Below are 107,140 nucleotides of genomic sequence, written 5' to 3' on the forward strand. Positions count from 1 at the left end.
AATTAGAAAAGATTGAAAATATAAAAACGAAAACGGAAGTATAGAAGTATGTGAATAGAATTAGAAAACCGAGAGAAAGCCAAGAAAAAGACATAGGAATGGAAAAGTGGAAGGAACACTTCATGGGATTGCTAGAGGGAAAAGAGGAGAGAGGAAGAGAAGAAGAAGAGAGTGAAATAGACAAGACAACCGAACAGATGAGGCAAGGGAGGAAAGAGGAGGAGGAAATCACCAGGAAAAAGATCATCAAGCAGTTAAAGAAACTAAAGAAGGGCAAAGCACCAGGACGAAATTGAAAACGAGGCTTGGAGGCTCATGCCGGTCGAGGTGGCGGTAGAACTTTGGAAACTGCTAGAAAGAGCATGGAATAGAGAAGGCTTTCCAGAGGAATGGAGGATGGGCATAATATACCCGATATTCAAGAAAGGAGGAAAGGGCACACCAAAGAATTACAGAGGCATAATACTCCTAAATACGGCATACAAAATCTACGCAAGCATCATAAATGACAGGCTCAAGAACGAAACAGAAGAGAAATTGCCGGAGAGACAATTTGGATTCAGGAAAGGGAGAGGGACACTGGATGTCATATTTACAATAAATTACATAATAGACAGGGAATTCAGCAAGAAGAGTGGTAGAATATTTGCTTTTTTTGTAGACCTTAAGGCAGCATTCGATAAACTGGATAGACAGGAGCTGGAGGAACTGGGAACAAGCAAAAAACTAAGGGAAGGAATCCGGGAAATCTATAGAGAAAGCAAAAATGTGGTCAAGGTGGGAGAATAGAAATCGGAAGAATTCTGGGCATACAAGAGGGTGATGCAGGGCTACCCATTAAGCCCGACACTATTTAATGTGTACATAGTGGATCTGGAAAGAGAGATGAGAAAGGTAAATGAGGGGGAGGGGAGTAAGAATAAGTAGAGAAAAGGTTTGGACCATTACATACGCGGACGACATAGTACTCGTGGCAACAGGACAAACAGAACTACAAGAAATAATACAGAGATTCAGAAAGTATACAGAAAAGAAAAAGTTGGAGTTTTTTGAACTGAGAAATCGAAGGTTCTAGTCTTCGAGAAAGGCAGGGCGAAGAAAGATCAAAGGAGATGGAACTGGGGAAGCGAAATCATTGAGAAAGTGAAAGAAACGAGATATTTCGGGTACATTCTGCAAACGAATGGAGGGACGGAAAAAATTTGGTAGAAAGACTCAGGAGAGTCACCATCATAATGAAGCACACGTGGAGCATAGGCGAAAGGCTTTTCCCGGATAACTACGAAAGAAGAATAAAGATATTTGAGGCATTGGTGGAAAGCGTAGGTCTTTATGGGGCAGAGGTGTCGGCGTGGAGACGGAAGACTAGACAATACAAAAAGGAAATATATCAAATGGGTTCTAGGGTTAGAAAAATGCACACCGAGCTATATCATAAACGAGGAAACTAAAATCAAGGAAACCAGAGAGAAAGTGATAATAAGGGCGATTAAATATGAAAAAACAGCAAGGAAATCAAATAAAAAACTGGTAGTAGACTGCTTGAGAGAGAATTGGACAAAGGAAGAGGGGGATCAGAGAGTGAAAGATGGGAGAAGAAAAGGAGAAAGATGTTAGAAGAAATCGGAATTACATTACAAGAGTTGAAAGAAAGAAGAGAGAACGAGGGGAGTGGAACGACTGAAGTGAGAGAGTGGAGTATAAGAAAACTTGAGGAAACAGAGAGAGAAAACAGAGAAAAAAGAATAGAGGAATCAAAATCTGAACAACCAAACCTACAAAGACCATAGAACAATAGGATTATCAAAATACTTAATAGGAAAAAGGAAGAAAAGAGATAGACTAAGGATCGTACGGTTTAGGTGCGGGAATGAATGCAAAGGAAAACAGCATTGGAGAGAAATGGAAAACAGGCAGTGTAGAGGCGAAGAAGAAAATATCCACCACATCTTAAAAGAATGCAGAAAGACGAAGGGTGATATAGAGGAGAGGGAGTTCCTGAGAGAGGATGATGAAAACAATGAAAAGAACATTACAAGGAAGGAAAGGACAAGAACGAAGAAGAGGTTTGAAAAGTTTGATTGACATTTGACTGAGCAATGAAACCTAAGACATTACAGTGCAATTAACGTGATAGAGCTAAAAGGAGGCCTAGTTATTTTGTTCATGTACACCAAAGAGTTTTAGAACAGGATACAGCTTAGTTTTAGACAATTCGTTTCTAGTATTAAAGGTTAAATTAACAGACTTTACGTTATCTTGCCTAGTTTGGATTCGTTTGGTTATTCAAGACTCAGACAAGCTAGATTAAGTTAAGCACAGATAAGGCGCTAAGATGTAAGAATATATTAAGATTGTATAGAAAAGAAAATTGTGAGTAAGGAGTTTCCCCCATAAACCGTAAGGAAATGAGGGGTGAAGTAAACTAACTAACTATTACTTGTGCTGACGCATTTTTTGCTTCCTTGTCTGCCAGCTCGTTACCTTCTATTCCAACGTGTGCTGATACCCACTTTATAGTGAGTTTTTTGTTGTGTTTCGTTGTATTTCAACTGAATTGTTGCAGTTCTTTATAATATTTGATACATGTCTGTTTGCTCTGGGATGGAGTGGAGCAAATTTCAAACTTTGTACAAGACTCAGTGAATCTGTACAGATTAAGTAAGATTTTGTTGGATTTTTGTTAGCATAGTCTACTGCTAATTTAATCGCTAAGCATTCTGCCGTGTAGAATGATGCTGATTGAGCCAATGAGGCTAAGTTTATTCTTTGGAATTATGCAAGCTGCTCCGACAAATGATCTGTTTGTAGATTTGGAGCCATCAGTGTATATTAATGTATGTTTCCTGTATTGATTATTTAATATGTCTTGGAGGATGTTTGCTGCAGTGGGTGGGTGCGTAGCTAGATTAAAGTTTTCGATTGCTACTGGTTGTTCGAATTCTGTTATATACTTGTTGAGATTGCACGTAAGGTTTGAAAGTATTTCTATATAGGAGATATATTCTTCGAGTATTTGAAAATAGTTGTAACGTAACTAGAAATCAGTCTTTATCAGTTGTGAATCTATATATGTGGTACTGCGTTTGGTAGGCTTCGCAGAACTCTTCTAGTATTTCGTTCATGGGGTGAGAGCAGTTTGATATGATGCAATGTATCTAAATCCTAGGATTGTATTTCGGTCTATAATATTGAGAATTTTAGATTCTGCTTGTATAACATTGGTTGGTGTAGTCCTCTTATAACCTAGGGCTAGTCTGATTGCTTCGTTTTGTAGTTCTTCTATTTTGCTTCTCTGCGATTTATTTGTTGGATAGTACCATAGACACCAGTCTAGTTTCGCTCAGATAAGGAATTTGTATATTAGTAGAAGAGTTTGCGGGTCGCAGACCCACTAAGTACCTTTTAGAAATCTTATAATTTTGCTGCGCTGTTTTACCAGATTTCCAGTATGTGTTTTGAAGTCCAGGTTGTCTACATGGAACACAAATTTGACTGGTCTGCTGTGGCATTTTCTATTTGAACAGTCGTAATGCACGGTAAGATGAGTTTCCAAACCATTAGTTCAGTCTTTTATGTAGCTAATTCCAAACATTGCCTGCAGATTAGCTTGAATTGTTATAACTGCTCTAGTAAAAAGGATTTTAGGACTCTTTCAGGATCAGTATCTTGGGCTATTAGGGCTATATCATCTACATATTGTGAATGAATCGGTTTTGGTAGTTGTTCTACAGATTGCTGCTACCTATGAAATGAGCTTTTCTTTCATACATCCAAGTGACTGAGGTTGTTTTTTATCCTGAGTTGTTGGAGTTGCAACAAGAGAATTTGCCTTTAAACGCAAAGACGCTGTTAATATCAAGTCATACTGCTGCTGTATGTTTGTTAGTACGGAATCCTATATCTGCAGTGGTAACTAGCATCTCTGTTATCAGAGCACGAACGGCTCTTTCTGAAGCCAGACTGATGATTGGGAAGGATGCCATGGTGTTCAATCCACCAAAGTAATCGGTTGTTCAGAAGCCTTTCCATCAGCTTGCACATATAGGAGGACAGTGATTGGCCGTAGAATATTCCCTTTTTGCTTCGGAATTAAGAAGATATGTACCTGTTTCTATGATTCTGGTACGGCGTGTGATAAGTAGAGTTCATTAAATGTCCAATAGAAGCAGTTTGCACTTGTCTGATAGAGATTGTATCATTTTATAATCTATGCTGTCTAGCCCTGGCGTTGATGATGATTTGCATTTTTCTAGGGCTGCAAGGAATTCTGTATAATTAATAGATTGATCTAAAAATATGTAGGGATTCTGTAGCTGTTGTAGTGTTTGTCAGTGGATCAGGGGGCCACGATAGGCTTTTTGTTCGCTTTTTTTAAGAGAGCACAATTGCCCGCTTCTTTTTTGGCTCTAGCCCATTTTGACTTAAAGTTTTTAATTGTGCTCCAGAAATGACTATTTAGATTGCTTGCTAGCTCTCTAAAAACTAGCTTTTCTCTGTTTTTCAGCAGTTTTCTTGCTGCTGCTGTCTGTCATTTATATTGAATCCAGTCTTCCATATTTAGTATGTGTAGCCATTTTTGGGAAGCTTTCTTACTACTCACTGATGCAATGCTTGCTTCGTTATCCCACCATCGCACTGGATTGCTATGGTGAGTCTTTGTGGTTTGTTAGGGGTATGTGCCATTATACATTCTTTCATTGCTTCCATAAACTAGATGTATTTGCCTTCTGTCAATAGAATCCTGAAGTCGTGACATAAGAAGTATATGTTGTAGAGAAAGTCCATTTCTTCTTTATATACTTTCCATCTTGTTTTGGTGGAAAAGAATTTGTTAGATTTTCTTCTATGGATGTATTTTTCAGTGTCTATGACGCGTTCAATTGAGAAGTGAGCGGAACCATATGTATAATATAACTGTTGCATTGAGATTTTATGGGGAATGTCAGTTTTGGATATAATAAGGTCTAAATTGCTTTTCCTTTGGTGGTAGTTTATACGTGACTGTTGTTGTGTACTGTATCAAATTGTATTTATTAATTAATCTGTATAGATTTTCTACTGCTGGGTTGGTAGTATCACAGTTCCACATGGGATGCAATGCATTAAAGTCTCCTGCTAGTAAGAAATGTCCTCGCGTAGAGATTTCATGAATCTGTCGCATTGGATCAATGTTACGTAATTTATGGCCTGTAGCCCGCTACTATGATTGGTTTAAACTGGTGATTCTGATTGCTATTATTTCCGTTGAGGATTCGTCGGAAATTATGTTGTCCTGTGGTGGAAACCACAGATCTTTTTTAATCAAGATGGCTACACCATCCCATCTTTTGATCTGTCGTTTCTTATTATGTGATAGTTGGGAATGTTGAAGTGACCTCTGGTTCAGCCGCAAGAATTACCAAATAAGTCTAACTTGATTAGTCCTGTGGTTTTATTTACAATACTTCTACAGTTCCAAAGTAATAAATATCTTGAGTTGGCTCATTTTGTTTTCTGCCTTTGTATTGCTTGATACTTTTTAATCCTGCTTTGTTGTCCGAGTTGTTAGAGATTTGTATTTTCTGGTTGAGTGTTTGAGTAATGATTTTATATGTCATGGAGAGTATTATTGAAAATTCATTTTCCTTATTTTCTTCTTTGTTCTGTAGTTTATTGCCTTTAACTGTCGCTGTCTTTAGTTTTATGTAGATTGGTTAATTCAGTAAGGGTTCTTCCTTTTTAGAATTTTTTATGATCCTTGATAGAATTTTTTATGATACTATGATTTTTTTATATTAGTTAGAGCTTTGGGAGTCGGCCATTGTGAATTTGATCAAATCAGTCCTCGTGTGGCTTCCTATGCATTTTAATTTGAATTCCTGATTTAAAAAGAGTTTTTTTAGATACACAAAGTCGCGATTGTTTAATTTTCTGAGTTCTCTTTTGGAAGTGGTCTTTTACCTATTGGTTGCATCTTTTTTAATTTGAAATTTGCCATGATTTCATTAATTTTTTTATTAAATTGATAGTGCTCACATTCTCGGGAGAAAGTGTGATGGTTGTTTTGGCAGTGTAGGCATTTATTGTGCATGCTTCCGTTGCATTTATGGTCTTCTATTAAGGTGTTTGTTCCACAGCCCATAAATACTTTGTTGCTTCTGCAGCGCTTGGTAGTGTGACTGTATTTGTAGCAGTTTCTGCTCATTTTTATTGGGTCAACATAAACGTAGACTTTTACATTATAAAGCCTAAAAACTTTGAAGTATTCTGGTAGGATGCTCTCTTCAAAAGTAACTAGAACGGTCTCGCTAGGGATCCATTCTCTTTCTTCTGCTGTTATAGGTTTTTTGTTCAATCTCATGGCTTTCGTGATTTTACAAGGCGATACAGATTCATTTATTATTTCAGACGGTATATCTACGTCTGTTGGAATGCCTTTGATTAGTGTTTCCAGTTTGTGTCTGGATATATGGGCTTACATATACCCAGACACAGACTCCTCTGAGCTGACAAATGCGTTTGCGTAGTCTCTGTTGGGAAGAGAGATCTCCGCGCAACCGAAGGACCTCGCACTGATGTTTAAAGCTCCGGCTTTTAAGGAGCTTATTATTCTGGCAATAAACATGAAATTTTAGTTTGTTTTTTTTTAGTTCATTTTTAATTCTAACCACTGCGACCGCTATTCCTTCATGAGTGGATTTTTACTGGTGGAACTCGGATCTTCCAGTGCCGTATTTCTGGAATAGCTTGCCGCAGGATGAAGGCTTTTTCCTCTTTAATTTGCTTCTGTCCACGTGGGACATTCTTGAATATATTTCACGTAGCCAGCTCTTCACTTTGTTTCGTTCGTTTTCCGGACAATGTTTTTTTATGGAGTGAGAAAAATCATTTAATGAAATCCCCTTTATTTCAGGAAGAAAACTAGTTTACTCGATGTATCATTTACTGAATTTGCCTGTTTTACAGAGTTACAAACAATCACTTTTCATTCAATTTGCTCTATTCATGGACACTCAATGTGATTGATTCGTCTGCTTTATAGAGTCAGAAACCGCATTATGACGCGAAATCAGGATTATATATGTCGACTAACAGGATAGACCGGGCATCCAATGGGGTTTCGTGTCTCAAGGTCTGAAATACCGACCAAAAAAAAAATCACTGATTTTTTAGCGCATTCTATGCTTAAACAATGGCGAATTGGAGAACTATGTCGAACAAAATGATAGAAGCCGATTAAGTAAAATAATATCCATTACAGTGTTGTCAATTATACATCATTAGTTTCTATCACCAATAGTGCAATACTTGCCTAAGTCGACATGACAAGGTGTGACATGAAAATAGTAAAGGGATCAGGTGATTCCCAAACGTGGGACAAAAAATACCATTGGATGTCCGGTCTATCCTCTTAGTGATATTGGGTACATGGCTGAACTTTAATTTGAACGACAATATAACGATAGTCATACAATTTTTTGTCTTTAATATTATCCGAAATTTCCAATTATATATATATATATAAAACTAGTAATATAGTGTCTCATTAAATTCCATGCAGTTATCTCCAAAAGTATTTGTTATTGTAAAAAAATGGATAAATTTTTAATTTAACGGCTTTTCCCAATTTTAGCTATTTCGCTACCGTTTCTTCAATAAGGAATTCATTTTATCACTAAAACAAAAAATCAATCAGGAAAGAAATTAATCAAAAAAGTTATATAGTTCTTGTTACTTTAAAAAAAAGAATATCATATTAAAAAAATTCTAGGCCAACAATTTAGTCAAAATTGGGAAAATCCGCTAAACTAGAAATTTAATAAAAGATATTTCAAGTAAAACTCTTTGTGTAGATGGAAACGTTTATGAGATCTCAAAGTTCCCACATCTTTATTTTTTTAAATAAAATCATATACATATATTTTTATTCGTTAATCAATAAAGCTCGACATTCTCTGTAAAAAAATTACTGACATATGCATGTCGAGAAATTATGGTTTATGAGATACTTGATGAATTTAGAAGATATTTTATGATTAAATCAGAGATATTTTGTAGAATGTATCGTATGAAACACATGGAAAGATAAGAGCATTATTTTTGAATTTGTACTGTACAATTGTCTTTCATGCATAGATTTTACGAAATTAAAGTTAAAATATCTATCTCCTATACTAATAATTCTTCAATATACATAAGTTAATACTGTTTTATACAGAATATTAAAGTTGCAACGATTGATGCATAAAGAAATATATGTTTCCATTCAAAAAAAAGAGATGAACTTAAAATCTCGGAAACGTCTCCATCTATACAAATCTAGTAGTCATCGAAAGATATCCCTATCAAAGCCAAACAAGTTTTATTTGAAATATTTTTTTGAATAACGAATAGTTGCAGGAATAATTGCGTGGAAAAATTAAAATGATACACGCTATATAATAATTGCACAATAATAATGCAATATAAAATTCTACAAATATTATTATTTTTTTTTTATACATTCTTTAACCCAAATTTAATCTAAACCTAATCTAATCTATATTCAAAATCAAACTAAAAAATATCGTGAATATAGAAATGAAATTACTTGTTGATAAAATCGTTGAGGTGTGTCCTTTTTGATATAATTACCACATTTTCCAGGTATTAGACTTATATATCATTTTCTAGGAAGGGCCATAAACTTCCGAAGCACGCAACAAGCATAAAAATTAATATACTACTACAATACACAGTTTTAACTACTACAACCTAGTTTCACCCCTAGTTTTATTCCTTTAGCATAGTTGGTAATGAATTCTCACATTTACATATATATAACAACTATTACAACCTAGTTTCACCCCTACAATACAGTTGACAACATATTCTCTCTATTTATGAACAATAGATTTTTTAAGTTTATTTTAATATTGTGGCAATAATAAATAATTTTAAATCTCTAATAGATAAAAATGTAAATATTTTAAAATTTTTATATTCGTACAACTATTATATCTTATAACAATCAAATTCCATAAATTTTTCTGTAAGTTTTTCAAAAAAGATATAAAGAAACATAACTAAAAATAGCAAGAATCATCAACAGTATATAAACCGTTTGCAACAAGAAACGTTGTTATCTAATGACTACATTAACAAACTAAATGCTATAATATGAAAATAACAAATACATAATTTGCAAAATTGATAAAAATGAAATTGTTATAGATTAAGATTGAATTTAATCGTTATAGATTGAATTTATCTAGTCGACTATCACAAATTTTACATAAACTCTTAGAGAAAATTGTGACAAATATATCGTACATGTTTTTCAATTTATCTTAATTATTTTACAAAATTAGAGTACTTACATAAAAAAAAAGAATTTGTTAAATTATTGTAAAATCTTTACAATAAATATACGCCACTATTACAAATTTAAGTATTTATCTACTCCTAATGAAATATTTTAAATATTTTAATTACACAATTAAACGAATTGCAATGATTTTATTTTTTATGATCGTTGTAGTTGCATATACGTGCGTGATTAAATTCATTTTGAAAATAAATAGTTTTAATATAATATAATTCAGTTTCTCAATTATAAATTAGTTTAACATATGACTTTATATTAATGGACTTTGTATTAATGGAAAATGTTAAGAACACACGTAGTTGTTAATAGATTTTCCTACAATGCGGAACGGACTTTATATCATGACTAGGTCACAATTTCAATAATGCTTAAACAACATTCTGCAGACGTCGTAATGTCTTGTCGCCATGAAGTCAAAAATTCGAGTCCAAATCACCGGTGATACAATCAAACACAATCCAAAAGGAATCTTGGAAACCTTTCTGTTGTCAAGTCATCCACGCGGCGTCTTCAAGAACATTCGCTCCAAGCGCATTGAGTGGACAAGCACTAATAAGGAAAATAAGACAATTTTACTGAAGCCTTCACAATCTGAATTCAGCATCACAATCAATCAAGGCTACAGCCTTCATTCACTGTTAGTTCATCATCCAGCATTCAGGACCAGTTGTGATCAGGCTACTAATTCCATAAACATCAGTCAATAAATAGCAACCAAACCATTCAAATGCATTTAGATCCTCTAAGTGCATTAGATAGTTCTTCGATCTACAATCAACACACGGTCAAGTACAATGTAACATGACCAAAACGTAATCAGCATTGCGTCTTAACAGAAAAGATTTAAGTTCAATGCAAATATACAGGCAGAATAATATGTAAGACACGATGTGATTCTATTAAAAAAATATAGAATAAAATTTTTTTAGGCTTCGTTTTTGAGAAAATCGAAATTTCCATTAAAAATTTATGGAGTGTACTTAAGTTTAGCTAATTCATGACGTGACAGAAAAAAATAATTGAGTGGAGGTTATTCTATGTAACAATACATAAAAAATAAGTAAAAAAATAAGTAAAAAACGTACGAAAAATAAAATTTTTCCCTGTTTTCGAGAAAATTTATCAAATACACATGTGCTTAAGATAAATTTTAACGAAACATATTCAAAATTTATTTTCTTCAAAATGATATTTTAAGTGAAAAAATTTTTTCTACTTTTTTTCTATTTTTTACTTATTTTTGCACATAGAATATCCTCATGTCGATTATTCGCACCTGTTCGGCATGGAATTAGCCAAATTCAAGTATAGTTAATAAATTTTCAAAGATTTTCGATTTTTTCAAAAACGAAAAGCCTTAAATAAGAAGATTTTATTCTTTTTTTTTCAACATATTTTTTCATGTAGAATCATTTTTCAGTCAGATGAATCGCAGGACATCCTACATCATAATGGGCTAATCTTCTTGTATATATTCTGATAATACTCAATGAATAGAAACGAAATAACAATGGCTTTGAATGTTGAAATCTATTGGCTCGAAAATTATACGTTGTTAAAATTTAGTAATTTTAAAATACTACATATGGTACTCGACTCCAAGAGTTTCCTTTTGCTTATGTACACTGTTATCAATGTGTAAATGAATACGTGTTTTATACAACTAAATTAATAGTTAAAATGATAATTTTTATTGAAACTATGTATATTATCGTTGTACACGTTTACTACGTTCAAGTAAAAATTGCCTTAAGCACCGGAAATCAATAAAATTATATGATAACGAACTTTTTCAAATATAATAATTTTTAACTAATATAATTTTTATCTACAAACTAATATAATTTTATATATTATAATAATATATTATTATACTATTTCACACACGATATTTTCGCATGAATTACCGCGAAATTACGATATTTACCGCATATAAATTGTGCAACTTGAACTGCCATTAAAGGATCGCCATTGTGATACTATCATCCAGTAAACGGGTAGGGATTCCAATAGTCTCTCCACTTAAGCGTCCGTCGTTATCCCCAACAATTCTTGGGATTGGGATTATCTCACTCTACACATTTTTCATATACATACAGAGTGTTAATTTTAAGGGAGTATTCTAGTGTAAACTTTTGAAAAAATCGATTTTTTTTGCATATTCTTAAAAGACATAGTTTTAAAAATAAATCTCTGTAACCTTACATGTGAACTCCTAAAATTAACGAAGTTATGGTTATTGAAGGACGCGACGACCAGCATCATTGTTACCGCAATACTAAACTTTAAAGGCATTTTTCTGGAAACTATGTTTCTCAGAACGGTGTCCATGATATTTCAAAATCTACTTGACCAATTGACTCAAAATTTTAAGTACGCATTTAGTACATGTGTGACTATAACCCCTATCAGAATCAACCAAAAAATTTTTATATTTTTTTATTTTTTTTGGCTTCCAAAGTTTAACAAAAACATGCAAAAATCGATAATCGAACTTCAAAATATTGCCACTTTTTTCTTTTGTTTTGGTACCTGCTATATCATTTCCGACAATCAGAATGGCTGGAATCATGGACACCGTGAGACGACCTTTTTTTAAAAGCGACTATGTTTGAGAGTATGAAGTACCACTAATTTTAACTTTTTTTTGTAAAAATTGTAAAACGTCGTTGAAATACGTACAAATAAACCTTGTTTAAATTTGACTGCAAGAGGTATAATAGTTTCTTTGCAAAAAATTCACTAACAAAGTTAAAAAAACACGCACTTCACACTAGAATACCCTCTTAAATCTAAATTATTTCGACTGCTTAATGTTAAGAAAAAGTAACTATATAGGATTTAAGTAGTTTCAAGATGTGCATCTGATATTATTAAAAAAAATTCTGTTTTTTGGCATATTAATATCTACCTTTTGTGCTATGCTGTAATCGACATCGAAAAGAATTCAACGCCCTACGACCTTGAAATGACTGAAGACAAAAAAATGAATTTCATTCTAAGGAATGATAATAATGATAATAATAATGAAATAGTAATAATAATGATAATAAAAATAATAATGAGAATAGTAATTTTATGAGATATTCGATATACTGGTATGACGTACCATAACACGAAGCATGTTCTTTAATTTTTTGATCTTCCTTCATTTTACTATTTTCTCATTTATTTTAAATTAAACACATCCCCATGTTTACCCAAAATCTTTGATGATCATTTCTTGCACTCGAAACTCACAATTAGTTATTCGACAATCAATCGCACCAAATCTATTCTCTCACATTACAGTTTATTTATTTAAATTTTTTATTAAATAAACACATATTTATAAATTCAGAAACTGAAATATCTCTCATATCCGCATACGTACATATATGTATACATATACGTCTATGTACTTTGTATATGTGTATATATACCTTGAATTCACGTAACAATTAGTGAATCTATATTAAGTTTCATGCCGCATCCACACTTTAGCGATTGCGATTAGATTACAGCGAACTCGCTTGGTAAGCGGTACATCAAAAAAAAAAAAAAAAAACTCAAAGAGCATCGAGGGCCTTACTTTGTAACATTGTATCCGCAAGCACTAAGTGAACAAGTCTAAAACCGCTAACAAAGTGCTCACGAGTAATTCTGTCTAATGCCAACATTAAATTCTTTCTTGACAAGCTGCCCCTCCCTTCCCTTCCAATAAATAACCACACTAATTAAAATTTACACCGATTCATGCTAAACGATGCCTTTTCTTCTAACAATATTTTTCGTTCAGGTCACCACGTTTATTTACAGATTAAACTACACTTACAGCTATTTGTATTTTTAAAAATAGCGCAAACTTTATTATTGTACTTATATCGAATGCATAGGAACAACGCAAAAGAACCTGTATCGAAAAAATACAAAGAACTTATATCGAGAAAACAGAACATGAAAAAGAATGCACTGTCATAGGTTTAAAAGTATCGATTATTGCTGATGTTTATTCCGGCATAGATACAGCTTTACAAAATATACCGATTTCCGTTAATTAAATGTCAATCAACTATCCAGCCATTATCGAATGACAAATTAATGAAAGAGCATAAAATTTATAGCTCTCATAAAATTTCTGAAAAGAAAATTAGAATTCGACATAATATTTGTAGCGTCAAGAAATTAGAATGGAGTAAAATACAAGTTTAATATAATATAAAAATATTTGTTTTATTTTTCTGGAAAGATTTATTTTTATAGGAGATTTTAATCGATAAATGTGATCCAATATTATTTTATCATTCCATAAGAACCAAATATCTACTTCTTAGCCAATGCATGAAATCAAATATTAGTGTTATTATTACTTATATTTATTATTATATTTTAAAATATAATATAATTGCAAAGAACAATTATCTTCATTATAATGAATTGCAAAAAAATATTTTTCAGTTTGAACGAAATTAAAATGTAAATCCTGATTATTAAATTTTGATATCGAATATTCGTTCTAAAATTTAGATCATTAATAATTTTAAATAAAATTTCATTCAAATTAGAAAAATAAAATATATGAAACCAAGCATATGTTCACATATGAATAATTACATATGTATGTTTGAATGAAAGAAAACATGCATACATTATACGCTTATTATGTAAAACATTATTATCAGTTCTCTCTGATCGTTCCAAATGTCTCAATTTTTTGTCTTTATGTCTTTGTACTTGTCATAACTATGACAGTTTTATTAATTTTTTGTGCTATTAGATGACTTAACATATTGGTAACATAGAGAAGAAGAAAGTAAATTCTCTGTAATAATTTCATGTCTTTCTTCTTTGAACTATAAGAGTATTTTAGTATTCAAACATTATATTACCAGAGTGTCTACTAGCAATAAATAAATTTCTAGTTATTAACAAATATCTTACTTTGATGATATATTTCAATATTAAGATATTCGAAAAGCAAAGATTCACATGAAAAAGATTCTACTGTATTGTTTAAAGTGGTAAAAATAAGACGTAATATTAAAGATAAAAATACAATTATTGTCCGAAAGGATAATGGATGAACATGGACAAAATGGAATAAACATGACAATGGAACATCAAAGAAAAAAGAAAAGCAACATCAATGACATTCCATAAACTTGAAATTACCTACATATTCATAAATTATCTTTATTTAACATTATTCTCTTTACATTATTCTCTTTATTCTCTCATTACATTATGTAATTTCAATGACAGCATAAAAATTGTACATTATTTTTAAACCGACATCAAAGGCATCTAATCTAATGGGGTAACATACATATTGTTAGCACAAAAACTAACAACAAAGCAACTTCATGTAATTTTCCTAATGAAAATGATACTCATATAACATAGTCATTAACAATAACAAGTAATTCCATCAGTTACATATTGTACATCATTATAATTTCTAACCTCACTGTTCCACGAATATGATATTTTTTTAAACTGTATGTACATATATACAGAGTGTTAAAAAATTATTTATCGTGACTTCGGGAAATGATTCTACATCTTCGAATGATGAAGATTTGTTTAAAATGTCAATCGCAAAATTGAGATATTTCCAAGGTCAATTTTTGTATTGCATTCTATTCTATTCAGTATGAAGGAAAAATATTTCGACGGAATGAAATCGCAACTCAACCGTGCTCTTGGAAAAAAAACTGAATTTCCATTAATTATCAAACTTATTTTGTTTGTACTCTGTTCATGTTCTGGGGCCAAATTCAGGAAAAACACATGTATAATCCCAGATCTCTTCCAGATTCATCATCATGTATCCTATATCTTTGTTTTTTTATTTCTTCTTTTTTTCTTCCTTTCGCTATATAAATAATTCCGATTTTATATAATAAACACATTCAATCCAATATTTTAATTATTTAACAATATAATACATTCACTCAAACTATAAACAATTTACAATTACTTATCGCAAGTAAGAAAATGCGTTACCGTTGAATCTTATGAACAAGAAATATATGAGAAGGAAGTTTGCGTCCTACTTTAGGTGATTCAAATATTTCACTCAAAAACTACAATTTTATAATATCTAAATATTAATAAATTTTAAACTGATTTTATTCACAATGTATGTAATTATACTTCCAGTCCTTATTAGGTTTTATCCTTTATTATTAGTCCTTATTAGTCCTTATACGCATTTGTACTAACTATTTATGTGTCCATTTCGTTTGTGAGAAGAAATTGTTTACAGTTCGAATGAACAGATTATATCCGTTGAAAAATTGAAACATCAGGTCAATGATGGTTTATTATACTACATAAATCAATGTACAATATCAGAAGAGAAACAGCCAAAATGCAAACTCGGAATTATTTATACAGTGAGAAACAAAAAGAAGCAAAGAAAGGAAAATATAGGATATGATATCTAGGGTATGCGATAATATATGTATGTCTTCCCTATATTTTATCGCAAAAATTGAGCACATTATAAATTATGTAAGTTCGACAACATTAATATATTTTTCTAAGAGAACGGCTAGTTGAGTTGCGACTTATGGTTCTTGTTTTCTTAAAATCTTTTTTCCTCGTAATAAATAAAATACGATACAATAAAAAGAAAAATTTAATTTATGTCCAAAATCAATTTTACACCCCATTTTTTAAATAGATCTCAATTAATCCGAAGATACGAAATCACTTTCCAAAGACATGACAAATAATTTTTTGACATCCTGTACATAATAACTGGCTATAAATCGCATTAAATAAATGAAAAACAGCTATAGGCTTGATGACTAGCCGGCTTTTCGATCGGTCATGTTCACCTATTCAACTTATCAGGGCTGTTAACCTAACCTAGTTTCTAAAACAATGTATACCTTCCTCAATCCTATAATGAAACTTTAAAATTTCATTCAGTTACATACATTCACAAATGTCAAAGATTTAAAAAAAAAAAATAAAATTGAGAGATTTAAACATTTTACTATAGATACTAATTTATTGAAATAAAATTATACATTTTGAACACATGAACATACGACAATATTTTATAGATTTATTCAGTGAAAATTGTATCTAATAAATTGGAACAAAAAAACATAAAATTTACTATATGATGCATTAAAATATACAAAAGGTGTTCTTATTAGTATGATTATAATCAGAATAAATTTATTTTTTTTACTGCATAATAGTTTTATATAGATTTATATAAGATCGTGTTTTCGTTTTGTTTATATATTCTTTTGAATAAATGTAAGAACCATACTTTAGCAATGGTCCAATTGTTATTTCATTAAGATTCATAAAATGTCCAAAAGCTTTCTTTTTTTGTTTTAAATTTAAAATTTAATAGATGTACAAGAATGTAGACTTTTATTACTAATTGTCTATGTATTTATAGTAATGATAAGACAGAAGATTGATGTAATAGTAGAATATAAAAGTCTCTTTCATAATAACATATTTGATCTTCCTCTATAATGGCATAATATAATTTGTACTTCATTTTTGAAAACTTTCAAAACTTAACTGTTTAAATCCTGATAGTACTTGAAAGTGTCGCTTCATATGAATGTTTGTGTTATTCATTTTAACATAAGAATAACCACGATACTGAGAAAAATATTTAGTATCTTAAACATTTGTAAATCGCTAAAAGAAAATACGAGAATGTTTAAATGTTCTTACTTCATGTAATAATACGTCTTATTTTTCCGGTTTACCATTTTTCGAATATCTTAATATTCAAATTATATTATCAGAACAAAATATCTGTTAATACATAATTAGATGCTCGTTTTCTATTAACAGACATTTTATTTCTAATATCTAATATCTAATATTCAATATTAAGATAAGTTCAGATAAAGGAGATTCTACTATACGTAAAACTATTAGAAAATTTATTTCTCTTCTTATGTTTACAATATGTCAAAAGTAATCTAATTACACAAAAATTTAATCGATATGTTACAGTTGATACTGAATATTGAATATAAAGGATTAAACTTCATATATATTATAGATATTCAAGAATTCATTTTACAAGATTTTATTTTAAAACTTCGAAGACTTAAATTTTATACAAGTCTACTGCTAAATATAATTAAAATTCACAATTAAAAATTAAAACAAAAAATATCTAAATTCTTGAAACTTTTCACCATACACAAAACAATAATACTCAATTGTTCATCATTTTTACAGACTCCATGAGCGTAATCAGAGCAATAGAAAACATAAATAGTAAAATAAAACATGAAACCATTCTAAACATTCAACATATTTTTACGTACCTCACCAACAATAACAAAGGCATAATCATCGCCTGGGTTCCATCCCACCAGGGATCAAAGATAACGAGGAAGCTGACATAGCAGCCAAAGAAGCAACATCGCCCTCGTCGGATGTCATCCGAAGACGAATTCCTTACCAAGACCTTGTTGTAACATTACATCATGCCAAAAAACAATCATGGAACAATATATGAAACACCTCCAAAAAAACAAAAACTCACAATATAATCCAAGATTTCTATCAAACAATGCCTACCAACAACATGAAAAGAAAAGACAGAATAGTCATGACAAGGCTTAGAACATGGACACTGCAAACTCACACATGAGTATCTATTAAAAAAAACGGAACCCTCAATGTGTATCCAATGCAACCGAATTTTATCAACCAATCATCTTCTATTTGAATGCAGCAAATACCACGCTCAAAGGCAAAAATACAAAATAACTTCACCGGCAACCTTGACATCACAGAAACACATAGGAAATATCCTGAATTATCTAAAGTAAACTAAGATCTACCATAAGATATAATTATCTTGAAAAAAAGGAAACAGTACCTAGCCGTCGCTAATGACCAGAAGGTAGATGCGACGTTAATCATAAATTTAAAAAAAAATATCTAATTTAATACAATGTGCATTCTATAAAATTAATTTATTTTAACATGAAAACCTAATATGATCATTACAGAATTAATCAACATTTTATTTTTCTTTTCTTTTTTTGTCACAGGATCTTCAAGCTGATGACATTTGACTTTTTCTATATTTTTCAAGATCACCTTCAATTTTTTTAAGTATTACGCTATAATTTTTTTTGTTTATCAGTTAACAGGCATCAAAACGAATTCAACAAATTCAAAAATAAAACTTTTTTATCTACCGAAAGAATACAGCGATAAAAAAAATATAGGTATTGCAGACCGAATAACGTGCGATATCCATGATCTTAAGATTTGAACGTGAATTTACAGCTTTTAATTGAAATTGAAAGGTGCAATCATTTGTTTGATTACAAAAACGCATAAAAAATGGCGGTCAACATTTTGAACACTGTAGATATACTGTAGAGCACTGTAAATCCAAATTATATGCCTATTTTTTTTCATTTAAATAATTTTATAAAGACAGAAAAAATAATGGAAATCTAAGAAATCAATTTTCTTAATTTAATTTGACATTATAATAGATATACATTATATGACATATACTATGTGTTATATATTATATATTATATGTAATGCTATATATAACATATATTATAACAGATACATACATAGAATAAAAGATATAGGATAAAAATATAAATAAATTGACAAAAAAGTATAAATTTGATATACATATCTTCTATAACTAATAAAACAAGATATAATTTTTTTTCATTTACATCAACAATTGATAAATACTTCACTATATGATAGTTCTAATTAAAGTAGTTCATTCAAAACTTTTTTTCTATCTCTTCTAGTTTATGAGTTATGACATAAAATTCAAAAATAGCCAAATTTTTAATGGTCAATTTTGTGAATTTGTGCAAAAAAAAAAAATGAAAAAATACATAGTACCTCTAAATATTCTGTTTATATTCTCAAAGTTTCATAATGTTCTGAATTTCCTAGTTGGCAATCTTTCCTTGTAAGAAAATAATATATATATATATATATATATATATATATATATATGTAAATATAAAGTCGAATATTATTCTATTGAAAGGCTAGATATCACATTCCCTTTCTAGAAATAGTTCTTGAATTTATATTACTGAATAAGATAAATATTAAAAACATTATATGAAACATACTAACAGTCTATCTTAATAAATTTCTTTATGTGAAGAGGAAATCTATTTATAATACGGATTACGATATCGTTCATCAAAAAAAAACCTATAAATATGTACTTTTATCTATTGTTGTCATGATGTAAATAAATCGATGTCAATATATTTTTTTAATGAAATTATTTATTTTATTTATCTCGCATCATTGTAATTTTACGAACAAAAGGATATTAGAATCGATTTAACATCTTATCTTAACTCTCTATATCTCAAACACAAAATTGAGAAGATGATCCACAATGGAATAGGAGAATTAATGGAAACTTCGGCAAACAAAACGGTATAAAAGTTACTGACTGCTGGTTGATGAATTAATAAACGCTTCTATAACTTCAATCGACATTTCGCGAATCCTGCAGATTATATTTTCAAGAACGAGAGAAACTTCAAGGAAACTAAGAAAGTTGGTCCAACTATCTCGAATTTACACGCGCTTTCATTTCTTATTCCTTAAGATAACATAAATCATGTAAAAAAGAAGATTAATTGATTTCGTTTATGCATATTATTAAACATTATTTAATTAATCACGTTGTATTCAATCAATTGTATTTTGGAGGTTACGTAAATTATTTTCAAATAACTTTCTATTTCAGTTAACTTTTTCAAATAAAGTATTAATTAATTTAAATTTTCATAAGTTATCTTGAATCTCAAATATTGTTTTACATACATTTGAGTCATAAACAAATTTATTTACAATATAATAATATTCATTTACAAAATCATTTTTTTTCAATCTTTGAAGAATAGATAAATAGATAATATATTATTTAACAACAATATTCATATAATTAGAAATTTATATCATTCATATACTATCGAATCACTATCACATGTTATATCAAAATCAAATACTATCGAATTCTACTAGTGTTTTTTTGTTTCTTTTTCCTATTACTATTAATTTGATTAAAGTTTCGCATGCTAAAAAAGTATTTATATACTGATGGCTTCAAAATTCGAATCGACTTGCAAGACTGTATCTGGATACTCAATTATAATAGTAAAAATTTACCAAGGAACTTCTATTTTTTTCTGCGAACCTAATACTTTAGGTTCTAATAATTTACTACCATAGTTAATGGTCAAAACAAATGTTTCTTTATTTTTTGTGATTCTGCAAATACCATCCAATTCACTATAATTCAGAACAATTCAACCAAACAATTCAAAACAATTCAGAACAAACGACACTATCATTAATGAATATGTCAAAGATCTTCTATCGAAGCGATCTAAAATAACAATTCGATTAGAGTAATCTGAATCTCTTTCAACATAGGAATCAAAGAAAATCGCAGACTCAACAATCAGAGAAATCTTTGATTTCTATTTAGAATAAAAGAAAAATGAAATGAAGAATGGAAATTACAATCGTTATCTATAAAAGAACGATTATTACAGGAAAACCACGTCATGTTCATTATCCAGGCATTATATTAGAAGGTGGCGACGGGGCAGGGGAAAAAGTGTAACAGTTTGTTATTGCGAAGTATTGAAAGTATTAGAATTTCGAATTCAATATGACATCGAAAAATTAACATTGAAGATCGATGGCGCTACTGTTGTTTAATATCTCTCCTTACAATCAGTCGAAAATGCAACGCCTGTATCACTAACTGATTGTGAGATCAAATTTATTATTTAGATTTTAAATTGCAACCGAAAATGTCATTCTATTAGTGAAGGCAAAATATCATATATAATAGCATACCATTTCCAAAGCATTACACAACATTGGTTTTAACATCACAAAAAAATTATGCTATAAGCATTACACCGTATAATATATAATAACATACATAATGTATAATAACATACAATAACGTATATAACGTATAAATATAATATACTATTATTAAATAACAAGAATAATTTAGTAAGAAGAGATATATACAATGTTATGTTAATACGGAAAGACACAAATTACAAATGTAATATCTGTGAGGGAAAACCAAGCTTATGTTCATACAAATTTATTTTTATAATATTATATAATATTAAGGTTTATAATTGTAGAAATATTATATTGTACAAGTATATATATATATGATAAGATAATTGTCGAGTTATGATTGTGATATTTTTGCAATAAGTATCATTATCTCTGTTAATTTTTTTTATTTTTACTTATTTTGTTATGAAATACTGACAAAACTAGTTTACTTGACACATGTAATGCGTCAACTATGGCTATATCACAGAAAAATGATTTTGCACAATATAAAAAATGAAACGTTACTAAAATAAAAATCAGTTAAAATACACTCATCCTGTTTCAGTACATTTAATTGTTATAGTTCTATTGCAAGTGGAAAAATATGACCAAATATTGAAAACAGTCGTTTCAAAAATCTGCCAATCTTAAATAAGTCAAAAAGGCTCCAATGTTTAGTGATAAACATTTGAATCACAATTTTAAAATAATTCGAAGTTTTTTAATGCTGTAAAAATTTGAATACAACGCTTCGAATACAACTCGACAGCTTAAAAGTAGAGAGAAAAATCTCGCTCGATAATAAATATTAAAAACTTAGTGAATATTTCTCATTTTACAAGCATTTTTTTTCTATTTTCCAAGTGCATACGAAAATTATAAAAATGACTTCAATACTTCTTTGCGAAAGGATATTTCTATCGAGAATTCCTAATTAAACAGAAATAGACCAAAAAATATAATTTTAAGTACGATTTCATTGTTTATTTTAACACTGAATAAAATTACAAAATTTTTTTACAAATTTCATCTCGATCTTATTTTTTTCCTATTTTCTAATATGCACTACGTTATTCTATGCTTGGAATGAAACATTAAAATTACTTATGAAATACTGAATACTTATCAAGTTTTCAATATTTATCTTCTATCAAGATCTTAAAGACTGTCAAGCTAAGTTATTGAAACTAATCAAAATTTTCAAGACCAATCAAAGACTAAGAGTTTTAAGATATCAAATCATATTCGAAGTGATTCAAAATATGTATTTGACATTATTAATTGATAATGTACGTACAACTTTCCACAATCATTTCAAGAAAGCATTTATAAATTATGCCTTTAAATTTACCTCACACTACGAAATATGCGTAAATATTAAAAAATATTGTGTCTAATTTAAGTTAACAAGCAAAAGAACAAATTAAAAATAATAATTAGAAAAAAATCTTATATTTTCCTCCAATTTCAACGGCAAAGAAGATGTTTTTCAATACATACTTTAATAATTGCTTTCGCAATAATACAAAATACAGTACAAATTAAAAAAGCCATCAGATAATATTTCCGAGAAATATTTTTGACAAAATAATTCATAAAGAATATAGTATCTACAATAAGTTACAGTCTCTCTAGTATCATAAGATAAGATATTAAAAAAATAACATAATTCTAACAAAAATAACTAGCTAAATTCAATGTAATATATTACGCATCGCAAAATGTATAAATATTAACATACATACCTAATAAATAAAATTAGATATGTTTAAAACAACAATTAATTTGTAATTAAAGTATTAACTTAAATTGTATAATTTCGTGCAAAAGGAAAAATTCTCCACAAGAATAGAAATTTTCCACAAGAACTCCTAAATTATTCTCAAGAGCGTAGAAACCAAGCAGGATAAAACGATTTGACCTTTCTTGGCAGCATCGCTCTTCTGGGAATAATATACTATGCAACTGTGTTAAACGGTTCGTTTCTCAAACGAAGACAGACGTCAGAGCATTTATTATAGTCTACCGGAATTTGTAAGGAGAAGAATATTAAGAATACCAAGACACGAATAGAAAAAAAGTTAAGTTGTCCTGTGTTCACCTGATTTTCATAAAAGAAAAAATTGGATCATTAAAATGAGATCATTATTTCTCGTTAAGCAAACGATCCATCAAAGTTATACATTACTTTTGTAATATTTAAATAGAAAATTTAAAGTCAGTTTAAAGAAACTTTGTAATATTTAAAAAGAAAATTTAAGGTCAGTACATAAAAATATTTAAAAAGAAAATTTAAGTCAGGAACATAAAAATAAAATTGAAATTTTGAATTATGTGATGAAGCAAAGAATTTTGAAAACAGAGAAATAAAATTTTTGATGAAAGCTGAAAAATATTCCATTACAAAATTTTACCAAAACAAAATAAACTAAAAAATATGAAATTACTATGCGATTTATGAAATAAACAGATATTAAAACCAATTAAAAATTTTTAATTAGCTCAAAAAGTGTTTCTCTCACGAAAGTAATTATTATTTTAAAAAATTTAAAAAGAAAATAAACACTATTAGTTCAATTCTGCAAATAATACCAAATTTTTGGCCGAAAATGTACTTATAATAATTTTTTAAATGGTTTTATTGTTTTATTATTTACTCTGCACATGCTTTTTTTACGTAATTTTAATCACAAATCTCTGCTTCAAAAAACAGCTTTCATATTTAATCGCAAATATTCAAGAAGAATGAAATTAGATATTGAAATTGAGATGATTATTGCAAAAATATGAATAGAAGACAAAATAAAAACAAATTATTATAAAAAAATATTTATTGTAACAATTGAATTTAATATTCATAAAATTGAATGAAATCGTGAATCATGAAAATTAATAGTTATAATATCACATTATTAACAGAAAATTTCATTTATTTTATTTCTTTTGTATTTTTCCGATTTAACATTGATAAATTTTATACAACTATCTGCGTCTACAAATTAATAAACAGACAGTATTAGATCACATAATCAAACGAATTAATTGTAAATAGTAGGTCCACCAAAAGTATTAAGCTAATTATAATATATTATATTATAATTATAATGTTATAATTATTATGTTGTAATTAACTGACTGAATATAAATGACAATTTCAAACAACTCAGTAATATAATCTGATCTAATTTTCAACTCTGTGTTAATTGCTATGTTAATCAATTCAACGTATACTAACTGTATATCTACAGTTTTACAATAAACATCTAAGTACTTATACAGGATATTTCACCAAAACCAGGCCACCTGAATATCTTCTCAATTAGTGATATATAAGTAAATCGTTCCTTAAATTGATTGAAGAGATGAATTGGATGAAAGAACTATTTTTTTAAAAATATCATTTCTTAATGTCTCATTAGCATTTTTTATGTAGGAAACGTGTATTTTTTTCTATTCCATTACGAAAAAATACAGTCAGATATGTTTATGATATGACCTTCAAATAACCTTTACAAATTTTTAAATTAATATGAAACTCATGTTGAACGATATTCTAGATTAAGACGACAAGAAAAATAATTTTGACGGCGTAGACCTTTTTTAGTTTAAATTTCTTTCTATTGTAATGCATTTCTTAAGACAATGAATGAGAGATTGCACTTTTCAATAACTTTAGGTCTGATATTAACATAATCTGATTATATGCGTTCCATCTTCTGGCGTTGTAGGCATTTCCTTGTAAACCTTTTCCTTTAATGTATCCCATAAGAAAAAATCTAGAAGTGTGAGATCGGATGAACGAGCTAGTCATAATACTGGCCCGTTGTATCCAATCTAACAACTTAAGAACTTCTCGTTACAGGATCCGTTTTGCAATACGTGAAAAGTGTGCTGATACTGTAATTTTAGACGATAATTCAGTGGTACATCTTCTAATAAACTTCCTAATTCATCTTCCAAAAATTTAGTATAACTTTGTCCAATTTACGTACAATTGATAAAAAAAGGTCCAATTATCCTATTACATACTTACAATTCCAAATATTTAGCCTCTGCTTATCAATCTGTCTAAACCGCGGATCCTCAACTAACCAATAATGTATTATTTCTCAGGTTTAACTGACCGTGATTTAACCCCTACTTTGGGTTAAGTCCCACTTTGTGTGCGAGTCATACAAAGTTAGCCTGTGCGGCTACGATTTGGCGATAAAAAATGAGATCATATTACGTTTCGAATTGGGTCAAATCGGTGACGAACGCACGTACGAGTCAGTTCTGAATAGCGAATGGTCGAAAGTGTATTTCAATGCATTGTTTTCAGTATTTTTCATTAGTAGTATTCTTTAGTTTTGTAACATTTTTCATTTTTTGTATTCTTTAGTTTTTTTAGTATTTTTCATTTTTTGTATTTTTTAATCTTTTAGTGTTTTCCATTTTTATTATTTTCAGTTTTTTAGCAGTTTTTCAGTTATTAGCATTTTTTAGTTTTTTAGTATTTTTTGCGGCACAATTATTTGAATCCGGTCAAATAACATTTCATAAAAATGTTATAAATGTTATAGAATCTACAGGAAAGACAATAAAAAAAGAAATTAAAAAATCTAAAAACTTAAAACGATCGAGATGTTTTATTTGCATAGGCAATGACAACAAATATAGCGCTAAATGTAGCAATTGTCACAATTTTGTTTGTAGCTAATATGAATGCAATCTAACGATATGTATTAAATACAACAAAATAAATAATATTATTTATAGGTAATAAAAGTAGCAAAAGATGTTTTTATTTCCTACTATCCTATTGTTATAACAATCATAATAAAAATACAAAAAAGAAATAAAATTGAACCAGCTACTAACGACTCCATATAGGCGTACATCGTTCCACTGGAACGTTTATGTATATATGTAGTCAGTAGCTTGGGTCTCGCGAGACCCGGCCACCGGCCAGTACGGCCCGTCATGCGAGGGTTAAAAGATGCTTCATCGGTAAATAATATTTGTGTTAAAAACATTTCATTATTTTCACACTGACGTATGCCCCATTGAAATTTAAACGGTTTTCGAAAGTCTCTTCCACGAAGAGCTTGATAAATAGAAAGAATAAAATTTTTTTACATGAAACATTTGAAATACATTTAAAACACTAACAATGGTTTCACGTACACGTCTTCATCTATGTGGATTTTCATTCACTTTGGCGATGATGTTTCTTTAGTTCGTTTCGCGAATAACAGTTTTGTGTTTTACATATTGACACTACCAGTTTCACGAAATATTTTAACCTCTTGCGCTGGAAATGACGTGCCACGCACGTCGAGAATATTTGACCCAAAATTACAATATTTTCTCAGTTTTAAGTTTGAAATTTAACGTCAGGTAAAACAAACAATAAATTTATTACTTCTTAGTAATTTCTATTCAGTGATGAATTCAAAAAAAGACAAATTATTGTATACGGTTTGGTCACTCGTTATGGTCCATGAACCAATTACTAGCGCAAGAGATTAATGATATTTATGTATGTAGAATGTGATGGACAAACACGTTTTGGAAATCTTTCTTGATAAATTCGAATAGCTTCTCTTAGACACTGGAGAGCTTCACTAGAAATGAAAATCATTTCAATCTTTTCCTGCTTTGAATAACTCATTATGAATCACCTGTCGATACAATAATAGGACTAATAGTGAACAAATCTTTGAAAGAATTAATGGTAAGCGAATTTCATACAGCAATAAGTAATATAGTGTTTGTTTACACTCTCCTATTGTCATTCTAATCTGAAATTAAAACTCAATTTAGGTTCCATATTAATTTAAAAATTTTTAAAGGTTGTATCATATCTGAATGTATTTTTTCATGAGCTACGTGATGGAATAGAAAAAAAAATACGTTTTCTACATAAAAAATGAAATATTAAAAAATAATATTTTTTAAAAAATAGTTCTTTTATCCGATTCGTCTCTTCAATCAATTTAAGTTACGTCAGGAACGATTTTCATACTATCACTAATAGAGAAAATATTCTGGTTTTAGAAATATCCTGCATAATTACTTCATATTCCATATCTATCAAAAACGTTCATCTGTAATTAACAGAGATATGAAAATAGCTAGGAGAATGATTTTAAAAAACGCATTTTATCTTGAATTATTATTATTATATAATAAATATCATTTTTGAAATAGTGAAATTTTTAATCAAAATTAAGATCATCAATACACATATATAATATTTTTTTATACACATATAATATATTTTCATCATCGTATAAATTTGTTTTGTAAAAGGAGTATAATCAAAATGTACACATATTCTTACAAAAAGATTTTAAAAAATCTTGTTGTTTTAAGAATATTATCGAACTAATTGAACGAACGAAAATAATTATCAATTATCAAAGGTTCCATCATTTTTAAATAAATGAAGTTAAAATTTACATAAACAGGACTAAAAGTTTCTGTGAGCATATGTTTCGATCATGTTTTCAATTAAGCTAAAACAAGGTATACTTTATTTCTTTGCATCGGAGTCAATACGGTAGTAGAGCATCTAGAATTTATATCATATTAAGTATTGTATATACTGTAGATCAGAATAATAGTAAGGATTAGGTATATGCTACACAAATGTAAATAGAATAGTGAGCATAAATCAATACATAATTAGGCAAATTACCTAAAGGCAATCAGTGTGATTCACATAGGGCACTATTAAATAATTTAAAGAGTAATCGATATTTTTTCAACGTGGAACAAAATGGCAAAAATATCGGTACCAAAGCGTGTCAAAGTTATTTGATGATAACAAATAATGATACGTGGACATGCTTTTCTTTACATTTAATCGGCACACGAAGTTAGAAAGTTTATGAAATCATGAACTTTGGTCAGGAAGATAATCGAATAAAAACTTTACATAGTATTATTATTGAGTATAATATGCATCTATTGAACTAGAATAAAATTCATCCTTAAAAAATTAATACAAACTTGTCATTAATTTACGCGAGCAATAATCAGAGAAACGTAAACATGCAAATATATGTATGTCAATTTAGTACTGCTTCTTCACAATATTCTAAAATATTTATGAATCAGGGATACCGTATTATTATTATTATCTACTAACAAATTAAAATATATCATATTTTTTATAAATATAAATTCAAGTAAAGAAATAAATCAATTTTGCTCATGGAATTTACAACATAAAAATTGAATTATTGAATAGCGATTCCAACTATGTACACAATCTCTTACAGGTTATAGACACACCTCTATTTCAGAATTTCATACAGTAAAAAAATTAATGGCATTAATGGCATTTACAAGCACGAAAATGCCAATATTTATTAATGTAAATATAAAATAGATTCTTCATTAAAAATTTCATTCTAATTGTAAGACTGCAAATTCATTTCTTTTATTCAATTCCTTTGTCCCGACAATTAAAACAACAATCATTTTGTATCAGATTTTACAACGTCTCTATAAGATCAATTCAAACAACAAAATTCATTCCAAAGTATACAACATGGTAATCAGTAATCAATTACAATAAAAAAGAAGAGATCCTTGCAATACTTTATGAAGGTCATTATTGTGAACAATTTTTCCCTACATATATTACCGCCGCTCAGTCTTACAATTAGTCTCCAAGAAATACGCAAAAAGCTTTCGACAAAATTTCTAAAAACATATCACCTATCATTTGACTGAAATTTTGAAAATAGCTTCATTTTATATAAAAACAACATTTATAAAAGATTTTTAACTGCGAACCAAAATTTTGCGAGAAAATTGGAAATAATATTTATTAAGTTTGAAATAACTCGAATAAAGTTGATTATCTTATGGCTGGTTTATATACCCTAATAACTGAAACATACATTTTTAAAAATGATTAACTTTTTTTAAAGAAGAATACTAACATTTTTTTAAAAAATATTATAATGACATTTGTCAGCCGGAAACACTATCAATGCTTGAAAATAAATTTATGAAACTAATAATAATTCTTAATGAATAAATTATGGGACCCAATAAAGAAATTTCATTATATGTATTATTTACTGAAATATATACTCTCGAATATTTAAGAATCCATTAGAAATCCAAGAATCATAAAGATCGATGAAGTTTGCTTTTTAAAAAGTATAATAATATAATATCTTGGGCGAAAAAAGTATAATATTTAAAAGTATAAATATTTCGGGAACTAAAGCCAAACGACGGTAATATTTATAGAAAAAATTTGTTAGAATGATGACTTTGATAATATATTTTAAAATCATTAACATCGGTGAGAATTTCCTTTTTTAGACATAATTACAGATCTTTCAGAACAGAAATATGTACTTGTTTCAAAATTAATTTTCCAAAAAGTAAGCTCAATTCACGATAGACTTCATAATGAAAATGTGACATGAAACTCAAGCCATGCATACACGAAATATTCGTCTATTTATCTACTTATCGCTGTTGAACTTTAACAGGATAACAGGAAACAGTGAGCAAAACAAGCCGCGACCCGTAGCTACAGCTTTCGCTGTTTTCCAGCTATTTACGAATTTATGAAAATACCGCAATTTGCATACATCGTTGAACGTTTGAATGTCTAAATATATACAAGTTGATTTTCTGAAGCTGAAAATGGCACCGTTTAAAATGCAATAACATGAAAATTTTCTACAAAATTTAAGAAAAATCACCGATACCTATATTTTTACGTATTTTGATCATGGTTGAAATATGAAAATCAAAAGCAATTAAACCAATCTCGAAAGGATTTCTTATATCTATTTGAGTTAACAGTAATAAATGATATAAAGCATGGCAACTTCGCAAATTCTTATTCTTGATTTAATCGCAAAAACTTACAACTTTTTATTTTAGGATTTTCACGAAATTAACAGTTACGCATATGTTAATAAACATACAATAAATTTAATATGTTAATAAACATATACATTACAATAAATTATAACGGATATTATATCTCTTATAATTTCTCTTATAATTTATAATATATCCTTATTAAAATATATATACATTTTTAATTATATCAGTAATTCTATCTGAATTTTACTAAAACTTTTATTAATTATACAGATAAATTGTTTAAATATAATAAAGTATAAATAAAAAAATAAAAGAGCTATACACTACTATTCATAATATATACTTAATTAATATGTAATTTTACTAATGATCGTGAATGATAAATTAGTTGATTAATTAAATTAAATATCATATTTAATAAAATCAGTTGATCGTAAATTTAAATTAATTGATCAAAAAACTTATAAATAACATTAATATTAAACAGAAATTCAATTTGCATGTCACTACTAAAATTAATTGCTATTTTTTATCAGTTTATAAGAACGATTTTCACTATAAGTTAGAATTACAATAAGAATTAAACAATCTAAGGATTAAGAAAAATATTATTTAAAAATTAAACAATCAAAAAATATGTGAAATCTATTTTAGTTTTAACATATATGAACTGGAATATTTGTATCATATAGTATTCAATAATTTACACATAATAATAAAGTTTGTCATATCGTGATATTGCAATAGTAACAATTGAATAATAAAATTATAGCTGATATTTTAAATTGTATCTGGTCAAAACTGAGTAAAAATGTTCAAATACTTTTCAATGATAGTGTATACTCTATATTAATTTCCATTTATTGAACAAAACAAATATAATATAATAGACAAATATAATAGACAAATTAAAATAAACAAATTTCAATGAAAAAAATAAAACACTTCTGCTCTTTATTATGACATATGCTTTTTTTTAATTTCCTAAAAAAATGTTTTAAACAGAGCACTACCTGAAGAAAATAGTACTGATCCTATCACTTTAAGCGTAATTCGTAATGACTACATTGTCTGTTTCCACATTAATAATTAATATAATGGAATTTCAAAAATTTCTCAAGTATTGGCACGTGCTTTAAATTTTGATCATAATTCCCCACGAAACGCAAACTTGCAAGTTACTCACTCTCATCATTTATCGATATGAATCAATCACTGAAAACATTTTAGAAAATATGTTTTTTAATTTGACATTCGATCTAAAGAAAACTAAAGCTACTTCTTCGAATTTTAATTTAAAAAAATATATAAATTTAAAAAAAACGTAAACACAAAAAAATAAATAAATAGTATTTATAATAAATATTACAATAAATGATTATATACGTTAATAACAATGTATTTGATTTCAGAATATATTTTGTTTAAATATATGCTAAAATCAAAAAAGTATTAATTTCAATATTATCTAAAAAAAATTAGACAATTTGGGTTTTGACTAATCGCAAAATTCGTAACATTCTCTTTTTTTTAAACGTAAGATAATTTAAAGAGTTAAATTAGTAGGATAAATACTGCATAGAATTTATAGTTTTACCAATTATATAACTCAATGATTCGAATTAATTTTTTTTTCATATTTAACACAATATGAAAAAATTTGTATATATTTTTTAATCAATTTTTATAATTAATAAAATTAAGAGAATTAAATTATGTATTCTTAGCATATTATCTTATTTATATTTTGCTTTGTAAAGAACTAGATATTAATGTTTTGCAATAAAAATACTGTATTTTTTCAATGAAAATGAAAAAAAAAATTAATAAACGATGTACCAGAGTAATATTATCGATTGTTCAAGTATCTAATATTGTAAAAATGTTCAAGGTACTTGATAAGAATATCATCATAAAAAAGCATGTACTACATTTTTTTTTCTCTCTTAACGTTTGATTAATTTTCTAGAATTAATTAACATAGTTCCGTGAAATAGTCGTTTAACATTTCCAATACTGCTTGACAATTGTTCCACCAAAATACAAATATCTATAAATTTCCAATTATACAAATTATGTATTCACTCACTCTACCATATAATCAATACAATAGACCTATCAACAAGTATATATCTTGAACATTGTCATCGTATTTGAACTCTCTTCATTTAGGGTTGTACTCCTTCCCACTAGTGAATCCATTAAAATTTCACAAGAAAATACAATACAACTTCATGTTATAAATTGATGATATAATCAGAAAGGAACACAAAAGCTTCGATAAGTCAATGCTCGCACAAATGTTACAATTCAAAAATATACGCTTACCTGTTATAACGATAACGCTGAAGAACAGGATGTATTTCAGAAGAGAGATAGATACGAAGGAACAAAAGTTATCTAGATATTATATCGATGCATTCCTCGATATGTAGACGACGATTCTTCGAGGCATCCTGGCCGCATTGATCCCTGCGTTTGCTAACCGAGAATTGTTTGTTGTTCACTACGTTCCACTTGCACACAATTACGATGGTAACATAGGAACGGGAGGAAAAAACGTAAATCTGCACCTGTCTACGATGACAAGCACGTGCACACGCGTACACGTGTATATACCCGTGGCGCGTGAGACGCGCACACTTCGATTATCGATTGTGCGCAAAAAAACCGTGAGATAATGAAAAACAAAAACGCAATCCCTTAAGAAACTCGCGAACCACCACTACCACCATAGGCGACTTTTCTGCGAAGACAACTCGTCCTGTGGCGTTACGGACGGACAGGTCTGACAGGAGACGTACACACGCGCCACTGTCCACTGCGCATATGTTCACACGCATCGTACCCCTCGGCTTATTATAAGCAGGCGCGCCAACTGCAATACTTGGAATCTTACCAGGTTATTCGAAAACAAAAGCTAGGTCATTTTTTTGAACATTGAAATATTCCTGTATATACAAATAAAAAGACACAAATACAAAGAAAGGGAAACTTATAACAAAAAAATATAAACATATTTTGAGCATTATAAATTTTATAACAATTTTTGGAACAGTTGGGATGGCCAATTATTTGACGGAGGTGCTAATTAAATAATTTATTTATTTGTTTATTATTTATTATTACACGAGTTTTTAACCCTTCTTACTGTGGACGAGATATCTCTATTAGTTAATGGTACAACCAACATAGTTTTAACAAAATAATCTCGTCTACAATAGCGAAAGGGTTAATTGATAATTTTCAACATCTTTATCGTCCAAAAAAATCAAATAAGGTGACAATGTATCAAATTCAATAGATCGAGAAAAAATATATTACATCACGTTTTCACTCGTAATTCGAAAAAATATTTTTAATTTTGGAATTCAATAATTGCATACGTAATTGATACGCATAAGATCATAAATTTCAAAATATAAATACTGAAAAAGTCAATTGTTACAATTCAGGTCTCGTAAATTACAATATTATATAAAACTGTCAAATAAAATTTGCTAGTATGCTACCTATTAATAAGATATTAATTAAGTATCTTCATCTAATACAAAAATTTTAATTGTAAAAAGTATTCCCTTATCTCCAAATTAAAATTGAGTTTATCCTTGTTTACTCAAAAATATGGATTCGTACTCAATGTCAATTTCAGTGCGATATTATTGACGAATGAAACGTTTCATTATCTACTGTTAATTCTATTTTGAAAATATAATCATATTTTCAAATCAGTAATATATACCGATAATTTTAAATTTTAAATTATCAATCATAAACCAAGAATATAAGTATCATTTCGTCTATGAGCATCTGTAAAATCTCTCTGATATTAAATGAAAAATTTTTGTCCTAGAATACGTCTCAAATTGACAAATTTTTTAACTAAATTTTTATTTCATCGAAATGGAATAACATACTACAACAAAATACAAGTGGAATTTAAAAATATATATTTGAAAAGAAAACTGTATTCTATGGAAGCATATTTAATTATATCCGACAGCTAATTACAGATAAATTGAACCCTTGAACCCTTAATTAAATAACAGGACAGGAAAAGGAAAATTCACTATTCAAAACAACTAGAGGTTTAAAAATGAAACGACCATTAAGAGATAAAACAAGATCTAATGTCGCATATTGAAACTTTCAAGTTGCATGTGCTACAATATCCGTATCATTAAAAAATTGAAGTAATGTTCTAAAAAATAATCAAGTCGTTGGACTTGTGAAGCTTACATGAGAAATACGTTTATAATTAATTTCATTAAAAATTTGTCTACAACTGGAAAAAATGGATAAAAGTTCTTTTTTGAATCTGTAAAAATAATTAACATCTATAACGATAATCATAATCGAAAAAAAACTATAAATTTTGATTTGTTTTTATTAAAAAAATCATATCCATTCCATAGAAACATTACACGTTATTTAAATATTTATTATTTTATACTTTTCAATTGAAATATCAACATTTTCATATCAAATATCTTTTTTTGTTCCACGTAAGTTATAAATAATTTTTAAAAAATATGAAAGAAAATAAAATGGTTCAAATAAAATATACGTATTTTATTATCTAAATTTTCATTACCCCAAGTAAGAAAATTAACATGAAATTATTACAATAATTATAATAATGGAAATTTACGATTGACATATCATATACATATATTAAAAGAGAGAGAAATGTATATTTGTTAAGATTCTATTATTGAATTTCAATATTCCGACATTACACGATGACGTGTAGTGAAAATGACAGTTATGTATGTAGTTAGAATTGTTATTTTCAAATATGAAAATTATTGTTAAAGGTAATCGTGTCGATGTCTGTATATTTAAAACTGTTTGATTTTATACAGACATGTCTGCCTCATGCAATGAATCTATGTAATGAAAGTTCCCATATAACAAAATCGGCCTACCTCTATTGTAATCTATACTACTCTTACTAGTTGAACATCCGTATAAAAGTTAGTTTACGAATATTTTATTTCCTACTTTCAAGGACGCAAAATACCGTCCCATGTGATCGATCAACCTTAAGCGACTATTCAATTTACCGATATGTTTCACTTTTTCTTATACTTATTTTAAAATCAAATTTCACCTACAAATAAACACGAATGCTTTTAATTAATTGAATATAAAAAATTAAAACATTAAAAGAATGAAATATTTATTTTAAAGATTGTCTAAATAAATACTAGAATTAATTATTTAAAAGTATTCAGACTTCCAGCTTGTTTACAGATTTACAATTAAAAAATAGTAATAACAATTAAATCAATAATAATAATATGTTATAGCTATATAATGGTATAAATATATATAAATGTTATAGCTAAATTAATAATAGTAATATAGTTATATAGCTATTTCCTTTTTCTTCACAGGATAAAATCAAATAAAATTAAAATATTATCGTTCTAGGAAATCGATTATAGAATATTCTATTAATAATAATCTAATATTATATTATATTTTAATATTCTAATTATTTTCTCCTTCTTAACAATAATCATTATAAAATATAACACTTATATTTTAAAGTATTGTCTATTTTTGTTTATTTAATTTATAAATATTTGAAGTTATCCAAGAACTATTTTGAATAGTATGTGTATGTTGAGTAGTATAAGGATGTACATATGTATGTATTTTCTGTGAACTTCCGAACTCTATAAGAAAGTACATAAATATAACAATTTATTTTTCAACAAAACTGTAAAGAAATTCAATATATAAAATCTACATACATAGAAAAAGAAACATAAAATAGATGTAAAGGATCCCTGGACTTTCTAAAATCTCGGTTCCTAGAAGAGATAAAACCTCGATTTTATAATTATTTTTTTAAAATATCAATGATATGGCAACGTTATAATGTTTTTTTCTTCTCTTACTACTTCTAATTCTTTGTAATACGAAAATTGTTATAATATCACCGTCCAACAACTTCAACGAAGTTACACGATAAGGCTTTCTAAAACCAAGCATTTTATTCAAGAGGAAGAGATTATAAATATTTGTATATTTATTTATACGGCATCCTTTTCTCCTTAGAAACTTTTAGTAATGCATAATTGTGTAAATACGAAAGAATATGAAAATGTCTAGGCACACAATAATTGCCTCAATTAAAGATAATTGTTGCCACACCTTAGAAGCTCGCTATTATGTACATATGTACATGTTCAATGCTCATGCGTCATTTTATCACAAATGTGGAATGTAACTAGCTAAATTAATATCTGGAGTCATACTGGATAAACAGACACATTCAATTATAGAACCATGATATTTTAATTGGCGACAACGTTTCAAATGTGACAATAGATTAGTGTTGAAATGGAAAATTGATTGAAATTTAGCACTTCATTTATCTAACTAACAACATTTAGCAGCATATGAAATATCGTAATATATATATGTAAGTACATATATGTATATATAGGAATATAGAACTGAAACACGATACCTTTGAGACCACGATACGTCAATATTCGACTCGTCCACAATACCATGGGAGACCTCGTTAATACATACTAAAATTAACAGAGCTGTTCGATCCACTTACAATATACATACAGGACTTCGTGACTTAACTCTTCGTGATTCTACATCGAATTGGAAACTTAAAATTCTATTTCTATTTCACATTTTGTTTTGTTTTAGCATATAGAATATAATATTTTATATTAAGGCGTTGTTGCGTGAAAATATATTATTATAATATATATATATATACATAAATTAATTTTTTATTTATAACACATTTGCATGCTATATATATATATATATATATATATATATATATATACATATATAGTGACAGTAAATCTTCATAGCATGCAAAAGTGTTATAAATAAAAAATTAATTTTTTTATCCTATACGATAAAATATTCTTAGTTCTAATTTAAAACAAAAAAAATGAAAAAAATTTTAAAACATTTTACTATAATTATGTTTAGATTTTAAGTATTTTAATAATTTTAATTGTAACTGTAGTCGGTACAATCTAACTAAATTCAAATTTCATTAATCTGAAAGAAGTACATCCACAGATAGCAGTGCTATCATAGCACATCTAGATCAATGAAATTTTATTTTGGAAATTCCTCAAAAATATCTGTTATTAATCTAATATTTATTACATAGTATTGTGTACAAATCTATCATAAACTTAAGTTATAAAAGTTTAAATTCTTTTTAAAAATAATGTATTAAATGCAGAAAAATTAAGAAGAAAATTAATTAATTAAAAATAATTATTAAAGTTCAATGTATTATTATTCTAAATATAAAAAACATATTTATAATCTTTTTGAATTTATTTCGAATCAAAATATCTCAAACAATAATCGGGTTGTTAACAACAAAATCTGATCAGTGTAAACATTTGAATCTAAATGACAATTTTATTATAAAAGCGAATGAAAAAGTACTATGTCACAGTTTTGTCGATCGAAAGTTAAAAATTAAAAAAAAAAAAGCGAAACAGTGAATTTAATGTTTGATTACTGATAAGATCTGTTCTGCTATAAAAATGTAGTAGCACGAAATCGAGTCGTGTATTGTTTAGATGTAGCAAATAGATAAGAAATACCGTGTATGACGAATCATTCCTCGATAAGACGATATTATTGATAGAAATCTTTCCGCAAAACGTGATCAACGTAAAATCAATAAACACCTTGAACGCTAATGTCGGGAATAGAGAACAAGATATATATATTTTTATTTTTAACACGATTACATTATTCACTTTCAGATAAAATTTCATTTATGACCAAAAAAAAAACTATATAACTTGGTTTGCCATGTAATATACAGTTTACGTATACTAAAATTTATAGTTTTAAAGTTTTAATCATAATCGTATAAAAAACGTCTACAGAATTAAAAAATCTTAATTAAAAATTTTTAATCGTTTAAAATAATTTAAAGAAATTAATTTCGTTTATTTAATTTAATAAATTGATTTTTAAATTAAAAAATTATTGATTTTTGTAATATTACTTGTGCATCTGTTATAACTACAGTAGATAAAGCCTTTTTTTATATAAACTTGAATAACTGGAATTTTATTAAAGTGAAATATTAAAACTCAAAATCGAAAATAAAATAACATTATTATACAATATTTCACGAAACAATAATAAAAAATTATAAAAATAAAAAAATATACATAATATATAAAAAATAATAAATTATAATAATAAAAAATAAATAATAATGAATAATAATAATAAATAATAATAAAAAATTATATCTCATTAAAAACAAGTATCAAATATAGGAAATATTTATATATAAAATTGATTACTTTATTATACAGAAAAGTTATAAGAAATAAAATTTTGTTAAATATAATAAATTAATCTCAAATTAATCAAAAACAACATTAGGTTTTTAATTTAAAATAAAAATAAATTTCTGTATAATTAGCAATTGTATATCAATTATTATTTACTTATTTATATAGATTTTGAGTACACAATGAGTAATATTATATCGTTCACTTAATGTAGTATATAAAGTATATAAAGTCAAGTCTTAATTATAAGCTTAATTTATGTATAATATATTTCGTCCCTGCATGAAAAATAATACGATTTAATAATACATATTAAATGATTTAAACATTTTAAATATATGAAAAGAGGATATATGAAAAAGGTAAGTTTTATTAAAAACAATATAGATATAAATACAAATTTGCTGATTTATATCTTCATTATCGACAACAGAATATATCAACAGTATATAAAAATGTGAATCAAACAAATTTTCAAACTGAATATTTTAATATCGGCAGTTTAACAATACTTAATATTGCTTTAAATTATAATTACAAAAAATTGTATAGAAAATATACATAATATTTTTAAGAAACTATTCTCTTTATCACTATAAGTAGCAAATTTTGATCATTTACATTTTGAGTATTTTCTAATTGTGCGTCTTAATTAATCAGATCATATTCTTTGTTCTAGAAATATTTGTTCTGGAAATCTTCAAACTAATTCAAAATATTATGATAAATATAATGATTAATAATAATAGTATACGACTAATCCACATCTTAATTAAAATGTCTCTGACATAAAATTACATAAATTAAATTATATCGATATTTTTATTTTTTGATTGATTATAATTTTCTGTTTAAAAAATAATTTAAGCAAGGCACGCTTAAATAATCTAGTAATTTGGACTAGCTTCAATAACACACATCGTTGTAAGTTCTAATTTCGATTAAAGCTCCTGAAATGCTTTACAAACTATTATATAAAATATGTGACTTTCATTTTTCATTATTTGCATCAAAGCATCAAATTATTTTGTTTCCTTGTTTATTGAATCGGCGCAAAATTGAAAACCGGATATTTAGGTGCGAAACGATTTGTCAGACCAAAAATATGCTCGGATTCACCACGTTCCCACAGACTTCTAGCACCATTGGTTGATTCTTCATATGATGGAGGAGCTATATGATTTTATGCATATGTTAAACTACATTCTTAATTATGTATATTAATAATTATGAAAGATATATGAAAATATCCTTACGCAAATTAGGATATAAATTTGGTGACGGAGGTCCGTCAGAACTTGAAACTGGAATTCCTGAGGTCGTCCATCCAATTTCTGATAATTTTGAATAGTCTTCGGCCGGAGGAGCAGTCGGAGTTTGATAATTTATCAATGGTACCGTACCCACGAATACAAGGGTGTTTTGCGTTAAATTTCGATGGTACCTACACAGAATTATGTATTCTAACATATTCATATCTTGTGGAATGTTGTAATGAACAATTAAAATCAGTTGTATACATTATATCAATTAAATCACATTAGCATTATTTACAGATCTCGTTTAAGAATCACATAATAAGTAGCATCATACAAATAATAACTACCATTAGTTTATTTATAATACCTCAGATCTGCAATATTTAAATTTACTTGAAATGTAATTTTAAAACTAAAATTCAAATTCAGTCATTTACAGAATTTTGCTATTAAATATTATATTCAAAGTTGAAGAGAAAAACAATATTTTTTCATAAAAATTAACGATTTTTTATGATAAAATATAGTGATAATTTTTTTAGAAATAAAATATTTTGCATAACAATATAGTATATTATATTATATTACTAACCATCCTGAGACACAAGCTATAACTTTAAGATTATATTCCAAATCAATAATTCCACAATTCGTCAAATTCGATGGAGGTAGTGGAGGAATATCGAGCTTCTGTTCATAATCTGCAATTCCGCCTGCTTCAATAGGTCCTTTACTAACTTCCGCTATTACAATTTCTTCTCTTTTGGTATCAGTAGTCGGTGTAGTGGCCCGAAAAGTTACGATCTGAACTTCATAATTCATTATTATCTTAAAATATTTTTACCTATTGTATATTATCAACAATATCATCGAATTGTATATACACCTTACACAGAAGTAATTTTATAGTATCCACAACAACTCCTGACAAATTTTCAACGTTCACTTTTATTGGCATTGATTGGCCTGGTACATATCCTCTCACCGGCAACAAATAATTAACAGTTAATGGTGGCGTACCGCAACATAAACAGCAAAATGTTTTGCTCATTTCTTCTTGCACTTTTTCCTGAAAAAATGTATAATATATATATGTAATTTTTATACTATAATACAATTTTATTACATTAATTATATACCAACAGTGAAACTATGAAATAATTTTGTTTCAATTTTTCTATATACGAAAAATTTTATTTTTGATTCAATTTTCTATTTTTAAAATGTAAATTTTAATGTATACTAACGTAAATTAAAACTTTTACATTTTACTATTAGCTACTATAATGTCAATCATTTCGAGCTTTAATTTCAATCATGGAAGATTTGTTTTTTCATTAAATTAAGAATTTAATGGTAAATTATACCGAAGCCCTTGGTTCTTGATTAAGATCAAGAGGTGATACCACTGTGAAGGGACTTTTTACTTCTTGATCGAACTTCCAAGGACGGTCCAAAGTTGCTTTAACTGTATACCGAACATGTCCAAAATCAGATTCGAAACTGCTGGGTAAATTTATAGGTAGAACACATTGAAACGGAAATTTATGCTCCCCACTTTGTATCTCAATTTCACCACCTACAGAAAATTTATTACTTTTTCTAACAAAAGTGTTAATTAGTAAAATAATTTAAAATAAAATTTTACCAGAAGCTGATCCAACAAGATAATACTTTGTCTCAAAATATTCTTCATGTGCGGTAACCGTCTCAGTTCCATCTCTATATTGCCCTCTCTCATCCATATCTTGTTTATCAGTAGTCCAACATGTGTTCGCCACACCTTTTATTTTTACGCTTATACCTGAAAAAATGATAAAAATTATTAAATATTATTATTAATCAATAATTATTTTTGAAATAAATTATACCATATATACATCGAATGCGATATTCTATATTATAAAGAGGAATTAAAAATATATCAAATTTAACAATTTTACATATTGGATACGAAAATAATTTCTAAGTTTGAAACTATTAAATATATTGAATACAATTATACTCTGAAATCTTGCATAAAACAATAATCAACTACTTCTGTTGACTTGTTTTCCTATAACTTTGATATATCTTTGAAATTATTGAAAACTAATTGGTCCTTTCTTTATACCTTAACTCTGAGCAAAATATTATATTTTAACGTATGAAAAAAATTAAATATCTTTTTATCATTCCATTTTTATAATTGGACAATACATACATTATAATCGTTGCATGATTCTAATTTGAAACTCAATTTAAGACTAAAATTCTAAATGAAAAAATTATCAAAATGATTTCCATACTTCCAGTTATTTAAAGCAGTAATTCTAATAAAGTAGTAATTAAAAGAATAATATTATATGTATATCCAATATAGCATAACGAAAACAAGTGTTTCACGACTAATCGTCACTGTCCATTTTCACTATGCGGGTGTATGGTCGTGCTATAATTAAACTACACCTTACGACAAAGAAGAAAAAATATTCTCTGCAGGAATGTATGTATGTGTGGCAACAAGAACTCGACAATATGCAATGAATATCATACACAAATTGGAACTAATATTAGAATAGAATACAATATGCTCCATCCTACATGAACAGTACACAGAAAATATCACATTTAAGTAATAGTTCTTTTTTTTTATATATTCGTTTTATTTCTCTGGAGTTTTTCACAATATAATCTCTCTTAATAGAATTAAATCATTTAATAAAAAATATTGAATAATTTTACTTATTCCATCGTTATTTAAATTTAACTTTATATTTTACATATATATTTTCAATCTTGAAATCTTTATATTCGCTTTTTAGGTTTTTTAAACGTTTAGGCTTTTTCAGAGATGTTTAAGCTAATTGAACAAAAGTACTACAAAAGTTACTGTTTTTGACATTTAAAAACACTGTAAACACCTGTCGATATGTATAATATTACCGAAGGAACATATACTGTCACGTGTTATTCGCCTGAAAATAGTCATTACATGAGTCATGCAACAAGACTTTCGAATATGTATAACATACCACGTATCTTTTTCGTGCTATCTAACACCACGATGATAATTCCATTAACGGTCTGTCCTGGGTAATAAATATTCCAAGGATTGTCGTAGACTATTCGGAAATCCTTTAGTCCCATGTTTACTGTGGCACAGTTAAACCTTTTCGTCACGATTAATCTGCAAGTTGATCTTGTTTCTTTATCTATTAATTATCCCGGTGACGTTTTGGAATAGATACGCGATCATCTAGCGCACGTTTGTTCATTCGCCGTTTTTGTTCCACACACTACACGAATATACACGACAGTTATATCGAGCCGCTCGTAAAGCCGGTCGACTCAACGTTACTACAGGCGATATTTGTCTCTTCTGCGCAAATACCAACTGACGCAGCAGCTATAGAACGGTACTACAGGCCGTTTCAAAAAAGAATTAACAATAATGTTGTCGGTATTTACGAATAAAACTTGAAAGAAAAATTATGATTTAAGAGAAATTGAAAAGTATTATTATTTATTTTTACTTATTATTTTACATCTAGTATTTACTATTATTCTCTTGGCACTTTAAGACGTATCACTCGTACTTACATCTAGTATTTACTATTATTTCCTACGGCAGACTTTAAGACGTATCAATCGTACTGTACGGTAGAAATTCTGTGCGACCTACACCGAGAACGGCGAAACATTTTGTTAGGCGTGCATTTCTGAAAAAGTATATTAAAATAATCAAAACACTGAATTCCACTACATTAAACCAATATTATTTATTTATTCGTATTTTGCATTGAATTGTTAGTACACATACTAAAAATTTAAAATTAACATTATGCTCCTGTCAGCGGATCAAAGTAGTAAACCGCCTACAGGTACCGTCAGTACCATAGGAGCAATTTTTTTAAGCACCTTTAGGCGCCTACAGTATCACAAATGCAAATTTTCCAAGTGCTTTTAGACGCTAACAGTAGTCAAAGGGTTAAATTGATGATATGTAATATTGTACACTGTGCGATAAAACTTAGCATTTTTTTTTTTATACTTCAGCTTTCTATATTTCTTTTTATATTTCAATTACAAATGAATATGGAAATTGTTTTTCTTTATCATATATATTTCACATATATATTATACATGTCGTTAGTAGGAATATCAATTAAAAAGAAATAAAAATTTTCAACTTTGAACACTTTTTGCGTTAACTGTTAACTGTAAAAATTGCACAAACATTTCTCACAGAAAATAATTCTACAAAATCACAATATATAATAATATTTATTTTTATAACATTTTAAACGTTTAAACATGTTCAAGTTCGAATTGAAAAAGAAGTACCAATTTTTGTGAAATATTTTAGATGATCTTAAAAAAACTGAGGATTTAAAAGAAAATCTGAATGTAAGCAGAGTTCCTTTTTTCTTGTAGAAACTATCAGAGAAAGATATAATCAATAGATTTTATCTTTTATTAAAAAATTAACTTAGTTCTGCAAGATACGAAATATTGGCAATGATTCTTAATCCGTTTGCTTGACGTTTCTTCCATCGCAACGCAGCCTTTTTATTCATGCAAATATGTATGACATTAGCTTGTTTTTTATTATACTTATTGTTAATGAATTTTTTTATATTATAAGAAAGAGTTACATATTTAACACAATTTTAAAATTTCTTTTTAAGACTACAAAACAAGAAACAAACTATTTACGCAATAATGTCTGGAAAATAAAACTTTCACCTAATTAATTATAATTTCAATTGCATGGATGAATGAACGTATTTAAAAATAAAATATTTATTTACTTGAAAGATGGTAAAAATCTTCAAGCTTCTGGAAATATTTTATTTATTTTAATTAATTGTTTTTTTATTTCTGATGTCATAATGCTAGACATAATGATATACGTTACCCATTTAATATTTGTTAATGTTATATTACACTGCAGCCTTGTAAAGAAAGTGAGACTTTAAAAAAGTTTGTATGTTCTTTTTACTTTATAAATGTTTACAATAATAGTCAAAATAAAATTCATAATAAGAGATATTTTTAGAATACAGTACAGGAGGAGCAACAATTCTTTCCTTATTATAAAGATCAATAAATAAGATTTTCATAATTGATCAAGAATTACCTTTTTTCATAATGATAACTCAAATCATGGTTCAAAATAATATGTGTGTGTGTGTATGCAATATGTTATGCTGTGTGTAGTGACACATAAAAAAGATTCACGATCAGTGAATTTGATTTTTGTCAATACGATATAGATGTCTATTAATATAACTATTATGTTACAAGCCCATTTGTAACATTTAAATTGGAAAATCTCATAAAATACAATAAAATATGTCAATAAATTACAATGTCAATAAATTCCATTAATATTCTCTTGTACCTCTATACCTTCTTCTTCGCTGTAATTGCAACTGTTATATTGCATTTAAACATTTAAAATTAAATTTAAACATTTTTAAATAAATTTATACTTTTACAGATATTTATCAACTAATCATTTTGATTATATATATATATATATATATATCTCGTCCACGATTACGAAGGGATTAATTAGGTTTTTATTTCTATTTATATGATTATTATATTCGTATCTCATATTAATAATATATAAATATTATTATTATTATATAATATTCATTACTATATAATATATATAATATATATAATATACTACTATATAATAATAGTATATCATTTATCGCTATATAATATATAATAATATATAATGGTATATTAATATTATTGTATGTAGAAATAAACAGTGACATTGTATATTATAATAATTATTATGTACTATTTTTATATCAATTTATTTATCTTTATCACTTTTTGGAGTAGGAAACCTTCATTAGCATATTTGAACTATTTAAAGTTGTATAAGGTAATTTAAAAAATTTTTTACTTTTCGACATCGCTTATGAATCTTGTATCAATGACAATCGCCAAAAAATTTTAATAAAGAGTACTTATTATTTAATACTATTGTACTATAAGGATTCCAATTAATACGTGCAGAAAAATGTAAATATTAAATTACGGCTATACAATTTATATATATATACAAGTATATACAAGTATATATATATATATATATACAAGTATATAATTTCATTAATTATCAATGCATTCAAAAAATAGAGCCAATAGTTTATTTCATTACCAATATATTATATTTTCGATGTTCGAAATAAATTTCAAAAGTTACATACTTTGATTATTCTTATTAGTATTTTAATTTCTACATATACAAAGAAAATAATTCAAATAATTTAATTAACACTTTCGAAATATGCCTTCAAAAATGATACGCGAATACGATGATCATGTAAATCATATTAGATAATTATTAGGAATACTTATGTTGTCAAAGTCAATATTCTGAATATTTATTTTCCATATACATATACATTTCTTCTTCTAAATTTTAGTTTCAAAAATATTGTTAATATTTAATGTTATGAGGTGTCGCGTGATTTGTGGACAATTAATTGAGAGATAATTCCACATGTAAAAATGAGTCAGAAAAAAAGAAAAAAATTTTTTTTTGAGGGCTTTCAGGAAACCCGATTTTGAATGTTTTTTAAGAATGTATATTTGAATTAAATTAATTTCTGAATTGACAGAAGATTGTTTTATATCTTATTTCCGAGAAAATTCAATTTCGAAAGTGTTATTCGAAATTTCATCTCGTGTGCCAAGGCAACTTTTAACAAAATATATTCAAAATCTATTTTCTTGAAAATGAAATCTTAAAAAAATTTTATTCCACATTCTCTACTTTTTGCACATAGAATATTCTCGTGTCGATTATTCGCTATTGTACAGAATGAATCATAATTTCAAATATTCATATGTACTTGATAAATTTTCAAACTCGAGTTTCTGAAAAACAAAGATTTTATTGAAAAAATTGTATTTTTTCTTTTTGACTCATTTTTAAATATAGAATTACATACCTTCTAATCAGTTGTTCATGAGTCTGTTGTATGTATAATATAGCCACGAATCTGTATATATGTATAATTGGTTGATACAATGCTATATTACATAATATAAATAGACCAACTACGTTACATAATATAATCGGTACAATTGGTCACGCCGTAAAGCAGCCAGATTAAATAATCTCGTTTAAACTTAATCCATATTTTTGAATATATCTCTAAAATTGAACGGCGGTTATACATATATAGAAAAAAATATTCGGAACATTGACCTCAATAACATATTCCAAGATCATTAAAAAAAAAAAATCGATCAATAAAAAAGAATCGTCCCCATTCTCAATAATTATCAAATATTATACTATTAATTATATAGCCGTAATCGTAGTTATGCTCACCATTTTTGAAATTTCCGATATGCACACTCTATCAGTGATGACGTAATAACATTACGTAGCGCCATTGGTTAAACGTAGATAAACATGTGCGCAGAGAAACTACGTTTTCACTGTATTACATATCATGGCGTTTCTTTTGCGATGGAAACGCGCATGCTCCGATTCAATTCCAATGATGTCATAGGCGAATAACAGATAAGATAGCGATGATGCAATTGACGAAGACAACTGATAATAATTCCAAGGCAATTCTTATACTCAAAAATAGAGTCAGATGTTTTTGCTTTGCTAAAATTATTAAACAAATTATCACTTTTAATTATTTAAATTTTTTTGTTTAAACAAATTGTTGTATTTAAAGAAATTTAAAACATCTTGCAAATGTAAGTAATACAAATGGAATTTAAATAGATCAATGGGTCAAAGTTAGTATAGATTTAAAGTTAGAAGTATAGTAATTTATAAACACTGTCTCTGAATATATGAGTGTCATTAAATTTGATATTATAATATTTTATAAATCATATGAAAAAATTCATAAGGAATAATAATAATAATAATAATAAGTATTGGTATTAAATGAAATAAATAAATGAGTAATTACGAATGAAGCTGATACAAAAATACTTTTTAAAAAATATATTTATATATTTTAATATTTTTAAAGAAATAATATTTATACAAAAAATAAATATATATTGTAAAAGCCAATTAATAAAATTTGAACGTTATTCTTAATTGAAAATTTATATTATTTTTATTGTTTATTTCTACTTCTATGAAAATATTTAATTTTCTATATTTTGTATACAAATATAATATACCTTATAAATATTCTTTACAATAAATGAATAAAATAACTATTTTTCACAAAAACATTTATTAATCCAAATTAACCATATTTCTGATTTTCACGGTCATGATTTTATTCTCTTATTGAACATTAGAAAATAAATATCAATTCTAAATCACATTATCTCTTGAATATTGTCAGTTAAAAAAATTATTTAAAATCAAATTATTTTTAAGTATTAAGAATTAAAGTATTAAGATAAAACTTTTTAATAAATGAAAATATTATTAAACAGATAAAGATATTGTATAAACGAATAAAAATATTATTATTCAACTAATTAATTAATATTACAAATTTAAATAATTTTATTATTTTGTTGTAAATTAAGTTGTGCAAATTTATTTTAACATATTTCAATAAACAAATATTAACATTATACGTAACATTTTTTTTTAGATACAAAATCAATAAATACAAAATTATAGAGCATTTTTTCTCTAGCATTTCCATTTTATCTTTTCTCCATAAATTTATACAAAATACTTCACACGTTGTCGTCAAAAAAACTAGTTATAGTTTACGGTATATATAGTTTAAATATTTCATGAAGCTACATAGAAAATTTTTTTAGCATTGTTTTTTAAATAACTATCATTAACTTATAACATTCTACATTTTTATTCTAGCAAATGACATATTTCGATATATTACCATATTCTTTCAATTTATTACAATGCAAAAAAAAATTTCAAAAATTCTACAATTAATAGTCAATATACGATGTTCTGTTTTATATTCTTCCTGTTGCTTGCAATTAGTTCGCATTATATGATATACAATTAATAATATAATAAATGAATAAAAGTTAAAAAATAATGATTATTTCCTTTTCTATAATACCATCAATCTCAAGTAAAACACAACAAAAGTGATAAAATGTATTTAAAATTTCACTAATAAGAAAGAAAAATTTGTAACATTTATAATTTGGTTTTCTTGTACATTTTTTCTAGAAGATTTTCATGAAAATTTACTCTTTAAAAACTTAATAATAGTTTCTACAAAAACTGAGAAATGATAGCAACTATCATATCACTCGTATACAATGCCATTCATTAAAAACATGTACTAAATGTTTTCATGTTATATTCTGTGTACACGATACTTCACAGAAATTTATTTTCACGTCGAATACAGACAGAGAAAATATTGTGCAGCTCTCGAATATATATCTCACTTACGAATATGTAATATGGCCTTCGTTCGAATAAATTTTAGACTTTGATACGAACAAAAATTTAACATTACAAAGAACAAAATAAATATAATCAAAATAATAAAAGTCTCTTAAAATTTAGAATTCCAAAACATTGTAGATAAATATTAGTAAATACTTATTAATTAATAATAATATTTTTTAGATAAATAATTATAACTAACATCTCAATTTCTCATAAAAAATTGTAATGAATAGGAAATTCAATTTGAATTTTATTTGAAATTTATACATATTGTATTGTCATTATTAAATATTGACTGACTGACGGAAATTATTTACATTTCTAAAATTAGAAATATAAAAAATATTCTAATTTAACAACATAGAATACGCAATTTATTCATATTATTATATAAACGTTATTTTATTTGTTAGATTCGGATAATTTTATTCGGTAATAATAGATGATTCACGAAAAATTATCCGTCATGTTCGTATTAGTCATAGGATAATTGGATCGATAATTCAAAACAGAACTCGCACGAAGTAGAATAAAGTGACAGTTTTACTTTTAGTTTCACCTTTCCCTTCTACTTTGATACTTTCTTCATTTTACCGAAGGGATGAAAATAAATTAACGTTAATAAATATAACTAATATAAATATGGTAATAATAGTACCAAGTAAATATGTAATAAATTATTTAAAATATTACAGCATTTTTCCTGAACATGCAGAATCCCAGTTGTTATTATTATTATTATATATTAATTTATATTTATTTTATATATTATATTATAATTTTTTTTTAATATTATCATATTGCAATATTTTATGTAAAAATTAAAATCAATAAAATAAAAAAAAGCTATAAATATACTATGTATGTAATTATAAATGTAGTTACATTTAGATTACCTATAATTTCGTTAAAATAGTCATCTCAAAAATCTTTCTTCAGAATAAATCACATAAAATATTTTGACGATTATAGGAACGGTACAACTAAAGAATAAAGAGCATATACATTTGTGTATTTTTTTAGTAACAAACTATATATACTAAAATGTACGGAAAAAATTCGTCACTATTAACCTCTTACGCTGGAATGACGTGCCACGCACGTCGAGAATCTTTTATCCCAAATTACAACATTTTCTCAGTTTTAATCCAGGCAGAACAAATGATAAGTTTATTACTTAATAATTTCTACCCAACGATATCATACTGACGAGTTCAAAACGAAAAGAAAGCGGCGAATTATTGTATACGGTTCGGTCACTCGTTATGGTCCGCGAACCAGTTGCCAGCGCAAGAGGTTGAAAGAATAAAAAGTCAAATATTATCAAGCTAAATTGAAATAATGTTAAACATACTGTGTATCGTTCGATCATCGCCATCTTCAAACTCTTGTCCGACATTGTTCCGCTTACATATGACACAAAACATTCGAAGTTTATCAGAAACACTCGCACGCACATACTGAAAATCTTTTATCGAACTATCAATCTCTTTCTCTATGACTCATTCTTCGCGAATAATGAGAATTAACCATCTTGCAGTTTTTTTTCTCTGAAATTTCTAGCTCTGAAACAAATCTATTTCAACGATCGATAACCAATCGATTCAACCGCTAGTAACACATCTTTCCTTGAAGCGCATCATTTCCTAAAAACTGTGGTTACCAACAAGAACAGCCCTTCCTTGGTCTATCAATCACCAAAACGTCTGGCGTCGTGATCGCCGTCACCGTCTTGATCGTCGGTGTCGTGGTTGTCGTTGATTCCTTTTCCAGGAAACGTGTGTATTCCGCGCAAGCTCCGGCCGTTACTATTGATCGAAGCATTTCGTCTGATGGTTGCCTCAGAGTACCACAAACGGTCCGCACGCCGTAAATATTCGTCCAGTGCGTCGTGGTTGAGTAACTTACACGGATAAAAGCGTCCAAATTGAAAGAGGAAAACGTGGCCAAACATGGTCGGAGGAGTGACAGAAGACGGACCTGTGATTCGACCCGTCGATTTTGGTGAGTGAATCCCGTTAACGTGAAACTTTACTTTCCTCTTACGTATCTTCTTCCGAAACGAAAGGCAAACCTTTGAGATCCAGTCTTCCTTCGCAACGATGATTCTAGACCCTCTCCTCGTGATTACATCATCGATTACTTTTCCTTTTTCTTTTCCTCTTCCTGTAATAATTTCATTTCAAAGCTACCTTGTGGTGATGCCGATGGAACAATCGTTGGTATCGAAGATATCGTGCCGCCGATAATCGCAGACAGCTGTTACACCGTGCATTTTGCGACTGGGTGTTTCCATTGATTGGGATCGCTTTTATTTTATTTTTTTTTTTTTCGTCGTTTCATCGTCCTCGCAGCTCGTTGTCGTTGAATTATCATTGACTTAGATATAGCCAGTCATAACAGTCAATGAATGATTTAATAAATAAGTTAAAATTGGCAATGTACGTATATATAGTAAAGAATAATCGATTTTACGAGTAACGAGAGACATATGAGGATCATATGATATTTGTATTAAATATCATTTAACTGTATAATACAACGAATCGATTCGAATCGTAAATTTGAATGTTGATGCCATTAGGCATATTTTGGAATCGACGCGACATTGCAAATATGATTTTGACAACTCGTTGAAGAAAAATTCGATGAGGATGCTATTTGTGGAGGAGTAAATTTAAACATAACACTGGATGTAAGCAATAAAGTTCGAATATTTTCTATAGGTATAACATTCAACGAAATATATATATATATATATATATAATATTTAATTGAAACATTATTTAAATAAATATGTATATAAAAATAGCATATTCTAAAACATTACGTGAATTTTATTGCAATTTATCTTGTGTTTGTTGATTAATTAATGACATTTACTAAATTTGTGTAAGCTGATAATAAAACATGTATGTTACCATGATGTTTTAACGTTGAAAGTTAATCAACAATAAGAACTTTACAAAATGTTTAATATACAGGTATCTTTATTTTTATTTTTATTTATTTTTATACAATTAATTGTTCTAGTCAGTCGTGTCAAGTCAGTTCCTTTAAATAGTTATGCGAGAAATATAATTATGGATTTTAAATAAATATGTAATCACAGATTCCTTTTTAATCTTTAATTCACATTAACCATTTATCAGTTCATTAACTGGTTCATTAACCAATTACTACTCGTACATTTTTACTCTTCAAAGTTTTAAGAGCAAAGTATAAAAATATAAAATACATACATTACAAAATGCAATACTTTCTAACAATGATTTGTTCTTCAGTACACATACATATAAGTGTGTAATTATACTGTATAATAGTTCTAAAACATATTTGATTACCACGTAAGCCTTCCATGCGAGCCGCTTATAAGAATCAAAAATGTAACGAACTATCAATAAAGAACAAAAGTAATAGTATTTAAAGGGAAATATGCGTAAATTTCAGTGTCGACGACAACGGTAGTCGCACTATGTATAGGCGCCGTTTTCCTACTTTGCGCCGTCGCGATGACCTGGTGGCTCTGCCGACGACGCCGTGAACACACCAAGCTGAATTCCGACAAGTCCCTGGCGTTCAGGCCGCCTCACAGAAAACCAACAGCAGTTAAAAGTCCCGGCAGTACGAGCCACTACCTGAAGAAGAGCCCGAGCCCAACGGGACTAGCCAAGAGCCCTCCTGGTTCTGGTGGACAGACGCCTAGTCCGACTGGATCTCAATCGTCGAATCCTGGCTCACAGCCCAGAACACCTCAGGGTACAGGTATATGCAAATCCTTTATTCTGTTCTCAAGTGCTTATTAACGTATACAGTAACTCACATTTCAACACCGAAATATTCAGCCACTGAATATTAAAACTAAGTTACGCTAAGTCTACACTAGGTAGAATTGGTCGTGAACATTGCTGTTGGTGAACAGTTCGCGAGTAGTTCACAAGCTGCCACCAAAAGCAATGTGGACAGTATATTATAAAATATTTTGTAAAGGAAAAAAAATCGTACAATAATAAATTTATGATTATTTTAAAATTTGAAACTTTCGCTTTCAAATATGTCGTTCATTTTATTCTAAGATGTTTTTACACTATGTAGCAGATAACAAAGATAGTTATAAATTGTCATAGCACGTAAAAACGTGTTGACAAATTTTTTTTGATGACTAAATCTATAATGAATTTGAAGATTAAAACCTCCCCTTTACAACCCGCGAATGTTTGACGTATGATTCTTTCTTCGCCGTTTTATTGATTTCTTTGAATTTAGTGATGGAAATTCAAGAAATCCATATATTTTCGTCGTTACATTCACGTTTGGCCTAATATTCGATAAATGTACAGTAAGTTTTGAGGTAGTAAGTTTTCATTGCAAAAAGAAGACTTTAATCTTTAAATCCATTGTATTTAGATTCAAACGATCTTTTCAATCTTTCAATCTTATGTATAACGTTTATAGCGTTTTAGAGGAGAAAAGTATCTTTAGCTCGTCTTCTGCCACATAATATAAAAACATTTTAGAATAAAATGAATGACCCATTTTGAAAGTAAAGACTTTAAGCTATAATGGGCTTAACTTTATAACTGTACGATTTCTTTTTACAAAATTATAACAAGTTCATTATTTAGTGAGCGAATATTAACATAAGTCACTATATTGATAATCTTACACAAAATTTAAATTGCGTATCATCGACAATTATTTTCATGATAAATAAAAGAATACGACATCATCCTCCCCTTCCCCAAAAAAAACATCTAACGAAATAGACAATGCTGTAGTAACAATACTAGAATAATAACAATTGTATATATGTATACACATGTAATATATGTATGTATACTCGCAACCGGTCTATACCGCGTCAAAAATATTAAATTCAGTTATAGTTTAAAAACAACACTTCCGTCCTTTGCCTATATTAGATTCAGTTAAATTTAATGTACGAGACATCCAGATTCTGAATGAGAAAACTAAATTATAGTATACTAACCACATAAAATGATAGATTCTTTCGTAGGAATTGCTTTACAATTATTATTAAATTAGCATATTAACATATTGGAGAGGACTGGGTTATCATTAATTAAAATATCGTTTGTTTGTTTGTTCAATCAACTGCAGGCACCCCTGCTCAGACACCTTCTAGTGAAGTTACTCTAAGCATTGAAAATGAACGAGACAAGGCGGAAATTGAGAACAATGAGAAAATGGAACGTGAAAAGAACCACACAACAGAAAATAACAAAAGCGATATGGGTCAATTGGTATTTAAATTGCGGTACGTAAGCGAACAAAATGCGCTCGGAGTGACAGTAGTGAATTGCAAGGGTCTACCTGCGAGGGCTACCAGTGACCCTTACGTGAAATTAAAATTGTTGCCCGATAAACAGCATCAAGCGAAAACGAGGGTACTCAGAAATACCAGAGATCCTGTCTATGACGAGGATTTCACTTTCTTTGGAATATCCAAGGACCAGCTTCAGGTAACAAATTACATTTCTACCTCTTGTCTTTCAAACAATTCAAATTAATTATATTCATTTATTCGCAATTTAATTTAATTTATTTTCCACAATTTAATTATTAACATCTTAATCTTAATAATAATGTTAATAATAATATCTAAATCTTAATATTACTTTTAATCTTAATCATTAATAAATCATTGTTGTTAATTTTTTGTTAGTAGAACAATAGAAAATTGTGATCAAAGATGAAATTACGATCTGTTAACAAACCAATTAATTTAATTGACTTGAAACTTCTTTTTCATTATTTGCATTTATTGTCGCCTCAGAATAAAATAATAACAAATATCTAATGTTAAAACCAGTATTAAAATAATAAACGTTATATTATGTAATATTTCTTTTCTTGCAATACTATTCTTGTGAATAGTTTTAATGTTTCATAAGTGTAATATATATTATAGATAAATACACATCATATTTTACATATAATTCAGAAAAAAACAAAGATTTTAAAATATTTTCTTACATCGAAGGTTATTATTAAATATAATAATTTAAATATTAAATATATTTCGGAGCTACATAGGTATGTCAGTTATATAAAAAAATCTATGAAAAAAATTTGAAAATACACAAATCGACTAGATCAAGGTATAATTTTCTATATTTAAAATGAATTGAATTCAAAATCTAAATATTCCAAGTTCAAGATAAATTAGGTTCAAAATATGAGTAATTTAAATCTATTTAAAGACATGTCAAAATATCTCGTTAAAATAAATCTTTTCATTGCTCACAGAAAATCAGCCTGCACTTTATAGTACTCAGCTTCGATAGATATTCTCGTGACGACATTATCGGTGAATTGACATGTGCGCTTTCATCGATACCTGATTTGGAGAATTCTGATAACCAAGAGATATCGTTATGTCGAAAAATATGTCCCAGAAGTCTCAAGGTAAGAAGCAAAGCGTGAATAAAAAAAATTAACTTTGAAGATTACCATCTTAATAGTACGTAATTTTATTTAATTTTATAAATTTTAAGTTAATAAGACTTTTCTTTGAGACCTTTCCTTCTCGAAAGATAAATCATAACTGACGTCGTCTGACAGTTAGAAAAATTGATGTAAATTGCAATTTGTACTGAAATTTTTACAACAACTCCTCGTAAAAACGAAAATAAATTTTATCTAATTTCATCGAACAAACAGATTAATCATCTAATATTATATTGCAATTAAAATCAATCAGTCTAACGATAGGAATAGTTTATTAATCGAGTAAAACTTGATTGAAAAGACAGAAAGGAAAATTCTAAATTTTAAAGAAGATTTATTAGTAGTATTAATAAATATAATATCTTTCTAAGTAAGTCTAACTTAAACACTTTGACATTATAAATAGTTTATGATAATATATCGTAAATGATCCGTGATTACAGATCCAATCGCAAGGCAGGGGTGAGCTGTTAGTCTCCCTTTGTTGGCAACCAATGAATAGCCGATTGACAGTGGTTGTGCTGAAAGCGCAGAATCTACCGAAAATGGACGTGACTGGACTTGCAGATCCATACGTCAAGATCTATCTTCTGTACAATTCTCAGCGTATAGCAAAGAGGAAGACGCGCGTAAAGAAACGCACCCTTAGCCCAGTCTTTAACGAATCTTTTGGTTTTGACATACCAAATGGTGCTGACGGTCTTAATAACGTCAGCCTCGAGTTTATGCTAATCGATTGGGATCGCGTTACAAGAAACGAGGTACATACTTAAAATTCTGTTTCTAATTTACTTTTGTCCCTCCATTTTGAATAATCAATTCGATTATCCCTCTAAAATGTTACTTGAATTTGAAAATTTGTTTTTTTAATGACATTGTCGTAAGTATAGTAAACAGAGCATATTTTTATATTTATTTCTTTTACGAATGAAATGTTATATATTTAATATATAAGTGTAAAACAAATATGAATTTTTAGTTATACCGTAGGAATGTTTAATATCTAATATTTAATATCTAATAATTTAATAATAACAAGAATATTTAATACAAATCGTTTAATATCGTAAGAATACTTCTCTAATTATAATGAAAGGCAAGAGTTTAAAAGAGTTTAAAATTTCAGTTTTCAAAATTATTAGTAAATTTTTACTTCCGTGGTCCATGAATATTTCATTCTGTTTGAGCTTGACGAAATGATCAGTTTCTTTTACAATCTATATCATAACACATGTAATACGCATGCAAGATGATTTACGCCGTCTATGATTTTTACAGTTTCAAAGTTTAAGTTTTCTTGCAGACGATCGTATCGACATATATATTGTTATACGTGATTATTGATAACATTTGATAGCATTTGTTATATGTTTTTAAAATTTTTTAAATGTTTTTATTATTTTTAAACGTGTTTCTAAAATTTTTTAAAATAATAAGCAACGTATAAAAGAAAATCGAAGAGGAAAGAAACGAGATCCCTACGAAAATCCCAGAATTGATTTTAAGCTACAAATCTTTTTACAATAGGCAGAATGCAAAGATAAGAATCTCTAAGAATATTCTGAGGAATCTCTTTCGTGACAGTATTAGCGAATAGAAATGAACATGATTGATTTGACGATTTTTCTCCATTTTCTTCATGCAGTATAACATATGTCAAGCTTAACAAAGTCTCATTCGATTGAGAAATTAGTTTGTAAACAATCGCAATTTTTAAAACGATTTGTGTGTTTCTCTGTAGCCATGTGAAATATCCTGCGAAGTTGAAACAAATTGTATTTATAATTTCAATTTAGTACGAGCAATTTAACAATTGTTTACAAAATTCAACGTAATAATAATAGATGGCGGGGCATTTATAATATTTAAATTTAAAGTACGATGTGAATGTTAGATTTTGATGCGGAAAAATTAGAAACAAATATTTCATCCTATTCCTATTTGAAATCATATCATTATATCATTGTAAATTGACGACCTACACATTATTTTTTACTAAAATTTAACTTATACTTTTTTGCTTGTCGATCACAGAATACACGATTGATCTTTTGTACTTCAAGCAATAATCTTGACTAATTAATTTTAATTTTCGAGAAGTAATTTAGCAAGCTATTCTGTAATCAGCAAAAAAATATACCATTGAATATACATAATTGAATATATCTCATTAATCATATTTCTACATTTTTTTAGGTGATTGGACGACTGGAATTCGGTGGACCGGATTGTCAAGGATCTGCTTTAAATCATTGGAGGGAAGTTTGTAGCTCACCGCAGAGACAGATCGCCGACTGGCACAAATTAAGGGAGTAACTAGCCCCTTCCAATCCTGTCAACTTTCCTGGAATCCCGTCTCCAACTATCCAAAAAACCCCACATCCTACTCCATTGCAAAATCACTGATTCACCCTTTGAAGCCCTACGATGAAGTAGGGTATCTGTTTTATAAACCTAATACTCGATGTATATTAGACTTGAAACGAATGGCAGCACGTCCACCCGCGATCGATGCAACTGCAAATACACTGTGTGATTTCAATCTAGCAATTTAGACATGCTAATATGTGAAGAGCGTACTATTAGAGTGATCTTTGATCATCCGAAATTATTGGCTCCCTTTGTTTTCGTATCTCTTCAATTTTGTCAGTCTGAGTTCATTTTATAAGCTTTCAGCTTTTGTTGCTTTACACGCAATAAAAATGCATAAAATGAAACATGTAAGGAGAAAGCAAAGATCTTTCAGAATTTTGTCTTGTAAAGTGAATTTGAAAGTCGAGATTATTATTAACGATGACGTTAATAAAACTGAGATGAATTTAATATAATGGGACATTGTACAACTCTAATTAATTGTAAGTAAAACTGCTCGTTTGCAAATTCAGATAATTGATTTCGTTCTTGTAAATCGAACGAAATTGGATCGTCAATCACGTTTTCAATAAAAGGAGTAGTGAACGATCGCGGGAGAAACGCATACCAAATGCTTTACAATATAAATATAGTTGTTAAGATTTCCAATCAGATAGCAAAAAGAGGAGGGAAATGAAACAGTTGAATACAAAACAATCGAATATTTACCGATTGTTGAACACCGCTACCCCAGGGTCGTGCTATCAGAATCAGTGCTCTTAATCAAAAATTTAAAATAAGAGTTCTTGATACTCAACTCTTACAAATACTTATGTTATAGCTTGAATTTAATATCAAATTATACAAGTATATTACAATGCAAGCCATTTAATTTTAAAAACTTACCAAAATGAAATAAATAAATTTTAATATTTTATCTTGGAAAATAAAGGTGATAAAATTCATGAAATATGAAATTTTAACAATGATACGAACAATAATATAAAAATTTATCTTAATCTTTAATTTGTGCTTACTGTTTAATTTCGGTCAAATATAATAAAATCTGAAAGTCGATCAACAGAGAACTTTATTTCGAATTATAAATTTTGAAGTAGCAGCAGATTTTGTACTTACTACTAGTTACTAAAGTACGTACGTAAATGGAAATAATTAAAATATCGTTAAAACGATAATTATTTTAAATATAAGAATAAGTATTTGAGATTTGTATTTTGTATAATTTGGTTGATTGTCTTTTAATTCGAAGGAATATATTGCAACAGATTTGGCACGACCCTGTCAGATCATAAAGACCATTTTTTTCGGCAAGGTTAATGTGAATTAATCATAAAAAGTTATATTGAAAATCATACAACATATTCGCAGCAGTATTTATTTTGTTCGTCGTGCAAATACAAGAATCTCTTCAAAACTTTTGTCGCATAAACTGATTTTTTCATATAATTTTTAATTAAATTCTGCTAATAAGAGAGAGAGAGAGAAATATAATGGAGAAAAAAAATAAAATATTTAACTTTTATCCCAACTTGCTTTTTAATACACAAAATTCAAAATGTACAACTTTGCCAATACGTAACTTAACAGATTATTAATAGACGAATGAATATCAAAATTTTTTGGAGTGATTCTTGTAGAAAACGCACGAAAATATCACGAAACGTATAGATGATACTGCAGTATCAAGAAACAATAATACGATTATTCATTCCTATTCCAAAATTCCATAGCTCCATGTCAACTGACCGAATGATAATTATAACTCGGTATTTGATGATAAAAAAAAAGATTGCTGGTGATCACATATTTCAACATCGATCTTTTCGTCGAAATGTCAAAAAATTTCCAGAAAAAAAAGATACTTCTCCTCAAAATGGAATTTTTAGAGAACATAGAGTAACATTCTTGACGTGCTCCAACAGAAAGTATCATAACAAATGCATAGGAGGGAAGACACAGTATTGCTATGAAAACTTCATGATAGATTGAATTACTGATTTAATTATACGCACGTTACAAATTTTGACTTCCTTCACGTATGTAATTGCTCTGTCTTGCGTAACGAATGTGAAGTATTTTTGTTTCTCATATTATTGATAATCGTGGAACGGGGTCGAGGAATTGTGACGTTGTTTTGAAGTGCCAACGGAGAACGCTTCGCAATTGTAAATATGTAATTTATGTTTAAATAGGAAAAAAAAGTATAATGCTCTTTATTTAGTTACAACGAGCCCGTTGCAGTTTCGATTGCTATTAATAGAAAGGAATTAGAGTTTACAACCATAGTTTATAAAAAGATTCCATTTACACAAAGTATAACAGGAAAATCAACATTAAGTAGTGATCTTGTTGAAATATTTCCAGTGATTGTTGAGATAGTCATAAATGTAGCAAAAAATTGCTCTCAGCGAGTGAAAGTATCACCGATTCTGCTTTATATTGCTAAGTACGTTATTTTGAAAATGAAAATTTGTCACTTGGCAATGTATTGATGTACCTATTGTTATTAATAGACGATGATTTTTATTACACTATTGTCGTATTTCCGAATTATTTGGTAAATACATAGAGATATTGATTAAAAACAATTCCACAAATTAGAATAAAGACCAATAATTTTTTAACATAAACCGAAATATAAATTAACATACATATACATATGTACAAATATGTATGCAAAATATTCATTTCATTGTATAAGAAAAAGGGATTTCTGTTTGAAGGCCCCGTTCGCATGTGCTACAAATACAACACTGTAATGAATAATGAATATCGATTAAGTATTATCGTAGGCTCGAATTCACCGAAACTTTAAAGTTACTTTAAACTTGAAATAACCTTTAACATACGAAACTTGTGCACGTACATCAAATACGAGAATACCAGCTTCATAACTAAAGTGTAAAGTAACTTTAAAATTATTCTGCAACGTAATTACTAATTACGGAATATTTGCTATGTTTACGATTTTTTTTCTTCTTTTTTTTTTTTTCTTTTGAAAATTTCACTTTTTTAGTGAAAATCTCACGATAAAAATAATAAAACTGTATGTTCCTAGAAAAAAATCACGCATAACTCGATTAAGCGAATATTTTTAATGTATCGAACATTTGACTAGAAGAAAATTTTCCGAATGTAAAGTTTCATTGATTTCGAAAAATTTCACTTTTAAACATTATATATTTCGAAGTATAATTTGTAGAGTATTAACGATCTTATAAATTGCAATCTTATTGAATAAATTTTATTTACTTATTTCTTCACTTTGATTTAATTTGAATCCAAAAGCAAAAAAATTTAAATTTCAAGCAAATTAATATGCTCATTGCTTATATAAAAATAGAACAACCACATGATGCTGCACCTCATGATAAATATCGAAATAATAAAATCGTAATACAGATACACTCGCAATCGTTACATCAAGAAATATGAATGAAAATATTCACTAACGTTCTATAAATCAAATCACACAAATGACATTAATTTCTATCACAATAAAAAGATTGAATAAAAAAGTGTAATCTGTATTTCCTAATCGTAGTAGACGAACGCCTGATGAGTAACATATTTATACATACATACATACATGTGTATCAGTCAATAACTGGTAAAATATAAAGCAATTGCTTATTTTTTTTATCGTGACTTTTTGCTCTATCGTCCTTCCTTTGCAAATTATAAAAAGACAAGACCAGAAAAAAAAAGAAACCGCTAAAAAAAAAGAAATCGACATTTTGCAAAAACGAAGATGCAACGAGATAAAATGTAGTATCAGTAATACATGTATGTTCAATGTAAATCAGTACCAATGGAAAACGAAAGTAACAACAGGTACATCGTAATATATCACCTAAAAATTCAGAAGACACACTGAATACATAAATTTTTCATAAATTAAGTATAATAAGGAAAAAAAAAAGGAGGGAAAATCAGAAGATCGGTATTATTGCGCACGATAGTGCAACGAAAGAGAAAACGAAACGGCATTACATAATCAAGATATTCGGGATATTTATTTAATTGCTATACAATTACAGATATAACTATATAAGAAACGATTATAATAAGTAGCACGTAGCAAAACATCTCACAAATATCATCTGTCGTTCTCCTTAAGCTTATTATCAATCGTTTGACAATTTTCAGATTAGACAGCGATTTATCAATGCAGAATCAGCTTCTTGAGATCGACAGATTCAATGTAACATATGAACGTCGGTATGGAATGCTAGAAAATCACCATTCTTGTCAGTTTTTTTTTTTTTTTTTTTTTTTTGTTTTTTTTTTTTTTTCGTTGCTTTTCTTCTTTCGTTTATCGCGGTTAGGGACTTTGCAACAACGATTTTTTGTATCGAGATTTACGATGTAGTTGGTAACTGTTTACGGAATATAGAAAAGAGATTCAATTCAATTGTTTAGAGTCCAATCCTTCCCTATTTTCCTATTTTCCTATTATAAGATGCAATGCGCGTGTAAATTTGACTTACGCATACCTATTTAAATACAATAAATCACTTTAAAATTCCTCCTAACTCACTATATACCAATTTATTACTCTTAAATATTATTCCATATAATATTAAATTTATCATTTGCAATTTATGTAATTTTTATCAAATATGATTGTTGATACAATAATTTTGAAATGATAAACTTTTCATTATTTAATAAAGCTTTATAATATAATATAATTACACTTCAATGTACAATTTAAATTTGAGATATATACTTGTAATTACATAATTAGTATACTACATATGTAAGAGAAAGATTATATGCTAAAAATAATTTATGGTATTAACCTACAGAGAGATATTTCATTTGACATTAAAACACTAAAATTTTTTATAAAATAAAATATCTACATATGGCGAAACAATTTCTTTTAGTCAAATATTTATACGAGATGTTATGTCAACATCGTATTAGAAATGCAATAGGAAATACGTAGATAATTTTTTTATAAATTAACATATCAATTTTTTAATTTATTCTACGAATAATTTATTTATATCATATCTTAAATATCAAACTATGAAAAAATATATATTTTCAACTTCGTAAATATATTAAACAAATGAATAAGGGCTCTTTGCAAACCAAAAAAAATAAATGAATAAGGATTTTGTAAATATAGTTTAAAATAATTTATGATTTCTGTATTATGTTTTATATTACGTTATTTCAAGCTCCAATGTCAGATTGAACAAACGAACCTTAATCTATAAGTTATGTAATAAAATACTTTTATGTATAAATTCTTTTTAACAATAAAAAATTATTTTACTTTTATGATAACTTTTATATTATAAAAGATAGAATAAATTTAATTTTTTGCCTTTTTTTCTTGACTTCTTTTATTTCTTTTTTTTAATTCATCTCATTAATTGTCTTCTTTCCAAATAATACAATCAATCAGCAGTTATAAATAAACTACTTTTCAAAATAAAAATCTAACCGCACCTTCATAGTTACAAACAGTAATGGCACTTATAAATAATGCAGAAATATGCACATATGTAATGATAAATATCAATAAATTTTAATAAATTAATGTAATCCCTTAATATTTAAAAAGATTATTCGGAAAAAAATGGTGTAAAAATATAATTTGTAAAGGTAAATGTTAACAAAGAAAAAATATATATATACATTATATACATAATATTTAAATAACCATAAAATTCACAATTTATAAGATTGAGATATTTTCGCATGTAATATATTATATTTATTTTATTACATTTTATTATATTAACAATATTTTATTTTGTTTTATTATAGTTTAATTTTATTATTCGATTTAATTTGTGAATAAAATTAATTTATGTGCAAAAATTGGCAAATGGTAATGTGACAGAACACAAAATATTTTAGCGAAAAGTAAAACAAATTTAGAAATTTTAAATATTACTAATATTTTTAATATCAATAAGAATTGTTAATATTTTTCTCCACGAATAAAACTTGTAATATTTAGCATAAAGTTTGCCTTGTCAAAGCTTTGACAAGAAATCGGTGCTTTTCGAACATTCCGCATATCATGTACGCATGACGTATGATGACATACTGTGTACGGTCAGATTTTAAGGCTGTGTGGTCAATAAAATAATGAAATGAAGTAATTTGATGCTTTTCCTCAAACTTATCCTCTTTTAGAAGATAATATATTTTTACTAATCATGCACAATCTGTTGTCCGTTTTGAAAATTTTTGCGGTTTGCAGATTCCTTGTAATTTATTTAATTTCTTTTTGTTTACAAAACTTTTTAAAATTAAACTTTAATTATATTATTTGCATGATAACTAAAGCAATGATTTAATTTATAATTTGATGCTTTAATTCAATTAAAAGTATGTGAAAACAACATAGAAGGCACCAGTCTAATTAGTATCTATATTTCTCTTTTTACCATTTCTTTTTTCATTTAATAATTGTTTATATAATCGGGGGGGGGGGGGGGAGATTTTCGTTGTTGTAGCCCGTGATTAATACACGATGTTCCATGCGACCTTTTGTATGCAAAAGATTGTGATCACTGTTTTATACTGTCCACATTATTTGCCAAAAAAAGTTCACATTAGAAAAGAATACTACAACCATGGGAATTACATATAAATTGCACGGGAACTGTCCTTTGAATTTTTCAATAATTAATAAATAAGCTTAATATATCTTTAAAAGATCCTTACACAATAAGCCTTCAATTTTTTTTATAATTAATAAAGAAATAATAAAATCTCAATATAAATAATTATAGAAAATGTACATAATTATAAAAATATTTTATTATTAGATTTTGTTTACAAAATTTTTTGAGCGAAGTATAAAAATGCATTGATAGGAATAAATAATGCATTTGCAGAATATCAAATTATATAAACTGTCGCAATAATAGAGGCATAGAATAATTAATATTTCACATTCAATATCATGTTTGTATACAAATATAAACATTTTTATATAAATAGTATCTAACAAAATTTGCAACAGTAATATACATGAATAAATTTTTTTTGTTATTTGTTTGAAATGTAGATTACAAAATAAATATTTTCAATAATGCATACATTTTTAAATGACATAACATTATAGAACTATGTATATAATTACATATAATGTAAGAAACGTTTTAACTAGTAACTAATTTTATTCGTAATAAAAGAAATAAGAATGAAAAAGGATGTTATGTACAAGAAAATATATGTATACATATCTTCACATATAAAGATAAATAAAGAAATGAATTAAAAAAACAGTACACCTTTGGTCCACAATTTAGATTGAACAATCAAATATATTCATATTACCTTCAAAACAATTACTGTTACTTATTGTTTGTCATTGCATTTATATTAATTAAATGCTTAAATCATTAGGCATACATACATCAACAAAGGTAACGCCAAATTGTCAACTTGATTTGTTTGTGCTTCAATAAATGATAGTGCAATACTCGATAACAAGCTTTGCAAAAATAACCAACCATTATCTATATAACCTATTGAAAAACATATACTAATTTTATAATGTACCATGATGTTATATTTAAAAAAAATTATTTTAGTAATTAATATATCATATATACCCTGAATATATATTATAATAATATATTACGTATATATACGTAATAATTAAAAATATGTATCCTGAATATATATTATAATAATATATTACGTATATATACGTAATATATAAAAATCTGTGTTTTCAACAAGAATTGGTTCCATTTGTTTGGACATATGAAAAATGTTAAAAGTTATTAAAATATTAAAAAACTTTGTTAGTGAAAGTTGTGAAAAATGTTTCAAAGATTTTAAAATCATCTCTACTTTTTTTAAACAAAATTAATACAACTTGGCATTCTTTATAGAGAAAGTATTAATTCATGTATATACAAAAACTATATTAGTTTAGATTAAAATTTCAAGATCATCTCCACTTTTTTAAATGAAATTGATACAACTTGGCATCTTTTATAAAAAAAAAAGTATTAATTTACGAAAAAAAACGATTAGTTTAAGCAATATTTTAATTTTAATTTTGTAAAATCTATCATATGAAAGACAATAAGAACCAAATGAAAGATAAGAAGAAAAATATCACTCCTCTTTTATACATTAAATTTTACAAAAATTAGACTTAAAATATCTTCTAGACAATAGTTTTTCGATATACATGAGTTAGTACCTTTTATAGAGAACGCCGAGTTGTATCAATTATGATTCCATTTAAAAATCTGGAGGTGATCTTGAAATTTCCAAAATCCCTGCACCTACAAAAGAATCATGTGAATCTACTGAATAATTTTCGTTAACAAAGTTTTTTCATATATTCAAAAACAACAAAGATATTCAAAGCAACAAAAAATTCCGAAAAATTTAAAAGAAAAATTTTATAAATACATACCCATAAATGCTAAAATACATATTAATCCAATTTGACTAAGAATACAAGCAATCGTTCCTTCAACAGATTTATTGGAATTGGCCCACTTGTGATAACCCCATCTACTACCAACAAAACTAGCAACAGTATCACCCACACCAACTGTTAAAATACCACTAAGCAAAACTGGTAATGAAAGATTATTGGTAGGCATCCAAAGTGGAAAGGACAAACCACAAAATAAATACAGAGGTGTTAAAGAAATCAAATTGTCTTTTTCATCAGCAAACACAGAAAATCCTTGTTGTAATGCTTCTCCAAAAGGTGATATTTGTAAGTATCTCATCAACTAAAAATGTAAGAAATTATCAATAGGAAATTAAAAAAAAAAACTATAAATATATAATTAAACAAAATATAATTTCTTTGAACTTGATATACCTCAAGAAATATAAACAATCCCATTATTATACCACTAGCTAAATACAGCAAAACATGTTCATATATTAAACCAGGTATATATACAAGGACAGCTAATAAGTGAAATATTTTTCTAGTTGAAGTTGTTGCTTGAATATTTAATAATATCTGATATATAACAACTAATACTCCTAGTAGTAAACATAGAGCCCAGTATCCAATTAATATAATCTGTAATATTTCCAATTGTTAAAATTTAAAAATTTAACATTTATATACAAAATATTACAAAGTTATACCTTGTCATGCATACCTTATTTGTTTTATTGCAGATAAAGTAAAACATCCAAATAAAAGGATTTTGATCCAATAAAACATACATTAATGGTAAAACTGCAATTGACAAAACTGTGATTGTCATTATATAAAAATTTCTGGTCAAGTGAAACATTGGAAAATAACTAGATATTAAACATACTGATATCACGTATAGCATTGCAACCTGAAATTATATTTATGTTATGTTATATTAATCAATTACATTTTTATCAATTACATTATATTAATTAATTACATTTTTCAATTACTGATGATATAAAACTTATTATTGGTAAAAAATTTAGAATACCTGTAAAAACACTGTTGCGATATCATCATCATGGATAGGTGGCAAATGATATCTTAGTGGCAAATTTGTTACTGCAGACATTAGAAATAAAATACATCCATGCATAACTGCCGTTGCTTCTCCAATTGTGAAACAATAAGGAAATGTAGACATTAATTGAAGAATACCCCAAGTTCCTAAACTTCCAATACCTAAGCCCCATGTGACACTCACCAGTAATCCTGCTCTTATTTATTAATAAGTTTAATTAATAATAAGTGAAACAATTTATATTAAATTAATATGAATTAATTTATTAAATTAATATAATTTTATAAAATAAATATTTTATAAAACAATATTTATGTGAAATAAATTGTAAAATAAATAAAAAATATATTAAATAATAATGTAATATTTCTAAATTGATATACCTTTATTTACTACAAAAAGATATAATAAAGATGTTATTATAGCAGGTAAAAAATATATAGCTTGAAAATCTTTAACTACCACTTTCTCAGATGACAGTCTCAAATATAAACATATAGAACTAATAACAAGACCAATTCCTGTGAGACCCACAATGAGACAGATTTCAGAATAACTAGCATCTTCTTTTAGTAGAGTTAAAATTGCACTTAGACCTACTAATGTTCCAAGCCATAATCCACTGTTAGCCTTTATCCTGAAAATATTTTTTTTTAATTTTTAAAAAAAACTTAATTAAATGTAAATATTTATAAAAAATATATTCGTTATAACAATGATATTACTATAATTATAGATAAATAATTTAAACTATATCAAATATGCTAATAATTTATAATCTATAATTGAATATTTTAAGATACTTAAACATTATGTATTCATACAGAATTTATATTTTATAATATATTGAATAAAATTCAATACACTTATTAAAATAATTAAATTATTTATTATTATAAATAAAAAAAATATCAAGAAAATAAATTTATTTCTCTCTACGAATTAAATCAAAACAAAAAATGTAATTTTATAATTATGAAAGGATATACAAATATACAATATATGTATACGTGCATATACCATCAAAAAATAAGATTACAAAATAGAAAAAAAAATTGAATATGTCAAACTAACGTATATGTCATAAATATTTCTTATATGTATTATATATGTTTCTTGTATTTATTATATAATATTTCTTATATATTAAACGAAACTAAATGTAAATATAGCAAATAATTAACACAACAAACTTCTAGGTTAACTCACATTGATCTTTACATTCATACAATTAATAAACATACCGATGTTTTATGCCATTATCTTCCAAACTATGTAATATTCTTTCTTCAAAACGGCTATATTCTTCAAAAAAAAATTCCATTATTGATAAATTATTTTTAAAAAACGTGTTTTTACAACATCAGTAACCACACCCCCAACCTCTTATACAGAAAATGTATGATACTATCTGAAAAGGTCAAATTTTTTTCCGTCATATTTTCGTTCTTATATATGTATATGGTAAAATATGCAACACACACACGCCATACACATGCACGCACCATGCACGTACGCGCAAAAAACATATTGCGTGTGTACATATATTAATAAACAAATAACGAATAACAATACAGATTAAAATATAATTTAAATAAGTTTATTAATAAAAATAATATAAATTTTAAAGTTTTCATCTTTATAATCTTTTATATTTTTCATTTTTATTTGTATATTTCTGTTAAATATTACATATCAGATATTGTTATTAAAATCATATGTAATGTAAAAAATTGTAATACTAAGTATTAAATTTGACATTAAGATATTTATTAATAATACAAGACTCAAAATAATAATAAGAAAAGAGAAAGGATAATAAAAATATATCACGAAATAAAACAACAAACTTATTTCATTAAATAATTTTTATATATTATATATCACTTAACAATTTACAATATTTTACACTTTTCATTTATAGTACTTCAATCGAGTACATCGATATGATATACATTTCAAACTGTATAATATCACTAAATATATTAAATACAGTTTGTGAAAATAATTAATAAAAGAATATTAAAAAATTATTTTTCTATAACATTTTGAATACATTTTAACATAATTTTGTCTGTAACAATTAACAATTACTAAGTTATTATTATAATTCAATTATTCATTTTATATCATTTGAGGAACTTTTATAAACTATGATTCTTAGCAAATGCAATCAATCCGTTTGTTGATGAATCATGGCTTGTAATTGTTTGAGTGCTTTCTAATTCAGGTTCAATTATCTTTGCCAACTGCTTACCTAATTCAACACTGTTGAAATAAAATTGATATATTTAATTTTTTTTACTTAAAAATTTGTAATTATTCAATAATGAAATTATTATTTACCCCCATTGATCAAATGAATTGATATCCCAAATAATTCCTTGTACAAAGATTTTATGCTCGTACATCGCTATGAAAATAAAATGTATTTAAATAATTTACTAAAATAAATTGAAATAATAGATCAGTATATTATATATTAAATTTACCAATCAATGCTCCAAGAATAAAAGGTGTTATCTTCTTAAGAAGAATAGTATTAGTAGGTCTGTTTCCTTCAAATATTTTATGTGGCAATAATAAATTTATTTGTTCAGGACTTATTCCTGCTTTTTGCAACTCAACTCGTACTTCATTCTCATTTTTGCCTTTCATCAAAGCTTCGGTTTGTGCAAAACAATTTGCAAGCAATATTTTATGATGAAGATTTCCTTGAACCTAAATATAAATGTTTTATTATATTATATTAAATTATTCTTTTCGAATGATAGCTTCTAACTATCAATTACCTTATTATGTGATTGTATTGGAATTATAAAATCAGCAGGAACAAGTCTAGTTCCTTGATGTAATAATTGATAAAATGCATGTTGTCCATTAGTGCCTGGTTCTCCCCACACAATTGGACCTTACATATTTAATTTTTTACCATATTAAATGAAAAATTGTAATTTTTTTTAAATATAAATGATGAAATATTTACCAGTGCCATAATTGACAGTTTTTCCTGCACGAGTCACATATTTCCCATTACTCTCCATATCTCCTTGTTGGAAATAAGCAGCAAATCTATGTAAATATTGATCATATGGTAACAATGCATGTGTTTCAACTTTGTAGAAATTGTGATACCATATTCCAAGAAGAGCTAATATAACTGGTGCCTATAAAGAGATATTTTATTAAATGCATGACATAATTCAATGTTTCAATATTTTGGTCAAAATATTAAAAAAATGTAATTATAACATTATAAACAAATTAAGTACTTGCATTTTTCTCCAATGGAGCACTACAAAAATGCTGATCCATAAAATATGCTCCATCCAATAATTTTTCAAAATTTTCAAACCCAATAGATAAAGAAATTGATAAACCAATAGCTGACCATAATGAATAACGTCCTCCAACCCAGTCCCAAAATCCAAACATATTTTTCTCATCGATACCAAATTCTTTCACTTTTTGATTGTTAGTAGATAATGCAACAAAATGGCATGCAACTGCTGCAGGCTGAATAAAAATAAATACATTTTATATATCATTAATATAACTTAAAACTGTTGCTCCTTTACTTACATTTTTTAAAGTTTCTAAAAGCCATATTTTAGCAGAAGTAGCATTTGTAATAGTCTCTTGAGTGGTAAACGTTTTCGATGCTATTATGAAAAGAGTTGTTTCTGGATTCAATTTTTTTAAAGTTTCAGCTATATGAGTTCCATCTATGTTACTAACAAAATGTACTCGTGGTCCAACATGAAATGCCTTCAATGCTTCGGTTACCATTAAAGGACCCTATATGTAAATATATCAATTAAAAATGAATTTATTTACATACTTCATATTTACGATTTATATAACATACCAAATCTGAACCACCAATTCCAATATTAACAATATCTTCGATTGGTTTACCAGTAAAACCTTTCCATTGTTTTGAAAGAACCTATATAATTATATGAAAAATTATATGAAATTATTATTTTTAAAAAGTTAAAAACAATAAAGCTGATAAAAATAGAACTAATGTATATTAATTTTACCTCATTAGTAAACTGTTTCATATGATTCAATACAGCATTTACTTCTGGCATTACATCTTTATTATCAATTAATATTGGCTTATTAAGTCTATTGCGTAATGCAGTATGTAAAACTGCTCTATTCTCTGTAAAATTAATTTTCTCTCCACTAAACATGGCATCTCTTGCAGCTTCTATTTCACGCGCTTGTGCCTTAAAATTAATAAAACATATTATAATTACAAATATAATAAATTATTGCTTACTTTATATATTTATATATTTCATTTTATTATACTTAATGCAACATAATGTTTAATTAATGTAACATTTATAAAACATCATGATATATACCAATTTCAATAATAATTGCAATGCTTCTTCAGTAAGGCGATTCTTGGAATAATCAAGCAAAATTGGCCCATCTTCAGGAGTAGGAATTTCTAAACTAATTAATAAATGTAATATTGATTTATATAAAATCATGTAACAATTACTTTTCATATTTTAACGCCAAAAATACTGCGACATATATGTAATTCAATGAAAAAAATATTTCGAAAAAAATATCTAAACTACATAATAAAATAATAAAAGTATATCTTAAACTATGTAAAATAATAAAAAATTTTGGCAAAGAGTCTTATAATTTAATTTTATCAGAATGAGCAGCCTTCGGAAGGTCATTTCAAGGTCATGTGTCAAGGACAGATAAAACTTACCTAAAGTTTTCGAAACGTTTTGGATTTTGTTGAAAAAGACTATATATATTAATTTTCGATCCATTTACGTCAAAATATTGTTGCAATTTAATCCACGCTTCTTCGGTATTTAATTCTGGTTTCGGTTTCATTTTTTTTTTAATTTGAGCAAGCCGCGCAATAAAATCGAAACTTATTCTCTATGGCAAAGACTCACGTATAAAGTGTGTTCAAGACGTGCCAACATTTCCTATATTTAAGCTACTTTTCAACACAATGATTTGTCTTCTCATGTCTTCATATAAACAGCATCTAAAGATTACGTTTAAAAACATAGCATTATATACATAGTAATTGCATTATTTTGCAAATATAATTCTCAATTTTATAAATACATGCAAATTGACAACAAAAATGTTAATTAAATATTATTGATTTTTTAATAAATTCCATAGGATCTAAAGTAAATATATTATATATTTAATAATAGAAATTAAAAATAAAAAGTTTTTATCATGGTGTAGTTTCTATTATAATTTTTTTAAATTTTTCTTAATATTTTAAAATTGAAATTGCGTATAAAAATTGAATAATACTAATTTGTTTATATAAAAGATTTATCCATATTTCTAATATAATTTATTGTAATTAAATACATTAATATACTTAATCATTAAATAATTAGGTGTAATCATAACAATGTTGCGTTCATTTTTAAAAACTTTTATTTCTTTAAAGATACATATAATATAATATATAAAATACATATTATATACATATATTAATATATAATATAATATAATGTTATTGTATATATAATTGATATTAATTTCAAACTTTATGTTTAAACATACATGAATATTAAATATGTGGAACGCAAATTGAACCACGAAATGCGCAAGGAACGAAGGAACAATACGATATATATTCCAAGTGAATCGAGTGCTATCACTAAAAATTTTAGAATCGAAGTTTCCAGGTTGCTCTCTGAAGGGATTTCGACATTTTATTTTTTTTTATTGAAGAATTATTGGAAGAGAAGTGATAAAGAATTAGAAAAAAGTTAAATAATCATTAAAACTATATAACTCAGCTGTTTTTAATTAAGGAGCAAAAATGGTAATCAATCTTTGTTTTGACTATACTAAATCATGTCAAACTTTTGTTTTTTCAAATTTTATAATTTACATATTTATTTATTTGTTTATTGTGTTAAATTTTTTTCACGCTAATAGTTATAAACATATGTTTTAACAATTTTGAAATTATTAAACATTTTGTATGAGATTTTCACTTTACAATATTTTAATGTTAAAAGATATACAATAAATAGGTATGTATATCTATTTTATTTATCTATCTATTTTATTTCCAACAAAAATATAAATATTCTTTTGAAATGTTATGATAACATTATTGTAAACAATTTTTGAAATAAGACAGTACATCTGTTTGTTTCATTTATTATTAGTATATCTGCAAAATATAATTAACAGTACTTACAGATGATTATTTAATATAATAATATACATTAAAACAACTAAATTGCAAATATTTGTTTATTATTTGTTATAGTCTCACACAATACTGCTTATTCAACCAGGTGATAGACCTGAAACAAGAACATATTCTGATTACGAAAGTGTTAATGAATGTATGGAAGGTAAGATATAAGTATAAATATATTTATATTTTGGTAAATTTAAGTTTAACACCTTTTTCATTAAAACATTGAATTGGATTGAATTGAAATTAAGGAAAATAAACGTTTGATTTTTTAATACAGGTGTATGCAAGATTTATGAAGAACATCTGAAGAGAAGAAATCCAAATACACCAACTATAACATACGATATCAGTCAATTGTTTGATTTTGTTGATCAACTTACAGATTTATCATGTCTTGTTTATCAAAAATCCACAAATACATATGCCCCATATAATAAAGATTGGATTAAAGAAAAGATATATGTTTTACTACGTCGAGCTGCAGGACATAGCAAATAATAAATAAAAAAACATCCATGCTTTTGTGTATAAGACAAATTAACTTTTAAGTACAGATCTGTATTACTGTTTGTAATAATAAATATATAACCTATAAAAAAGCTGTTATTTCACATGTTGTGAAACAATATTCTCAATGTTATTATTATAATGTAGTTTCTTATTTTATGTATTTATAATAAAATAGTAATGTGATTTTTTTTAAAGTGCACTATTTTTAGATAAATGTGAATAATAGTTCAATAAAATATATTTCTCTTAATATTAAAGAAATTTTAATATTTTATTTTTTAAATAAACATGTTGTTTCAATGCTATTTGTTTTTTGAAAAAAATTTATATTATTTTTATAGAAATACAAAAAATTATAAATATTCAATACTTATCAGCTATTTAATATTTACCACTTATTTTATAAAATAAGAAGAATAAAGTACAAATATAGATAATATGTTATGATCATTAATAAATAAAGATGTATTTAGTAATATCTAATTTTATTTAAAAATTTAAAAAACTAATAACGTTAACCTAATTTTTAACATTTAAAATAATTATTTCGTAATGAGTTAGCTACATATCATGTTAAATAATCAATAATTTTTTTTATAAATATTTTGTATGTATTGTATAACAAGACAAAACGACATTTGCATATTATATATTATATATTAATATAAATTTAAATTTTCTAAATATAAATACAAATTTGGTAAACTAGTTTGCACAAAATGAAATTATCATTTTTTCATACAAAGATTAGGACAAATGATGGTATACAGAATTGATATTGGTTTAAATCACATTACATTAAAGTAGTTAGAATATTTATATAATGTATGTAATAAATATTACATTAATGTTGATGTAAATTTTACAAGTAAATTATGTCATCTATGTACAGAACAATGTTACAATTAATTTTATTTTCTATTTTTATATGATTTATATATATATTAGTAATAAGCACATTGTGTTCAATCATTTGTGAATATGCTTATGCACCAGTGAGTCACTTTAGACTAAAGCTGAAATATTTTCTAAATAATTAATTATATCAAAAGATAAATAGTTTCAAGAGGAACATTGTTATGATTATCTTTTTTTAATATGTACGCATAGAACATGTTTGAAAATCAAGTTTGTTTTTCTTAAATGAAATCGTATATTTTTCGATACATTAGTCGATTCAACTATTTATCATTCTCTATAAAAAAAGAGTATTAAACCATTTATATTAAAAAACCATTAGTTCAAGGGATATTTTAATTAAAATAATTCAGAATAATGCTCGTACAGTATTGAATTTATATATAGTAGCATTAGTAATAACAAAAGATCGTGCAAAGTTTGTTAATTATTTGTTGTGATTGAAATAAAATAAATGTTTATTTCATTATTATATAATAGTTATTACAAAATGTGCTCAAAGTGAATATCATTGACACTCAAATACTTTTGTTATCTAATTTTTAAAGAATGTTTCATACTATTTAACATCAATGCAGTAGTATTTCTATATTCTTCGACAATTCGTTAACACACGCTTTAATGACTGAATGATATATGAATGTAAAAAAAAAATCTAATGGTTCAAATCTGGTGAACTATTTGATTGATCCAATGAACTAGTTCACTTTGTTCAATTCATCGAAAGCGAAAACGTTGGTCTAATGCTTCATCGCTTGAATATTGCAATACGATTACTCCTTCTTAATAATCACAGAATGAAAATACAATACAAATATAACACAATACTATTATCAAGGAAAAATCATTGTTAAACGTTTCAAAATAAAAGATAATCTGAGAAACAAAACAACATTTGACATCTAAGAAGTATGAAATGAGCAAATTCGGCTTTGAACAATATTGCAATGTTTTAATTAAAATATCACATTAATGGTTTCTCGATATAAATGATTTAATACTTTTTTATAGGGAAAGAGCTGAATCGATTAGTGTTAAAAAATATATGATTTCAATTTAAAAAATTTGACTTTCAAACGTCTTGTATACATCAATTTTAAAAGATAGTAATTATATCAATTAATATCCCTCTCGAAACCATTCAATTTTCGTTTAAAGTATTTTTTAATATAACTAATCGTTTCGAGAATACTTTAGTTCCTAGCTTAGATGATTCACCCGGTACACACAGTGCACATACAAAACACACACACACACACACACACACGCGCGCGCGCGCGCGCGCGCGCGCACACACACACACACACACACACACAAATGCATAGTAATATAAAAGTATGTAAATTGTACATATTGTACACTGTTTTACGCAGTGCGTTTATACATCAGCTGTCTGCCCATTAAATGCAGTAGTTTTGCAGAGTTATACGAATAGTAGTTATATAAGATAACAAGATCTAAACGATCCAGCCCGTTTGTTAAAGGAAATATCCTAAATCAGTTTTAAGATAACGTTCAACTACTGCAAAAGACGATTGTCTATTTACCAATCATATTTCAACGTTGCATTTGGTCGTGAATCAGATTTCTTTATATTTTAACCAATAACATTGTTATAGTATTATAGTATTATAATACAAAATTTGTGGTATTTTATACTGACAGATGAATGCTGTGTTATGATTCATTTGATTTTTATGAATGACAAGTGTTCGGTGCTGTCCAACATTAATTTTGATAGAAATTGTTGTCTTTTGTACATGTCAAGTGTTATAAAGAAATTTACATGACGTAAGGTATTGCAAATTTTTATACTCAAATGATTTAAGAAATATCCTGTGATAGTTACATAAGTGACAGGATGTCTGACAAGTTTGAAGTTGATCCTTTCAGTGAAACACCTCTGGAATTTCAAAATTGCGAAGGTAAAATTATCAGTTATTTAAGACAGCCTTTACAAATAACTTGGACATTATTTATTATGTAAATACGAGAATTTTTAAAAAGAACATACTATTTAATATATTTTTCGTCAATAAGACGCAATTCGTATGTTCAAAATCAATATAAAGTAAAATTTGAAAATCACGTAAATTCATTACAAATAGTATGTTTATAATATTTAATAAAAAAATAAAACTCATTTTATTTAAAATTTCATTCAGTTGAATTGATATCTTTATAATACATACATAACTTAATCATATCTGAATTTTTATTTCACATTTTTTTTATTATTATCTATTGCATAATTTGAAATCGTTTGTAAATAAACTTGAGATAAAATACACTAAAAAAATAAAAACTATAAAGATCATGTCTTTTAATCAAAGTATATAATATAATTTTATATATATAATATAAATATATGTACTATGTTAAATTTATTTCATCCTAATTTCATATTTTAAAGGAGTTACAGAATCCATCAGAGAATTAAATTCAAAAGATGATTCATTGAATGTAACAAATGAAATAACATATGCAGAACCTTTAACTGCAGAACAAATACGGTGGTTTTATAGAGATGGTGTAGATAAACGATGGGTCGAATTCTGTGGATATGATAGCTTAAGAATTGAAAATGCTTGGCAAAATTATCAGAATTTGCTTAGTAAAAATAATGATATAACTAACAATCCACCCTCTATTGAAAAAATTGTAGTTAGAGGAGGAATGTATGATGTGGAACTAGATAAAATGAAATGTGTTTCAATATATTGTCCAGGTACATATTTTATTTAGTTTTAACTCTATGTTAACTTTATTTTTAAATATGTATATAATTTAAATAATAACTTCATTTTTTAAATATATGTAATTTAACAGATTAAATATAAATTATCAAATTAATAAAAGGTTATATTTTCTTATTTCTTATATTGTATTTTCATATGCTAAATAAGTTACAAATTGTTATGTATAATTCTTTAATTTACGTAGTAATGTTTACTTTCTTTTTACAAGCACATTATTATGTCTGCCATAAAAATCAATTGATTTGCCCTTGAGTTTATTGAAGTCAATGATTAATGTAATTAGATCACCATACGATGCATTATACTATATTGTTTTAATTTTTTTTTTAATTTCTATATATTTCAAATATAACAAACTATATGCATAAAAATATTATGGTTTCTTTTTGAATTAAAAATAATGAACTCATAAAATTTTTAATTTATTAGATAGTTATACATGTAAAATTTTTAATTTATTAGATAGTTATACATGTATTATATATGATCTTGTTTGATTTTCTAAATGTGATTAAGTGTGATTATTGATTCTAATTTTATTTCAAGGTGAAGAATGGGAAATTATGAGAGGAACTTGGTATTATGATGGCAGTTGGTTACCTTTAGAAGTGGAGCAATCTAAAATTATAGAAGAAGTTCATCTTAATCTTTTTCAAAAACAAGATTTTAATCAATCTACTTTGACATGTGATACATCTTCTCATTCCTACAAAAGTATAAATCTTGTTTTCTTAATTTTATCTATCTGCCATTTTCTATAATATTTCAATCTAATAAGAAAATAAATTTTTGTATTTCAGTATTACATACTGAACATTTTCCTGAATTTCATGTTGATTGGCATAGTATAAATGATGTGGTATTATATAGCGAATATAGGCATAGTAAATTAATGCGCAGTGTTACATCAAAACTTGGCTTTGCAAAAAGTAAGTATTTTAAAAATATATTTATAGTTATTATTAAAATTTGTTTAATTATTATTAACTATAATTTTTAAAACAAAGTGGAATATTCTGCGAGTAATGTCCCACTTTGTATAATCAAATATTTATTAGTATATATTATCCTGCGAATAATTTTTTATACAAATTCATGTTTTTAAAAATATATTAAAAATTTGGAAAAAATCATTTTATGTAGAAAATATCATAAAAAGCATTATATTTTTATTTTATATATTTTTTTGTATTATATAGATAAAATTTTTTGCAAATCAATTCAAAAATTCGCATTCTAATTATAATCAATTAATGTTAATAGAAAATAGTAAATATTTCAATGAAAACAAATTGTGAATGATTTGATAAATTATATATGGCCAATCGTATAAATTTCGATGATATGATACATTGTAAAATTGAAGTTATGATACAAATGATTTAAAAATTATTATTTATAATCTTTATAGCAACAGGTTATCAATTAAGAAGAGGATATAAAAATGCTGCTGTAAAAGAAGATAAACCTCATGATATTGATCACATAATATTTGTAGTTCATGGAATTGGTCAAAAAGGAGATACTGGAAAAATTATTCGTAATACAACACTGTATGTAGAAAATATAATTAATAATTATAATATATTATATACAATTGATGCAAACGTAAAAATTATTAATCCATTGTATTTAATATTTAAACAGGTTTAGAGATTGTGTAGATTGGTTGAAACAAAAATATTTTCCTAATTCTAATTATAGACTAGAATTTTTTCCTGTTGAATGGCGATCATCTTTAAAACTTGATGGAGGTAAATAATTGCTTTACAATTTGTGTAATTGATTTTTAATTTTTTGCATTTAATTATTTGCGTTTTACATTTGATAAAAATTGTTGTAGGTATAGTAGAAGCTATCACCCCTTTTAGTGTGGTAAGCATACGACACTTATTAAATACATCAGCAATGGATATTCTCTACTATACAAGTCCTCTTTATGGAGGGGAAGTAAGAGCTGGATTACAAAAAGAGTTAAATAGATTATACTTTATGTTTACTAGTCGTCATCCTGGTTGGAAAGGGAAAGTTTCAATTTTAGCACATTCTTTGGGATGTGTAATTGTTTATGACATTGTCACAGGCTGGATGGGTCCAGACACAAGACCGCCATCCCCAGAAACAGAAGAAGTTTTAAAACAACGATTGCAATTCCCTGTAAGTGTTATTTTTTTGCATATTATTTATAATATAAGATATTTATATAAAAGTAATTCAATGTAACATAATATTAAAAAATTTAGTTTAAATATTTTCATAATTCCAGATTGAAAATTTATTTTGTTTGGGTTCTCCATTATCAGTATTTCTTGTATTACGTACACCTTCTCCATCCAACAAAACAGATGTGATGCCTCAAGATTTATGCAAAAGATTTTACAATATATTTCATTGGTCTGATCCTGTAGCTTATAGAATGGAGCCACTTCTAGAGAGGGGATATAGCAAAATTGAACCTGTTCTTATTCCACCATATGGAGGAATTGATGATCAACAAACAGAACAGTCACCTCAAACAATGAGTAATCCTGACCAAAATTTTTCTCTCATAGGTATATTAAATAGTTCATATCTATTTTCAGAGTGATGGTTTTCTTTTAGTTTAATGTCCATACTACAATATAAAATATTTAATAACAGATAATGACGAGAAAGAAGAAAATTCAGTAGATATGTCTAATCGCACACCAGACAAAGGTTGGAGTCTTTGGGGTTTAGTCCGTGCTGGTTGGAATGTTAAAAAAGGTGTTCCTACACCTATTCAACCGGATCAAGGTAAAGATATTATATTATCTTTTAATTAATCTGTCAATAATACAAATTACAATGGAAGCTATATAATTTGTTCTTTTTTTTTTTTTTTTTTTGTTAGAATTGACACAACGATTGGATTATGTGCTTCGAGCAAGTTTAGGAAGAAATTATTTTTACACATTAGCAGCACATACAACATATTGGAGTAACTATGATGTAGCTTATTTTGTGTTAACAAGACTTTTCCCAACATTAGAAACATGATGTTGGTTTGTATGCTTAGAATGAAATCAATCAGATTCTATTAATTTACTAGTCCATTATAGGTCTTTAAAATTTAATATATATTGAAAATAGGCCTACTACCAAAACAATCTGTGATAATGAAAAAAACGATACAATAATGTTATAGATTCTATATAGTTGTTTTATATCGCTCGCATAATTTAAGATTAACATGGTCGAGTTTCACAGTTAAAAAGCTAAAATGCTATTTTACGTATTCTATTAAAAAGTTGATTTACATGCAATATATTACTGTAATTAATTAAGTATTTAAATAATTTCGTTTAATCAGTAAATTCTTTATCATTCGAAAGATATATATAATTTAGATTTTATAATTTATGTTGAATGTATAAATATTGTTTATGTAAAATGTTTATTTAAATTTATAACTACAGTATATTTCCTGAAAATTTATATTATATAAGATGCCTTACATTATTAAAAACGTTATCATTTATATTTATTTTCTAGTTTAAAAAGTCGTATTAGATTTTAAAACAGCATTAAAATAATTGTGCTTTAAGCAATGCCAAAATTATTGACGCCATAATTAATTATCATAATAATTAGTAATAAAATTAGAAATATATATTGTAGTAAGAGTTTGAGAAATCTTGTATTAATTAAATATAATGCTCTTTTTTATACATCTTTAAAAATTAATATTAGATAAATATTTTTAAATTGAGAAATGAAAAAATATTTTTTCTTACAATCTTTTATTTTGTTAAAACAAGTGAAACTCGTCCTATATACTGAAAGTTTACTTAAAATAAGGTAAAATAATATTTAATTAACTATATCAACTAAAATCAATGCACAAAAAAAATAAGATATCAATATGTTATCTTCGTTGCTTCTATTTCTAATAGAAAAGAATAATAATTTATGTTATATATTTGTTAAATGATCCAATTTCCTATTAAAATAACAGAAAAGTTAGGTTACATTTTTTCAATATTAATTCTATTATGTATTTTTTTCTTTAATTTTGTTCAATGTGGTGTAATTTATTATACAAATAAAATTGCATGATTTTATCAAAATTTTATAGAAAATGTAATATCAAACATTAATCATATTTTATATTATTTTATTTTTCCGTAAGTGAAAAAAATGTTTCTATTTTTTATATAAAATAATGCATAATAAATTTGAAGCATGAAATATTAGTGAAATATATACACATACAGTCACGAACATAAGTATTGACACACCTGGTTTTTAACGATATAAATGCTTAAAAAACTAAAAAAAAAACAAAATATCCGATTAATTTTTTCATTAATCATAACTACCGAGTCTGTTACAATATTACATAAATTATAACTACGGAGTATATAACTATAACTATATAACTACCGAGTAATCTTACAATATTACATAAATTACTTTTTAACTAATTACATTACAAAGGAAACAAATGAAATACACATTAAGAGCAGTTTTTGGTGAAACAAAAGTATTGGCACATTTACGAATCATGTTTTTTCATCTAAAAAATTGGGATGAAATGTTTACAAAGTTGGTATGCAGTTTATACCTGGGGTTTCCCCTACATTCAACGCTATTCATTTGTTTCATAAACAGTCAACTGTTTTTAGAAAAAAACATAGAAACCTGCAAGATGAGGCAAAAATGCAAGAAACCCAAGAACAGAGCTAAATCCAAACAACGTGCACGCCGTAAAACACGGAGGTGGTGACATAATGGACAAATGGGTTTATTTGGATATTTTAAAAAATAATATAAAAAAAAGTGTAGAAAAATTAAATCTGGGAGACAATTTTGTCTTCCAGCAAAATAATGATCCAAAGCATACCGTTTATATTGTACAACAATAGATTATTTTTAATACACCACATACCCTACCCCACCACAATCCCCTGACTTGAACCCCACAGAACACCTTGGAGGCTGAATTGGTAAAACGTATATGAAATCACCATATTACCAGCAAGCAACAAATAAAAAATACTTTTAACAGAATGGAACAAGATAGGGATAGAAACTGTACAAAAGTTGGTCCATTCTATGCCAAAATGTTTACAAGCCGTAATACAAAATAATTATATACAAAATATTAAACAAACTTTTATATTATATAAAACTATAACTGTGCCAATACTTTTGTTTCACCAAAAACTGTCTTTAATGTGTATTTCATTTATTTTCTGTGTAATATAATTAGTTAAAAAGTAATATATATAATATTGTAAGATTAGAGATTCGGTAGTTATGATTAATAAAAAAATTGGATATTCTGTCTTTTTTTTCGATTTATTAGCATTTATATTGTCAAAAGCCAGGTGTGCCAATACTTATGTTCGTGACTGTATTAAAAATCTAAACTGTATGTAAAATTTAAAAATTTATTTTATCAATTTGTTGACATATTTTACTTATATTATGATCATATACTTATTATTATGATTATAAGTAATATATTTATGTATTATGTAAATGTGTTCACACTATAATAGTATAAATAATAGAATATATATAAATTTATCAACTTCTAGAGAGTTTAATAATGACGCACTTTTTATGTAAATATAAATTTTTAAAGAGCTTTGTTTACAATACACAATTTGGTAGGATGACAATAATATTAACTATTCCAAAGGTAAATATCATATCAAATTTTAAGAAATAGAGCACATAAGCATATAGAGAAAAGCCTCTAAATTAATAGTGCGAATATTAAATAAAATACATAAGTTAAAATTAAAATATTAATAAATAAATATATAATATATATACATTCTTATATTGAACAAATTTTAAATTTGACATTTTAAAAAAATAATAACATTAAATATATATATACGTATACTCATATATATGCTATATGTATCTATATGCAATGCCAAAGTTACTAGATATAATTAAAATTTCTTTAATTTTAAATATTTACCCACTGAATATAGATATAAGTATATAATACATTTATATGTTAATAAACGTATTTTTTCTTAGAATGAAAAAAGGATTTTATTTGTCTCTATGTACTTGAATTTTATATATAATATACATATATGTATATATGTATAATATATTGTAAACATGAAAATACATAATCCCAATTTACCCCAATTTTTTATGAATATTATATATATATTTTTTCCAAATTTATTCACTTTATTTTAATTGATATAAAAATTGGTAAAAATTCTTAAAATTGCAAAAATTATATTTATATAATTATTATATTTTATTATAATTATATTTTATTATAATTATCTTGTTGCTAAGAAATCTCTAAAAATTTTGTAAAATAATTTCTGTAAGAATATTTGTAATAAACTTTTGTGAAAATATTAGTTAAAGTTTTTCGAAGTCGTATATTTGAATAGATTTCAATTATATGTATGAAGTATATAATTATAATTATCCTTCGTTCCTTTTTAATAATTTTATGTATTGTAATAAAACATGTTAATAAAAGCATGCATTACAATCGAAATATGCTTTTTATAAGACCCAAAAAATATTTTTCTTTTTATATTGTATTAGATATTGAAATTATTATATTTATATAATTAGTAGATTGTAGATGTTCGTATATTCTTTTATGAATTACGACAAATTAAATAGAAATATATTAATCTTCTAAATATCATACATATTATATGAGTATTTTGCTTTGTATATTCTGTATAATTTTATGTACTGTAAATTTTATCATATGTAAACTTTTTATAAAGAAACATTTCAAAAAGTTCAAAAAGTTAATAAACTTTGTTGTACAGAAACATTCAACAAACATTTGTTGTACAGTAAAATTATAAACTTCTTATAAAAAAAAACATTAGTAACAAAATGTCAATCTAGTAATTATTATACTATTTGAATAATATTGATTACATATATAATATTATTTGTTTGTATTAAATTTATTTAAATACATCTATTTGTTATATAAGAAGCTTCTGATAAAAAGAAAGCATGCTATACATTTCTACCTATATATACACGAGAAGATACATATTATAAACATAGTAACTTTAGATGTAATGGAAATTTAAATATATTTATTCCTTTTTTTGATATCAAAATTGATCAATTCGAAAATTAAAATTATAGTGAAATTTAATTTAGAATACATGAATTTTATGTAAATATCAAAAGTACTGTATATGTAGTACATATACATGCATATGTAAGTATTCATAAGTACATACGTACTTACATATATTATGTATAATATATATATTATATATATTATATATAAATATATATTTATATATCCTTATACATACATAGTAATTATACAGCAATTATAGCTGTCCATGATTTATGATTAGCATTTTAAATCATTTTGTACTTTGAACTTATAAAAGAGCATTATGTTTACACGGCAAATGATTCGGCAAACGATTGAATAAGAAACTCGGATTTTTCATATGAACAGAATTATTCGACGTAAAGAATGTCTTAATTGCCGGTGTACAATGTGGTTCTGTGGTGCGTGTTCAACGTTATATGGAAAAGAGAAAAAAATCATTTTATTTCATTAAAAGATATATTTTTCTTTCGTTGTGATAATAAAATGTTCGCTTTATAGATGTGGTTGTTACGTATTAATGAATGATAAATCTGATAATTTATAAAAATTTTGAACAGAATTTACAGTAGGAAACCTAGAAAAACGGTATTTTAGTATATTTATACTGCTCATAAAATTTTTAGTTTTTCTTATAAATGATTTATATATTGTTTGTTTAATAATGCAATAGTAATATAAAACGACGATACAGTACATTTTATATTTACAGCATAATGCATAATAATTTAATTGCTGCCGCCATCGGTGTAACCGTTGGTGTTATAAGTGCAGCTAGTATTTTTATTTACCGCAAAATTTTGGCAAATCAACAATACAGCACAACAATTTCCGATCTAGATGCTGCCAATAAAAGAATTGACGAATTACAAACAGAATTAGAAGCTTTAAGGTAATAATATAATTTTACATAAAATATTTATTTATGTTATTATATGTTATTATTTTGTTTAATTTAAGGTTACAACTGAGACAACAAAAGAAGAAAAGAAAAATTTCACGAAAATTTAACTCTAACGACAGTACTTATACTGTAGATAATGATACAGATGTTGATGTTTTTTCAACAACAACTGATATTGGAGATGATGAATTCTACGATTGTTCTGATGGTGAAAGTGTTGTTAGCGATAGTGACTTAAGGTTGGTATAATAGTATAAATATATACATATCTTAAACTTATATAAATAACACGTACGAGGATTTATAATTTATTCTAGTAAAAGTGTGAATCCACTTCCTGAAGAAACATCTTAAGAATATTCAAATTATACTATTTAATTGATTGCGATTTAAGCATGATTACTTGTACTAATTTGGAAAATTAGAATTTGATCATTTTGGCAAGTAAAGTTATTTTAAAAGTGTAAAAGGAAGAGATTATATGTTCAGTAATATAGGCTCTCAGAGGAATTGAACCAACTGGATATAATACTAAAGGAGATCGATGAACAAATAAACAATCAATTTGATGTCAAGGCTTATTATGCATTACAAACATTGGTGAAATCCCATCCAGACAATGTAGAAGTAGTATGGAGATTTGCAAGAGCTAGTTACCATTATGCAGAAGCACAAACTGATAAAAGTGTTAAAAGGCTTTTCATTTTTGAAGGTACAATATATTTACTTCTATTAAATAAATATTTTTATTTACTTTTATATAACATAATAAAAACAAATGATGTTTTCGATAGGAGTCCAACAATGTGAGAGAGTTCTTGAAAATCAAAATGTTAATCTGTATAAGTGGTATGCTATTCTCATAGGATTACATGGAGATTATTTATCAGTGGCAGACAAAATAAAGAATGGTGTTGTTTTTAAGAAATATATAGAAATGGCTTTGGAAATACAACCAGATGATTTTGAATTACATTATCTCTTAGGAAGATTCAAATATGAAATTGCTAATTTAAGTTGGATTGAAAAAAAGGTTTAATTTATAATTTAATTTATAGAAGTTTTAAAGATTTTTTAAAGTTTTGAAGATTTAAAGAAGTTTAATGTAATCAAAATATTTTTATAGAACATTACAATTTAATCCTAAATAATTAAAATTTTTCTACAATTTTTTATAGGTAGCAGCAACATTATTTGCTAAACTTCCAAGTTCTTCCATTGAGGAAGCACTCGAATGTTTTGAAACTGCAGCAAGGCTTGGAAGTACAAATCCATATACGCAGTTGTATATTAGTAAATGTTACATTGCTTTGAAGAAATATACACATGCAAATGATTCGTTAAAAGAAATTTTAGAAAAACCAATTGTAACGATTGATGATGAAAAAGTGCATACAGAAGCAAATAAATTCTTCAACAAATACTCAGGATATAATGTATAGCGAAAAATAATTTGTATATCTCATCTATATGTAATAATTATACCATTTCTATATATGTATACAGATAAAAACAACTATATTACAGCTTAATCTAAATATCAGCATTAAACAGTTTAATTATTTAATTATTGCATAAAATATAGGTACTAAACATTTTTTAAAATATTTTATTTATTACAGCAGGTAAATTTTTTAATTTAATTAAAGTGTTATGATAGAATGTAATTTATAAAGATCTATATAAAAAGGTGCAAGGTTTTATAAATTATCAGAAATATATACTTTATTTGTACAATTTAGCAAATAATATTTTATGTATATAGAAAATAGTATATATATTGAAGCGCCTGAATTTAATTATTTAAAAGAATTTGTAAGATTTATTATTAGTGATATTGATTGTATATATCTTTTAAGTAAAACTTATAAAAAAATCATGCACTTTTGTAATTAAATTGCTTTATAAAAAAGTTTGAGTGATTCGTTCCCTAAATATTTATTAGTCCAATATAAATATCCTATATTTTTTAAAAATTGCAATTAAAATAAACTTTTATTATCTTTTGCAGAACTTTGTATAATTTGTAGAATTTTTACAAGTAATAGGTGATAATTTTTCTATTTTAATAAAAATGTGTTATAAATAAAATAAAATAGAACAAGCTTCAGCTCAATTATATTTTTCTTATTCATTTAAATTTATGTAATATCAAATCAAATTGAAGAAAAGGCTTAGTTTATAATTTAATATAAATAAAACTAATATACAAAGTTAAAATTATTTACATAAAAGAAAAAGTAGAAATAAGTGACAAAATTTTATATATATATATTATATACGATTTAATGTATATAGTTTTTTTTTCTCTTTCAATATTTGTAATTTTGCTTTATTATTATAGCATTTATAAAAAAATTATAAAGATAAATCGAAATTTTAAAGATAATTATGAACTTTCCCCTTGTTTTAACAGATCAATAATGGTCCAACACAGCATCACAGAACTTGGTTGATATTGGGTGGAGAATGGGGTGAAAGGGGTGAAGTAGAGGAAGCCTCTCTAGTAAGATAGGAGAGAAGCCAAAGAAAACATTTCAGAACATTTTAGTTAACATTAAATGCTTGAAAGGAGTAATTCATTTAAAATATTCATATGACAAGGTATAAATTGTGTTATTTCAAAAATAATTGTTAACTCTAAGTTTTTAAAGTTTTAATTTAATTTATATCAGTCTTAAATTTTTGTTGATTTCTACTTTTGTAATATTTAATTATTATGTACTATAATTATAATTATTATGTACTATAATATTAATTATCATCTAAAAGAGATAAAGAGTTTAAAGTTTCTTTTTAAATTGATAAATATTTCATTATTTATTATATTTTGTCTTACAACTTTTTTATATTATATGATTTCTTTTATAATTTAATTACAAGTGAGTGTTTTAGGGTATGTATTTCTAATAAATATATTTTGTAACAGTAAGTGTTTAAGACACTTTAGACAAATAATAGTTACAAATAAGTATTTTATTACATATGTTTTTTAATATTTAAGACATAATTTGTGATGCGTGGACTTTTACGTGGTACTTTATACTGTACACTATGGTATGGGAGCATAGTGGCTGGTTTTCTATTTATCGCTTGCCCTATGTTACCACTGTTATTTTTTAGTCCTCCAAAATTTCGAAAATGTGGTGATCTGTTACTTTCTTGTTGGGAACTATATTCCACAGTAAGCAAAATAAATATTTTCTTTTTCTTTTTGCTAAATTTTCTTACATATAAATATGTAATTATTACATATAAACTAATAATTTTCATATGTTTTAGGCTCTTTTAAAAGTATTTGGTGTAAAAATTTTTGTATCAGGAGACCATATATCTCCAAATGAATCTGCTGTTCTTGTAATGAATCATAGAACACGAGTAGATTGGAATTTTTTATGGGCTGCAATGTATCAAGCATGTTTACCAAATGTAGCAACTCATAGATTAAAATTTGTTTTAAAAGATCCTATACGACATATTCCAGGACCAGGTAGTGTAATTATTATATATTATATTATAGTTTTAATAGTTTTATTGTTTCATTGTAATCATTTTAGATAACTACTTTTAATACTATTTGTAATTAAGAAAAATATTTGAAAGAACTTATTGTATTTTGAAGAAAATACTTTGTGTGAAGATATTTTAAAGTGACTTCTTTATTTAAACATAATTATATATTTTCATTTAACTAGTTATATTACTCATTCCAAGACAAATTCATTGATTTATGATATATTGATTTGAATGATTCAGTATCGTTCAAATTATATGTATCATACTTAGCATTATTTAAATCTGAATGAAACTATATGTTCTAATTAAAAAAAACCAAATCACTTTTTAAAACTTATGTTGATTTAAACAATATTTATGTTTACAATAAAATATTTTCTTCAAAGAACAAGAAGTTTTGTTTTCAAATTATATGTTTGGAAGATAATTGCATAAAAAAATTATAATAAGATATTCTAACAGTATATATAATATTATATAACTTCATTGAAAAATTACTAAAAAATTATAATTCTATTTGTTTTTGTTAAATAAAATAACTGATTTTATAAAATAATGTTATTGTATAATAGGATGGATAATGCAAATGAATGGTTTCCTTTATATAACTCGTCACTGGGAAGAAGATCAAAATCGATTGTCACGTACTTTGGATTATTTAGTGGCTCTTGATAGACGATCTCAATTACTTATATTTCCTGAGGGTACTGATTTAACAAAAAGTAGCAAGGAGAAATCTGATAAATATGCTATGCAACATGTTCTGCCGCAATATTCTTTTACTCTTCATCCAAAAACAACAGGATTCAGTTATTTAGTTCGACATCTTCAACAAGCAAGTTATCTCAATGCAGTTTATGATTTAACGATTGCATATCCTGATTACATTCCTCAGTCTGAATTAGATCTGATCAAAGGAAGATTACCAAGTGAAGTACATTTTCATATTAAGCGAATACCATCATCAGATATGCCAACAGATGATTTAACATTAAGACGATGGTTAGAAGAGAGATGGTTTAACAAAGAAAAAATTTTAAAACAATTTTATGAAAAGAAAGCTTTTTCTGCTGAAATTTGGCCATTAACAAAATTACGTCCTTTGCATATTGCCTTTAGTTTCTGGAGCATTTTAACAGGTAATATTCTAATATTTTTTGATTAATTTTTTTAATAATACTTTCATCGTTTTAATTTCAGGATGTACAATAGTTTTACTTATTATTTCACCAGTATTCCAATTATGGACATTGGTACACTCAGTTTTTTTTATTGCTCTATCCTTTTTTACTACTGGTTTTAATCAACTTGAAATGGGATGGTATTGGCGTTGGAAAACGTATTTTCTCAAAAAGTATGATTAATAAGATATAAAATTTGTTTAATATAAATAGATTTCAGTATTGAATTCCAGTATTAAGTCAAATTACTTCGTGTCTACAACTTTGTTATAAATATTTTAGAAATTTATAATTATGGTATATATTTATCAAATTCATAATTATGAATCTGAAGTTCAAATTGATTTAATTTTTAGAAATTAATAAAAATTTAAATTAAATTGATTATATAGTTTATATATTAAAAATTCTAAGTAATATAATGACAATTTAAATCAGAACATAATATATGTGGGAACACTTGTAACTAATATATAGATTTCATACGAAACTAATTTAAATGAGTTAATTTAAAACAAAAAGAATTTTAATATACCGAGACTGAAATATATAATAATGATGCTAATTTAATTATTAATCAAAGATGTAATTAGAAAATATGATGAAACTATGAATTTATTATGAATTCCTTATTATCACATTCTAGATTTTAAAAAGATAAATTTATTGCATTCCATAATTTTATTTAAACTTTAATATAGTTTGCAAAAAATGGAGAGTTAAAACTGATATTAAAAAGTTTAAAAAAAATATTTTGTTAACGTAAATGTTTAAAATGTAATATTTTTTTTTCTTATATTCAGAATTAATATTTGTATAAAACAAATTTCGAATTGTATATATATATGACAATATTTTATTTTTGTCCTTCAAGTTTAAAGAAAGATTAAAGAAAGAATTGATATTTAATATTATAAATATAATTATAAAAAGAACCGAATTTTTAAATATTTTCTTTATTTAGTATTCGTAAAATATATATGTAATTACATAAAACATCACAATATTTAATATCAAAATGTATAGCAAATAGTACAAATTATTTATTTATTAATAATTATTTATTTATAATTATTAAATATTATTTATTTCATTTATAAATATTTTACTTGTTTTAAAAATTATTAACATTATAAAAATTTATTAACATTTATTGTTACATTTATGTGAGCATTAATTATTAGATCAATTTTCAAAAAACTTTTTGTGTAACTTAGAAATGTGCTTCGTATAAAATTTCTGCATGAAATGTATAAAAATAGTTTATTATATGTTGTCACCAGAGATCATTATATTGATTCAAAAAAATTTATTTAATAAAAGAGGCAATTCAAAATTAAATACTATTTAGCTATGATCTTTTAAAATCATTTTTAAAATTGTACTATAAATTTCTTAAAATGTACTACATATTATAATCATCTTTTTATTGAGTGTAATTTAAATACTTTAACAAATTTGGGAAGAAATGATTTTACTGTCTTATATTTTAATTGTAATTAATGAATATTTAATTTCAAATAATCAGTATATAGCTTTGCAATAATTAATAAATTTTAATATTACTAATCATTATAATTTCAGGAAGATGTTTAATTATCTATAACAATATAAAAATGCAAGCAAATAAATTTAACCAGATGTCAGATATTTATATTTTGATTTAAATGGTTAATATTTAATTATTTTTATTTATTATTTGAAATCATAATTAAAATCAATCTAGCTAACAATGGAGACAGTGCCTCATTATCTCATATTTCGAAGTACAAATATACATATATGTTAAAAAATAAAATTGCTTTCGTGAAAATTTACAAAATTCTACAAAATTTAGAATTCAATCAAAACAAAGTATGAGATAGTTATGCACTTAAAATTTTTTAAAGAATGATCATTTAAATGTATTTAAACGGTATGTGATAATTTTTAATTTTGCATATTGAATAAATTAACAAATTATTGTAACGAAACTTTAATATTAAAACTAAAAATATAATATATCAATCAAATGTATAGAATGTAATTTTTAAATTTTTGATTTTGTAATATAAGTTAAAGCTCTATTTTTCTATAGCTATAGAAGTAATATAAGTAAAAGTGAATTCATGTGCCAAAAAAGTATGTGTATTAGTATACTTTTCTGAATATTATTCGAACAAAAAAATTGTATAGGAATTTTAAAGACTTATTTAAAGACTTATTTAAAATATCTCCCTTTCCTAAAATTTTTATTGCCATTAATAAAATTTTATTTATTTCAATTAAGAAAAAAACATATTGTTTATAAATGTTAAATAATTTATTCATAAAATATTACAGTTTATTTGTTTTAAATAATATATATGTATACTTAATCTTTTCATTTCCAATATACTTTATAAATTTTATAACATAAATACACTTATTGTTTTATTTATTATTGATGTTTATTATATATAATATATATTTGCATTACAAAAAAATAGACGAAAACTTATTAAAAAATCAAAATAATATATTTGTACTAATATGTGTGTATTTCATGCTATAAGAAATTATATGAAACTTGATTATTATATAAATGTATGTATGAAATTACTATAATGTTATGGAAAAAAGTGAAATGTGAATGCAATAAATATATTTAAATTTATAGTATTAGATATAAAAATTTTGTTTTAATTGTTTATAAATTTAGAATTGAAATACAAATGAGTCATTTATATTTATAAAATCATATACACTTAATTCATGCAAGACATCCGTTGATAACAAAATATATATTCCATTAGAATACTAAATATTCGAATAAATTTATGTAAGATTGTAAATTGTATATGTAAATACAATTGATGTAAAAACAATTATAATACATTAATGTTTATTTTAAAAAATTATATTTTTATTGAGTTTATTGACAAATAATTCTCAATTAATTTATCAAACATTTACACATTTCTTTTATAAAATGGATTAATTGGACCTAGCATAGGACTTGCTTTTAGTACACCTGCTAATGGTTTCTTGTTTGCATCAAAAGGTATAGCTGGACTTTTTCGAATTTGTGAAATATATTCAGATGTATGTTGAGCTGTATTACACTGGAGAGCAATTTTTACTCGTTTCGTAGAATGTTTTCTGTTCAAGTTTGGTGTTTTCTGTAATAATATATATAATATATTTGTAATGTATATATTTACATAATAAAAATATAATATTTAATATAATATAAATATAAATATAAATATTTAATATAATACATAAGTATTATTATTATTTTTTCATAATATCTATTTTAAAATGACACTGAAATTTCAATTTTTTATTTTATTCTACATTATCATAAAATATATGCACATATAAAACTGAAGTAAATACTAAAAAATCTTACTTTTTTTTCATTCTCTAATTTTGTTAATATAGGTACCAACCATGTTGGCCGTTTATTGTATATATTATTTTTTTGTTCGCTATTACTTGTAACTGAATTTTCAACACTTTTCATACATGATATTGTGCTATCATTATTCAGCGTAGCAATGAATGGATCTACATTATCAGAAATATCCCATTTACCAGTATTTTTTATTTTTACTAATTTTTTTTTCTTTGCTTGTTTGACAATGTTTAATGTTTTCACAACTGTATCTTTGTTTTTTTTAAATTTCATTTTCTTATCAGTATCTTCAATTAATGCTGAAGGATTGTTTTTTAATTTGTAATTATTATTTCTGAAATCTGTTTTACAAATATTCTGATCCTCTTCTTTTGTTTTATATTTTTTTTTCTTTAAACTAAAATTATTTTCATCTGTTACTTGCATATCTGTAGTTATTAAATTACCAGTAAAATCTAATTTACGCTTCATTTTTTTCTTTTTTTTTATAATTTCTGCAATATTAGATTTATCTTTATTATCGTTAACTTTTTCTAATTCTTCTTTGCTAAATTTATCAGTTTCGTTTTGCATTAATTGCTTATTTTTATTTCTTTTGCGTTCTTTTTGTAACTTATCCGAGTATAATTCCTGTTCGAACTTCAAAAGACGTATTGCAGCTGACTTTGTATCTGTATTTTTTTTTTGTAATTTTGAAATTTTTATTTCTTTGATGCCTAATGGCATTTTACCATCTGATAATTCTGTAAATCTACAAAAATATTTTGATCAATTGTTACTAATATATTTATTTATTTTTCTTAATTAATAATAGCACTTAACGTACTCTTTAATAAGATGTCGTAATTGTCTCCGTGATTTTGTTGTTGTTGAGGGATGAAATTTGTACTCATTTAACAAAGTAGATATCTGTTTAGGATCAAAAGGTATTTGTGGTAATTCAACATCTACATTGCCAGCTCTTGGATCTAGTGGTTTTTCTGTATTATATTTCATTTGGTTTTCAAGAAAACTTTTTTCTTCTGCAATAGTATTATCTATTTCTCCATCTGATAATTCAATTTTTTCCATAGCATCAATGGAACCAGTGGGAAAACCAGCCTACAAAAGCATAATACATATTGTTGTCAGCATAATTTATAAACAAATTATTTGCAATATATTTTGTACAAACTATATGATTAATATAAAATACTCACATTTTTCCAAGCTTTAAATTTTTCCATATAATCTATACCAATATCCGATTGAAAAATCAAATATCTAAAAATGTGTCTCATAACATGTTTAATTTGTTTTTCATCATCCATTGATATGAAATATGAGATAAATGGTTTAATAAGTTCTGTAACAACATCTTCTGATATATTTCCACTACTGATCTATCAAAATTAAGCTTATTAATATTATATATTGATGAATTTAACAATAAGTATTTAATATAAGAACAATAAAACTACTGTTTAAAGAGCTCATCTCTAATAATTTTATATATGTTACTAAAATTATGTCTTCTTGTGTGATCTTTAAGAGATTTTAACCATCATTCGTTAAAAATATTACAAAATGTTAGGATTAAGTTAGGTTGCTGAAAGTTAGGATTAGGATTAAGATGAAGGATATAAATCGAGAAGTTAATTTAAGATATAGTTGTTGAAACAAATTTAGGTAGGGTTAAATATTTTTAAGGTTAGGATATCTTCTCTGCTTTCAATCTCATTGATAATATATGCAAAGATCAAGCTCATTGATGGTAGATCTCTTAAGCAGCATTTTTATTAAAATACCATACCTTTGCAAGTTCTTCTAGATACAATTCTGTTATATGCATATTAAAACCATGAAATATTTTTGGATTAACTAACAGCTTTTCAAATATTTCAGAAATGCCTTTTATCCATTCAATGTCCCATAACATCTCTTTACACTTTTGAAAAGTCTGTCGAATTATTTTACGAACTAACTACAAATATTTAAAATAATAAAAATTTTCCATATACATAAGTAAACTATATATATATATATATATATATGTAAAAAAAAAGAAAAATGTTATACTATATATTTACCATGCAAAATTTATCTAATCTGTATTGATCTATACCGAACCATTCGATACCTAATGTTTTCAAAACACATGATGTATAAAGTAATACTACATCCTTAGTTTTAAAACAATGCACAATTTTACTAAGAGCTTCTGCCAGTTCTTCCTGAATTAAAGGTTTATCTGACATCCACATACAATAAAATAAACCTTTCCATAATCGCATAAAATCTGCTTCTGTGAATGCTAAGAAAAAATGCATAATACAAATTTTTTTTCAATAATACAAATGAATAAACAATTAAGTAAATTGTTCAGGATCAATTGCAGTTTCGATCAATAAGAATATAAATATTTACCAAAAGAACTTTGCGAACGAACTGTTAACCATTTTCTTAAATTTTTTAGTACTCTCTCTCGAATTATTTTGTTGTTACTTGAAAGTAGTCGGGCAAATTTAATTTCTTGCGCAATGACGATTATTTTTTTATCTTTCTTATTCATTGAAATTATTTGTTTCACATCCGACATAGATTTTCCTGAAGATTCACGTATGTACCGTCCTTTTTTAACTCCCATTTTCAATGTATGTTTTCTTTCTAACATACTTTTTAACGTTCCTAATTAAAATTCGTACTTTTTAAATTGGTTTATAAACATATATACATATATATATATAGACACACACACACAAGTGTATTTTAAAACATAAAGTTCATAACTACACTTCTTAACCTCTCATCATGCGCGCATGTGAGTCCATAATTTAAATTCACTTTATACTGTCAGCAAATGTCGTGACTTTGTCATCATATCGACCTCAGGCCTACCAACAGAAGAATGATTAAGATATAATATTGTTAATATTATATGTAATCATATCATACAAAATGTTAATTCTTTCTAATATTTATCTTATTTGACTTGAAAAGCAATAAAAATTATATTTAGTTAGTTATTTTCAAATTGTGTCAAAAACATGTGTGTATTCATATCAATCCATATTTTTCATATTTTTCATTATTTATTTATTTGTATTTTTAAATAGAAACAACTTTAAGAATCGTTTCTTACGTTTTGGCGAACTGTTCAATACAAGATTTAACATACAATTTTTTTCATCGGTATGAAAAAATAAAAATTTTTTTAAATATTATACTACTTTTATATATACTATGTATTCTATAAATTAATCAAGAACGACTAAGATATAATTTTATTACACATGCTTTTTTTTTTATTTATTTCTAAAGAAATTAAATATTTTATTAACAAGAATAATATATTATTTATAAATTTCTGAGTACTTGTAGCTAGAGCTTTTTAAAAATATTTTTTAGTATGTTTTATTAATTTATATTTAGTTATATGTTTTATTTATTGCTATATGTTTTATTAATTAAATTTCGTAACCAATTTTTTTTAATTCTTCGAAATATACATATATAATATATTAATTGAAATATATATATATATATATATATGTATTTAAAAATAATCTGTAATATTTGTCAACACAAAATTATTACTTCGAATAATTAAAATATTTCTATAATCTATTTTATAATCTATAATCAAATAATCTATTTAATTCTTTCGTACAAAATTTTTACTAGTAAATATTTATGCAGTAATAGTGATATATTACTATTATTATTATGTTTAATTCTTATATTTTTCAAATGTTCAGAAATATACTTACGATCACGTATGTACTTATGGTCATAAATACAATTAGATCAATCAATTTATGACCTTGTTATATTTCTTAAAAATATTTAAATAAAAAAATATATTTTAAATATAATTTAAATTATAAGTCACTCTAAAATTTTCTTTATATTATAATAAAAATAGAGATTTATTAATCAATCAAATTTTTACATCCTTTATATATACAAGCATAAAGAATGTTTATTGTTTTTTAAGAAATATTAACAACGTTTTGTCAAAAGTCAGATACGATTTTAGGAAAATAAAATTACAATTAGGAGATTGCTAATAAAAAGAAAATATATATATACAATGATATATGCAAGTTTCTATACAATTTTTGACAACATGAAATTGTATAAAATATGAAATTAAAATATTTGAAAAAAATATGCGATTGATTGATTTTTAACACAATATATAATAACATAGTAAGAATATATTTCAAAATGAATAAAACATTTCAAAACATGTTTTGAAATATATATTTTCTTGAAATAACCTTAGTTTTTTATTTTTTTTGATCAGGAAATAAATTAATTATGTATTTTTAATACGATTTTTACGAAAATGATCAAGATAAATTAATTACAAATAATTAATTCACGTAATTTCAAAATATTAAATAGATAAAAGATAAATTATTGCTAATTTATCTTTTATCTTTTTAACATTTAAAGATTCTTGAAAAATAATTATTTTTCTTTAGTGAATAGAAAATCAAATTATGTTTCAAATGTACATATATGAATTAGTTTTTATCATTAAAATTAAAATTATACAAGTTTTTAAATTTTTCTCTATTTACTCAAGTATTATACAATTTAGAAGTATAAATAAAAGTATAAAAGTATAAATAAAAATAAAATTTTTTACAAGTTAGCACAATCTGAAAGGGATGACGCAGTAGAAGACTATGTACCTTGAAAAATAAAAATCTGTAACGATATTAATTTGATGAAAGACAAAAAGATGTAAAATATGTATATAAAAATATATTTGTTATTATTTCATTTTATTTACTTATTTATTTATTTTATTTACTAATTTATTTACTTTAGTTTAAAATTGTAGAAATAAAAAAATATCGTGCTCAGTTCTTATTGTCAGACGTCAAATAAATTCTTTAGATGCACCGTAAGAGATTGTAAGAAGTGGGGTAAAGAGTAAAGAAGTGGGGATATTTAACAGAAGGAGTGGGGAAGCGGAGAGATGTATAGCGACACCGACGCTTGGTAAGCAGATTCATTTGATTTTCAGTCACGTCTTTACGATTCATTGATCTGTTTTATGAGTTTTTGCACTTGATTCACAAACGTTTTATAATTTGTACCCACAGATTGTACGCATTGAGCACATAATCGATAATTATACTGTAACGAAAAACCAATGAACAAATAAATGTATTAAAAAAGAAAGAGAGAAAAAAAGAGAAAATAGCAATGATCGCAGTAAAGTAGATCGTGGTGTGGGGTTTTCTTCTCTTAAAAGGCGTCAAGCCAATTATCCAAGGAATCAGGTTCAATTAAAAGGCGAGTAAGTCGGAATGACCGCTGCTTACACAAACGATCTCTTATCTAAGGAACAGAACGCAGAGAGAAAGACAGTTATAGGCATGATAGTCAGTAAAGTAGTGCACAACAACAACGAACAGACAACGTGCGAGGAAAGCATTGAATTCGCTTCTGGAGAAATGACGAAGCTTGCAACAGGTGGCCGAGAACAAGAAAAAATCCTTGTTAATCAAGAACAGCCAACGGTTTCTACATCAGTTGATGCATCAGAATCGTTCGAACAGAGAGTTGAAGATACCGTGGAATATAAAGATGTTGAAGACACTGAATTTCCAGGAAAAAGTAAGAATATTTCAATCGACACCGGAAATAATAAAAATACAATTACTGATACAATTGCTGAAATTAGAAACGAAATGCTAAAAGACTCGGATGATTCAGGTACACCGCCAAAGTCGATTTCGAATTCGAATTCGAATTCGATCGCGTCAATGAAAGACGATGCGATTTTTACCGAATACGATTCACAAGATACAACGTTGGGAACACGTGAAACTGATTTTCCTTCGCAGAGCAATTGCGAGAATCGCATTTTTCAGTTGCGAGAATTACAAGATTCTGTTAATAGTATCAGCACAGAAACAACAAATTTTTCAAACAGTTATAAAATTTTTAACGAGCCATTGGACAATAATATTCAAAAAGATGCCGAAGAAATATATGATCCAGAAAGTGAACTGAATTTTCACGAAGCTGTACGTGCTGGGGACGCAAAGTGTGTTGCAACACTTCTTACAGGTGAATCCGTACAAAACCTGGACGAACCGGATTGGAACGTTTCAGGTGATCCACCTTTGCTAGTGGCCGCTACAAATCATTGTTTTCCTATTCTCAGGTAAGAAATTTTTTTCAATAAATCATATATTTTATTGTACTAATTGTAAGTAGAATTTGCCGAAGTTTATTAAAATTGCATGTTTTCTATATTGAAATTCTATCTTTTATATGTAATATTTGTTTAAAATGAAATTAAATTTTTCTGAAAGATTATACTATAATGAATAGTTATAAATAAAAGTAATTCAGTTTCAACAATTTTATATTCTACTGGAAGGTACATTAATAAAGAAATAAAATTTTTAAAAATTTCAAAATTATAGTAATTGTCAGTCATCTTAAAATTTGACAAAATATCATTAAGAAGTTCATTAAAAACGTTAAAATCTTTTAATTCATATATGAATCGAAAAGATACGAAAACGAAACGACTACAATACTTTCCTCAGTTTCCTCGAAATATTTTCCAATATTATTATATTGTTTATTTTTTATAAATATATTTTAAACAGATACAACTATGAAATAAATAGGAACTATTTTAATAAGCTTGTTTTTAAAAGAATTAATCCAAAAAGTTTTTTCTTAATTATTTTTTAATTTCATTAATCATTTTTTTACTTATTACTTTAATATCTATTAACATTCTAATAAACTTATTTTAATTAAAACCTATTAACATTCTAATAACTTATTTTCTAATTAACTTATCAATCAATATCAAATAAAATTGCTTAAAATATTATATTTTTCAATATCAAGATCAATATCAAGATCAATATCAAATAAAATTGCTTAAAATATATTTTTAAGAAAAAAAAACTCAAATATTTTTCAAAGTAACAAAATCCAAACATCGAAATTATTACAATCGAAGTACTCGTAAATCATTGCTAACGAATTTTACCATCGAACTTTATAATCAAAAATGTTCTTGCTTGTACGGTTTTTGTTATTATCTTTCTTAGCATATTGTTAGCAGATATTCAAAGATGTGCTATTACTCGAAAAAATTATCAGTAAAATAAACGTAATCCTATATGAACAAATATATATAGATTAATTTTCACAAACATAAAAATATATTACTCAATTGTCCATTTGTTTTTGTCCGAATAATATTAAAAAAGCACTTGAATATCGTCTAATAGTTTAATCAATTTTCACAATTAATACATTAATAATAACTTTTACATTAGTATATCAATAATAACTTTTTTATATTATTTTTTAAATTTAGAAATTCTAAATAAAAAAATATGAAATTAAAAATTAAATGGAATTAGAAATCTAAAATGATAGGTTTACACAATAATATTAAATTCAGTATCAGAAAGGAATAGTCGAAAATAAAAATAAAACTATTTCCGATTTTTTAGTTTATTACTTGCGAACGGATGCGATCCAGCTGTACGCTCCCCTCGTGGTGAGACAGCGCTTCACAGAGTGATCTTAAATGGAGGGCCAGGAAATGTATTACAATTTGTAGGAGAACTCCTGAAATATGGTTGTCCTTCAGGCGTGAAAGAAGCTGGTGGAGGTTTAACTGCACTGCACATATTAACACGCCAGCTAGCGCACGCGCAAGGATCAAAAAATTTGCATCATAATTTTGAGGCAGCTTTGAAAACACTTGATTTATTAGCACGTGCTGGCCCTGTTAATGCAAAAGACCATCAAGGTCGCAGTGCACTCCATATTTTAGCTTCCTCCACCATTTTTGGTATAAATTTCATTTGCATTTAGATAAACCGAAGCATTACAATGACATTATATATTTCTTAGTATTTAAAAAAAAAAAATCAAATCTAAAAGTTTAACAGAAGAAAAAGAATTAGTACAATCTCGAATAAATAAAAAAAAATAAAGTTAAACAAATTTTACAATGAAATTACATATTAGAATACCAAAAGTAATGCGTAACGTTTATTTGTTCTAAATTTTATTTCAGGTAAATAAAAAATAAAAATTCTTATTACAGATAACAATCATAGAACTGAAATCGAATCGTTGATTGAAACACTATTAGCTGTTGGCGCGGATCCATCACTAAAGAACGATAGAGAAGAAACTCCTTTACACGAGTGCCTTGAGTGCGGTGCTTTAAATACTGCGTTTTTACTTATACCACACACGCCAACCGGTATAATGTCACGTTATGGTGAAACTCCGTTGCACATTGCCTCCAGAAAAAATTATGCCGATATGGTAGCGAAACTGTTGGAACACGGAGAAGATCCTAGTATACAAGATGCTGGTGGTAACACACCGTTGCATTTAGCTTCCGCAAGAGGTTTTCATCAAATCGTTTCTTTGTTGGTTACATCGCCCCTTGCACAGTTAGAAAAATTGAACGTAGAAGGATTGACTGCCCTTCAAGTAGCCGCCGAAAGTGGGTTTGTTAATGCAGTACGACTGTTATTAAAAGCAGGCGCAGATCCAAGTCAAACAGTTCATTATTGCACAACAATTTTTCACCGTCACCCTGATATCTCTATTTTAATAGATCACGAACTGAGTAGACGTCGCCAGCTTGCTGCTTGATTTCTTTTCATCAATATTCAATGACAATATGCTGAATTCGTGGTCAATCAAATTAAGTTTTCGATTTATTGAAATGTAATTTGTAATAAAATTTTGATTTTTATCTTTATCGAAAAGTCAATCAATTTGTTGACTGTTATTCGAAAAGTCAATCAATTTGTTGACTGTTATTCGTTTTTATACAAATTATTGACATACAAAAAATGTAAATATTTCAAAATTATTAACATTAAAAGTTTTCATATTAAATAAATAGAAAAATAATAAAAAATGACTATTAAAACATTATATTCATAATATAGATAATATTTTATGTTTATCATTCTTTCAATTTTGTTATATCTTATACGGTCTAATAAATAACTACGAAATTCAAATATTAAAATATATTATTTAATAAAATTCTAGAATTTTTTTATTAATTTTAACATACTAAGTAGAGTATTTATAAATCGTCGACTTCTCTGTAATCATTTATATAAAACATTTGTAGAATTAAAAAAAGAAAAACAAAAAATGTTAAAATAATTCGATGATTTTGCAAAATTTCAAACTTAACTTTGCACTCCTTTGTCGAATGTGACTCAACATCAGTTTTTATCACAGGAACTTTTATGTCGAGTCACACTCGACATTTTAAAATTGCCAGTTAAATTGTCAAAAAAAGAGAATTGAAAAATAATTCGGAGTGCAAAAGGTCAAAGTATAATTTGATATCATTGAATACATGATTTCTTATAATATAATTCACATGTATATACATTTCTTTGTTGTATTAATATTTGCTTGTTGCTCAAGATTGTTTGATATTCAGATATCTGAAATTAATTGTAAGACAAATACAATTAAGATTGTATACATATGTCAATGCCATAATTTTTGGCTGTGAATAAAAGTGCCTTCTAAAGACTGTGTGATATTGAAACATATACTCCAAATAAAGGAATATTATTAATTTAAATACTATCTTGTCGCATATCATACCTTTAACATTATGATTAATTTATTATTATCTACTTACACTTAAAAATAATAACAACATAACAATTAAAATATTAACATTATTATATAATTTTTATACATTATCCTTATTAATAGAGGAAATAATAAAATAATTTATGTTTTTATAATTATTTATACATAAATATACATAAAACAATTTCTAGTTAATATTTGTTAAATAGAGTTTTATACAAAAAAGCGCAACTCATGTGAACAAAAATTGCATAATGACTTTAAAATATAATTCAAAATGATTATATATTTTTAACATAACATATAACATGTAAAAACATACAGAAATAAAATTTTTAGTTTAAAATAATATTTTAATTGGTATATAAAAGTTAAATCTTTTAATTGGAATATAAAAAGGTAGAAATCAATGTTTTATTCCAATAATATCTATATCGTTAATTTTCCGATTTTTGTTATGTAAAAATAGAATTAAAAATATTTTTATTAAAATACTTAATAATGCATTAAAACAAAATTGAAATTTAAGAAATTAATTTATATTTTAACATAATGAATAAAACGATTATTTGAATTATTTTTCAACATGATTATAAAATAACAGTTGAAAGATTAAAATATTAAATTCATAGTCATTACATTTAATAATTGCATTTTCAGCATGCTTGCCCAATTTGTCATTGCGCCACATTTATTTACTATCTTTTATCAAGCATTGCAATAATATGCGACATTATATAATTTTATAAATTGTCATATAAAAATTGCTTCTTTTCATTTATGTATTTACTATTCGAAACATCTTATACAATGTTTTTTTACATTTAAGAATTAATTACAAATCGAATCATGCTTGAATTATTTTAATAAATTTTTTCGTTCTTCGTTTAATAGCAAATAATATTTGCTGCATATAATAAACAATAACAGAATATTGTTATTTAATAATTTTTTTCTAAATAAAATATGTGTATAATATTTATGTGTGAAAGTAAAAAATTTATGAATTAAAAAATATTGCGTTAAAAACAGTATCGTTTAAAAACATTATATTTTATATTTTTAAATTTATTGAAATTAAATCTGTAGAGAAAAAATTAGTAGCTTAAGAATATAGTATTATAATATGTTCATTAATAAGCTTCTTCAAAATTAACGGAATTATAATCATTGATTAATACTGACATATTTAAAAATAAAAACAAATTTTAATAATATAAAAATATTAATTATATCAAATATAGTAAGTTATTCCATGTATAGTTTTATGATATATTTATATGCAAGAAATAATATATATTTATGTACAAGAAATGAAACAATGATCTAATTATTTTTATAAATAAAAAAATTCCTTTATTACAATATATTAGATTTTATTGTACTTCAAAATTTGTTTTACACACAATGAAACAAATTTTTCTTTGGCACTTTTTAATATTCTCAAAAAATATTGTTTCAAATTAGAATTACAGAAACGTTTTGTTCATTTATTCTTATTTACATCTCTTTTCTTTTTCTTTGTTTACTAATAATGTAAAATATTTAATTTTTTTATAAGAAACATTTTAAACTTAAAATAATAGCTTAATAAAAAATGTCTACTGTTTGATGTAATTTTATATTACATCCTATGAAGCACTAAAGTTAACTATTGTCAATATATAAGTATACTAAATGATAAGTTTGACTTTATATATATCTATAATTAACATTCCACGCCAGCGTTCATTTAACATAATGAAATATGAAATTCATAATTTAAATTTATACATATTTATATTCTGTTATTGTTTGCATTTTCTAAATGTGGAACATGTAATATATGGATATCTATAAAATAATTTCCAAAGACTGTATTCAATCTTTATGTACAGTTCTACTTTTATTTCCGCCATATTCAAATAAAATAAACAGAAGATTTTTAAATAAATTACATTTCAGCTTTTATAATTTTCTTCCAATTACATGAAATATATTAAATTAAAAAGAAATTTAGCTTAATACACAATAAGTTTAATTGATTAATTTAAAAGATTGATTGAATATAGTTTATAACTATAATATATTGTTGTCTTTCTCCACTTATATTGTATTCAATATATAAAGTTTATAATTGGTACTAAATAAAACATTTGCCTAATTTAAATATAATAAACTTTTAACAATACAATGTTCTCAAATACTTTAAAAAATATGAAAAAAAGCTTTACAAATTAGGAGGGAACAACTTCTTACTTAAAATATATATTGAATACGTGTGATGTGTGTAGTTACTTATTAAAACAATTTCTTGTGGCTATGAAGATATTCATTTTTCTACATAGGCCTGCCTGCCTGCCTTTTTTATTTATTTGGAACACAAGGTTCTTAATTTGTTCAAAGATATAAGTGCACTCTGTGTTTAAGTCATATATTAAATAATGATATAAGATCTGTGTATGTAGTCAAATATATTCGTATATAAAATTATTATTTAACAATGCAAAACATTTTAGTACTTTATATTAACTTATTCACTACCATTATCTATTCATATAACATATGTACAATTATTAATAACTGTAACAGAGTTTTATTTTCATTATAATATGATGAAACATAATACAAAATATTAACAATCATTATATTTAATTTATATGAGAAATTCTCTTGTTTCAATAGATATCAAACTATGGCAGTGAATATGTCAATATTATGAAACAACATGTAGTTATATGTAACCATACAATCTTTTGTTACAGTTTTTTTAATATAATGTTACTACATGTTTTTAAAATTACTTATAGCATGCAACATTCTTTTTAAACGTAGAAGTATCTGACGTATTCAATGAATAGTAATTTTTCAAAAACAGCATTTAAGAACATTGTAACTTTTCTATTTATTAAACATGTTTATATTCTTGTAAAAAATAAACGACTTTAATTAATTATATATTTAAATGTATATATATATCATAAATATGTGTATGTTACATTCTTTTAATATTTAATATAAACAAAATTGCATTCTTTATATTAAAATTAGCAATGTACCATATTTGTTACTCTATTTTGATTAGCCCCTTCTAAATATTAATATATAGTTTGTGATAGAAAAAGACTAACAAAACTTTGTAGTAAATATGGCACAATGCAAAATTGATATTTTTATTATTAAGATTTAAATATGCAAAATATTGTATAAAAATGTACAATAAATGTGTGATAAATATTTTTTTAATTATAAATTTTGGATACTTTTAACATCATAGATTGGCAAAAAAACTATAAATAATATAATAAAAGAAAATTAAGCTTTTAACTCTAAATTATATTTTAAGCAAATAATATCTTTTAATGAAATAATATTGAATTTGTATTAATGTAATAAATTATTATAAAAACACGTAAATTACTCATTTAAAAATTCATATAAATTAATCAATATATAAGAACACATTCTTCTAAACATACTGAATAAAAATGTGTAATCTATATCATACACATATCTCATACAATATATTACTATTACAATTTTTATTACAGATCAAAGTATTTCTGTATAAAAAAAACATGTTTTAAATAATTTTCACATATTAAATAATTTTCACATATATATACATTATTTAATTTATAAAGCAAATAATTAAAAAATATGTCAGACAGAACA

The 107,140-nt window shown here is 25.9% G+C and overlaps 9 protein-coding genes and 1 long non-coding RNA gene across 18 annotated transcripts; 5 read left to right on the top strand and 5 right to left on the bottom strand.

Annotated features, from left to right (window-relative positions):
• Positions 1-11,064: 11,064 nt before the first annotated feature.
• LOC122532200 lies at positions 11,065-32,875 on the bottom strand. The gene is made up of 3 exons (XR_006307465.1): positions 32,655-32,875; positions 12,966-12,967; positions 11,065-11,076 (listed from the first exon to the last, which is right to left on the bottom strand). It is a non-coding gene; the product is annotated as an uncharacterized LOC122532200 (long non-coding RNA).
• Positions 32,876-39,307: 6,432 nt separating this feature from the next.
• LOC122532343 (arrestin domain-containing protein 17) lies at positions 39,308-47,099 on the bottom strand. Of its 2 annotated transcripts, none has more exons than XM_043661063.1 (8): positions 46,996-47,099; positions 42,659-42,813; positions 41,293-41,448; positions 41,012-41,223; positions 40,531-40,713; positions 40,237-40,448; positions 39,642-39,829; positions 39,308-39,558 (listed from the first exon to the last, which is right to left on the bottom strand). In XM_043661063.1, the coding sequence occupies exons 2-8, from the start codon at positions 42,771-42,773 to the stop codon at positions 39,425-39,427; spliced, it is 1,200 nt and encodes a 399-aa protein (XP_043516998.1). In that variant the 5' UTR covers positions 42,774-42,813; positions 46,996-47,099; the 3' UTR covers positions 39,308-39,424. The 2 variants fall into 2 exon arrangements, with proteins under 2 accessions (XP_043516998.1, XP_043516989.1); XM_043661054.1 differs by lacking the exon at positions 46,996-47,099 and adding an exon at positions 43,227-43,315.
• Positions 47,100-50,510: 3,411 nt separating this feature from the next.
• Positions 50,511-61,787, top strand: LOC122532337 (synaptotagmin-4). Its single transcript, XM_043661041.1, has 6 exons — positions 50,511-51,036; positions 52,483-52,797; positions 54,154-54,515; positions 55,303-55,461; positions 55,947-56,264; positions 57,700-61,787. Exons 1-6 carry the CDS (start codon positions 50,985-50,987, stop codon positions 57,817-57,819), a joined length of 1,326 nt encoding a protein of 441 aa, XP_043516976.1. The 5' UTR covers positions 50,511-50,984; the 3' UTR covers positions 57,820-61,787.
• A 3,234-nt stretch (positions 61,788-65,021) lies between these two features.
• LOC122532325 (dolichol kinase) lies at positions 65,022-68,835 on the bottom strand. 2 transcript variants are annotated; one of them, XM_043661029.1, is made up of 8 exons: positions 68,591-68,835; positions 67,730-67,983; positions 67,317-67,537; positions 67,002-67,190; positions 66,710-66,919; positions 66,290-66,617; positions 65,270-65,381; positions 65,023-65,190 (listed from the first exon to the last, which is right to left on the bottom strand). In XM_043661029.1, exons 1-8 carry the CDS (start codon positions 68,668-68,670, stop codon positions 65,187-65,189), a joined length of 1,398 nt encoding a protein of 465 aa, XP_043516964.1. In that variant the 5' UTR covers positions 68,671-68,835; the 3' UTR covers positions 65,023-65,186. The 2 variants fall into 2 exon arrangements, with proteins under 2 accessions (XP_043516957.1, XP_043516964.1); XM_043661022.1 differs by having other exon boundaries at positions 65,022-65,381; positions 68,591-68,834.
• Positions 68,836-69,196: 361 nt separating this feature from the next.
• LOC122532322 (glucose-6-phosphate isomerase) lies at positions 69,197-72,319 on the bottom strand. Its single transcript, XM_043661008.1, has 11 exons — positions 72,094-72,319; positions 71,726-71,819; positions 71,393-71,584; positions 71,215-71,295; positions 70,929-71,144; positions 70,623-70,862; positions 70,333-70,513; positions 70,139-70,257; positions 69,839-70,067; positions 69,693-69,759; positions 69,197-69,614 (listed from the first exon to the last, which is right to left on the bottom strand). The coding sequence occupies exons 1-11, from the start codon at positions 72,222-72,224 to the stop codon at positions 69,491-69,493; spliced, it is 1,674 nt and encodes a 557-aa protein (XP_043516943.1). The 5' UTR covers positions 72,225-72,319; the 3' UTR covers positions 69,197-69,490.
• Positions 72,320-72,953: 634 nt separating this feature from the next.
• On the top strand, positions 72,954-74,180 carry LOC122532262 (enhancer of rudimentary homolog). Its single transcript, XM_043660879.1, has 3 exons — positions 72,954-73,191; positions 73,648-73,735; positions 73,859-74,180. The coding sequence occupies exons 1-3, from the start codon at positions 73,189-73,191 to the stop codon at positions 74,077-74,079; spliced, it is 312 nt and encodes a 103-aa protein (XP_043516814.1). The 5' UTR covers positions 72,954-73,188; the 3' UTR covers positions 74,080-74,180.
• Positions 74,181-76,352: 2,172 nt separating this feature from the next.
• Positions 76,353-81,417, top strand: LOC122532206 (phospholipase DDHD1-like). Of its 2 annotated transcripts, none has more exons than XM_043660769.1 (10): positions 76,353-76,934; positions 77,423-77,737; positions 78,315-78,482; positions 78,569-78,697; positions 79,180-79,321; positions 79,416-79,522; positions 79,612-79,925; positions 80,035-80,320; positions 80,409-80,543; positions 80,641-81,417. In XM_043660769.1, exons 1-10 carry the CDS (start codon positions 76,871-76,873, stop codon positions 80,784-80,786), a joined length of 1,806 nt encoding a protein of 601 aa, XP_043516704.1. In that variant the 5' UTR covers positions 76,353-76,870; the 3' UTR covers positions 80,787-81,417. The 2 variants fall into 2 exon arrangements, with proteins under 2 accessions (XP_043516704.1, XP_043516714.1); XM_043660779.1 differs by having other exon boundaries at positions 77,432-77,737.
• Positions 81,418-85,108: 3,691 nt separating this feature from the next.
• LOC122532137 (lysocardiolipin acyltransferase 1-like) lies at positions 85,109-90,789 on the top strand. Of its 3 annotated transcripts, XM_043660655.1 has the most exons (9): positions 85,110-85,277; positions 85,378-85,464; positions 85,589-85,768; positions 85,837-86,019; positions 86,278-86,492; positions 86,575-86,813; positions 86,959-87,216; positions 88,197-88,384; positions 88,785-88,959. In XM_043660655.1, the coding sequence occupies exons 3-8, from the start codon at positions 85,593-85,595 to the stop codon at positions 88,293-88,295; spliced, it is 1,170 nt and encodes a 389-aa protein (XP_043516590.1). In that variant the 5' UTR covers positions 85,110-85,277; positions 85,378-85,464; positions 85,589-85,592; the 3' UTR covers positions 88,296-88,384; positions 88,785-88,959. The 3 variants fall into 3 exon arrangements, with proteins under 3 accessions (XP_043516599.1, XP_043516590.1, XP_043516608.1); XM_043660664.1 differs by lacking the exon at positions 85,378-85,464 and having other exon boundaries at positions 85,109-85,277; XM_043660673.1 differs by lacking the exons at positions 85,110-85,277; positions 85,378-85,464; positions 85,589-85,768; ... (2 more) ...; positions 86,575-86,813; positions 86,959-87,216 and adding exons at positions 87,238-87,365; positions 89,063-89,270; positions 89,869-90,435; positions 90,497-90,789 and having other exon boundaries at positions 88,785-88,964.
• A 2,587-nt stretch (positions 90,790-93,376) lies between these two features.
• On the bottom strand, positions 93,377-96,723 carry LOC122532112 (ribosomal RNA processing protein 1 homolog). 2 transcript variants are annotated; one of them, XM_043660609.1, is made up of 7 exons: positions 96,263-96,721; positions 95,926-96,149; positions 95,649-95,819; positions 95,056-95,238; positions 94,683-94,957; positions 93,851-94,607; positions 93,377-93,617 (listed from the first exon to the last, which is right to left on the bottom strand). In XM_043660609.1, the coding sequence occupies exons 1-7, from the start codon at positions 96,507-96,509 to the stop codon at positions 93,408-93,410; spliced, it is 2,067 nt and encodes a 688-aa protein (XP_043516544.1). In that variant the 5' UTR covers positions 96,510-96,721; the 3' UTR covers positions 93,377-93,407. The 2 variants fall into 2 exon arrangements, with proteins under 2 accessions (XP_043516544.1, XP_043516555.1); XM_043660620.1 differs by having other exon boundaries at positions 93,484-93,617; positions 93,891-94,607; positions 96,263-96,723.
• Positions 96,724-98,873: 2,150 nt separating this feature from the next.
• Positions 98,874-102,511, top strand: LOC122532120 (receptor-interacting serine/threonine-protein kinase 4-like). Of its 3 annotated transcripts, XM_043660636.1 has the most exons (4): positions 98,875-99,472; positions 99,572-100,025; positions 101,347-101,690; positions 101,949-102,511. In XM_043660636.1, the coding sequence occupies exons 1-4, from the start codon at positions 99,163-99,165 to the stop codon at positions 102,509-102,511; spliced, it is 1,671 nt and encodes a 556-aa protein (XP_043516571.1). In that variant the 5' UTR covers positions 98,875-99,162. The 3 variants fall into 3 exon arrangements, with proteins under 3 accessions (XP_043516580.1, XP_043516571.1, XP_043516566.1); XM_043660645.1 differs by having other exon boundaries at positions 98,874-100,025; positions 101,347-101,486; XM_043660631.1 differs by having other exon boundaries at positions 98,957-100,025.
• Positions 102,512-107,140: the final 4,629 nt, after the last annotated feature.

Source organism: Frieseomelitta varia, unplaced genomic scaffold (assembly GCF_011392965.1).
Source record: "Frieseomelitta varia isolate USP_RPSP 00005682 unplaced genomic scaffold, Fvar_1.2 scaffold_14, whole genome shotgun sequence".
NCBI classification, from domain to species: domain Eukaryota; kingdom Metazoa; phylum Arthropoda; class Insecta; order Hymenoptera; family Apidae; genus Frieseomelitta; species Frieseomelitta varia.

Excerpts from the sequence above, each read along its gene's own strand:
- LOC122532343 (XM_043661063.1), bottom strand. The coding sequence starts at position 42,773 with ATGGGACTAAAGGATTTCCGAATAGTCTACGACAATCCTTGGAATATT. Across the intron at positions 41,449-42,658 it reads TAGCACGAAAAAGATACGTG|GTATAAGCGTAAAAATAAAA; the intron begins GTATGTTATACA and ends TCATTTTTTCAG. Across the intron at positions 39,830-40,236 it reads ATAGCTTGTGTCTCAGGATG|GTACCATCGAAATTTAACGC; the intron begins GTTAGTAATATA and ends AATTCTGTGTAG.
- LOC122532337 (XM_043661041.1), top strand. The coding sequence starts at position 50,985 with ATGGTCGGAGGAGTGACAGAAGACGGACCTGTGATTCGACCCGTCGAT. Across the intron at positions 54,516-55,302 it reads TATCCAAGGACCAGCTTCAG|AAAATCAGCCTGCACTTTAT; the intron begins GTAACAAATTAC and ends CATTGCTCACAG. Across the intron at positions 55,462-55,946 it reads TATGTCCCAGAAGTCTCAAG|ATCCAATCGCAAGGCAGGGG; the intron begins GTAAGAAGCAAA and ends CCGTGATTACAG.
- LOC122532325 (XM_043661022.1), bottom strand. The coding sequence starts at position 68,670 with ATGGAATTTTTTTTTGAAGAATATAGCCGTTTTGAAGAAAGAATATTA. Across the intron at positions 67,538-67,729 it reads TCTTTTTGTAGTAAATAAAG|GATTACTGGTGAGTGTCACA; the intron begins GTATATCAATTT and ends AAATAAGAGCAG. Across the intron at positions 66,618-66,709 it reads GATTGTTTATATTTCTTGAG|TTGATGAGATACTTACAAAT; the intron begins GTATATCAAGTT and ends TTACATTTTTAG.
- LOC122532322 (XM_043661008.1), bottom strand. The coding sequence starts at position 72,224 with ATGAAACCGAAACCAGAATTAAATACCGAAGAAGCGTGGATTAAATTG. Across the intron at positions 71,145-71,214 it reads GAATTGGTGGTTCAGATTTG|GGTCCTTTAATGGTAACCGA; the intron begins GTATGTTATATA and ends ATTTACATATAG. Across the intron at positions 70,863-70,928 it reads TTTTAGAAACTTTAAAAAAT|CCTGCAGCAGTTGCATGCCA; the intron begins GTAAGTAAAGGA and ends ATTTTTATTCAG.
- LOC122532262 (XM_043660879.1), top strand. Across the intron at positions 73,736-73,858 it reads TGTTAATGAATGTATGGAAG|GTGTATGCAAGATTTATGAA; the intron begins GTAAGATATAAG and ends TTTTTAATACAG.
- LOC122532206 (XM_043660769.1), top strand. The coding sequence starts at position 76,871 with ATGTCTGACAAGTTTGAAGTTGATCCTTTCAGTGAAACACCTCTGGAA. Across the intron at positions 78,483-78,568 it reads ATCTTCTCATTCCTACAAAA|TATTACATACTGAACATTTT; the intron begins GTATAAATCTTG and ends TTTGTATTTCAG. Across the intron at positions 80,321-80,408 it reads CCAAAATTTTTCTCTCATAG|ATAATGACGAGAAAGAAGAA; the intron begins GTATATTAAATA and ends ATTTAATAACAG.
- LOC122532137 (XM_043660664.1), top strand. The coding sequence starts at position 85,593 with ATGCATAATAATTTAATTGCTGCCGCCATCGGTGTAACCGTTGGTGTT. Across the intron at positions 86,493-86,574 it reads AAGGCTTTTCATTTTTGAAG|GAGTCCAACAATGTGAGAGA; the intron begins GTACAATATATT and ends TGTTTTCGATAG. Across the intron at positions 86,814-86,958 it reads TAAGTTGGATTGAAAAAAAG|GTAGCAGCAACATTATTTGC; the intron begins GTTTAATTTATA and ends AATTTTTTATAG.
- LOC122532112 (XM_043660609.1), bottom strand. The coding sequence starts at position 96,509 with ATGTTAGAAAGAAAACATACATTGAAAATGGGAGTTAAAAAAGGACGG. Across the intron at positions 96,150-96,262 it reads TCGTTCGCAAAGTTCTTTTG|CATTCACAGAAGCAGATTTT; the intron begins GTAAATATTTAT and ends ATTTTTTCTTAG. Across the intron at positions 95,239-95,648 it reads ATCTAGAAGAACTTGCAAAG|ATCAGTAGTGGAAATATATC; the intron begins GTATGGTATTTT and ends TAATTTTGATAG.
- LOC122532120 (XM_043660631.1), top strand. The coding sequence starts at position 99,163 with ATGACCGCTGCTTACACAAACGATCTCTTATCTAAGGAACAGAACGCA. Across the intron at positions 100,026-101,346 it reads CATTGTTTTCCTATTCTCAG|TTTATTACTTGCGAACGGAT; the intron begins GTAAGAAATTTT and ends CCGATTTTTTAG. Across the intron at positions 101,691-101,948 it reads AGCTTCCTCCACCATTTTTG|ATAACAATCATAGAACTGAA; the intron begins GTATAAATTTCA and ends TTCTTATTACAG.